Source organism: Leptodactylus fuscus, chromosome 3 (assembly GCF_031893055.1).
Source record: "Leptodactylus fuscus isolate aLepFus1 chromosome 3, aLepFus1.hap2, whole genome shotgun sequence".
In the NCBI taxonomy this organism is placed as follows: domain Eukaryota; kingdom Metazoa; phylum Chordata; class Amphibia; order Anura; family Leptodactylidae; genus Leptodactylus; species Leptodactylus fuscus.
In genome coordinates this window covers 81,254,412-81,383,634 of record NC_134267.1, presented here as the reverse complement: position 1 = coordinate 81,383,634, position 129,223 = coordinate 81,254,412, and the positions used below count along the sequence as shown (strand labels likewise).

At 41.8% G+C, this 129,223-nt stretch overlaps 1 protein-coding gene across 3 annotated transcripts; it reads left to right on the top strand.

Annotated features, from left to right (window-relative positions):
• The first annotated feature begins 34,528 nt into the window (after positions 1–34,528).
• Positions 34,529–126,251, top strand: MAP3K4 (mitogen-activated protein kinase kinase kinase 4). 3 transcript variants are annotated; one of them, XM_075267845.1, is made up of 28 exons: positions 34,530–35,056; positions 43,490–43,551; positions 58,111–58,301; positions 61,526–62,910; positions 66,765–67,022; positions 69,861–70,007; positions 75,016–75,173; positions 76,540–76,656; positions 92,999–93,098; positions 94,131–94,214; positions 95,257–95,526; positions 95,669–95,818; positions 97,362–97,523; positions 99,932–100,065; positions 100,968–101,046; positions 101,663–101,741; positions 104,667–104,763; positions 107,427–107,549; positions 111,114–111,214; positions 111,295–111,375; positions 111,706–111,897; positions 112,147–112,217; positions 113,978–114,094; positions 118,610–118,769; positions 122,274–122,396; positions 123,577–123,683; positions 124,905–125,084; positions 125,666–126,251. In XM_075267845.1, exons 2-28 carry the CDS (start codon positions 43,535–43,537, stop codon positions 125,684–125,686), a joined length of 4,704 nt encoding a protein of 1,567 aa, XP_075123946.1. In that variant the 5' UTR covers positions 34,530–35,056; positions 43,490–43,534; the 3' UTR covers positions 125,687–126,251. The 3 variants fall into 3 exon arrangements, with proteins under 3 accessions (XP_075123947.1, XP_075123946.1, XP_075123948.1); XM_075267846.1 differs by lacking the exon at positions 43,490–43,551 and having other exon boundaries at positions 34,529–35,056; XM_075267847.1 differs by lacking the exon at positions 107,427–107,549.
• The last annotated feature ends 2,972 nt before the right edge of the window (positions 126,252–129,223 follow it).

Sequence of the window (129,223 nt, the reverse complement as noted above, 5' to 3'; positions counted from 1 at the left end):
ATGTAGAATAACATGAATCCATAGCACATATTCATCCTGTTCTGAGGTTGTCATGAATTTATACTCTCAGACCCTCCTGTCTGATACTTCTTTGCAGAGTTAGTAGCACTATTTATTATCTAGTAATTATAACATACATGTTTGTAATAAAAGAAATTCATTGGTTTTATATATCTGTGTTCAGTGTCCATATAAAAGAAGCAATGGTTATAATTTAACTATTATGCTAACATTGATCCAAAAAAACTTCTCAACCTTGATTTATATTCTGGTAAATGGCCTGACCAACCAGCTCTTTCTGTACTTTAAACAAAGTTTTGTCAACATTTGGCTCATAAAAAGTTATTATACCAAATCTATTACACACACTATCTCAGAATTTTCATTCTTATTTTACAAAGTTTTAATCCATGAAAACAGGGAGAGTTGAAGGTGTAAGAAATAAAATTTAAAGGGACTTGCTGGACCTGCATCTTTTCTTAATTCCTTCTTAATAATGTGGCTTGGAAGAAGTGGAACTATTTATTTCTGTTGTTAACATAAGACAGCATCTCATAGTACTCAATGGTCCCCAGGAAGGCTCACAGCTAGGGTTGAGCGATCGTGTTTGGAAAAGATCAGATTCCGATCGGCGATCGAGAAAATTTCTCGATCGTGATCGGAATTCCGAACACGATCTTTTTAGGTGGGATCGAGATCGGTGATCTTTTCCCACAATGCTTTGCTTAGCCTTCACACTGAGTATACGCTGTATACTCAGTGTGAAGGCTCCGCTGCAGGTCCATAGGAATGAATGGAAGCAGTCGACACACAGCCTTAACCCCCTGCATGCTGGCTGCCTCCATTCATTCTAATGGGAGACTGAACTAAACATCTGTAGTAGCTACTTACCTCCAGAGATGACTGGTCCGGTGCCCGGTGTGTTCTCTTTCTGCCTCTTGCTGCTGCTCCACGCTTGTCTTCTTGCTGCCCCGCCTCCTTAGTGTTTAAAGAGCTAGGAAGGCGGGGCTTGTGACGTGATGTCTCCCCTCCCAGTACCCGCCCACACTCTCCTAACCCACCCACACTCTCCTAACCTGGCAGGGAGGGGGCAGCAAAGGGAGAAGAAGACTGCAGCTGGACCGGCAGCGAGGCGAAGAACAGCGGAGCAGCCATCTCTGGAGGTAAGTGGACACCAGGGGGGACTAAGTAGCCAGAGGATTAAAAATAAAATCCTCTGGCTACTTAGTGATTCACTACACAGCGTGGATTCTAACAATTCTTAGATTCCATGCTGTATAGTGAATAGGATTGCTTTTAAAATCCGATCTCCGATTAATAAAAAAAAATCCCATTGACTTGCATTGGGATCGGAATTGGGATCGAGATTAGGTTCGAATGAAAAATGATCGGAAATCGGATTTTAAAATCGATCCTGAAAAGTCAGGATCGGCTCAACCCTACTCACAGCCCAAGGCTACATTCACACTACCATTATAGGGGTGCGTTGCTGTAATCAATCATAGGATATTAATGGTAGCAATGGACACAAATTACACACCATAATGTGGTTAGGGAAAGAAATAGTGTGTTTTCTTATTACCTATTGAGCCTCCAAGCCCATGATTGATGATATATTAGTGTATGATCCGGAGAGTGGCAACATTTAATTGCTGTTGTTAGTGAGCCCTGAATGTGATCAGTGGAGTATTTTATAAAATTGTGGACTTTTTGCATTTTTAACAGCATTATTTATTAACCCCTTCCCGTCGCAGGCATTTTTCAATTTTTGTTTTTTGACTCCTCCCTCTCCCCCCCATCCAAACCAAATAACTTTTTTTTTTCTGTTCTCAGAGCTATATGAGGGCTTAAAGAGGTATTCCCATGTACATAGTTATTTTCAAATTTGTAGACAATTAAAAATTAAACATTTTTCCAAACATAATTAAACATTTTGCAAAGTTTTAAAGATTTTCTCTAAATATCTTGTGATCACAGTCTGTTGTCTTGATCGGTTGCCAGTGGATACGACCATGAATGCAGGACCTTTCTAAGGTCAGAAATTAAGCCATGATTTTTTTTTATTGTGGCCGGGATATCTTCTGATACATGTAGTGTCCCTGCATGATAACTCAGCTACAATAAGAAAGTCATAGCTGGGTTCCTGACAAGTCCCAGACCATAGAAAGTTTCTGCATTGGTGGTTGTAACCATTGGCAACTGATCAAGATAAAAGTCTGTCACCACTAAGAAAGTTAGAGAAAATCTTTAAAACTGCAGAATTTTTAATTACTTATATTTGCAAAAATGTTTAACTTTTAATTATCTATAAATATAGATATGATTATGTACATGGGAATACCCCTTTAATGTTTGTGGGACAAATTATTCTTCATTATGCTATCATATATTATTCTGTAGAATGTATTGGGAAGCTGGAAAAAAAAAAAATTCAGAGTGGGGTGGATTTGAAGAAAAAGTGCATTTGTGCAACTTCCTTACGGGCTTCGTTTTTACGGCGTTCTCTCTGCAGCCAAAATGACATGTCATCTGTATTCTATGTTTCGGTACGATTCCGGGGATACAAAATTTATATATGTTTTATTTATATTTTAATCCCTTAAAAATATAAAACTGCAAAAAAAAAATTTTTGGTAAAACTTGCCATATTCTGACACCCATAACTTTTTTATTTTTCCATGTACTGGGATGCATAGGGTGTCTTTTTTGCGGGGCCAAGTGTACTTTTTAGTTATACCATTTTGGGGAAGGTGTACTTTGGTCACTTTTTATTCAAATTTTTATCACAGCCACTTTTGATATTTTTCCTGCTACGGCATTTACCGTAAGAGAAAAATATTTTTTATAGATTTGTAGAGTGGCGTTTTCAGAATAGGGATACCTAATGTGTAGGTGCGTTCACAGTATTTAACTACTTTTATATAATATAATAAAAAAATTTTATATAGTGCCAACATATTCTGCAGCGCTGTACAATTTGTAGGGGTTCAAATACAGACAGAGAGATGCATTACAAAGAAAGTCATTTCACACAATGGGACAGGGTCCTGCTCGTAAGATCTTACAATCTATGAGGTAGAGGGGGTGACCTTATGCAGAGGTCAGACACTTTTGTAATAGAGGTTACTGTCATTACACAAACATAATGTACACTGCTTTACTTTTATTAAGTAAAGTATAGTTAATATATAGTTTATAGTTAAGTAGTTAAAGTTCTAGGAAAGGGAGTGATTTGAATTTTTAATATTTTTTTAATTTGGTTTTATATTTTTATTTTATGGGGGGGGGGGTTGTTGTTTTTTGGCATTTATTAAACCCCCAGAGGTCTTGAACCCTAGGGGCTCTGATCACTTATGCAATACATCACAATGCTAATGCATTGCAAAAAAAACGGCTCTTCTATTGCTATATAAGCTAATGAAAGACAGGCCTGGGAGCCTTCACAAGGCTCCTGGTTGTCATTGCAATGGGATGCTGGCCCCGGAGCTTGCTCTGGGTGCCGCTGATCCCCATCAAAATAGCAGTGTCCAGGCACCTCAGGTAAAATAGCACCTTGGTCAGCTTTGACCGAAGCGCAAGAGGGGTGAATGACCATGCTCAGTGCGAGCACTAATCACGGGGATTAGTGCCAGGGGTCTGCTGTAGAAACCAGGAGAGACATTGCAGCCACCCAACTCCCAAGCAGCCTTCATCTTTAAACGCTCTGCATGCTGAGAAGGAGTTAAAAGTTAAGTTTTATTTCTTTTAGTTACCACTTTGGAAATAGTTTTTTTTGTGGGTGGATCTTTATTATCATCATGTTGGCATTTTCACTGGATTTGTTCCAGCTATGTAGGGGTAGCAAGCATCAGTAGAACAGTAATTGTGTGTGTCCATGTGAGCAGCAGAAGATAATGAATGAATTCTGCATACAGCAACCCATAGAGACAATGTGTTATTTTGAGATACGTAATTGGAGGCTCATGAGGGAAGTGTGTCAGCTTCTCAAGCAGTTTGAAGAGGCCAAAAAATTTGTTAGCAGGGACAATTGCAGCATCAGCAATGTGATCCCTTTATTTATATCCTACAGGATACACTTACAGTCATGCAACGACGGACGGAAGAGGTAAAACAGTTTCCACCTCTTAGTTAACATTATCATACTGGTTTGATGGAGAAGGATCTTGTTCAGGGTCATTATGGTGGCGGAATTAGGACTCCTAAACTGAAAGATCAGGAGGAAGACTCTCCTTTGCATAGAGAAGGGCTCATTTTATATGACTAAGGCACAGTTAGGAAAGGAGACTGACCCTTATATCTTCCAAGATGACGAAAACCACACTGGTAAAGAACACCAACCATGGCAGGCTCCTGGTTCTGGTCACATGCTGGCAAGCATGGCAGGCTATATTCTCCACTGCTTACACGGTGACAAGTGTATATTACTATCAAGGTAGAATCCTCATCCCTCAAGCAAAGAGATGAGTACACAAAGGAAGTGCTCACTATAAAGCCAAAATAGATTATTTCTTCGCTGTCTCCCAAAGGCAAGAAACATTTAAATATTATCAGAATAGGCGGTATAGCTAAAGCATCTGCATGGCTGTAGCAGCACTTAGGTAGACCACTACAACTCCCATTTGCATGTATACCCAGGTGGTCTCTGCCTGCACCCAGTCAACCTCACTCTAAGCAAATCACCTCCTCTGCCAGTACCACAGCATCAGGAGTAAAAGCATCAGCAACAGCAGCCAATACAGTATCCAGAAATTTTTCAGCTCCTAGCGCCAACCAGAGCCACAACAAACAATTGACGCCACAGCAGGTATAGTTATACCTAGAGTGTACCTATATTCCAGCAGACAACTGTAACCCTATGGAATTTTGGGACAATAGGTTACAGTAGTGGAAGGAGCTGGCCCAGTTATCCGTGAGAGTTTTATCTTGTCCAGCCTCATGCGTAATGGTTGATTCAGTGCTGCTGGTGAAGTTGTAACACCTAGAAAGATGAAACTGTCCACCACTAGCATGGAAAAAAAAAAAATTACTTTTTCCCAAAATAAATGAGGTTAAGGGGATATCGTCACTCCTTAGGGAGAGACCACCATGTAGGTGTGTGGAGTCACATTAAGCCATATGCGCTCCACTGTGAGGGATCATGGGAAGAGTATGCAAATCTGTCTTCCATGATGTAAATAGGAAGACAGAGCCTCAGTCATGCAGAGCCTCAGTCAGCTGAGAGACTGACTTGGTAAAATCCCACTTCATTGCAGCAAAGGTAAATTCACTGAGATATGGATACAATTATTCCTTTTTACAAAGTGCACTGAAGGGGGGATAGACACATCCACCATAGGAATATAAATAAATAAAATTTTACTTTTATTAGATATGCTTTAAAAACTGGACATAAACAAAAGTATAAAAAATTGTCCCTCATCAATACCCGCTATGTACAACAATGAGCGATATATAGGGAGATGAGATACTGCTTTAATTGTCCCTGTCCTTCATTGCAGCAAAGGCCTCTGGGAAGGTCAGACATGATGTTAAAGGGAGCGCCCCCTAGTGGGCTGCATGACTGAGGCACTGTCTTCCTATTTACAATTACCGTATTTTTCAGACTATAAGACGCACTTTTTTTCCCCCAAATTTGGGGGGAAAAGAAGGGTGCGTCTTATAGGCCGAATGTGGCGCCTGGCATCCGCTGTAATAGAGAGGCGGAAGCCGGCAAGTGATAGACGCCATTACAGGTGCCGGGGCCTGCGACATCGCTGCGCTTCTCTGCCCTGCATGAAGCCAGCAGCGGGAGGAGTGATGCTATTCCGCTCCTCCGTCCCCCCGCTGCTGGCTTCATGCAGGGCAGGGCAGCGATGTCTCAGGCCCCGGTGTCTATCCCTCACCGGCATCCGCCTCTCTAGTACAGCGGATGCCGGGTCAGTATCGGTGGCCCCTTCTCCCCCGAACCTGTGCCTCCCCCGTACCTGTAAAGATGCAGGCCGGCTCCTGCGCGGCGATATCGTAGGAGCCGACCTGTTCGGGTGACAGCCGGGAGCCTAATGAGGCTCCCAGGCCTGTCACTGCTGTATATTAGTATTGCGGCTGGTCTCTATGACCAGCCGTAATACTAATAGACAGAATGTCCCATAGACGGCAATACAGTTGTATTGCCGTCTATGGGACTTGCAATCAAGTGACCGCAGGTTCAAGCCCCAGGGGGGGGGGAAATAAAATAGTAAAAAAAAAAAAAAAAAAAAAAGCTTTAAAAATATATAATAAAAATATGAAATAAATAAAAGTTCTAAATCACCTCCTGTCCCTAGAATATATATATATATATATATATATATATATATATATATAAAAAAGTAGAAAATCATATGTCATAAACCACCGGGTTTTTTTTCGATACAAGGTGATCTAAGCAATAGATATTCCCCAAAATGGTAAACTAAAAAGTACTTCTGGCCCCGCAAAAAAAAACACTCTATGCATCCCGTACAGCTGCAGGGTCACCTGTCAATGTGGCCTTGCAGCTGTTGGAAAACTACAACTCCCATATATTAAATATTTTTACCAGTTTTTGCTTCAAAATTTTTTTTCCCTATTTTCCTCCTCTAAAACCTAGGTGCGTCTTATAGTCCGAAAAATACGGTACATGACAAGCAGTGAGCAATGAAAGCACATGGACCTCAGACTATAATGGAGTCCATGTGTTTTCCACGTAGTGTCTGCAGGAGTTATGCGGAGAGAAAAGTACTTCATGAACTATTTTCCTCTCTGCGTGACTCTTGCGGAGATGCCATTATAGTCTATGGGGTCCGTGTGCTTTCATTGCTAACTGCTTGTCAATGCGTTCAGTGTTCCATTTGGGGGGTCCCCAAGCACTCCCTGAAAGGAATGCCAAACGCAGATGTGAACCACGCCAAACATTGCAGTACTTACAATCACTTATGAGAGTTGGCACCCGGTGGTTGGATCACAACTGTAACATTGGAGGAAAGCTCAGTGTCTTCATCTGTTGATGGGTAATATTCCGATCCAGATGTGCCACTAAGATCAGAGAATTCTTCCAAATACTCAATTATTTCAGCAGCATCACATGTATGCCTGTGAAACACCAGGTTAGCCTCTTCGACAGAATCCTACCGCCAGAGTGGATGTCTGAATTGGCGCATGCCCATGCAGATTCAGACAGCCGCTTTATTGGTGGAAGAGAAAGAACCTTTTTACTCTGAATGGATAAGATATTTGGAGAGGAAACCATTTTGCATTCATGTTTTCTCAGTGAATATCACAGATAATGCTATACCGCTCAAATAGCATATAGATTGATGTACAAAGAAGCGGGAATGTCAGTAAGGGGTTTAAGGAAGCTTTATCTGTTGATTTCAGCATTGTATAACAATGCCTCACAGCAAGAATAATCTTGCTTCTTTTTGTAACAGGCTGCACAAGGTGTTGTACCACCACATTACAATACAGGACATTTATGGAGAAGCCAGGTACTTTCACTCAGCAATATACCTGTCGATATCCAGTCCCAAGGTTGCTGGTGCTTTCAGTTCTGTGTAAGTGAAACTCAATAAATTTCAGCTGGATATCATTACAGGCTGTGCAGTAATAATGGGTTTACATACTGCTATTCTCCTCAGAAGATCATACAAAAACACAAGCATTTTCCAGAAACTGACAGCTGGAGACTTGAATGATTTGCTGTAACATGGGAACAGTTCTGAAATCTACTTGTTATAGTCTCTCTCATATCCCTATACAAACCTCATCATAGGAAAATAGACATAATGGGAAAACAGATACAACACTGCTACCTAGTGATATACTAAGGAGTAACTGAAAACACATACATACACATAGCACTAAAAATGAAATTACCTCTATGGACAATATTTACTAAATTCTTTCAATAAAAGTCAGGATTACTATTTCTTAGAAATAATAGGGTATAGCCATCCTGCACAGGAAGTACATGGCAATACACTCACTGTAATAAATACAGTGGACAGCATCTCAACCAGCCTAGACATCCATTTATTAAACCAGAAGATTGCATATAAATAATTTGTGTAATCCTAATTGGCCTAAACCGGGAAAGGTTTTTTCTGATTTCATGTCAGACAGTGAGAAAAATATGCATCTGTCTTTTTACATAGTGTATGTAAACCACTGGTTTCAAATATATACACTATGTGATCAAAAGTATCCGGAAATTGTGCTGAAAATGACTTACAAGTTCGTAGCGCCCTCCATCGGTAATGCTGGAATTCAATATGGTGTTGAATTGCTCTCTCACGATGTCTAATGTCTACGGAGGTCGCTAATATGGAGTACCTGGCAGTAGGTGGCAGCACAATACACCTAATATGAAAAACGTAGGTTATTTTTCATTCTGATGTTAGGAGGCATTCAGGGTCTAAACTAATGTGGTGGATGTCAGAAGAAATACTATGGAAAGAAATAGGATCAACTCTAATTTCAGATCTCACTCCTGCAGTGAAGCTATGCAAGAAGAGAAAAAGGAGCGGGCCAGATAGGTGAACGAGGCGTGGTTTTCTTGGCAAGCTTGAAACCACGCCTCCTTCACCCGTCTGGCCCGCCCCTCCTTCCCTGCCTCTCATATCTCGCTCCTGCAATGAAGCGACACAGGCGGGAAGGAGGGGCAGGCCAGACAGTTGAAGGAGGTGTGTTTTTCTCGGCACAGCGCTGCTCTCCTTTTGCTTCGCACAGACGGGACAGGAATGGGACACAGACGCACAGACGCTGCATTCGGACTATAAGACACCCCCCCATTTTCCTCCCATATTTGGAGGAAAAAAAGTGCGTCTTATAGTCCGAAAAATATGGTACATTATTCCTGTATATGACAGAGAGCAAAAGTACAGTATACTATGATTGAAAGGAGAGGGGGTAACAAGGACTGAAGTCTCTGCTACCCTCCTCCTGGGGTCACATACAGGTTATGCACAGAGAGGAGAATGCTTCCTCACCTCTGTGCAGGCGGCAGGTCTCCTCATTCCCCCCTTTCCGTTACAGTTCACTGATGCTTTCCGAAACGGGGGGGGGTCCTAATAGTGCTCATCTATGGACGAGTACTGTGCCGACAGAGAGAGAAGGCGTTTCTCCCTGCTCTCACAGTACAGCGCTATAGGTGCTGCTGTGAAGAAGGGCGTCCCTGACTGACTGTCAGGAACGCCCTTCTGATGGTGAAGAGCTACGGTACCGACACCGATAGCTCTTCACCTGGGGTACAGATCGTGAAAGCCGACAGTGCGCTGAATTTAGAGCAGAGTCGGCTTTCTAGCGGTATATAAAACCATATGTGCCCCAACTCATGAAAAGTCCTCATTAATCACTAAAAAACACAAAAATTTGGCCTGGTCTAAGGAATTTCCCCTTTTTGTATAGTAAATATCAGGGGTGTCTAATTCTTCTAGTTAATCCTTTAATGATGAGGAGTAGTTGGTAGATTAATTCTCAGCTGCTTTTTTCATATTTTACTTCCCTGTCATCCAAAATTCATAACTTATTTTTCTGTCAACATAGGTATGTGCTTATTCTATGCATGAAGAGTTGTACTTTCATTATGCACCATTTTGGTGCATGTAATGTATTAGTTTTTAGGAGTTCCTTGTGAAAAAGAAAAAAAAAAATTGTATTTTATATTATATATGGTGTTCTCTGCGCATTAAAAATCACAGCAACTTTGTCTAGAGGGTCATTACGATTATGGCAATAACATATTTATATTGCTTTTATCATACTTTAATCACCAATCACCATTACAAATAAAATGTCACTTTTTGAATAATTTTCCCAGGGTCACCATATTCTGACGCCTATAACTTTTTTTTTTTTTTTTTTTTTTTTTTTAATTCTTAGGGATGGAGATTAATAATGATGGTTCATTAATTGTTGGCGAAGTTATATTTTCTACTGGTAACATTTTTTTTTGCTATGTATGACTTTTGATCATTTTTTATTGCCTTTTTTTTTTTTTAGGGGAAGCGAGGTGATCAAAATATGTTAATTTGTGCATTGCAATATATATATATATATATGCAGATATATATATATATATCTGCATTTACTGTACAGGACAAATAACATTATCTTTACAAAGTGCAGACCTATACACATACAGGGATACCTAAAGGGTTTGTTTATTTTTTTTATGTTTACATCATGTGTTTTTAACCCCTTTAAGGACACTGCTCAAAAGTGTGTTAAAGAACAGGCCTCATTTTTCAAAAAGGACATGTGTCACTTTAATTGGCAAAAACTTTGAGAAGCTTTAACTTACACAAGTGATTTTGAGATTGTACTTCATGTTAATGATAAACACTAATCAATATTTTCGCATTTATTTATTTTTTAAAAAAGGGGGAAATGTGAGGGGGAAAAAAAATCCCAATTTTCAAAATGTGAAATGCTCTGCTTTTCAGTCAAATATATCATAAATAAACATTATCTACCCTATCTCTGATATGTATTGGTATCATCTTTTGATTGTCTTAATTTATTTTGGACGTTACAAGGCTTACAAGTGTAACAGAGATTTACAATAAAATTTCCCAAACTACCGTATATACTCAAGTATAAGTCGACCCGAATATAAGCCGAGGCCCCTAATTTTACCACAAAAATTATAGACTCCCCCCTCTCTTAAAAAAATAAATAAATTCCTCACTCGAATATAAGCCGATGGGGGCTTTTTCAGCACAAAAACTGGGCAGAAAAAACTGGGCTGTTGATGTACTCATCAACAGCCCATGGTCATGTGATGAGTACACAGGTGCCGCTTGTTACAGTCACAGCACAGTAATCAGACATCTGCCTGGTAATCAGTTGTGCACCTGTGTACTCATCACATGACCATGGACCGTAAGTCACATGACCACGGTCAAAGTTTTATCCTCTAGAAGTAACAGAATGAATGACAGTAAGCCGAAATCTAGAATACCGTGAGGAATTGATACAGAAAGTATATTGGAAAATTGTATATCTTTTTATTGTACATTTGTTTGTCAATATTGGTCTGAAAGTGGCCAACCCCTTTAATGACTAATGATGCATCATTACCTGTGATAGTGTCGTCATTCTGGATAGGTCATCTCTGCTTACATTGGTCGCCCTGCCTCATCTTCTTGGTGGTGGGGTCTGCGCCGTTCTCCTAAAAAAAATAAGCGGGACAATATCCTGGGAGGTCGCTCTCTGAGCTGGACATTGAGGATGTCCTGTTTGAAGGACGAAGTGAGACAGCGGTCTTCCCATTCATAGACCAAGTGGTTGTTGTAGTCTTCTGTATCTCATAGGAACTTGGATCTTTTCTTTCTCGTGTTCTTGCCTATGAGCAGTGAGTGTTGTGTTAACTTTTTCTTTTTAAGTGAAATCTTCGGTTGGAACAATAGATTGTAAATGAACATCAATAGTTGCAGTGTTTCTCTATTTTACTGTATTGCTTTCTGTGATACAGCACTCAGGACTGTGGTGCTCTGAGAGGAGCAATGTAAAAAAAATAAAAAAATGTAAAATTACGGCATAGTCAACTGGTTAACATGGAATACACACTAAACTTTATTCAAGGAGCTAAATTTGACTTTTCAGTCTGTATAGACCTTCATCAGGCATGTGTAAATATATATATATATATATATATATATATATATATATATATATATATATATATATATATGCAATCAGACAGTGCTTAGCTTTCTAATACAATGGAACCAAAGCTAAAGATGCTATGGAGTAATAGACATAGGTAGATTAAAAAAAAAAAAAAAAAATTTATATATATATATATATATATATATATATATATATATATATATATATACACACACACTATATGGATCGATGTAGGCCACAGTAGTTGGGTTGAAAAAAAGTTGGAAAAAAAAAAAAGTGTGCACTGATGGAATTTAAAGAGAACTGGAGGTGGACTTCCAGTGAAGTCACCTTCAGTCACAGCAAACATTGTGGCCCGAAGTGAGGTCATATAGGTAGGAATGGGCAAATGGAAAATGACTTTTGGCCTCCAGCACGCTTTCTGATGCGACTGGCAGTGATGTAATGTGTCACATGACCAGATATGAGCATTACACACGTCTATTCCAGTCCCATTCTAGTCACATGACCACTTCCAGCAAGTCATTTGACGAGACCGGAAGTTACTGCTTACAATACACCCGACATGTCATATGATATAGTGATAAAAGCATGTTCTCTGACTGGATATATTTATTAATATACTGTGCATAACAGTCATAGCTATATTGGGAAAATCCATATGAGGTGCTAAAAATCCATGTGAGCTGCTAGCACAATAAGGGTCTAAGGGAAGCATATAACAGTACACTGAGAAAATTAGGCCATTAAGTTCTGTCAGAGAGACTGTCCAAGAGAGAAGGCAGAAAAGACGATAATTACACTTACTGGTAATTGGATTTCCCTTTAATCCCCACAGCAGGATTTCCCTATCACCAGGGACAGGAAACAACCTGCTTCATTAAATAACAGAGAACCCTAAAAACCCACACAAATGCAACGAGCCAATCACAAACATTATCAATACAGAAGGCAAGACTAAAAAAAGCAATACAAATGCCTGTATAATGCATGTATGAATAAACAGGAGGGAAAAACTCAGTGCTGCTATAGAGGTAAAAAGGAAATCCAGTTACCAGTATGTAAAGGGCTGGATTACAGGTACCATGGGTCCTCGGCTGTTCAAAAAGCATAGGCACCCCTCCATTCATACCAAAGATCCACAACAGAATAATGTCCCATAGCAGTCTCCAGCCCTCTGAATGATATCAAGGACCAATGAGGCCCAATCACAGGTCTCAGAGATCCATGACTCATTCTGGGCCTCCACTTATACTCTAGGGTTTAGAGGAGACCACAGACTGTAATAGCAGTTTGTTGTATGACAACCCCCAAAAATGTTAGGTTCGCTGGAGTATGGGACATTACATTGTGTGGAGGGGCTAATGGCTTTAAAGTTCATTATGTATAAATGTTAAGTGGGAGAAGTGTAAATTTATGTGGAGTATGTATTTAGCAAACTGTAGAGTAATAGGGAATAAGTATAAATGCCTTAAAGAGGACCTTACATGTCCTCAGGGACATGCGGTTTTATATATTGCTAGAAAGCTTTCCCATTATGTGCCCTGGGGCTTAAGATATCAGTGCTGTTACAGATGTCTGCCCACTGTCAGAAGGGTGTTCTTGACAGTCTAACTGGGCTGTGAGGAAAGCCCCCTCTGACAGTACTCATCCACAGAACAGTACTGTCAGAGAGGGGTGTTCCTTAACGCCCAGCGATGATGCTGAACTTTGAAGAACACCCCCCCAGTACTAATTTATGGTTGAGTACAGTCGAGAAGGGAGGGCATTCCTCACAGTTTAGCCTCATCACTGGATATTAAAGAATGCCCCCCTCTGACAGTATAGGGCTATGGATGAGTACTGTCAGAGGGGTTATTCCTCACAGCCCAGCTAGACTGTCAGGAATGCCCTTCTGACAGTGGGCAGACATCGGTGCCGTTATATCTCCAGCCCCAGGGCACATAGCAGGAAAGCCAACAGTGCGCTGAATTCTGCACACGGTTGGCTTTCTAGCGGTGTATAAAACTGCATGTGCCTGAGGACATTAAAGGTCCTATAAGTTTACCAACAGGCACAACTAAAAAGAACAATAGATAATAAAAAAAAAACCCAGGCATTTAAAAAATATTTAAAATTAAAACAGTCAGCTGTAGCCTTTGAGAATTGTAAAGCATGTAATCTGTAAAAGGTGACTAAAACCAACTAAGATATGTGCCTCTATTTATACTTTTTAGGGATTCTATAATGACTGGTACAGTGCCAAGGAACTAGCACAAGGCAAATGCCGTGCCCATTTTGAAAAGGTCTTCCCCAGATAATTACAGAGCGTTGAGTTGAACACCCATTGTGGGGAAACTGAGGGGCTTTTAATAAACTATATACAGAAGTATTTGACTATACATATTATTATTAAGTGACAGACACCATGGTTTTACTAAGGACAAATTGATTTGATTTGTTTATATGAAGAAAAGGTGACTAGAAGTCAGGACAGGAGTGAGACTGTGGATATAGTGTTCCTGCTCTTTGCAAAGTTCCTAGACGGTTCCTGAACATTTCGTAGGTAAAGTCAGGTCCATTGGCATAGAAAAAAAAAATAGTTTGGAAATGGACTGAAAACTGGTTAACCCCTTAGCAACATACGGTGTACTGTTATATCTTGGTGTCTTGTATTTGGCGCAAATGGACATAATAGTACATCAAGGGCTGGCCACCTGATCACTAACTGTGTAGGTGGCATTGGGAGCAGGTGTTAGGGTCTGTTCACACTGAGTAAAGTGGCGCTGATTCTAGCACAATAATTCATGAAATGATCAGTGCTGAAAAAAAAGACCATTGACTTTTAATACCAGAGATGCTGCAGTCAAACATGAATTCGGCATCCAAAAGGTTCCGCCACATAGATGACACTCATTGCCCCCTCCCCAACGGTGAGATCGGGGGGTTGACAATATTTATTTTCTCAGGAAATAGGAGGAAGTCAGCCAATGCGTCTGTATAGGCTGACTTCCCGTACACACTGCAATACACGTGTATCATGGTATATAGTTCTGAACCATCGATCAGAGCATCACTGGTTCAGGTCTCCTATTGGGACATGTAGAAAATGTTAAGGAAAAGAAAAAAAAAATAGAAGTAAATTTAAAAAATGTTATAAATAAAGCCCCAAAGTGTCCCTTTCAAGTATAAAATAAATTATATAAAAGAAAACCCTAAAAAATAAAAACAATACATACATAGGTCCGTACAATAAGACTGAAACAAAAATAAATGCCAGAAATAATGATTTTTGGCCATATCGCTTTACAAACAAAATGCTATAAAAAGTGATCAAAAGTCTACCAAAAACCAAAATAGAGCTCCTTCCCTTCTGTGCCCAGCTGTGCTTAAACAGCAGTTTATAGCCACAAATGTCATTACTGATTATGTTCTGGAAAGTGTCCCCTGGGGCGGTCACATGACTGCCCCAAGGATATAGGTAATTATTAGAGATGAACGAACAACGTTCGATCGAATAAGTATTCGATCAAATATCAGGCTATTCGAGATATTCGACTCCAATCGAATACCACGCGGTAAACGCAGTAAAAATTTGTATCCCCTCCCACCTTCCCTGGCACTTTTTTTGCACCAATAACTGTGCTGGGGAGGTGGGACAGGAACTACATCAATGTAGGCATTGAAAAAAAAATAGGAAAAAGCCATTGGCGCCGAAATCATGCGACTTCCGATTTATAAGAATAGTGGCCGCCATGTTCGTCTCAGTTGCGGGGTTTGTTTGTTTTTGTAGATTGTGAGCCCCACATAGGGAAAAAATGTACATCGTGAGCTCTATCAGTATGTCTTTGGAATATGGGATGGAAATCCATGCAAACACGGGGATAGCATACAAACTCCTTGCAGATGTTTTTTTTGCCCTTGGCGGGAGTCCTGAACACCAGGACTCCAGCGCTGCAAGACTGCAGTGCTAATCGCTGAGCCACCGTGTGGCCCCATCTCAGTTGCAGTTTGGAGATATAGGGACAGAGATCTGCAGAGGGTCAGATAGAATTGTAGCTTCTGTTAGGCAGGAAAACTGAACAACAACAGCTCTTTTCAGAGCTATACTGCAGGGAGAGGAGATATTCACCTCCGGTATATCGATTCAACCTGCCAAAATATCCCAAAAGCCCTTTTTTCCCAACCATTGGCATACAGTATATACCGGTCCCATAGGGGTAAGCAGAAACCTGTATACTCACATAGGGTATATAGAATCCCATATACGCTCAATCCAGCTTTCCTCGGTGTATACCACAAACAAAAAATAACTAAGTGGTATACAGAAAATCTGTCAGGCCCTATACTCTCAATCCAGATTTCTTCAGTGTATATCCCCCAAAAAACCTAAGTGGTATACAGAAAATCCATCAGGCTATATATGCTCAGTCCAGCTTTCCTCAGTGTATACACCATAAAATTAGCATTTATATACATCTCAAAATGCGTAAGGCTAGCGCAAAGGGACAAGGACGGGGATGAGGCTGTAGAAATGCAGCTGGGGAGCAAGGTTGCGGTCAAGCTACAGCGCATCCCGTGCCTACTCCTAAGGGGCAGCAAGCATTGTGCTTCTCCACAATCCCCGGCTTGATGGCCACATTAAGCAGAGTGCAGGGTACCACACTAACCAGGCCCGAGCACCAGAAACAGTTGTTACAATGTCTAGCGGATAATGCTTCCAGTACCTTATCCACCAGCCAGTCAGCCACTACCTCAAGTCCTCCTCCTACCCAACAGTCTGGTCCTCTTTCCTCCCAACATGCCCAATCTTCCCAGCAAAGTAATCCCACCTTCCCCACCTGTTTTAGGGTCCTTTTACTGTCCATCACTCTGTCCCACCACTTTACGAATCCCAGGAGCTAACAGATGACTTTGTGTGTCCTGATGCCCAAACACTGGAGCATCCGCCATCTCCTGGCGATTTTGTGGTTGTGGCTCCGCAACCCGTCATCAGTGATGATGATGAGACACAGTTGCCATCAGGGCAGCCTGTTGCCATGTGCAGTGTGCAGGAGGAGGAGCCGAGTGAGGAATTGAAAGAGGAGGTGGTGGACGACGAGGACACCAACCCGACCTGGACAGGGGGGGAGGTCAAGCAGAGAAAGCAGTGTACATGTGGAGGGAAGTGCAGCACCAAAGAGGGTGGCTAGAGACATGTCCAGAGGCAGAGGACAGCTGCTTCACTGAAGCCAGGCCACTGCCAGCAGGGCCCAAGATGTTCCCTATTCTAGCCAGCCTAGAAAAACTCCCCCATCGAGGCCACAGTCTTTGGTGGTGTGGAGATTTTTCAATGTATGCGCGGAGGACAAATATAGTGCGGTTTGCACACTTTGCATCTCGAAACTGAGTAGGAGCTCTGAAAAGAGCAGCCTTACGACCACTGCCATGTGCCGTCATTTGGAATGCAAGCCCTGGGCTCAGTGGGAGAGAGCAAACGCAGGACAATCATCGTCCGGCGTTGCCGCCACTGCCTCTCCCACTGTTGCCAGTGCTGGCGCTGCAGTCCAGACCACCAGCCAGGACACCTCCACATCTGCCTCCACCAGACTTCTCCCTCATCCTCCCCTTTTCCTGCCTCAGCTCCTTCTCCTGCACCATCATGCGCATCTTACCAGCAACCCACCATCTCCCAGATGTTTGAGCTCAGGCAAAAGTACAGCGCTACAAGTCTTAAATGCGCATATCTCCAAACTCCTGGCCCAGGAGATGTTGCCGTTCCGGCTTGTGGAAAGTCAGGTGTTCTGTGACCTGATGGCAAGTGCGGCACCTTGCTATGCCGTCCCTACTTCTCCCGGTGTGCCCACCTTGCACCAGCATGTGTCACCGTAAGTTCCGCGCTTTGCACAAAGGTCCACTTGACCACCGATGCGTGGACAAGTGCATGCGGACAGGGACACTACATTTCATGGACGGCACACTAGGTGAATGTAGTTGAGGCTGGAACCGGGTCACAAACTAGGGCGGTCTACCTCATCTCCCCGCCCAACATTCCTGACAGGGGCTCTGAAACACCACCCTCCTGCTCCGCTGCCGTCACATCGACCCCAGCTACCTGCTGGAAACGCTGCAGCACTAGCATGGGGATACGTCAGCAGGCCGTGCTGAAGCTCATCAGCTTGGGGAACAGAAAGCACACTGCCTCCGAGGTGAGGGATGCCCTCCTCAATGAGACGTCGATATGGTTTTCGCCGCTGCACCTAGGCCCAGGCATGGTCGTGTGTGATAACAGCCGGAACCTGGTAGCGGCTCTGGAGCTTGCCAACCTCCAACACGTTCCATGCCTAGCCCACGTTTTCAATTTAGTGGTGCAACAGTTTTTAAAAATGTACCCCAACTTACACGAGCTACTGGTGAAAGTGCGGCGCTTGTGCGCCCACTTTCGCAAATCTACAGTAGCCGCTGCTAGCCTCAAATCACTCTAGCAACGCATACATCTGCCCAAACACCGGCTGTTGTGCGACGTCCCCACACGCTGGAACTTTACGTACTACATGTTGAACAGAGTGTGTGAGCAGCAGAGACCCTTGATGGAGTACCATCTCCAAAACCCAACGGTTCCTCAAAGTCAGCTCCCGCAGTTTCTGCACCATGAGTGGCCATGGATGGCAGACTTATGTGAGATCTTACGTGTTTTTGAGGAGTCCACCAAGAGGGCCAGCTGTGACAACGCACTAGTGAGTGTAACAATCTCGCTCCTGTGTGTGATGCGAGAATCCCTCATCGCCATCAGGGATAACGCATTGCACGCTGAGGAGTCGGTTATAGGAGCAGAACCATCCCAGCAGGATAGTCAGTGCACACTCCTGTCCGCTTCACAGCGTATAATGACGGAGGAAGAGGAGGAGGAGGATGACGAAGTGGCAGATGATCTCATCGTCACACAGGAGGCTAGCGGGGAAGTTCAGTGATGCGGGGCGAAAGGGAGGAGGAGGAGGAAATGGAGAGTGAGCATTCCGTTGGGGTAGCGAAGTCATGACAAGTAACACTGGCACACATGGCTGAATTCATGTTGGAGTGATTTTCAAAATCCTAGAGAGCAACCAATACTGGATTTTTGCAATCCTCGACCCCCGGTATAAAAATAACATCTCGACTTTTATTCCGGTAGAGGGAAGGGCCAAATCGCATTAATGATTGCCACAAGCAACTGGTGCAGAATATGATGGAAATGTTTCCATTAACTCTCGCTGGCGGCAGAGAGGAGAGTTCCTCCAAGAGGCTAACAACTGCTATCCGGTCCACACCCACCAGGGGCACACTCTCCAAGGTCTGGGACACGTTAATGGCACCCCATCACCAAACTACCGCCACTGAGGGGCCTAGTGTCACCAGGAGGGACAAGTATAGGCACATGTTACGGGAGTACCTGTCCGACCACTGCCCTGTCCTCTTTGATCCCTCTGCGCCCTACACTTATTGGGTATCCAAGTTGGATTTGTGGCTGGAACTTGCGCATTATGCCTTGGAGGTCCGTTCCTGCCCTGCTGCCAGCGTGCTATCGGAAAGGGTCTCCAGCGCAGCCAGTGGCATCATCACAGATATGCGCAGCCGGCTGTCAGCTGACACTGCTGACTTTCATCAAAATGAACAGCCACTGGATTGACCCACCATTTACATGTCCACCAGTGTCAAGCACCCTAACATGAAGTTCCATGTGAGTGCTCAACCTCTCCAGTTCCTCCTCCCCCTCATACTCCTCCACCATCAGCGTTGCACAATTCTGATCCTTCTAGGCTCAATACACCTTAATTCCCCCAAACTCTGCTGGTTAGAGGCTCAATCCACCCCGATTCCCCAAAACTCTGCTGGTTAGAGGCTCAATCCACCCCTATTCCCCCAAACTCTGCTGGTTAGAGGCTCAATCCACCCTAATTCCCAAAAACTCTGCTGGTTAGAGGCTCAATCCATCCTAAATCCCCCAAACTCTGCTGGATAGAGGCTCCACTCCAACAAAAGGGCCAAAAACTAAGCTGATTAGAGGCTCCACTCACCAAAAAGGGCAAAAACTAAGCTGGTTAGAGGCTCAATCCACCCAAAGGGCGAACAACTAAGACGTGGTCTCCGCTGCGCCGTTCCTTAGAAATACCAGTTTTTACCGGTATGCAAATGAGTTCTCTTGCAACAATGGGGGCAGGCCCCAGCAATGAAACAGCGATGGGGGCGTCCCCACCACTGCCAGAGAACTGTCTCCAGCGCCGCCTCCTTCTTCGTCCGCAGCGTCATCTTCAATGTCTTCTTCCGGCGCAGGCTTGTAACTTCTAGGCGTCGGGCCTTGAGCAGAGCAGACTGCGCAGGCCACGGGAAAATGGCCGCTAACAATACTGTGCAAGCGGCCATTTTCCCAATCCCTTTAAAGGCTCTTCTCTCCCAAAGGGCCTAACATTTTGCTGGTTGAAGGCTCAACTCACCATAAGAGCCTAATATTCTGCTGGTTAAAGGCTATACTCACCCAGAGGGCCTAACATTCTGCTGGTTAAGGGTGCAACTCACCATAAGGGCCTAACATTCTGCTAGTGCAAGGCTCAACTCAATTAAAGGTGCAACCTTTAGATGGCTTTTTTCCAAACTGAGGGTTATTCCTTTCGGTAAGATCTGATGGCTGTTTCCAGCCCTGATTATCCTGGTTGATCGTGTTCAGTAATGAGGCAAGCTCAGCATGAGTATGTTGTACGTTAGGTTGTCCATACCCACTAATGTGCATGAAGACTCGATCACAGTAAATGTCCTTATTTTTCTCCAATTCAATCTCTGAATGAACTGCTCTGAAAGATGGCCTAGGCACTGCTGCAATGGCAATCACTGGGTTTTCCTGTTGGTTCCAAAGAATCTTGTGTCTTACTTGAAGAAGAGACCATCTTAGTCTGACTGCTGGTTGCTTGTGCTGCAGCATTGGGAGTTGGGTCTGTCAGCCTTGTGATGAACTCCACACACGCACGCACGCACGCACGCACGCACGCACGCACGCACGCACACACACACACACACACACAGTGACAGTTAAGGGTGGGTACTGTTGGATTTCCCATTGCCTATTCCATCTGTGGTTGTCATGGGCAATGTGATTTAAAGGGGAGCTTGGTAATGTTTCTTTAGCTTTAAATTTGGGTTTCTGTCCATAAAATTGGGGTGGAAAGAAAGTTTCCAGGTATTTTTACACTTTTAGAGGGTCTTTTGAGTGTGGAAAGTGTCTAGTTAATAGGCTGTGATAGTGGGGTAAAACTGTGACTTGGACTTGTTAGATGCCCCAAGGCATGCTTAAACCTGCTGTCCCAGTTGCATTGCAGAGGTGTCATCATTTGCTGAGGTGTCATAGTGGACTTGGTGACCCTCCTTAGTAGAATAGTGCTTTCCCCTGAATCTTTTTTTCCCATAGACTATAATGGGATTCGATATTCGTTCGAATAGTCGAATATTGAGGGTCTAATCGAAATGAATATCAAATATTTCACTGTTCGCTCATCTCTAGTAATTATACAATTTTTTTTTCTTTAATAAAAGTAAATTAGAATTTAGGCAGGGGAGGGGGTCTACTTTAGGGGAAAATTTGTATTTTATCCCAGACAAGGTACTTTTGAGCGGCATCCTCAAGGGGTTAATGGAAATGCAGTTTTTGTGATTACCGTATATACTCGAGTATAAGCCGAGTTTTTCAGCCCAGTTTTTGGTCTGAAAAAGTCTGCCTCGGCTTATATTCGGGTCATTACGGTAATACCATAGTTACAGACCCAGCATACAGACACGGCGGCGGGTGCCGGGCCTCAGCATCGCCCCACGCTCCTGGCAGAAGTACCGGGGCCTTCTAGCAGAAGTACCGTAAGTACTTCTGTAGTTTGAAATAACAGCATCGCCATGGCGATGCTGCAGGGCCCGGCACCCGCCCAGGTGTCTGGATGCCGGGCTGTAACTACGGTAGCTGCGTAGTCTGTAGCTATAATGTTCCAGAGCGGTCGCCATTAGAATCGGCACCTCCACTGTAACTCTTACAGTGGTAATGGCGGAGTTACAGTGGAGATGCCCTTAACTGTGGGGAAGCGGCAGGCGCTGCCATTCCCCTGGAGAGAGGAGAGATGTGGCACTGAAGCGCTGAGGGAGATCCCCGGCCGCCGGAGCTGAAGGGGGGATCCCCGGCAGGAGCACATACCTGAAGGAAGAGCGCAGACCTGAAGACCTTGGCTGTTGGATTTGAAGGGAAACTAAGGCCAGCAGAAGCGCTGAGGGGAAATCCAGGCAGCCGAGTCTGCCGGGGATTCCCATCATCGCTTTTGCAGGTGACCGAACACAGTTCCCCTTCAGCTCCGGCAGCCGGGGATTCCCCTCAGCGCTTCTGTAAAGGCTCCACGGCTGCAGTGCTTTTCTTTTTCAGGCTGCTCTATGCATTGTAATGCATTGCATTAGTGATCAGACCCCCTGGGGTTCAAGACCCCTAGAGGGTCTATCTAATAAATGCAAAAAAAAAAAAAAATTAAGTAAAAAAAATAAAGTATAAAAAATTCAAATCACCCCCCCCCCCTTTCCCTAGAACACATATAAAAGTAATGCTGTGAAACACATACACGTTAGGTATCCCTGTGTCCGAAAACAACCGCTCTACCAATCTATATAAATATTTTTCCTGTACGGTACACGCCGTAGCTAGAAAAAAAAGTTGTCTAACTGCCCCTTCCCTGAGACTGTTTTTTTCCCCCCACTTGGAATTCAGTCTGACTATAGCCAGGCTAAATTTGGGTATCTGCAGTGCTCCTGTTCCGTCTGGAAGGGGTTAATAGGAGCACTGCAGATCCCCTATATTCAGCCAGGCTGAATTCCAAGTGGGGGAAAAAAAACCAATCCTCAAGCTCAGGGAAGGGGCAGACAGACAACCAAAACATCCCCTCCCCTTCCCCAGCAACTACTGCACCCAAAAACACCGACCATTTTAATTTTTGAAATTTTCCAGTAGCTGCTGCATTTTCCCCCCTAGGCTTATACTCGAGTCAATAAGTTTTCCCAGTTTTTTGTGCTAAAATTAGGGGGGTCGGCTTATACTCGAGTATATACGGTAAGTTAATTTTCATGGCAAGGAATGACTTTGCAATATATTGCAATTCATCTGATTACTCCATAACAATTTAGATATAAAGTGCAACTCACCTACATGCAGGTACCTTTAAAAATCCCAATCCTGACTAGTTTCAATCAGTGAAATCTCTAGAAATACTATAGACAGAAAATCTAGTTCTAAATAGAGAAGTAGGAAAGAACAAATAAATGCCAAGTTTCACAGAAAGGGCCCAATACGTGTTAATAAAGCATATTACAAAATTGATTAATCTCAGAAATACTGCCAGAAAAGTGAAGGTTATTTTATCGATAATCAGATTTTCTGTAGCCTCCACATGGCAATAGTCCAGAGCAGGGGTGGGCAATTAATTTTCCCATGGGGCCGCATAAGAAATTGAAACTATGCTAGAGGGTCATGCCATGGCAAATTTAGCTCCACCCACTTCTATGTTGACTCCGCCCATTCCCAATCATCTTTCCATGTGCCCCCACAAAGTATAATCCTCCTACAGTCACCCGTACATTATATGCCCCCACATTGTAATGTTCCCTTCCAACTGCCCCACAGTATTAAGTCCCTCTCCTAGTGCCCCAGTTTAAACTGATGGAAACTAGAGGGGACATGAAGCTGGGACAGCTGGAGGGGGACATTAAACAGTGGGGGTAGTTGGAGGGGGGCAATAAATTGACAGCTAGAGCGGGACATAAAACTGGGGGCAACTAGAGGGGGACATTAAAATCAGGAAGCTGGAAGCAGACATTAAAACCGTAGGGGTAGCTGGAGGGTGATATTAAACTGGGGGCAACTAGAGGCAGACAGGTCCCCTCCACCAACCTCCATGGTTTAATGCCCCCTCCAGTTGTCCCCCCCCTCCATCTCTCCCCCAGTTTCATGCCCCCCCCCCTCCATCTCTCCCCCAGTTTCATGCCCCCCCCCCTCCATCTCTCCCCCAGTTTCATGCCCCCCCCCCTCCATCTCTCCCCCAGTTTCATGTCCCCCCCCCCTCCATCTCTCCCCCAGTTTCATGTCCCCCCCCCCTCCATCTCTCCCCCAGTTTCATGTCCCCCCCCCCTCCATCTCTCCCCCAGTTTCATGTCCCCCCCCCCCTCCATCTCTCCCCCAGTTTCATGTCCCCCCCCCTCCATCTCTCCCCCAGTTTCATGTCCCCCCCCCTCCATCTCTCCCCCAGTTTCATGTCCCCCCCCCCTCCATCTCTCCCCCAGTTTCATGTCCCCCCCCCTCCATCTCTCCCCCAGTTTCATGTCCCCCCCCCTCCATCTCTCCCCCAGTTTCATGTCCCCCCCCCTCCATCTCTCCCCCAGTTTCATGTCCCCCCCCCTCCATCTCTCCCCCAGTTTCATGTCCCCCCCCCTCCATCTCTCCCCCAGTTTCATGTCCCCCCCCCTCCATCTCTCCCCCAGTTTCATGTCCCCCCCCCTCCATCTCTCCCCCAGTTTCATGTCCCCCCCCCTCCATCTCTCCCCCAGTTTCATGTCCCCCCCCCTCCATCTCTCCCCCAGTTTCATGTCCCCCCCCTCCATCTCTCCCCCAGTTTCATGTCCCCCCCCCTCCATCTCTCCCCCAGTTTCATGTCCCCCCCCCTCCATCTCTCCCCCAGTTTCATGTCCCCCCCCCTCCATCTCTCCCCCAGTTTCATGTCCCCCCCCCTCCATCTCTCCCCCAGTTTCATGTCCCCCCCCCTCCATCTCTCCCCCAGTTTCATGTCCCCCCCCCTCCATCTCTCCCCCAGTTTCATGTCCCCCCCCCTCCATCTCTCCCCCAGTTTCATGTCCCCCCCCCTCCATCTCTCCCCCAGTTTCATGTCCCCCCCCCTCCATCTCTCCCCCAGTTTCATGTCCCCCCCCCTCCATCTCTCCCCCAGTTTCATGTCCCCCCCCCTCCATCTCTCCCCCAGTTTCATGTCCCCCCCCCTCCATCTCTCCCCCAGTTTCATGTCCCCCCCCCTCCATCTCTCCCCCAGTTTCATGTCCCCCCCCCTCCATCTCTCCCCCAGTTTCATGTCCCCCCCCCTCCATCTCTCCCCCAGTTTCATGTCCCCCCCCCTCCATCTCTCCCCCAGTTTCATGTCCCCCCCCCTCCATCTCTCCCCCAGTTTCATGTCCCCCCCCCTCCATCTCTCCCCCAGTTTCATGTCCCCCCCCCTCCATCTCTCCCCCAGTTTCATGTCCCCCCCCCTCCATCTCTCCCCCAGTTTCATGTCCCCCCCCCTCCATCTCTCCCCCAGTTTCATGTCCCCCCCCCTCCATCTCTCCCCCAGTTTCATGTCCCCCCCCCTCCATCTCTCCCCCAGTTTCATGTCCCCCCCCCTCCATCTCTCCCCCAGTTTCATGTCCCCCCCCCTCCATCTCTCCCCCAGTTTCATGTCCCCCCCCCTCCATCTCTCCCCCAGTTTCATGTCCCCCCCCCTCCATCTCTCCCCCAGTTTCATGTCCCCCCCCCTCCATCTCTCCCCCAGTTTCATGTCCCCCCCCCTCCATCTCTCCCCCAGTTTCATGTCCCCCCCCCTCCATCTCTCCCCCAGTTTCATGTCCCCCCCCCTCCATCTCTCCCCCAGTTTCATGTCCCCCCCCCTCCATCTCTCCCCCAGTTTCATGTCCCCCCCCCCTCCATCTCTCCCCCAGTTTCATGTCCCCCCCCCTCCATCTCTCCCCCAGTTTCATGTCCCCCCCCCTCCATCTCTCCCCCAGTTTCATGTCCCCCCCCCTCCATCTCTCCCCCAGTTTCATGTCCCCCCCCCTCCATCTCTCCCCCAGTTTCATGTCCCCCCCCCTCCATCTCTCCCCCAGTTTCATGTCCCCCCCCCTCCATCTCTCCCCCAGTTTCATGTCCCCCCCCCTCCATCTCTCCCCCAGTTTCATGTCCCCCCCCCTCCATCTCTCCCCCAGTTTCATGTCCCCCCCCCTCCATCTCTCCCCCAGTTTCATGTCCCCCCCCCCTCCATCTCTCCCCCAGTTTCATGTCCCCCCCCCTCCATCTCTCCCCCAGTTTCATGTCCCCCCCCCTCCATCTCTCCCCCAGTTTCATGTCCCCCCCCCTCCATCTCTCCCCCAGTTTCATGTCCCCCCCCCTCCATCTCTCCCCCAGTTTCATGTCCCCCCCCCTCCATCTCTCCCCCAGTTTCATGTCCCCCCCCCTCCATCTCTCCCCCAGTTTCATGTCCCCCCCCCTCCATCTCTCCCCCAGTTTCATGTCCCCCCCCCTCCATCTCTCCCCCAGTTTCATGTCCCCCCCCCTCCATCTCTCCCCCAGTTTCATGTCCCCCCCCCTCCATCTCTCCCCCAGTTTCATGTCCCCCCCCCTCCATCTCTCCCCCAGTTTCATGTCCCCCCCCCTCCATCTCTCCCCCAGTTTCATGTCCCCCCCCCTCCATCTCTCCCCCAGTTTCATGTCCCCCCCCCTCCATCTCTCCCCCAGTTTCATGTCCCCCCCCCTCCATCTCTCCCCCAGTTTCATGTCCCCCCCCCTCCATCTCTCCCCCAGTTTCATGTCCCCCCCCCTCCATCTCTCCCCCAGTTTCATGTCCCCCCCCCTCCATCTCTCCCCCAGTTTCATGTCCCCCCCCCTCCATCTCTCCCCCAGTTTCATGTCCCCCCCCCTCCATCTCTCCCCCAGTTTCATGTCCCCCCCCCTCCATCTCTCCCCCAGTTTCATGTCCCCCCCCCCTCCATCTCTCCCCCAGTTTCATGTCCCCCCCCCTCCATCTCTCCCCCAGTTTCATGTCCCCCCCCCTCCATCTCTCCCCCAGTTTCATGTCCCCCCCCCTCCATCTCTCCCCCAGTTTCATGTCCCCCCCCCTCCATCTCTCCCCCAGTTTCATGTCCCCCCCCCTCCATCTCTCCCCCAGTTTCATGTCCCCCCCCCTCCATCTCTCCCCCAGTTTCATGTCCCCCCCCCTCCATCTCTCCCCCAGTTTCATGTCCCCCCCCCTCCATCTCTCCCCCAGTTTCATGTCCCCCCCCCTCCATCTCTCCCCCAGTTTCATGTCCCCCCCCCTCCATCTCTCCCCCAGTTTCATGTCCCCCCCCCTCCATCTCTCCCCCAGTTTCATGTCCCCCCCCCTCCATCTCTCCCCCAGTTTCATGTCCCCCCCCCTCCATCTCTCCCCCAGTTTCATGTCCCCCCCCCTCCATCTCTCCCCCAGTTTCATGTCCCCCCCCCTCCATCTCTCCCCCAGTTTCATGTCCCCCCCCCTCCATCTCTCCCCCAGTTTCATGTCCCCCCCCCTCCATCTCTCCCCCAGTTTCATGTCCCCCCCCCTCCATCTCTCCCCCAGTTTCATGTCCCCCCCCCTCCATCTCTCCCCCAGTTTCATGTCCCCCCCCCTCCATCTCTCCCCCAGTTTCATGTCCCCCCCCCTCCATCTCTCCCCCAGTTTCATGTCCCCCCCCCTCCATCTCTCCCCCAGTTTCATGTCCCCCCCCCTCCATCTCTCCCCCAGTTTCATGTCCCCCCCCCCTCCATCTCTCCCCCAGTTTCATGTCCCCCCCCCTCCATCTCTCCCCCAGTTTCATGTCCCCCCCCCTCCATCTCTCCCCCAGTTTCATGTCCCCCCCCCTCCATCTCTCCCCCAGTTTCATGTCCCCCCCCCTCCATCTCTCCCCCAGTTTCATGTCCCCCCCCCCTCCATCTCTCCCCCAGTTTCATGTCCCCCCCCCTCCATCTCTCCCCCAGTTTCATGTCCCCCCCCCTCCATCTCTCCCCCAGTTTCATGTCCCCCCCCCTCCATCTCTCCCCCAGTTTCATGTCCCCCCCCCTCCATCTCTCCCCCAGTTTCATGTCCCCCCCCCTCCATCTCTCCCCCAGTTTCATGTCCCCCCCCCTCCATCTCTCCCCCAGTTTCATGTCCCCCCCCCTCCATCTCTCCCCCAGTTTCATGTCCCCCCCCCTCCATCTCTCCCCCAGTTTCATGTCCCCCCCCCTCCATCTCTCCCCCAGTTTCATGTCCCCCCCCCTCCATCTCTCCCCCAGTTTCATGTCCCCCCCCCTCCATCTCTCCCCCAGTTTCATGTCCCCCCCCCCTCCATCTCTCCCCCAGTTTCATGTCCCCCCCCCTCCATCTCTCCCCCAGTTTCATGTCCCCCCCCCTCCATCTCTCCCCCAGTTTCATGTCCCCCCCCCTCCATCTCTCCCCCAGTTTCATGTCCCCCCCCCTCCATCTCTCCCCCAGTTTCATGTCCCCCCCCCTCCATCTCTCCCCCAGTTTCATGTCCCCCCCCCTCCATCTCTCCCCCAGTTTCATGTCCCCCCCCCTCCATCTCTCCCCCAGTTTCATGTCCCCCCCCCTCCATCTCTCCCCCAGTTTCATGTCCCCCCCCCTCCATCTCTCCCCCAGTTTCATGTCCCCCCCCCTCCATCTCTCCCCCAGTTTCATGTCCCCCCCCCTCCATCTCTCCCCCAGTTTCATGTCCCCCCCCCTCCATCTCTCCCCCAGTTTCATGTCCCCCCCCTCCATCTCTCCCCCAGTTTCATGTCCCCCCCCCCTCCATCTCTCCCCCAGTTTCATGTCCCCCCCCCCTCCATCTCTCCCCCAGTTTCATGTCCCCCCCCCCCCTCCATCTCTCCCCCAGTTTCATGTCCCCCCCCCCCTCCATCTGCCATCTCTGCCCTAGTATAACATTCCCCTTCTATCTCTGCCCCTAGGTTACTGAGACACACACACAGACACATACAGACAGACAGATACACTCCCCCCTGCATCTCACATTCCCCAGTACCTTATGACACACACTCACATGTCTCCATCTTCCTGCACTGTCCTGCCGGCACTAAGACAAGCCCCCTAGACAAGCTGTGCGGGCCGGACTGAATCAGTCAGAGGGCCGGATATGGCCCGGGGGCCGGGCTTTGCCCAGGTCTGGTCTGGAGGATTCCCCATCTCTCACTTGAACAGGAAACAGCTTGGAATCAGAATAAAATGTTTCATTTTCCAAAATGTACCAGTGGGTGCATTCACACTACTGATACGCTGACTGATTCTGAACGTTAAAACACGGTCAGAATCAGCCTGTATAAAGCAGATCCCATTCATTTCAATGGGAGCCGGCATACGAGCGCTCCCCATTGAAATGAATGGGCTGTTTTTTTCTCTACGAGCGCTCCCATTGAAGTGAATGGGAAGCGCTGGCGTGTACGGCCCAATCAGTGAGCGTATCCGTAGTGTGAATGCACCCATATATCAGAGACTGAGAAGTCAAAATATATTTGAAATGACAAAAGTTATTAAAACATCAAAGGGAGGGAAAAATTCTGTATTGTTGTGGAGGTTATGGAAAGTGAGTTTACAAGTAAGAGTAATTTTTGCTTTTTCCAGCTGCCTCAAGGACACTAATCAGAAGGAATAACAGATGAATTACTTAATTAGGGCAGGACTTCCTTCCGAAGTAAAGAGCTGAATTATAAACGACATGTCGCAGCCAGGCAGCGCTGATCAATTAAAGCTGCAGCACCCCAGGAGGTGGAGATAGCTCTAGTTGAGTGAGCCCTGAGGCCCTAAGGGTTCATTCACACGGAGGAAAATGGTGAGGAATTTGGTGTGGAATTTCAGTGCTAAAAAAAAAAAAAGTCTCCCATTGACTTCAATGGGAGGCTTTTTTTTTTTCCAGCGGCAGGAATGCAGCACGGTTCTTCCCACAGTGCTTTAAACAGAAAGTTCAGAGTTTTCCTCTACAAATTTTGATAGAATTATATTTATGTGGAAACTGCTGGCGTTTCTGTAGATATAATTGACATGCTGCGATTTCCAAAACTGCACCATTTTGGAAATCGCGGCGTAGTTTTTAACTGCAAAGTGGGTATGGGATTTGCAATAATCCCATCCACTTTGCAGTTACTGTAAAACACCATGATTTTTTCCCTGCGGCATTTCCAATCCGTGGGGCCCCAGCCTTAGGGTAACTGTTTTAAACCCTTTGAGATTTTTTTTTTGTTGTAAGAAATCCAGAATCACAGAACTACCTGGAACTGAAGAGGCTAGATTCCATGATTCTATAGAGAAGGGAAGGCCGTCCAGATGCAGAGATAAATTGCGGAGGTGACTGGTTTCCTATTGTGCAGGATGGAGATTACTGCTTCTGACAAATCTTTTTTTTCCTTACGGTTGGTTCACACTAGTGTTTGTATTCTGTCCGGAAGGAGTCCACACGGACAGCCCCTGGACGGAATACAGTCACAATTGCAAGCGATGTGCAGTCAAAGCACATGGACCCCATAGACTATAATGGGCTTCGTGTGCTTGCCACGCACTGCCCGCACGAATCATTTGTGCGGGCAATGCGTGGCAAGCGCACGGAGCCCAATATAGTCTATGGGGTCCGTGTGCTTTGAAAGCACATCACTTGCAATTGCGATTGTATTCCGTCCCATGAGTGGGATTTCGCTGAAACCTGTCGGAATAAAGGAAGATGGAGGCCGAACATCGCAAGGGAAGGAGGACATCTTACCAAGAAGAAACGAGAGGAGGGCGTCAACCAAGGATAACGTGGAGGCATACACGCAATGCTCACGGTAAGTATCATATACGGTTTTACAGTGATACTTTACAATGGGGTGGTCTTTTATAAAACGATTAGCGGGGCCTGAATAGCCTTTTTAAAGGATAACTAGGGAAACAAGGAGGTGGGTATGAAAGAGGGAGGGGAAGGGAGCGAGTTGGAGAGCTGAGTAAAGAGCAATGCATCATGGTAGTTGTAGGCTAAGAGCGCAGGAAGGTATCCATATAAACAGATGCAGAGGAGGCCAGAAACTCCCAGAAGCCACTCATAACACGGCTAAAGGTATTTGGGTGCAACACATTAAAAATAGTTAGGTTTTTTTTTTTTTTTTTTTAAATGTTAAAACCCCTTTAATTTACACTTTAAGACAAATCACCAATATGAAAAGTAAAGAAGTAAATTCTGAAAACTATTATGTGTTAGTCTCAAAAATTCTAGTTATGACATTACTCATATACACTTACCGTATTTTTCGGACTATAAGACGCACTTTTTTCCCCCCCAAATTTGGGGGGAAAAGAAGGGTGCGTCTTATAGGCCGAATGTGGCGCCTGGCATCCGCTGTACTAGAGAGGCGGAAGCCAGCAAGTGATAGACGCCATTATAGGTGCCGGGGCCTGAGACATCGCTGCCCTGCATGAAGCCAGCAGCGGGAGGAGTGATGCTATTCCGCTCCTCCGTCCCCCGCCGCTGGCTTCATGCAGGGCAGCGATGTCTCAGGCCCCGGCGTCTATCCCTCCCCGGCATCCGCCTCTCTAGTACAGCGGATGCCGGGTCAGTATCAGCGGCCCCTCCTCCCCCGGGGCCGGTCCCCACCGGCCCCGTACCTGTAAAGTTGCAGGCCGGCTCCTGCGCGACGATATCGCAGGAGCCGACCTGTTCAGGTGACAGCCGGGAGCCTAATGAGGCTCCCGGGCCTGTCACTGCTGTATTAGTATCGCGGCTGGTCTCTATGACCAGCCGTAATACTAATAGACAGAATGTCCCATAGACGGCAATACAGTTGTATTGCCGTCTATGGGACTTGCAATCAAGTGACCGCAGGTTCAAGCCCCCGGGGGGGAATAAAATAGTAAAAAAAAAAAAAAAAAAAAAAAAAAAATAAAGTTCTAAATCACCTCCTGTTTTTTTTTTCAATACACGGTGATCTAAGAAATAGACATTCCCCAAAATGGTATAACTAAAAAGTACATCTGGCCCCGCAAAAAAAAAAACGCCCTATACATCCCCGTACAGCTGCAGGGTCACCTGTCAATGTGGCCTTGCAGCTGTTGCAAAACTACAACTCCCATATATTAAATATTTTACCAGTTTTTGCTTCAAAATTTTTTTTCCCTATTTTCCTCCTCTAAAACCTAGGTGCGTCTTATAGTCCGAAAAATACGGTATGTACACACAGTAGTAGGGTAGCTGCCAGATTAACATTGTAAATGTAGGACCATCAGAGTAGGCTGGTTACTAGGTAAATCAGGCAGATGGAGGCAGGGATAGCAGCGCACAGTTGTGTAGCCTTATTAGTAGCAGTTCACACAGTCTACTAGTTCATAAATAAAAATAACTTACTTCAGAATAAAGATAAATCAAAACAGCTTGCTTTAGCAGGAAGGTACAAAATCAAGTAACAAATAAATAGTCCTTACTTCAGGATACAAAGAAAGTAATTCTCCAAGGTTTTATCACCAGGTGATTTTGGGCTTTCTCCTCCAGACACACAGAGCAGTGTGTTCAACAGCTTTCTCAGCCAAGAGATGGCCACACCCATTCCCTTGCGTATCTTCAACTCTGTAATAGCTGGACACTTGGGTCATCCAGCAAAACCAGGACTGGAGTATAAGCCTGGGCTTGCAACAACTCCTAAATCCTGGACCCAAACACCAGCCAGTCACATTGTATACCAGCCACCTCAGTGGAAGGTACCTGCCATCTATAATTTTTCCCTGTCTACAACATACCGTATATACTCGAGTATAAGCCAACCTGAATATAAGCCGAGGCCCCTAATTTTACCACAAAAAACTGGGAAAACTTATGGACTCTAGTATAAGCCGAGGGGGGAAATGCAGCAGCTACTGGAAAATTTCAAAAATTAAAATGGTCAGAGTTTTTGGGTGCAGTAGTTGCTGGGTTCTGGGAAAGGGGAGGGGGTGTTTTTGTTGTCTGTCCGCCCCTTCCTTGAGCTTGAGGACTGAGTTTTTTTTCCCCCCACTTGGAATTCAGCCTGGCTGAATATAGGGTATCTGCAGTGCTCCTATTAACCCCTTCCCGACGGAACAGGAGCACTACAGATACCCTATATTCAGTAGACCGGGCACTCTCAGACACATGGATATCTAATGTGTATGTGTTTCACAGTCAGTTTCTACTTTTATATGTATTCTTGGGAAAGGAGTGATTTAGAACTTTTATTTACTATATTTTTTTATTATATTTTTTTTAAAGCACAAATGAATGGGCTTAGTCCAGAGGGAATGTCTTGACGCCGCAGCGGAATCCACGTCAAGATAGGGCAGTTCACCAAAAAACGGGTAGCCGCGACTGGATGCAGGTGCAGTGCAGTGTATCAGCATCCAGTCGCACACTCTGTTCTGGATTAGGCCCAATGAATGGGCCTAGTTGGGAGGGAGTGTCTCCAGGTGGATTCGCAGGCAAATCGGCCTAAAAAATGAGCATGTCCGTTATTTTTTCTGGGAGTCAGAACAAACGGCTTCCGGAAAAAAGACCTGAATGGTTCCCATTGATTTCAATGGGAGCCGTCTTTCTGGTCAGGATTTTGAGGCCATATTCGCCTCTAAATACTCCGTGTGAACTCAGCCTAAAGGATTATCTTTTTTCTGCAATGTATGGACGAGATTAACCAAAATCTCATTAACTTTGTTGGTACCATAAAATGCAACTTTTTTTCCCACTCAGTTTCCACAGCAGTAGTAAACGCTGTTTTTCTGCAACTTGGCCCTTTAGTCTAGAATTATTTTCTCAGACATAACCACATTCAAATAGTGGTAACAGTCTTTTATCATTATTACCAATAGATATGACCATAAATGCAAGTACTTTCTATGATCTGGTACTGGTAAGAAACCAACTATTTTCCTTATTTTGGCCAGTTTACCAGGTAGGGAAAGTGCATGTATGAGAAGATAATCAAGCCACAATAATTGTCATATCCATAAGGAACCTATCAGGACAACAGACTGCCACCACTATAATGGTTCAAAAAAATATTCAAAAACCTGCAAAATCTTTATTTATATTTGCAAATATGTTTTACTTTTAGTTGACTACAAATTTTTAATGTCCAAGCTATAACTGTTTGAAGTGACCCTCCCGTGTTCAAATTTTCTCTGTTACACAGCCACTACAAGTTTGAAAAGAAGCGACATGTCCTTTCTTCAGGTGGAAGCCGCGGCGCGCTGGACCGCGGCTTCCGCCTAGCGGCAGCACCTTCCTGTGTCGGCTCATTCATTTGAGCCGACATAGGAGGGGAAAGCCGTGACCGCGATGGTCACGGCAGGCGGGTTTTGACCAGAGAGAGACGCGACTCGCTGCGTCTCTCTCTGTGTCAAAACCCGCGCGGGCGCCCCACATGTGAACTAGCCCTAAGCAGGATTATGTATGAAGCATGTTGTGCTGTAGAACTGCAATTATACAATGTGAACTTACGGTATGATGTTTATAATAAGTGTATGGTATATATTATGGTATATGATATACAGCCAGTCATTTCCATTTGGTTCTTCATTGAGTAGTGGGTATAGGGGTGGATTTGATATTTTCTTGTATCCTACTGGGGTGTGTTTTAATATATATAATAGATAAATTAATATAAATAAACATTTATATTTTTTATATAATAAATTAGAACTCCATGGTTGTTTTTTGGTATAAAACAAATAGCATATCTGAAGAATGATGTATTTGACTGATGAGGTATTTTTTCAGGCAATAACATTCACAGACGTAACATCTGCTGTTCCCAAACTTCAAAACATGTCGTTCGGACACCTCACCATAACAATGCATAGTCTGAACTTAGCCTGAGGTCCTGGACTGCTTATCTGGCCATACAAGCTGTAGTGTATACACTTGTGTCTCATACACACTTGTAGTCCTGAGGGGACTAAATGGTCACTTCTCTGGGGAATGGCTGGCGCGCCTTCACCTCTTCAGTCTGCCCTAATGTAATTATCCCTGCTGCAGCCTGAGCCAAGTAATTGTATGTAAATGATAAGTGAGGAGGCCATTACCACAGACATTGTACTGTATCGCCGCCACTTTGTGTGCACTGACAATGCGAAACACTTGAGGGCAATATGTACTTATTGTACTTCAGCCGCCTCAGCCATTACTCCTGAGTCACACCCGCCTTCTAGGCCTAAGCGCAGTAATCCAGGAGCTAGCAACAGCGCCGTCACACTGCGACATCTTATACAACACTGCCGTCATCTTTGTTATCTCTGGAATGTAATGCACCCCATCAACCTATTTAGTAGCGACCTAGTCCTGCAGGGAAGCGGACACTCTGCCCTCCTCCATATGCAAACCAATGCGTGCGACAGAGCCTCCCCTCAGTAGCTGCCTAATAGTGAGCCTGTGTTAGTGAATGGGGAAGGCGCCTGCGCGGGAGTATCCGGCTCCCTTCCTGGCAAATAGTGAGCCACTCGGTACTTGTCGCTTGCATCTTGCAACTAGAGGGGACAGAAAGAAAACAGAAGAAGCTGCGACTATAGAGTTTGCATCCTGAGTTTCTTGTGCATCAGGACTCTTTACACAAAATGCATGTGACGTTATTGTCTGTGGGATCTCTTGGAGTGCATTAACGAGAATAGAGGCTGGCCGTGAATCCTGCTCCTATGAGGTAGGTACCGTACAGGGTTTTCGTGCATGGATATTGCAGTGTGCATACATGCCAGCTCTGCACAGTCGGTGCCCCCAGCTCTGGCGCCTTAGTGCTTGGCATCACTGGCCTCTTGCTGGACTGGAAATCTCCTCACATCCTGCTTGTAGTTTTCCCTCCCTGGATCCCGGGAGTTTTGCAGCTGATCCTGCAAATGGGCAGTGAGCTTCGTCCCTGTTACCACAGGGAACACACAACTTTCCAGGAAATTCGGTGCTAGTTGGTCTTCTTTGCAAGTGTTAGTAGTAGGAGGACACTGGTTCATAGTAACATGTTAGTGGGTGTCTGTGTATTCAGGTATGGTATTTTTCTGTGCAATGTCAGTGCAGGTGATCATGATTAATATCCTATTTAATATGTCCTTGTCACACCAGATTGTGCAGAAGGAGGGGGCGCAGTCTGTGCCATTGACTTATCGAAGTCCTCTGCAATTTTTGTATGTCTGTGGTACTCTTGGTACAGCCTGGCATTGCTAACTGTACTGTATTCTTCACTACCTAATTTTACCGCTGTCCTGATGTATTACTGGCAAACAGTTTGCACAAAAAAAAGTTGGACAGATGTTTTTTATTTGACCATTCGATGCTGTGTTAGGTGATGACTTTCTAAGCAGTCCAATGTGCCTACAAAATTCATGGTTGACTACATGTATTACAAGACACTTGGACCCTAGCAGAATTGCTGACATAGCAGTAGCGCTGCATGAACTGTTCAAATCAGAGCCGAGAATAGGAGATTGATTGATTGATTGATTGATTAATAAAGTGCGGTTGCCTATAGTTACCAATCTAGTTACAGTGGTCGCTGGCTGGAGTGAGGGGTGTCCCATTACAACAGTTTTTCTCTGTTTTAAATAATTTTTATTGAAAAATTTCAGTTTTTATAAAAATGGTACATTATTCTACAATGTGGAACAAGAGCAGTCAGTTTTCTGTAAACTTGGGAAGATCCTCAGGCAGGGAAAATAAAGTGATATAATATATCCAGATTGTCATGTTCCTAGTCCAGCATACTTGGTACTAATCGGATACTACTATTGTTGTCATGAAATCAAAACCATAGTCTAACCATGGCTGCCGCACTTTGTGAAAATAAAGTTCCCCATCATTGACTATGCTGCATAATTGGTTGCTTACCATTATCCAGTACGGTTTTGTTTTTTCTAAAATAAGTAGTATTTCTTTTTCAAGATGTGGTAGTCACTATTTTGGCAGGTAGAAATACCTTTTTTATTTTATTTTATTTCTCTTTTTCTTTTTTTTGTTTCACTTTTTTTTTTTTTTTTTTTATTTCCTTCCCTTAAGTCAAATCCAGGTATGGCTACAAAAGAAATGGGAAATACAAAGGGAAAACGTGTCCCTTCTGCTCAATCCACATCTGTCTTTGGCTCAAAAATCTCAGCAAAATCTGCAACAAAAAAACAGCTTTCCCGTAACGTGGGGCCCTAGCCTTAAATATGCAGTATTATATACTGCTAGAAAGCAGACAGTGCACTGAATTCAGCTCACTGTTGGCTTTCCCAATCTGTGCACCAGCTCCCCAATCTCTCCCCACTGTCAGAAGTGTGGGTCATACAACCTAGCGTCATGGCTGGCCTGTGAGGAACGCCACCCCAGACTGTACTCTAAGATAGCTTTGAACTGTCAGAGGGAGCGTTCCTCACAGCTCATTGTCATCACTGAGCGGTAAGAAACACCCTCTGGACAGTTCAAGGCTATGTTAGAGTACAGTCAGGGGTAAAAAAAAAAAAAAAAAAACGAAAAAACTCGCCTGTCCCAAGTGTTTCGATGCCTCCCAGCATGGTCCGATCCTGCAGCTCTGTTGTTTTCTTCTGACAGAAGTCCTCAGCACACGTGACCACTGAGGCCAATCAATGAATGACCTTAATGAAGGGACTCAAGGATGTCACTACTTCTGATGTCCCTGGGTCCCTTCCTAACACTGCCGATTGGCCTCACATGGTCACATGATCTCTGTGTCCAATCAGCAGTCTCAGTGGAAGTGGCCTAGGACGTCACAGCAGGTGAGAACTGTTGCAAAAAAAAGACAGCCAACAGCAGGATCGGTCTGCACTGGGAGGACAGTGGAGCACTCGGGCCAAGAAGAGAGATGCACAACTTTCTCAGATTGCGTAATTTACTTGGTCATATAGAAAACTTTCAGGTGAGTCTGACACGTCAGGATGCCCCTGATTTCACACTATTAGACACAGGTGCTATTTTGCAAGATTTTCAAGAAGTGGTCATGTTTTGTTTGTGGTCAGGTGACTGCTGATGCAAACTAAAATGTCTGACTGCATATGTGTAGTATAACATTAGTTTCCCTCATTCAATAAAGTTATTTGATCATCTAATACGTTTTAATCCTCTAAAATTGTTTTCTTTATACTAATAGCTATGTACCGGTATATGTTTGTCAATTTTACAGAAACATAAATTTGTACCCTTACACCCGACAGTGATTTTCATGGACTATGTGCAGGCCAACAGTGTGTGCCGCACAACTCATGCCAGGCCCTATTCCTGTCCTGTTTTGTTTCTATCCTCGCTGACCTCAATGGGGCCGTGGAAGCATGGGCGGTACACGGATGACTTTGTCCAATCACCAAGTAGTGTTCATGAGCCGTTAGACTGAGGCCCCATGATGCGGAAACGCACTTTTTTTAATTTTTTGCTGCATTTTTTGAGCCAAAGCCAAGAATGGCAAAATCTACACCAAGAAAACTGCATTTCCGCAACATTGGGGCCTAAGGGGTCATTCACACGGAGTAAAGTGGCGCTGATTCTGCCACAATAACTCGCGGCAGAATCAGTGCTGATAAAAAGACTCCCATTGAGTTCAATGGGTTCTGTCTTCCGCATGGAACACATTGAAATCCATTGAAATCAATGTGTTAAAAAGCCTCCCATTGATTTCAATGTGTTCCGCGTGGAAGACGGAACACATTGAACTCAACGGGAGTCTTTTTATCAGCGCTGATTCTGCCACGAGTTATCGTAGCAGATTCAGCGCTACTTTACTCCATGTGAATGACCCCTAATTCTGGAAAGGGATAACAGTAGCACTGAGCAGTTAATCGAAAGTCAGCCCAGTTAATTGATATGAACTTACTAACGTTCATTGTTTCAATTTTTTTTGCACTCCTGTCTTACTCTGCCATTGGGTAAAGGATATGACATTAACTGTACGCTATCCAGTCAAGATTGCTGATATGTGCAGGGTCGGACTGGGGTGTCTAGGGCCCACCAGTGGAATTGTTTCTAGGGACCCACCACCAGGACCCTGCAGACCAGCGATACCGAGACAGGGCAGCTAAAGGTAGTACCATCTCGGGAGCCATGCTGCTCACCCACCATACAATGTGCAACAACATACTACCTAAACCTACTACTACACTCTGTATAGAAAGTGAACAGCGCAGCTCCGAGAAGTGTTACCATTACCTGTAGCCACATTGTCCTGGAAGAGCTGATCTGCAGAGGTCCTGGCTGTTGTATCATCACAGATGTAACATTGATGGCCTATCCTTAGGGCAGACCATCAATATTATAAAGATGGATAAATCCTTTAAAGATTTGTCCAGGAATTGGAGCAACCCATGTGCCTGGTTGGAGGTGTAAAATAAAAAATAAATAAATAAAAAGTGCCTTCACCTGTCCCCATTACTCCATTGTCCACCGCCAGTGTCCATTTAGTCTCATACCGACGCCTCCTTGCTGGGAGTCCTGCACCTCATGTGATCGCTGACACCAATTAAGTACAGAATTTCCAGAAATGAGGCCATGAGACTGAACAGGCACAGGCAGGGACAATGGGGTGCTGGGGACAAAAGCTCAATGAAAAACACTGTGTCTTGCTGTTGCGCTTAATCCTTATAGAGGACCTTTCACTATTTGGGGCACATGCAGTTTAATACACCACTAGAAAGCCGACAGTGTGTTGAATTCAGTGCACTATTGGTTTTCATGTTCTGTGTCCCCAGTGAAGAGCTATCAGTGCTGGTACCGTAGCTCTTCACTGTCAGAAGGGCGTTTCTGACAGTCAGTCAGTAACGTCCTTCCTCACTGTAGCATCTATTGTGCTGTACTGTGTGAGGGGGCGTTGCTTACCGCCTAGTGAGATGCTGAGTGGTGAGGAACGCCACCTTCCCCCAGTACTCGTCTATGGACGAGCATTATCAAGAGGGGATGGGGCGTTCCTCCCCGATCTTACAGTACAGTGCAATAGGCACTGCTGGGAAGAAGGATGTTCCTGACAGACTGTCAGAAATGCCCTTCTGACAGTGAAGAGCTACGGTACCGGCACCGATAGCTCTTCACCGGGGGCACAGAACAGGAAAGCCGAAAGTGCGCTGAATTCAGCACACTGTCAGCTTTCTAGCGGTATATAAAACCGCATGTGCTCCAGGTGATGAAAGGTCCTCTTTAACATTTCAATATACTGTACATCACACTATAAGGATAAGGCCTAACACAGCGTCCCGTAGCAAAAAAGCGCTGCGGCAAAACCCCCGGCATCAACACATCAGTTTTTCCTGCAGCACTTTTTGCAGAAACTCCACAGAGGTTTCCTCTGAGGACTTTCTGCTTCCATTCTACCTATAGGGACACTGTAGGTGTTTCCGTAGATAAGTGCTGCGATTTCCAAAAACTGCAACAGTTACCTACACACTCATATATATACTCACACACATACACACTGCCCCTGTTGTGCTCCCGATGTATACTTTCCCTACATTAATAGGGAAAGTATCCCACTGGCAGGAGGCCCCTGTGTAAGTATCAGGGCCCTGGGAAACTGCCAGCAGCTGGCCATCTTTAGTCAATACAGCGCTGCCGGCAGCCTGGGGCCCCGAGTTTACCGGTCTGGCCCCTGCCACTATCAGTGCTCAGTTTGTCAATGCAAATGCACTGGACAAGGGCCCGAACCAGCCCCTGACATCCCGATCGGGCCTCTGACCAATGCTTCTGCATTGGGGAAATGAGGACTGACAGTCAAGGCTCGGGGATTCCCCGGTTCCCCGGCGGGCCAGTCCGACCCTGGATATGTGAATAACCAAAACCAAAACTCAATAACAAAAAGGGGGAGTGTCCTAAAATATCTACCGTATTTATTGATCATAATCAAGGTAAAATCTTAATGCATCATGATTTTGAGTTGGATCATAATCTACCATCCCTAGTTAATAGTAATATTTTACACCAGATATAGAAACTCCCTTTCTGAGAATGTTGGATGAGGGTTCTTACTTATCTCATTGTAGCCATTTTTCCAGTTCATTGTCATAGCTACAGAAGGGATTGTTATGGAATATAACAGACTGCCGAGGGAGAAGTGGTACTGTATAGCAAGTATCTCCTTGCCTGCCAGTTGGAAAGGATTATTCTTGCATATTATGTGAAAAGTGTCTGAACATGCTAATTCACTCAGACATACCATCTGGTGGGAAGCAAATGCAACAAATATGTTATTGTTGTATAGAGGCACTGACTTTGTAGTCAGATGTTGTCATTTATATAGTATCTATACTGAGCTTTGTGGATGAAATAGGATAATATAGAAAAGGCTCCGATCTCGTGACAAAAGATTTCCATGTTGTCCTGCTAGTCAGTCACCAGTGTGTATATGGAGTCGCATTGCAACTGAGGGTGCTGACTACTTGCAAAAAGATCAAGCACTACTGGATTTTTTTTCCATTATGTGACCCTTTGCACAACAGATCCAAACAGACCAACCATGCTGGGAATTTTCAGCTGGCTGTCAGGCGAAACTGCCAGTCATTATCCACAATCCACATTAAGTCTGATTTTCCTTGCAGCCCAAAAAAATGGCAACAGAAATACATCACAGTTTTGTTTTTTTTGTAGCATTTTTCATTGCATTTTCGCAAAGTCTTTCTCTAAGCACTCTCTTCTCCTGTTATACCTATGTGAAAAATGCCAGTGTTTCCTCAGTTATAAACGTGGGCATTTTTGAAAATTCAGCTTTTCTGCTGCAGATTTTTCTTTTTTTTTGCACTGTGTGGATGGGATTAGCTAGAACCCCATCCTCTTTGCAGGTACTATAAAATGCTGCATTTTCTCAATGTGAGGCTTCTTCCTAAAGGGATTTTCCCACGCTGTCTGACCCCATTTTTTGGACTTTTTTTTTTTTTTTTTTTTATTAAAGTGTGTTATCCTCCTCAAATTGGCATAAATACATGTTTTGGGTTATGCTCAGAGGTTGCTTTTTTTTTTTTTTTTTTCTTGAAGAGTAAAAATACTCCTTAAGGGTGCATTCACACTGAGTAAACGCTAGCTTATTCTGAACGTAAAACACGTTCAGAATAAGCGGCGTCTAAAGCAGCTCCATTCATTTCTATGGGAGCGGGGATACGAGCGCTCCCCATAGAAATGAATGGGCTGCTTCTTTCACTCCGTGCAGTCCCATTGAAGTGAATGGGGAGTGCCGGCGTATACGGCAAGCTCTGCTCATGCCGGAGCGTACACGCCGGCACTCCCCATTCACTTCAATGGGACTGCATGGAGTGAAAGAAGCAGCCCATTCATTTCTATGGGGAGCGCTCGTATCCCCGCTCCCATAGAAATGAATGGAGCTGCTTTAGACGCCGCTTATTCTGAACGTGTTTTACGTTCAGAATAAGCTAGCGCTTACTCAGTGTGAATGCACCCTAAGTCTAAGGCCCCAAGGGACGTACCGCAGCCAAAAAGCTCTGCGGGGAAAAACGCGGCAGCAACGCATTGTGGTTCTTTACTCAGTGCTTTAGACTGAAAGTTTGCAGAGTTTTCCCCTGTGGACTTTCTGTTACAATTAGGGTCCAGAAAAAGGAACCCATTGAAGTCAATGGGAGACTTTTTTTTTCAGCGCTGAAATTCCACACCATATTCCTCACCATTTTCCTCTGTGTGAATACACCCTAATACCTATGGGGAATTGTGGGGCCTAAGACTGAGGCTACACGTTGCGGAGATGGAGTTTTTTTTTGTTGTTGCAGATTTTGCTGTGGTTTTTTGAGCCAAAACCGAGAGTGGAATGAGCAGACGGTAGAACTTCACTTAATGTTTCCCATTCCTTTTGTATCCATTCTTGGCTTTGGTTCAAAAAAACGCAACAAAATCTGAAATAAAAAAAGCTGCGTTTCCGCAATGTGGGGCCTTAGGCTGTGGCCCCACGATGCAAAATCTCTGCTTTTTTTTGTTGCAGATTTTGCTGCAGTTTTTTTGAGCCAAAGCCAAGAATGGCTATAGAAGGAATGCGAAATATATAGGAAGTTCTACCTTCTACCTTCAGCTCAATCCATTCCTAGCTTTGTTTCAATAAATCGCAACAAAATCTGCAACAAAACAAGCTGCGTTTCCACAATGTGGGGCCACAACCTTAGCCTAACTCCTAAGTGTGAAAGGGGAAAAATTGCGGTGTTTTACAGTCAGGGCAAAGTGGATAGGATTCTAGCGAATCATATGCCCACTTTGTGGTAAAAACCATGGTGCGGACTCGCTGCGATTTCCAAAACTGGCGCAGTTTTAGAAATCGCAGCATGTCATTTATACCTACAGAAATGTCGGTGGTTGTCCCATAGGTATGATTGTAACTTTGTCTAAAGCACTGCACTAAGAACCACAATGTGTTACCGCCGCGTTTTTGTTTTTTTTTTGTGTTTTTTTTTTGCTGCTGGATGTCTCATGGGGCCTTAGCCATAGATTGGTTTTGGAGCTGCTCTGCTTCTGAGCAGACGGAAGCCATTTTGAATGTGTTGATATCCTCTGAAATAGTACAGTGAACTTGGTAAGGATTGATTGCTGCTCCTTGCCACTGGCAGAGAACAGGTTAACAGCTGCTATAAATCAATTAGCACCATTAAAAAATAATAATCCACATGTCTGCTCACACGTTCATTCTTATTGGGTCCTGTCTTCTCAGGGTGTCTCCCTGTCCTCAGTAGACAGAACTACAGGATTTTTCGGAACTTTTAAAATATCAATAATATTTATTAAAAATAAATAAATGGCTCATTTTTACAAAGACTCATTCTTTATAGATTGTAAGATCTCACAAGCAGGGCCCTCTCTCCTATTGTGTCAGTTATTGTATTACTCTGTAATGTATCTTTCTGTCTATACATGAACCTTATGATTTGTAAAGTGCTGCAGATTATATAAGATAAGCATAAAACATAACATACCGTAACTCATATAATAAGTATATTTTCTTAATAGCAATAAGTACTATTCATAAATATGCCCCTGCAGGAGGAGTATTGTGGTTCCCTGATGCATATCATGGCTTATTTATGTGCTTTTCCAGGTAACTGCTACCTGACACTTAAAAGGAATGTAATAAATACCACTTTTCAGGTAGCTCCTTCTAAATACACCTTATCTCTCTTTTATAAAGCATTACAGCTTTGCAGTCCCTGTGTGATTCCTGTGTGACCTTTGGATGCAGACTGGATACAGGTTAGTTCTTTGCAGCAGTTGACGCCAAGCATGTGTGGGTGTGGCTTTATGACTGTGGAAAATCATTCCCAGCAACTGGAAGTGCAGAGTACTGGGCGTTTCACCAAACATTCGGCCCACTGTTAATACGCCTTTGAATAGTGACCTTTATGATATAGCTGTTCTTTTGTTGCCAAGCTTGTTTTATTACGTAATACTATGTATTTTACATGACTGTGGTTGCTTTTGCTTCTATATTATTATTATATGTTATACTAGAAACTTGTTATACAGCATCGTCCCTCTTCTGATTTTATTGAGCACTTTTTTTTCCCCTAAATTGATTGCTATTCCAAAAATGTATCATCTAAGTTACGCTGGCTGTTGCAACTTGCAAAATGTGTATTATGATCACCATTTGTGTGCTGTGCCTAAGGACACATAAAATATATGCTGCTGAGATTAACTATAAAGAATGTTTCCCACTTGAGGACATTCCTCATATGTTTTAAAGAGGATTCGTCGCTAAGTACAAAATAAAATACACCATACATGATTGGGTTGTTGCTTTCACCCTGAACAATTTGTCATATATATATTTTTTAATTCAAAATATATGGATCCTGGATGATTGTATGTAAATGAACTCATAGTCTCCAAGTTGGCAGGAACCTTTTTGTTTGTCTCTTAGAAAATAAAGGGTTACAACTAGGGCTTGGCGGTTATGACCCAAATCACAATCATGATTGCTTGAAAACTTTTCTTTGATTACGATCAATTAAAGCTTATTTTCAGTGGAATTTTAGCAAAAATGGATTCTCCAAAACCAGAAGCCTCTTTTAACCCTTCCCATACTATTACGGCAGATATTGGGTGTTTTAAATATGGTGACCGCTCAGCTCCTGCCATAGCTTTTGCTATATTATACAGCAGAGACCTGGTGGCAATCCGGATTGTGGGCATTAATCTAATCTCCCTGGCGCCATTTTGGTGTGAATTGCCAACCCCAGGAGTGAAATTGAAGGCTCTCAGGCATGCTATTATATATGGAGTATTACAGACTGCTCCCTTCAGCCTATATTAGAATCTTAGCAGTTTTATAATACTATGCATTAGTGATCAGACCCTTGGGTTTCAAGCCACCCAGAAAGATTTAATAACATTTTAAGTAATAGACACCCCAAAATGGTGTAATTAGAAAATGCATATTATCTTACAAAACAACAAGCCTTTATATGGCTACATCACAAGAAAAAAAAAAAATATAGTTATACAATGTGATGGCAACCCCAAATCAACAAAATCGGCTGTGGCAGAAAGGGAATGTATAAGCTGTGTGAGCGTATATCAGGGTATGCCCCAGATTTAGAGCTTGCAATGGAAGAGTCACCAGAAGTGACCCCTACCCCCCAATCATAGGAGCTACTGGGAAAATAATAGGGAATTTGGTGTCCCAGTGTACTCCACACAGATTTTTGGGGTCACTCCCTAGGGGATTAAACTTTACTGGTACCTTAGAAACTCTGCAAACGTGACATGGCATCCAGACTCCAAACCTCAAAATGCTCACCATACCACTTAGTGTAGTTTGCAAAATGGGGTCACTTTTTGGGGGTTTCCATTGTAATGATAATTAAGGGGCTCCACAAATATGACATGTCACCCAAGAATTATTACAGCGAAATCTTCTCTTCAAAAGCAGGACTATTAAAAGATGAAACCAATATAAAGCACAGATAGGGTAGATAATATTTATTAATGTATTTGGGTGGTATGGCTATCTGTCTGAAAAGCAGAGCATTTCACATTTTGAAAAATGCTAATTTTTCCAAATTTCCCTCAAATTTCCTTTATTTATTTTTAATAAATAAATGCAAAGAATAGTGGTCAATATATACCATTACCATGAAGTACAATGTTTCATGAAAAAACTGTCTCAAAATCATTTGGACAAGTTATAGCGTCAAGTTATTTCCACATATAGTGACACCTCAATTTTGAAAAACGGGGCCATGTGCTTAAGGGGTTAATTCATATTATTTCTTGAATGTATATTATTTATATCTCTTATCTATATTTATAGTTATTTTATTGCTCCTATTGTAACTATTCACAACATGTTTTAATAGCATACTGAGCGAGCCAGATCAGGCCTGGTTCACATCTGCGTTCGGTATTCTGTTCGGAGAGTCCGCTTAGGGACCCCCAGAATAGAATACCGAATGCATTAAAAAGTGGTTATCTAAGATACCACTTGGACTCCATAGACTATAATGGGGTCTGTGTGTTTTCTGTGTGGTGTCTGTACAAATAATGTTTGCAGTACTTTTCTCTCTGCATGGTTTGTGCAGACACTGCACGGAAAACACACAGACCCCATTATAGTCTATGAGGTCCATGCGCTTTTTTAGCTAACCCCTTTTTAATGCATTCGGTTTCCGTTTGGGGTGGTCCCCAAGCAGACTCCCCGAATGTAAAACCGAACGCAGATGTGAACCAGGCCTCAGTTAAACATAGTTGCATTTATGTTTTATTTACCTAAAATGCATTCAGTAAGTTTTCAGACCTTTTTACTCTATTCACTGTTTTTGTTAGGTTTCTGCACATAATATCTCAGTGAAAACAGGTTGGGGATTCCTCAAGGCCATATTTTATGCAGGTCTTTATGTCTCTTCTTCTAGTTTACTCCACCTACGGTTTGGCCGAACGACTCTTCATATTCTCCTCTGTCGCTGAGTTGTTTGCGTCCACACAATACCTTTTAATGGCATATTTTTCCTCACTAGACTTTCAACCCTGTTGCATGAGAAAACCCTACAAGGTTGGGTCGGCAATTTTTTTTATTTTTTCTTAAACCGGTTGCTTCTAGTCTAAAAATCATGAGTTGCTTAGATTGCTCCATTGCTACTCATTCTAATGTGGATTCACACTGAAAGTCTCCGATTTGCCGATTTGCTGCACGCTAGGGCTATGCGTGTCATTTCCATACAAGGAAGCTCTCCTCATAACAGGGCAGGTGTCTGTAATAAAGTTGCCATTCAGTGTAATGTGCATTATGTCATTCTCTCAAGTGCTTCTTCCACTTGTTTGCTTCCTAATTTTACTGCATGATGTCTTGTCAGAGCTTGTTTGCACTGTGGTATTCCTTTAACATCCCAGGGTTTTGCAGTCAGTGCAAGTTCTTGTTTGGGGTAGATCATTTGACCTTAATTTGGTCTGAAGCAAATTACCTTTACAACTGTCAGTAGCACCATGTGTTAAACCTGTTGGGACAGAGTCTTTGGCAAGTAATGTCCATGCATTTTTCTTCACTGACACTGAATCCTAATTATGCACGGTTAAAATGTCACTTGCTGGGCCATCAAGACATGATTTTGCTTAGAGAGCCAAGCGGAGTATATAAAAGAGGTATGTAAGTGCCGCTCAGGCTGTATTTAAAGGAAATGGAAGTTTATTATCTTTGGATGGAGGAGAGATTTCTTATGTTTGTTTTATACATATGTATGACATGTACGGGGGTACTTTGTACCAAACAGGAGATCCATCTGTACAGTGTGCATGATACCAACAGTGTGGATGTATAAACCAGCAGACTCTTTACATCCTTGTTATGGGCTTCATATGGTCATCCTGTTCTGTTTTCGGTATTGATAGCATATTTTCTATATAGCAGTCACTGAAGCCTAAAATATGTACACTCTCTTACTTTGTGTATTTATGGTTTAGGTGTATAGGAAAAAATTCCTTTTGTATGGCCTCAGTTGTAGATGACACTCGGTGTATGCAGTTTTCAGTGGGGCAATTGGAGTAAACCACTGCAAGAGAGCCCTAGCTGTATCTTATCCCCATGGAGAAGATAAGAAGCAGGCATTGACTATTATCATGTCCAATATTTGTTTTCTATCCGTAATCATCTGTTGGTGAAATGTCAGGTGGGCCCCATGCCATTATATAGTTGTCTAATCCTATTGAAATTGTGTTCAGCTAACTTTTCCCTAGAGTGTATTGTTATGTAGCTGCTGTATAAGGCTAAGGTCACATCGTCACTTGGGTTTCTGTTCTTTGGGTCCACTTGGAGACCTGAAAAAACGGAATCTGCTTTAAAAGCGGTTACCTGTGGACTCCATAGACTATATTGGGATCTGCTGGGCCTCTGCCTGAACAGTTTGGAAAAAAAGTCCTGCTTGCAGGAATTCTCTCTCTTCATTTTTAAAGCAGAGAGGGGAACGGAATCCCCAAGCATTCACTGAGCGCAGATGTGAGCGAAATGTTACTCACAACTAAATTGTGAACTTATCTTTGGTCAGTATTTTTTTTTTATGAACTTGCATTCGAATTGAGCCTTAAGCAAGACTGACCCAAGTATCATCCTGTAGGAAATGGATAGAATCCACTATTGAGCAGGACAAACTGTGTCTTAGCTAGGTCTCACGGTTTTTCGACCTGCGTCAGAATGCAGGAATCACATTTCAAAGTGCTTTCCCGGTGGCACAGATCACCAAAATGGCTACATGATCATAATCTGTCTGACTCTGATCTATGTTGGCACTGCGGAGAATGAATTGGCTCTTATGTTCACCTCTGGTGGATGTGCAAGAAAATAAAGCCCTTTTGGCAACAGATAGCAGAGCAGATAGATCTTATAACTAATGACTGTCCCAAACTGACGCCCACGCTGGTGGTGTTCTCCATCCCCCAAGGCCAATACATACATTTGAAACACTTCTAGAAGTGGCCAAATCCCTGATCCCGCTTTTCTGGCTCAAACAAGAACCCCCCCCCCCCCCCCTTAAATTGTAGCATGAGACAGTTCACCAGATATACCGGTTTGAGTAAATTATTAGCTGGACGAATAGACAACATGACCTCTTCCTGAATGTTTGGGCGCCCTGGCGCAGATTCTTGGAGGCTGTTGCCCAAAGCGGCCCTTCGTAATGAAGGATTGATGCCTTATACTCACTGCACTCCATAACAATTTACAGTAGAGTGATTCAGCAAGCAATCCAAAAGAGGCCTTTTGGGAAGTTAGGGGTCAGATAAAGATAAGGAGAGGGGTAATGGTAGGAGGGGTATGGAGGGACATAGGAAAACAGTAATGTGATACAAAGGTAACAGACACAGTAATAATAACGTAATCACCTTTGATCAGAATTTTAATCAGTTTTCATGTAGCTATTCAAACCTTTTGGATGATGACTCCAGAGGTTAGAATGAGCCTGACCCTGTTGCTAGGCCTGGCTGTTGTTTATTTACTTGTTAGTTTGTAGAAATGTAAGATGATCCATAACTGTATTAAGTCAGAGCTTCAGCAAGCCAAGTGTAAATAACACTCAGCAAATAACAGTAAATTTATCTTTATTTTTTGCTTTTGCAGATTTCTTTTTATATTCAGCATTTCTTAAATTATCACACTTAGCCAGGATTCTGTCCCCTGGTAATTGTTGATTCCAGTTGGAAATAGTTGTATGTTGCTACATGTAATAAACATGTGGTGAACTATGAATGAATGATGTCACACTCACATGTATTGGACTGCGCATGTACTAAATAATTGCTTCCTTTTCCTTGAATACTTAAAAGTACAGATAGCCCCAGTGTAAGTGAAGCTGTACAAATAGGAAATGGTTGTGAAAGATTTTGATTTGTAATCTTGTCCCAAGAGTGAACTATTTTGACTTCTGCTAGAGACTGTTTAAAGGGAATCTGTAGCTAGAAAATTACCCACTTTTTTTAAAACAAGTTTTATGTTTACCATATTTATAAAGAATGTTTAGTGAGGTTTGTTATGTCATGTTATTATCTGTATCCTATTAAATTCTCAAAACTCCTGCAGTTCTTTCACTTTGCGCTTTCTGTAACATTTTTGGCAGCAGCCACCTAACTTATCAGCACACTGGTGACCATAGCTGTGACTTATATGTAGATCAGACACAGAATCCACCAGTCACAATAGGTTATTTCACAGCTTTTACAGCTCCAGACCATTGTGTTTATGGCTCATGTTCCATTTCCAGAAGACAAAATCACAAATTATTTTAGACACAGTGGCAGGAGTTGGAATTGCAGTATTTTTAGGATTTTTTTTTTTTTTTTTAAATATAGATAACATGGAAAATTAGAAACCTCACCATCAAAAGCCTTAAAAAAAATATTTAACATAAAAACGTGATTTAAACAATAGGTGATTTCCTGGCACCACCTTACTTTTAAGTAAAGACGTAATACTTCAATGCACTTGGCAAGAATTTAGTTTGCAGCTCAAGCCCAACGGAATTTACTAACGCTGGGTTCACACCTGCGTTCATGTCTCCGTTCTATGGCAGAAGACGGAAACCATAGACCGGATCCGGCCGTGAGCGGCGGTGAGCGTTTTAGGCTCTCCGCCGCGAAACCGGATTTTTTTATCCGGACACAGAGTACTGCATGTCCGACTCTGTGTCCGGATTATAAAACCCTGTTTCGCGGCGGAGAGCGCAAAACGCTCACCACCGCTCACAGCCGGACAGCTTTCTCACCCATTCAAATGAATGGGTGAGAAAGTCTCCTGCAGGCTTCCGTCTCCTGCATCTGTTTTATGCAGGAAACGGAAACCTGCAATAAGGACAGATGAACGCAGATGTGAACGAGCCCTGATGACCCAACTGTGTCAGTTTTTTTGGTGTAAATGTGGTGCATTCTTGGTACATGACCCATATTGTGTGTTCGGTGCACCCCCTTCGCTACTTTTTATCAGCTGAGTTTTTGTTAAAGGGAAATATAGGGCAGCACGGTGGCTCAGTGGTTAGCACTGCAGCCTTGCAGCGCTGGAATCCTGGGTTCAAATCCTGCTAAGGGCAACATCTGCAAGGAGTTTGTATGTTCTCCCCGTGTTTGCATGGGTTTCCTCCGGGTACATGCATACAACCTCTACTTTTACAGTCTATGGGATTGATGGTCAACTGCTGTATTTGTATCTGTGATGCATATACTTTGAATGGAGAAGTAGTCCACATACTCTACCCCTGTTTTAGGAACTCTGTTCTCTTGATGAACAGGGGTCCCAGCGGTTGGAGCCCCACAGATCCTGTAGATCTTAATCCTAAAGTGTGCCTCCAAATATAAAACATTTCTTTCATAAATTAATAGTACAGGTTAATATAAAAACTTTGTAAGTCCCCGTTCACAGTGTAGAAAATGAAGCAGAATTAAATTTCTACCCGCCAGGCTTTTCGATTGGAATGCCAATGCATGGCCAGAGCCTCTTTATAAAAGACTTGGGCCCTGCACCAGTTGGGGCCTTTTTTTTTTTTTTTTTTTTTAATAAATGATTGTCCAGGATAAATTTATATTTTAACCATAAGGCCCCAATGTTCCCCCTTCCAACTTTCTAAATAACATTTATTATTCATTTTTCTTAGCTTTATTGTAATATATGTTGGTCATGTGACCTAAATAAATTACTTTTTTTTTTTTTTTTTTTTTGCCTTTCCGCTGATATTCTGGGGTCTTGGTCTAATGGATATCCCACCCTGGAATGTCAGTGGTAAGAAGTCCACCACCCAGTTCCATTATAGTTAGGGCCTGTTCACACGGGCACAGAGGGGACGGATTATGGTGCGGAATCCATGCCAAAATCCGCCCCCTCAAAATGGTGGTCTATGTAGACCGCTAGCGTTTTCTTTTTTGCCGTTAGTGGAAAAAGGAGCGACGACCTTTCTTGAGGCGGATTCCGCCTCAGAAAGTCAATACAAGTGAATGGAAGGCGGAAACACAACGCGTTTTTTTACGGTCCATTCACTGTCCAGGAGGGAAAAACCGCCTGACGTTTTCTGAGGTGGGTTTTTACCAAAAAATGCTACAAGGTCCAAAAGCCACTTCCTAATTAGGAAACATTTTTTTTCTGGACCAAATTACGCCACACGTAATTCACGTGTGAACTTGGCCTTACTTGTTCTTCCTGTGGGTATCTAGATCTTGGGATGTCATTATGTGGGCTGGCCACCTACGCATTCACAATAGAGCATGGAAGAGCTGCCAGCTGGTGATGAAGTCCAGAGGTGAAAGGAGGCAAAGGTAAATTTACTGGGATTAAGGGGCAGTTCAAAGAGGAGGCACTGGCTGGAACACCTCAGAAAGAGGAGTTGCCACCTGGCACCTCTGTAGAGTGGGTGGTGGGGAATCCTGCTGTTATGTAGCGCCGTATAATGGACTGTGCATGTGCAATCCATATTATACTGTGCGGGGGCCATTGTGGATCGTTATACTGTGGTGGTGATTAAAATGTTACGGCCAATGGAGAAAGATATAGAGTAAGTGAAATCTAGGAGTCTAAAGATGGCTGCTGACTGGCTAAATTCCCTTTACTGTAAATAAATGTTCCTAGGTTGTGTGTTCATGAATTTCATGTGAACACTATATCACAGCTTCCAACAGGTGTTGTTATTTTATATGCAGTTTTTTTTTCCCTTCAAGTTCTGCAGGTTTTTTGTTAGTTTTTTTTTTTATTTAGAGGCAAGCTGAGATTCTGTGTCACCAACAATTAAAGTGTTTTTCTGTTGCAGTATATTTACTCAGTTTTTACATTTTGTTTTCATGTATTGGATTAGTATCTATGTGGTGACTGCTGGTAATGCTTTATGCTCAGGGTGGAGACTTGGGTGACTCACTGGTGTAGGAAGTTTCCTACAAGACGAATCTCAGTACAGAAGGCAGTTCTGGAGCCTGTGAGCATGTCTTATGTTGTGTGTTTATGGAATGGGCTGACATCTCCATCAAGAATTTGGAGCATCTAAAGCAGTGTTTTCAACCAAAAGGTTTATTGTGGTCTATAATAATGAACATGTCACAGATGTCGTCTTCTTGAAAAAGAGTGAGGTGAATTTTCTTCATAAAAAACCAAAAACAAATCAGTCACACATAAACACTGTATTGCATGTAATTCTTTGTATAAGAATTTCTGTACTTGGTTAGTGTGGCTACACTATACGTGCTTGAAGTACTTGTGTAGTGAGTAAGAAATGCATCTGTCACATAGAAGAGCTTGGACTATGGATGTGTATCAGCAATATGAATCCCCTTCTCATTTATCATCTGTAGTATTCTACCATTTATACAGTAGTCAAGCAGATACAGCTTGCGCAGAGTTCCAGGCAGCAGCATACTGCAGGTGTGTCTCAGGCTTTCTAGGATAATGTTTTGTGCTTGTTATTGTTTCCATTTTCAAGAAAATCCACTTTTTATTCTTATGCAAATTAGTCGAAAGGGTCTTTAGGGCATTTCTTTTTTGTTCTCCTTTATAGATAACCACTAGAGATGAGCGAACACTAAAATGTCCGAGGTTCGAAATCCGATTCGAACAGCCGCACACTGTTCTGCTGTTCGAACGGATTTCGAATCGCATTATAGTCTATGGGGGGAAATGCTTGTTTCACGGTTAGGCAATATTCGATAAAATTATACTTACCAAGTCCACGAGTGACGGTCGGGCTGGATTCCCCTTGAAGTCTTCTCCCGGCGCAGCGCCCCCGCGTCGTCTTCCAGCTGGAATTCACTCTGCCTAGGCATCAGGGCCTAGGCAGAGCCGACTGCGCATGCGCGGTCGGCTCTACCGGCCCGACGTCTGAGCAGAGCCGACTGCGCATGCGAGGCCATGCCCGCGCATGAGCAAAGCCGACTGCGCATGCGAGGCCATGCCCGCGCATGCGCAGTTGGCTCTGCCTAGGCCGGATGCTTAGGCAGAGTGAATTCCAGCCGGAAGACGCCGCTGGGACGCTGCACGGAGAAGACTTCTAAAGGTAAGAGAAAAACCAGCGTCGATTGGCAGAATGTATAGCATACTGCCAATCAATGCTGGTTCTGCATCGAACCTTAAACTTCGAACAGCTAGTAGTGTTCGATCGAGTACGAGTATTTTGAATACCGTAGTATTCGATCGAACACCTACTCGATCGAACACTACTCGCTCATCTCTAATAACCACCCCTAACTGCAGACAAAGTGGGAGATGTAATTTAAAGGGATTCTACCATTAAAACACTTTTATTTTTCTAGTTGACACGTAGGAATAGCCTTAAGAAAGGCTATTCTTCTCCTACCTTTAGATGTGTTCTCCGCGCTGCCATTCTGTAGAAATCCCGATTTTCGTCAGTATGCAAATGAGATCTCTCGCAGCACTGGGGGCGGACCCAAGCACTCAAACAGCACTGGGAGCATCCCCAACGCTGCGAGAGAACTCTCCAGCAACACCTCCATCTTCATCTGGAACGTCCTCTTCACGTGTCTTCTTCCGGCGCAGACGGTCAAACTTGTAGAGCAGAGCCGGCTGCGCACGCTCAGAGGCCACAAGAAAATGCCCGCTTTCTTACTGTGTAGGCATCGCTGGAGAGTTTTCTTGCAGCATCTCATTTGCATACCGACGAAAACCGGGATTTCTATGGAATGGCAGCACGGAGAAGCTATCTAAAGGTAGGAGAAGACTAGCCTTTCCTAAGGCTATTCCTACGTGTCAACTAGAAAAAAAACTGTTTCAATGGTAGAATCCCTTTAATCAATGGGTAGAAGAGATGGACAGCAGAATCTCCCCTAAAGCCCTTTTCAGCTAATTTGTATAAGAATAAAATGGAGCTGCAATTGTCTATATTCAAAGACTTCTAAGTCTTATCATACCGGCCCAAAGCATTCTGGTAGCAGTAGCAGCCTGTTGCCATACAGGCCCAAAGCCTGTGCTAGCAGTAACAGGCTATTACTACTACCACAGGTTTGGGCCTATATGGTAATATCCCAGACCACGTGACATCTGGGATATTACCATATAGGCCTGAAGCTGGCTAGGATTAACATGAGCACAAACAGAATGTCATGCATTTTCCCCCCTCGGCTTATATACGAGTCAATAAGTTTTCCCCGGTTTTTGTGTTAAAATTAGGGTGGTCGGCTTATATTCGGGTCGACTTATACTCGAGTATATACGGTAATTGACATGATGGTGGCTGGATCTGTGCTATAATATTTCTTGACTTACAGCATTTACAGCTTGGCAGAATTTGTATAAGGCAAGGTTCACATCTGCGCCTGATCTCCGCAGTGCTCTCCTCTCCGCATATTTCGCTTTTTTATGTGGAAAACCGGTGGACCCCATTATAGTCTATGGGTACGTGGTTTTTTGAAGGTAACTGTTTTTTTAAGCAGATTAGATTTTCGTTCAGGGTGTCCCCAAGTGTACCCCTCCCCCGAACAGAAACCCAAATGCAGACGTGAACCTAGCCTAAGCAATGTTTATTGGCAATGTTGCTTGCTTTGCAGAGAACATGAAAAGTTTTCATAACTGTATAGACTTGAAGCACTCAAGCCTGCGTTCACATCAGCGTTGTCTCTGCACATTATAAGTTTTTGACGGATACTCATTGACGCAAAAAAGACAGACTAAAAAATATTATAATTATTAAAAGTATTGTTCACCCTGGGTTTTGACCCTTTTTTACGGGGAGGGGAAGGGTGACTGTTTTACCTTTTCAAGCATAACAGATGTTTCTAGTGACTAAAGCTTGTACTTTGGAAGGAGCAAAACAAAATTGGTCATTTAGTATTTTGTTGCAGGGTTGGTGTTTTGAACTTTGAAAATGGTCTGCTATGTTAAAGATTAGCTTTCTAAAGCAAATTTGCAAGTCTAGCATTCTTTTAAATGAATTATTTTTATTTCATCTCCAAGCAAACCTATCAGGGCTCACATGCTGTCCTTATCACATCTAAGAGGATTTGTTATGGTATAAAAATATGTAGTGTGAGCGCATTCCGCTCTAAGTATCATCATATTAAAGTCCAAATTAGTAGTGATGGGTATATGAGCTGGCTCAGACAAACACACACAACTAGATAATGTATATATTGAGTTGTGTTAAAGAGGACCTTTCACCACCTGGGTCACATGCGGTTTTATATACTGCTAGAAAGCCGACAGTGCGCTGAATTCAGCGCACTATCGGCTTTCCTGTTCTGTTCCCCCGGTAAAGAGCAATCGGTGCAGGTACCGTAGCTCTTCGCTGTCAGAGGGGTGTTTCTGACAGCAGCATCTATTGCACTATACTGTGAGAGGGGGCACTCTTTACCGCCCAGCGATTACGCTGAGCGGTAAGGAACGCTCCCCCCCCATGACTTGTCTATGGACGAGTACTATCAGGAGGGAAGGGGGGTGTTCCTCACTACTCAGCATCTTCACTGGGCGGTAAGGAACGCCTCCTCTCACAGTATAGCGCAATAGACGCTACTGTGAGGAGGGGCATTCATGACTGACTGACACTAAAGAGCTATGGTACCGACACTGATAGCTCTTCACAGGGGGCACAGAACGTGAAAGCCGATAATGAGCTGAATTCAGCGCACTGTCGGCTTTCTAAAGTTGTATTACACTGCATGTGCCCCAGGTGGTGAAAGGTCCTCTTTAAATGGCAGGAAAAGGTAACGTTTAAATACATTATACAGTGTATTATACAGGGTGATATAGTGTATACAAAGAAAAGGAGGGATTAGTATAATTAGCATAACATGATTGGTTGTAAAGTTTTAACTCAGGTCTGGCACATATCTATTGCATAATGCACAGCCTAGCAATGATGCTGAGCTGTGAGGAATGCCCCTCCCCCCCAATACTGGTTCCTCCCCTTCTTGCTGTCTGCCAACCGTCCATACCTTTGTCATTGAGTGTGTACCGGCACGCCCACTCTATTGCACAGGCACTGGCAGACATCAAGAATAGGAGCTGGCTGGCCCCACAGAAGGAAGTGATCTCTCGTGCCCAGAAGATCTGGACAGGAAGACAGGGAAGTATGATGAGGTGGACTGAGTTAGTTAGTTGGGAAGGGCTAGTAGTGGGCGGACTAACTAGGGGAAAGTGGAAGGGGGTGTGAGAGAGGGAGTTGGAGGGAGTAAGATGGGGAGGCAGTGCGAGTCAGCACTGAGTGAAGTGCAATGCATCATGGTAGTTGTAGGAGAACAGAACAGGATGCTACCCATGTAAACAAATACAGAAGATGCCAGGAGCTCCAAGAGAAACTCAGAAATCGCTCAAAACACTGCTAAAGTTATTTGGTTGCTGTTATTAACCTATTAATAGCACTAACAGGTCTTTTTTGCCTGGAAAATCCCTTTAATTGGTCAACTTAACAACAAAGTTTTGACACACGTGTTGTGTGTGGACTGGACTGATGCTGATTCAATGTTTGCTAAGGGGTATGTTTTTATTTGCCTGTTTATACCTTCATTCTGTGTAGCTGCTGACAGTAAACAGGTCGATCCTTCTTTTAACTGTAAGCATTTTCATGCACCTGACTAATAATGATTCACTGTCTGTTTACAGCACTTGCATCACTGTTAGATAATGTAGTTCCGGCACTGGAAGCAGTTATTGAAACTGCTGGAAAAATGTATGTCAGTGGAATTGCCTCAAAAAGTTTTGATATCAGTGATATCATCTTATAGACGCTGTCAGACACTGTTTATCCAAAGATAAAAGCTGTTTTAGTGTTAACACAAATTAGGCAATACTAGCCAAGATAGCGATAACACTGTATGACATACAGTATACGGAGACCCCACCCCCATAGAAACCACAATATTAACGCCCACTTGGCTAGTATACCAAAATTAGCATCAACACAAAAAGGGCTTATGCCTTTGGAATGGTTGTAGAGATTTGGATAAACAAAACGCCATAATGCTTAGGGTGCCAGCACCATATTATGTATGTTATTGGGATTTACAGCCCTTGTAACAGGTCCTTTTAAATCAATTCTTTTTACAAGTTAGGGCTCGTTCACATCTGCACCCGGGGTCTCCGATTTCAGGTTTCTATTTCTTGCCCGAAACTGGGCAGGAGACGGAAACCTGCAGGCAAGTGTCCGGCTGTGAGCGCCAGTGAGCGTTATGTGCTCTCCGCGGCGAAACAGTTTATTTTTTTAACCGGACACAATTTCAGACATGCAGGACTTTGTGTCTGGTTAAAAAAAAATGGTTTCGCCGCAGAGAGCACAAAACGCTCACCGGCGCTCAGGGTTGGACACGGTCTGACAGGTTTCTGCGGTTTCTGCAGGCAGAAGACGGAAACTTGAGACCGAGACGCAGGTGCGAACCGAGCGTCACATAGCTACAACCATTAACCAAAAGTCATAGTAACAAATTCTAATGCAATGGTGATATGTATCCAAGCGTTATAAATGAGTTGCAACATTGTTCTCCATCATCTTAAAGGGATTCTATCATTAAAAATATAACGTTTTATAAAGGCTATTCATCTCTTTATCTTGCAGGTCCTCCCCGTGATTTATTCAGCTTTTCTTTTTTTATGCTAATTATGCTCAGCACAGCATCGTTATCGCATTCAGCCCCGCCTCTGTCTTGTCTTTCTGACGCATCCTATGTGTTTCTCCTCCTCTTCGCTGCTTTAGCAGCTGGCCACTTCGATTCCCAAAGTGGCACTCGTCGGCTGCTGCTTTTTTTTTTTTTTTTTTTTTTTTTTTTTTTATTGATAGAATCCCTTTAATAATGTTTACTAACTTTGTTTCTTTTTGGTTGCCAGTTATTGCATTTACGTTGTACTCTGCATTTCAGGCACATGCGTAAAACAGAAAATGCGGCTGGAGACAATTTGGGTTGTGAAGCTGATGAGTTTTCAGATGAGGCTAATGCCGAAACGTTCTACGGCACCTCTCCTCCCAGCACTCCCCGACAGATGAAACGCATGTCAACTAAACATCAGCGGAACTGCACAGGGAGGCCCGCCGCTCGAACTCTATGTAAAGGTGAGTTACTGGGTAACAGTGACACATGTTGTGATTTTTATATTACTTAAAGGGGGTTGTCCACTTTCAGACCAATATTTAGAGACAAATGTTATGGTTTGTATAATACAAAGTTGTACAATTTTCCAATATACTTCCAATATACTTTCAATGCCTCACAGTTTTCTAGATCTCAGCTAGCTGTGTTTTATTGTGTTATTTCTAATGGATAAAACTCTGACCATGGTCATGTGATTTACAGTCCACGGTCATGTGATTTACAGTCCACGGTTATGTGATAAGTACACAGGTGCCGATCATTACAGTCACAGCACAGTAATCAGACACCTGCCTGGTAATCAGCTGTGCACGTGTGTACTGATGACATGACAATGGACCGTAAATCGACATCGCCATATGATGGCTAGATTTTTTTGTGAGGCAAGTTGTACTTTTTAATAAAACCATTTTGTGATACATATAAAACTTTATTATTTTACTTGGGAAGGGGGGGACAAAACAAATAGAAGTTCTGCAATTGTTCTTTTTTTTGGGTGGGGGCGTTTTTATGGTGTTCATTGTACAGTATAATGACTCTGAAGGTCTCCTGTGATCACTATTTATATTTTATTTCTATTGCAAATAAAAACACTTCAACCATTTCCAGACCGCCCATAGAGTATAAACGTCCGGGAAGTGGTTGCCTTGTTCTGACAGGACGTACCGGTACGTCCATTCAGAACACAGCAGCTGCACAAGATCGTGCAGCTGCTTTAACTGGGAGACGGCTGTAACTTCAGCCAGAGCTCCCAGAGAGAAGACAGGGAAGGTTTATTCCCATCCCTGCCTTCTTGATCGCTGTGTATACAGCTCTATAAGGTGTGTATACAGCATGCAGGAGGTTGTATTCCTCCTGCAACTGGGGCTAAATGTACCAGCCCCAGTTATAGGAGAAATCAGCCTCCAGTACAAACGAAAAGTGATCAGATGTCCCCAAAGGTCTTATGACCTTATCGGGACACCATCTGAAAAAAAATATAAAAAAAATGTTTTTTAAAAAAAAAAAAATATAATAATAATAATAATAATAATAATAATAATAATAAAAAAAGAAAAATAATACGCCAATAAAATGACGTTATTAAAGTGTATAGCCCCACACCCAACAACACCATATAAAATAAAAGTTACCGTAATGGAGAGGAAAAACTATTTTTTAAAGTTTTTCAGTTGCACTTTGTGTTATTAAATTAAAAAAAAAGAAAAGTGGAAACCAGACACAATTTCCCTCCTATTATGTTTATATTTTCCCAGATATAAAAAAAATTAAAACACATTCGAAAATAAAAACAACATAAAAATAAAGTCCTATGTGTCCCTGAAAAAAGACGCAAAAATTAGTTGAATGAGATGTATGAGAAAAATGTTACAGCCCTCTAAACAGCACATACAAAATAAACCTAAAATGTGTCTGGTCCTGGACCACAAAATAGCCCGGTACTAAAGTGGTTAAATAATTTATTTTTGCATCATCAGAATATAGATATATAGATTTTTTTTTTTTTTTAGTTGATCAAACTGGCAACTGCAGCAAGAATGTGGCGGCCAGGGTACTGCTTCTGATTGTGTGGGTACAGTGGCAGTGCCATGCAATCTCTATGATTTATATGTCCGTCAATACCAAGAATTTATGTGTTTAATACTAAGCTGCCTATTCAAGCAGTTAGATGCAAGTCCTTCTCATTAATGAGAACATAGCACGCACATTACCCGACATCCACCATATTTTCTGTCTTCAGAGTCCACTTTGAACTGCTGCTTGTTAATGTATGTACAGCATTTCTGTATTTGTATTCCTGTCGGGAACGCCCTTTTGACGGTGGAGAGGTACGGTACCGGCACCAATAGCTCTTTACCTGGGGCACAGATCTTGAAATCCAACAGTGCGCTGAATGCAGTGCACTGTCGGCTTTCTAGCGGTACATAAAACCGCACGTGCCCTAAGTGATGAAAGATCCTATTTACATTGAGATTTTTTTTTTCAGCATTTATAGATAAAGATGTTCTGCTAAAGTTTTAGTATTTCTTACAGCACACAAATTCCTGTTGCCAGTGACATTTACATTTATCCAGTCACAATGTAATTTTTTTTTTATTGCAGAGTTTGAATTTATGGCTCAAATAAATATTGCTGCCACAAATCTGGTTCATGATGTACATCTTAACCCTTCAGCGATTTTACACTTTTTAATGTGACTTTATATGTTGTACATGTGACTTTTAATTTTATTTTAGGGGTTGTTACTGAAGTGTTTTTTTTTTTTTTTTTTTTTTTTATTAACAAGGGGGGAGAAAATAGCAAGTATGCTTTCTGATTGATAATGGAGTGGGTGACAAGATGAACAAAAGCACAAGTGAAGTGACATGGGCAGGAGAATAATAGAAGCCTTCTTTTCTCCCTGTCACCTGCATGTGTTCTCCTGCACACTGGTTAAAGTGATAGCTGTGAGTATGTGTAGCTCACTAACCCATGAAATCTAGGTAGTCTACAGTAATAATCTTGGTCTTATTTAAAGAAGACCTTTCATGTCCTCATCAATGTGCAGTTGTGTATACCACTAGAAAGCCGGCAGTGCACAGAATTCAGGGCTGTCGGCTTTCTAGCTGTATATAAAGCCACACATTGATGAGGACATGTAAGGTCCTCTTTAAAACCAGATCAAGATCGCAGCTCTAACCCCTGCAGCTCTGGAATTAGAGCAGTGACTGCTCCTTTTGCAGTCTCCCTGTACGTTATCTGCTCAGGATAAACTGTAGTGTATTCTGCTTAAACCCCTGAGCAGGAGGCATTCAAAGCTGTGGTGGGGTTAAAGGGTTTTATCACAAAAGTTAGTTACCAATGGATAGCTCAAACCCCCCCACTGATAAGGAGAAATTTTAGTCACCGTGGTCAGTGACGCACCAGAGATAATCAAGTGCTGTAGTTCAGATATCTCTAGAACTCCCATTGAAATGAATTGAGGAGAGTACATGACAAAAGCCCCCCCCCCCCTCTTCTGATCAGTAGGGATTAGACCCCCTACTAATCTAAAAGCTTTCCCGATTCCACATGCTTGAGATATTTTGAGTAAAAAAAACAACTAAAAGCTGTAGAAGGGTTAAAACATTTTTACTTATATACACTTGGAGTATAGAGTAAAACATTTGGCCAGATGTAACTTTTTTTTTTTTTCTATACCTTTCAGAAAAGATGAGCACACCAAATCAGACAGCTCCAAAAGAGATAAATAAAAATTCAGATAACGTAGAGGATCACAGCTACCGTCAGGAAAAGAAGAACAGAGCAACGCTCAGGACAAATGAAAGAGATCGCAAGAAAAATGTGCAATGTTCTTTTATGCTGGATCCAAGCTGTGGATCGTTGCCAAAAAAATCTATACCAGATGTTGATCTTAATAAGCCTTACCTCAGCCTTGGCAGTAGCAGTGCCAAGCTACCAGTGTCTGTGCCTGTTCCTATTGCCAGGACAACACGACAGACCTCAAGAACAGACTGTCCAGCTGACCGCTTGAAATTTTTTGAGACTCTTCGTCTTCTGCTTAAGCTAACTTCAGTCTCCAAAAAAAAAGAAAGGGAACAGAGGAGTCAGGAAAACACCTCCTCCACATGGTTTAATAGATCACATGAACTTTTTTGGCTGGAACTACAAGCCTGGCATGCCGGTCGCAGCATCAATGACCAAGACTTGTATCTGTATACAGCTCGACAGGCCATACCAGAAATCATTAATGAAATACTCACTTTTAAGGTAAACTATAGGAGACTATTGACTGTCAGCAATGGGGAAGATCTCAATGGGACTTCTTCAGAGGGCACATGTACAGGCTCTCGTGATTCTGCTACAAGTGGTCACCCAAGCTACCATGACCACATCCAGAAACAAAGAATCTCTTTTGAGCAAGTAAAACAGATAATGGAACTTCTAGAGTATATTGAGGCACTTTACCCATCTTTACAAGCTCTCCAGAGAGACTATGAAAAATATGCTGCAAAAGATTTTCAAGCACGAGTGCAGGCACTCTGTTTATGGCTTAATATAACCAAGGACCTGAATCACAAGCTCAGGATTATGGGAACTGTTTTAGGTATAAAAAACCTTTCTGACATTGGCTGGCCAGTGTTTGAAATACCTTCACCACGTCCTTCAAATGGTCCAGAAGAAGAGAGCAATGACATGGAACACGAAGGAGTTATGAGCACAGAAGGCTCAGGAACTTGTACAGAAGAAAGTGAAGATGAAAAAGATGAGATGGACAATATGTGGGATGGCAGGCGGGATTCTGATAATAACGGTAACAACAATTTAAAGGTTCATTTTGACAAAGAGGACAGCCATCGTCAGAAATTGGATAGACTTGTTTTGGACGATGACTCTTGCTGGACAGCATCAGAATGCAGCCATGAAACTGGCTGTAGTAGGGATTGTTTAACTTCAATATACAGACCATTTGTGGACAAGGCATTAAAGCAAATGGGGCTGCGAAAGTTAATTATAAGGCTTCATAAACTAATGCATGGTTCGCTTCAGAGAGCACGCACAGCTTTGATAAGGACTGAACATAAACTGGAGGTTAGTGTACATGGGCTGTAGAACATATATTTGATTTAAAAAAAAAAGTTCATTATTAACAGGGTCAGCAGATCTATGTGTCATTGCATATGAGTTTAAACAGGATCGCTCAGCTCTCGTCACATGTCTGTTTTAGTAAACACACACATATTCCCCATTAAATAATATTTCTGGACCATCTCTGCATTTTACTGTTCTTTTATGTTTAATTAAATAATTTGAATACATTTACAACTGGGTATTACTAGTTGGGTACATGTCACTACATGGCCTGACAGTGTCAGACTGTGAAGGGACACACCCTCATTGGCAATGGCAATTGGCTAAGGCCCTATGGGACGTCCCACAGCAAAAAAGCACTGTGGGAAAAAAACGCGGCAGCAACGTTCTTCCCACAGTGCTTTAGATAGAAAGTTCGTAGAAGTTTCCTCTGCTGACTTTCTGTTACAAGTATACCTGTTACAATTGCGCATTTTTTTTTAAATGTCCGTTGACTGGTTCACTTTAAGGACACAAACAGCATCCACACATGTGGATTGTTTTTGATTCAATCCGCTATGATGCCAAAAAAAACTAACCCACTAAATAAGAAGAATGTTACATTGCAGAGATGCTTCAGAACTTTCTCATGGAGAATACCAGTTTCTACTAAACATGGTGTCAGGTTTATTAAAGCGGTCTAAAACTAAAACTGTTTTAGTTGCCTATAACAACCAATCACAGCGTAGCTTTAATTTTGTAATCTGCTCTTGAGAAAAAGTTGTGATTGGTTGCAAAACCTTTTGAATTTTAGACCATTTTAATTAGCTCTCCCCATGAAGTGGTGGCAGGTCCTCTTCAAAGAGGAATTTCTTAAGTAAGGTGAACTGTAAACAAAGACAGTCAGGTTCCCTTGAACTGTCAGGTAGGACATATATAATTGCTGGCTTACCCTATTAAAGGGTCAGTAAAGGAACACTCTAGTCACCACTTGTTGACAGCTGGACACCAAAGTGTCAGTTGATGTAAATTCAGCATCACATTTACCTTGTGATCCAAAGCTAAGCTTTTTCTAATTTTCCTAATATTGTACAACCCCCTGGTACCTTTCTTCAGATTGTGTACCATATAAAATTATTTTACAGTGCAACGTTTTGTAAAGATTGGAGAAAATGTATTTTTTTCATTTTAATCTTTTCAGTCTAGACATATCTTACCTGTGCCTAGGCCCTAAATAATAGATACAAATCATCCCCTTGTTTTTCAGTTGTTTTTTTTTTTTTTTTTTCTGCTTTTAGGTACATTTATTTTAAAACTGTTTCTGGGTAATAGGAGGAATATTTTGTATTGTTAGAAAATTACAGTTTGTACTTTATGTGATGGGTGAACAATTTTGTAATGTCATAAGAACAAATCTTTGAGGCTTTTATTCAATTCTAAGTGATGTCTGACTCTACTGCATTTTTAGCCTGTTGAACCTACCGTATATACTCGAGTATAATCTGACCCAAATATAATCCAACCCCCCCTAATTTTACCACAAAAAACTGGAAAATCTTATTGACTCGAGTATAAGCCTAGGGGGGAAATGCAGCAGCTGCTGGAAAATTTCAAAAATTAAAATGGCCGGAGTTTTGGGTAGCAGTAGGTGCTGGGAAAGGGGGAGGGGGTGTTTTGGTTGTCTGTCTGCCCCTTCCCTGAGCTTGAGGACTGTTTTTTTTTTTTTTTTTTTCCCCCCCACTTGGAACTCAGCCTGGCTGAATGTAGGGTATCTGTAGTGCTCCTATTAACCCATTCCCGACGGAATAGGAGCACTGCAGATACCCTATATTCAGCCTGGCTGTAGTCAGACTGAATTCCAAGTGGGGGAGTCTGCCCCTTTAAGCTCAGGGAAGGGGCAGACAGACAACCAAAACACCCCCCCCCCCTTCCCCGGCACCTACTGCATCCCAAAACCCCTCCATCAACATCAATCTAGTATTTATCCCCTATTCTATGGGTAGGGGATAAATAGTTGAAAGATCACTCTTACTTATTTATTTCAAGGGGGTGGTGGGGGTTGAAGGGGATATTGTTATATACACTCCAGACACTGTATTGTTTGCACGGTGTAGGTTGTACTCACATTCTGCTGCAGAGGGAGAGAAGGTTGTCCAGCCAGAAGGTCGAGGGGGAGTACAGCGGGATACCCTCACTGTCCGGCTCCTGCGACAGCTCCAGGTGATGGTTCAAGTGCAGCTGCTCGTCACTCTCTGCCTTCAGCTCCCGCCGGCCCGGACCCGCGGGGAGCGCCATCTTCCTGTGGACCCCACCAGCATTGTCACTTAACTGCGCAGAGTCGGCAGTTTTGGCGGCAAGGTCCACAGGGAGTGCAGCTGCTCCTCGCTCTCCGCCTTCAGCTGCCGCTGGTCCGGACCCGCGGGGAGTGCCATCTTCATGTGGACTCGACTCCGAAACTGCTGACTCTCTGCGCAGTTAGTGACAATGCTGGTGCTCCCCGCAGGTCCAGACCTGCAGCAGCTGAAGGCGGAGAGCAAGGAGCAGGTGCACCTAAACCATCACCAGCCTGGAGCTGCCGCAGGAGCCGGACAGTGAGGGCATCCCGCTGCACTCCCCGTGGACCTTCTGGCTGGACAACCGCAGTAGAATGTGAATGCAACCTACACCGTGCAAACAATACAGTGTCTGGAGTGTATATAACAATATCCCCCCTGCGCTTGACTCGAATATAAGCTGAGGGGGACTTTTTCAGCACAAAAACTGTGCTGAAAAACTCTGCTTATACTCGAGTATATACGGTAAGTATTTCTCTTGCTAACTAAGGCTGGTCTTACACGACCGTAACGGTTTTTGCGGTCCGCAATTTGCGGATCTGCAACACAAATTTCACTGAAAAAACTCATTCCGCAGACGTCCGTGTCCAACCACAAAGTGCATCCGCAAGGCTCTATGTGCACCCAGATCCGCAAAAAACAACACACACCCCCAATCGCAATGTTGACATCCGCAATTGCGGATATACACTGAAGTATGTTCAGTGTATATCTGCAAAACTGCACGCGCCCATAGACTTGTATGGGACAGTCCGTGCCGTAAAAACACGGCCATTACGGACATGCGGTATACTTTCCAGACCACGGTTACGGCACGCCACACCACGGACAAAATCTATGGAGGTGTAAGAGGCCCGGTGGGTCCGCAAATGGTCCGCTATTTAAAACCCACAATTGCGGACCATTTGCACTCTAAAACTACGGTCGTGTAAGGCTGGTCTTACACGACTGTAGTTTAAGACCGCAAATGGTCCTCTGGGTTTTAAATTGCGGACCCACTGTTTTCTTTGCGGCCTTTCACACCACCGTAGATTTTGTCCGTGGTGTGGCGTGCCGTAATTGTAGTCCGGACAGTATACCGCATGTCCGTAATGGCCGTGTTTTTACGTCACGGACTGTCCCATATAAGTCTATGGGCGCGTGCAGTTATGCGGATAGACACTGAACATACATCAGTTTATATCCACAATTGCGGATGTCAACATGTGTGTTTTGTGGTGTTTTGTTTTTTACGGATCCGCATAATACTGATACACTTGGAACGTTGCGGATGCACTTTGCGGTTGGACACAGATGTCTGCAGAATGAGTTTTTAGAGTGAAATTTGTGTTGCGGATCCGCAAATTGCGGACCACAAAAACCACTACGGTCGTGTAAGACCAGCCTAACAGAAGACAGCTGTTATAAGTAAAAATCTGAATGAATGGTCAAACATGGTAGTAAAGGCTTCAACCCCATGACTTGATATAGAGTTACAGTATCATTGAAATTTTTTAATATTGGCTTTGTGTTTGTTTTTTTTTTGTGTTTTTATGAGTACAGTCTACAGAGTTCCCAGACCTCATGTTATGTTCAGATTATTTACCGGAGCTGTTGAGGCAGTCTTCTACTTGTACACAGAACTTGGAACCATCTTGTGACCCTATCTCCTTAGAAGAACTCAGTGCAATGGACTTGCCATCCTTTGAGCCAGCCTTTCTAGTCCTTTGTCGTGTACTTTTAAATGTAATTCATGAATGTCTCAAATTGAGATTGGAACAGAGGCCAGCTGGGGAACCATCACTTCTGAGCATTAAACAGGTTTGGATTCAATGTTTTCAAAATTTTTTGCTCATGAATATTATGAAAATCAATTATATATGAAAATTGGTTTGTATACATACAAAAAATGTCACAGGTGTGTTTGTGTTTGCCTTTTTTATCCTCTTTTTTTTGCTAGAGTTATAGAGGACCTTTCATATCCTCCTCATCAGTGTGTGTTGTCATATATCGTTAAAAAACACACAGTGCACTAAATTCAGTCGACTCTCCCGATATGTACCCCGGTGATGGAGATATATGCGTCATTAGTTTGGGCACCAATGTCTCCCCACTGTTAGAAGGGTGTGAGGAACGCCACTCCCCCCCTGACATTACAAACCTTTGGAAGAGTACTGTTGGGAGTGGGGCGTTCCTCACAGCCCAGCCATGATGCCAGGCTGTAAGGCCCACCCTACTGACAGTAGGGAGATATCAGTGCAGAAATTAAGGGCGCCAATATCTCCAGCACCAGGGCGCATAACGAGAAAGCTGATAACAGTGCACTGTTGGCCTTATAGCAGTATAGAATACCGCATATATGGCACATTGATTAGGACATTAAAAGTCCTATTTAAATGTAAATGTACGCCACTGCTTATTTATTGGTAATGCATTGCTAATGGATGAATTATATACTGTTTTGTTTTTTTTTGTTTTCTTCAATTTCATAGCTTAAAGTTTAGAACATTTCAGTTGTAACTAACTTTTGAATAACTTTTGATTTCCTGGCAATATTTGGGTCATGAATATAGTTTGTAATATACGTTATTAACAATGTGAAATCCTGCATTTCATTATTTCCCTTGCTTCCCTTTTGAGAGCAGTACCCTGCTTCTCGCTGTGGATTATGTACGGACTTGTGTGTAATGCAGGGAATATGATGGTAGGGGAGAGTCACTTCAAACTGTTATGTCATAGACATTATACAATGTAGAAACGCGTTGATAGTGTTGCATAATAGATTCCTGTCTTTCATATGACACGAAGTTTGTAGTTTTACAGCTGCATATAAATGTTTCAATGCCAATTGTATTTTCAACCAGTGATATCTGTGGAAATAGTTCTGGTAGAACTACAGCCTACAATCAAAACTACAACTACATCTACAATGAAAAGTTGTTTTGAAAGTTTACTTTTTAATATAAAGTCTGTGTTCACACGTTAGACTTTTTGCCAGTATCTATTTTAGTCTTCTGTCAAAAATATGGGGCAAAATAGCACTATTCTGACTGGGAAAAAGCAGGTTTCTATTCTCAAGCAAGTAGAAAACTTACTGAATTGTAATGGAAAATGTATAGGAAAATACATTCTACGAAAAATAATCTTTATTTGCTGAATAAGTCTTTACACTTTCATGCACAGTTGAGCACATCAGCCGTGAGAGATGTTGGGTGGACCACTGATATATAAAGCTTCAGTTCATGGTCTTGTCCTCTAAGGGTATATTCAGAGTCCCTGATTAGGGAAATGTGTTAAAACTCCCATAAAACTTGACTTGATCTCATATGGATCTTACTGATAAAAAATGAGATCAGTAAAATTTAACTCTTAGTGTCTTAAAGCCCTGAATGTTGATCACTTCCTGTCCCTAATTCAACCTTCCCACTCCTTTCTATGGAGTTGTGGTGGCATCAAGCTTTATGGACTGCAGCAATTGGTGCCGATCTGGCCATAACCCTGGTGGTAATGAAATTAAGCATTTGTTGGCTTACTTACCTCTTCAACTGTGACATGAGGCCACCAAGTGCCTAAGGTTTAAGCTGTCATCCTATCTCAAGCTAATCATGTTGAGCTTTTCCTCAACTGTACTTATTCCTTGTGATGTACAAGAGATAGAGAAGGTTCCGTTCATGTTAGGTCTATGTTTTCCCATGGATTGATATAACTCTCTGCTCCATGAAACAAGGCTCCCAGTATGACTCTTTGTAGGAGCCATATTATAAGTGCCTATAATTTGTGTTATTGGATCCTTCCACTTGTAATGTGGAATGTCACATATTCTTCGCAGTAGATGAACTGCTTACACCGTGTATTTAGTGTCGTGCACTATTTTATTGTGGCCTGCATGCAATAACTAGCGAACAAACAGAGGTACTGCATTGCTATGGACTTGTTGCTCTGTGGGAGGATTCTCCAATCCATATATCTAAATAGAACAAAACTACGGCATGCACTGTATCAAGGTTGTATTGGTACATCAGTGAGTGTAAAGTATAACAACTTCATTTACATGTCACTGATGAGTGCTGAGTATAGCAGCTTCATTCACGTGTCACATCATCTATAGTACATTTCATCTATTCCAGTAAAATATAGGAAGTCTTTGACACAGGTTAAGTGAACAATGTTTCAGTCAGATGTGATCTTTATTAAGTCCAATCTGTGTTAGAAGATGAGGAGTGCTTGTCAAACGTGTGCCAAAAACAAAATCTTTGTCAAAGACTGCCTTTATTCTACTGCATTGGACGAAATGTAGTACAGATGTTGTGACACGTGAATAAAGCCCGTTATATAAGACGCATACAAAATACTCTTCTTTTAATAAATCTCCAATAATTCAAGCACCTTAATACGCTGTGTGCTGCGGTTTTCTATGATTTGAATACAGTAACTGATGAAGCCTGCTGCATCTGTATTGAGTTCTGATCCTGGAATGAAGTGCAAGCAGTAACAGGTAACACAAACTAGATTATGCTTTAGATACATTCCATATATTGCACCCCTGTATCCCCTACTTGAGATTTTACTGCCACTTAATGATTCACAAGTATTATGCATGTACTCTATACTCCATCAAAAAATAACGCTGTAATTTTTTATTTTTTTTATTTTTTGCAGTTAGCGAGAGAGTGCAAAGAAGTGTTGAAAGGTGGACTTGTTATGAAGCAATACTATCAGTTCATGCTACGAGAAGTATTAAATGATTTTCGCAAGCCTGACTGTAATATAGATGCTTTTGAGGAAGACCTGCATAAAATGTTAATGGTAAGCTTTACTTTGTCTATTGAATAAATGCCTAGGGAATTTACTAAAGGTTTTTTTTTTTTTTTTTTTTTTTTTTGAAGAGCTATAATATATCTATGTGGAGAATATAATATACACTATATGGAGAAAAGTATTGAGGCTTACTTCTTAGACTACCTTTGTTAATGTCCATTACTGACTTCCGTCATAGGATGATGCCAACGGACATTAACTGTTGCAGAAAATGGACACTGATTTAGCCTGTGACCGTTCCCATTGACACTAATGTAAACAACATGACGGACGCTATCCTTTTTCTTGTCTGTTCACTGTTATAACAGACTAAAAAGTCTTGCATACAGGACTCTTTATTCCATTACTAACGTAAACAAACATGACGGTAGATCACATCTGTAATGTTGTTCACATAGTTGTGAATGGGAACGGACAGAGTCTAAGTCTGTATCCGTTATCTGCAACAATTAATGTCTGTTAGGATGACGAATGCTACTTGATGGACTACATCATGGAATTTGCCGGGTGTCCATTGTTTTGAAGTGAAACTGTCAGATGAAAAGGGTCTGACATGCTGTACTTTTTTGCCTATTGATTTTCAGCAGCCATTACAACAGAGTCTCCAAATGAAAACTTCAGTACAGATGTGAACCCAGCCTTAACCCCTTCCCGACATGCGCCGTAATAGTACGGCGCATGTCGGGTCTGTAACTATGGCGACCGCCCGGGAGCTGGGCGGCCGCCATAGCCGCCGGGTGTCTACTGCTTTAAGCAGTAGACAACCGGCTCTAATGCCTCCGATCGGTCCCCGGACCGATCGGAGGCATTAACCCCTCCGGCGCTGCGGTCAAAGGCGCCGGAGGCGCCATTCTCCCGGCGGCGCATGGGCGCCGCCATTTTGGCAGGGATCGCCGGCTCCTGGAGCATGCTCCAGGGCCGACGTCATGTTGCCATGACAGCCGGGAGCCTTGTTAAAGGCTCCCAGCCGGTCTGCAAATTCTCTCTTTTGCAGGCTGGTCTATGCAGCCTGCAAAAGAGATGATGATTTTTTGCAATGCATTGCAATGCATTAGCATTGTAATGCATTGCATTAGTGATCAGACCCCCTGGGGTTCAACACCCCTAGGGGGTCTAATAAATGCAAAAAAAAAAAAAAAAGAAAAGTAAAAAAAAAAAATATAAAAAAATATAAAAAGTATTAAAAGTTCAAATCACCCCCCTTTCTCTAGAACAAATATAAAAGTAGTTAAAAACTGTGAAACATATACATGTTAGGTATCCCCGCGTCCGAAATCGCCCGCTCTACAAATCTATAAAAATATTTTTCCTGTTCGGTAAACGCCGTAGCGGGAAAAATAGTCAAAAGTGCCAAACCGCCGTTTTTTCACTGTTTTGATTCTGATAAAAATTTGAATACAAAATGATCAAAGCAATAACATTTCCCGAAAATGGTAGAACTAAAAAGTACACCCGGCCCCGCAAAAAAAGACGCCCTATGCATCCCCGTACACCTACGTATAAAAAAGTTATGGCCGTCGGAATATGGCGACTTTTAGAAAAAAAAATTTTTAACACAGTTTTGGAATTTTTTTCAGGGGTCAAAATGTAAATAAAACCATATAAATTTGGTATCCCTGGAACCGTACCGAAACACAGAATACAGGGGACATGTCATTTTGGCTGCACAGTGAACGCCGTAAAAACAAAGCCCGTAAGAAAGTCGCAGAAATGCATTTTTTCTTCAAATCCACCCCATTCTGAATTTTTTTCCTGCTTCCCAGTACATTATATAGAATAATTAATGGTAGCATCATCAAGAAAAATTTGTCCCGCAAAAATTAAGACCTCATATGGCTCTGGGAGCGGAGAAATAAAAAAGTTATGGGGTTTAGAAGGCGGGGAGTCAAAAACGAAAAACGAAAATCAAAAAATGCCATCGGCGGGAAGGGGTTAAAGAGGCAGGCCATGACTAATCTCTTTGGGTTCTTTGTATCCTTAGGCCCTGCAATTATGCATTACCGAATCTGTTCATATGGTCTGAAGTGGTTTTTATGATTACATTGTTTTTTTGTTTCCCGTCATGGAAAGTCAGGGTTATAATTTTTCTGTACATAGCAGTTACTAGTAATGTTACACACAGAACAGGTGTTCTTTGATCAATATGCATAGTAGTTAAAGTGAATGTTTTACCTCCTCCATCAGTTCCTTCTCTTTGCATCCTTTAATAGGTGCCGCTCCACTGATTTCGGTGCAGTTGGAATTTTTTTTCTCTATTCCCCACCCTTCCTAAGTAATTAGTTTGATTAGTCTCAGCATTTAATATGCTATTAAGTTCTCTGCTGTCAGGTGGGTGGTCCTCTGTTAAAGCAAACAGAGGCCACCCACTTGACAGCAGAGAGCCTAATTTGCATTTTGGGTGCTGATATTTTTATGGGTATTGCCATGTGTGTCAATGTTGTCAAGTGGTGCAGAATATTTTGGTGCTATATAAATAATATGTATTATTACATACTGTGGAGGGGGCACTGGAAAGAGCATTGTACTGAAGGAGACGCACTATGGAGATTAATTCATGTTCTCATGAGCATTTGTGGTAATACTTGTTCACTGATGCAGGGCTGGCGTTAGGGGGGAACAAACTGGGCAAATGCCCAGGGCCCCCGTCTCCTAAGAGGCCCCAGGATACGCGGTACCAGACGTTTGGTCAGGTGACTGGGATCGGGGCAGCCCTAATAACAAGTGTATCTACGTGCTATGCATGCCGATACCATGGACATCTGTGTCAGCGCAAGGAGCTACAAAGTCCCTGCTCTGACATAGGTAACTATTTAGAAGACAGGATGGGTTGCGATTACGTCACTATATCGAGCCCTGTGCGCTGGACCTGCTCTTGGAGTCCACAAGCAGGGAGAGACCTCAGCGTCAGGACTCATCCGGGGAGTGTGTTAAGGTGAGTAAAGGTTTTAATATTTTATGAGAAATTGCTTAAAAAAAAAAAAAGAGGGGGGAACATATTTATAATAGTTCCCCTATTACATTTGCTATTGTTAGTTCCTTTTTAGAAATCCCTCCTTATAGAATAGATCCCCTAGTCTTATTAATAATAGTCTCTCCTTATAAATAGCTCGTCCATAAATATATATTTGTATATGTATTTATAAGGAGATACTGTTATTATTAAGAGGTGGTACTGATAGCTGGACAGGATGCAGCACCGTTACTTTTCAAGTAATAGGAGTGGCACAGCAGCGCCATCCATTGTTCAGTGGTGTTTCTGGATAATTGCAGTGCTGTTCCTATTGCTTGAATAGGAGCAGTGTGGCATCCTGTTCACAAGCAGCATCTAGCACCCAGAAGCTGCTAATAAAACTGATCTGTGTGGGGATGAGTTGTCGAACCCTGACAGATCACATACTGACATAGTGTTGTGCTGTCCTGTGGATAGATTATCAGTATAAAAAAAATTCGGCCAGATAAACCCTTTACTTGATGTGATGCTTGTTGGTCCCCCTTGTTTAATGAAAGAAAAACCCACAGTGGTCACAGAAATAACTTGAACCTGGCAAAAGTAATAATGACCAAACTACATGTTGACAAGCCACAAAGCTTCTGTGAGAATCTTCTATGGAGAGATGAGACAAAAATCAAACTTTTTGGCAAGGCACATCAGCTCTATGTTTACAGATAGAAAAATGAAGCATATCTTGAAAAGAACACTGTTCCTACTGTGAAGAGGCTCTGTTATGTTCTAGGGCTGATTTGCTGCATCTACCTGTGCAGGATACAATGAAATCTCAAGACTATCAAGGGTTTCTAGAGAGAAATGTGCTGCCCAGTGTCAGAAAGCTTGGTCTCAGTCGCAGGTCATGGGTCTTGCAACAGGATAATGACCCAGAACACACAGGTAAAAACACCCAAGAATGGCTGAGAGGAAAACATTGGACTATTCTGAAGTGGCCTTCTATGAGCTCTGACCTAAATCCTATTGAGCATCTTTGGAAGGAGCTGAAACATGTTGTCTGGAAAAGGAACGCTTCAAACCCGAGACAACTGGAGCAGTTTGCTCATGAGGAGGAGGCCAAAATACCTGATGAAAGGTGCAGAAGTCTCTTTGACAGTTACAGGAATCATTTGATTGCAGTGACTGCCTCAAAAGGTTGTGCAGCAAAATATTAAGTTAAGGGAACCATCATTTCTGTCCATGACTGGTTCATGAGTTTTATTTAAAAAAAAAATAAAATCTGTTGAAGCATGGTTGAAAATCGAAGTCTGACTATCATTTGTTCCTTTTCATAGAATCTGTATTTATTATTACTTTTGTCAGATTCAAGTTATTTCTGTCACCATTGTGGGTTTTTCTTTCATTAAATGAAACCAACAATTTTGTCCACGTGTGTATATACAGTGCATGGCTACCTCATGGAGGTCATCACCGTGTGGAGGTGGCGTGCTACCTGGGCCTAGTATAGAGGTATTAGTGGATTTTATTTTATGTGTTTTGTTTGGTAATTGTCTGTATAGTGGTAATAATTCTCCCCAGCATAGCGGTACACACAGTGGTTTACAACTATATATATGTTTACAATTTTTTTTTTCCTAATCTTTTAAGACTATATCAACACTGATGTTTGTTCAGATTATAGTGTGGCATCCTCTCACTGAGTGAAGAGGATGCCAGACTGAAGAACTTTCCCCTGTTCTGAATGGAGTGATGGTTGGGCAATTCACGCACTTCTTCATTCAATTCAATGGGAGCACCAGAGATAATTGAGTGCTTTAATTTGGCTAACTCCGGCATTTCCATTGAAATGAATGGCTGTCCAATCATTGCTCCATTCAGAATGGAGAGCGATACTCCGGTGTTGTCCCGATCAGTGGGGGGCTGAGCAATTGGACCTCCATTGATCTAAAAGTTAACTTCCTTTCATGAAAAAAAAAAACAAAAAAAAAACACTTTAAATATTCTGCTTTAAACTACACACACTGATGCAGATATATCCTTCACCAATGATAGGTGTACTTTGACTACATGCGGAGCTGGATCCAGATGTTGCAAGAGTTACCTCAAGCATCACATAGTTTGAAAAATCTTCTAGAGGAAGAATGGAATTTCACCAAAGAAATTACTCCTTACATACGAGGAGGAGAAGCTCAGGCTGGGAAGCTTTTCTGGTAGGAAAGTCTTATGGTTTTTCATCCACTATATACATTGTTACATTGCCCTTTTCAGTATTTAATCTCCTTAGATTCTGCAGTCTATAGTGACTATGGCATCTAAAAGATTTGCTAATATTTTATCCTTTTTGGCACCAAACAGTACAATCATGGTGCGATGATGTGTTGTCATGGTGACAGGGTGGCCTATTGAAGACCCCATGTCACCATCTGAGGGCAAAGGGGTTGGCCACTTTCAGACCAATGTTATCGTTTGTATAATAAAAAGTTTTACAATTTTCCAATATACTTTCTGTATCAATTCCTCACAGTTTTCTAGATCTCGGCTTTCTGTCATTCATTCTGTTACTTGTAATGGATAGCAGTCTGACCCTGGTCATGTGATTTACAGTCCATGGTCATGTGATTAGCACACAGGTGCCGCTCGTTACAGTCATAGCACAATAATCAGACATCTGTCTGGTAATCAGCTGTGCACCTGTGTGCTCATCACATGACCATGGACCGTAAGTCACATGACTAAGGTCAGACTTCTATCCACTAGAAGTAAGAACATGAATGACAGCAAGCAGAGATCTAGAAAACTGTGAGGAATTGATACAGAAAGTATATTGGAAAATTGCATATCTTTTTATTGTACAAACAATAACATTTGTCTCTTAATATTGGTCTGAAAGTGGACAACCCCTTTAAGTATTTACACTCTACTAGAGTTTTGAAGTGTATCATACAATCACACTTCCTAGTTTTCAAGTCCCATAGTAAAAATGTTGAAAAACATGGACAAAAATGCATTATATCACACAGTGAATGCTGTGTGTGTATATATATAGAGAGAGAGAGAGAGAGAAAAAAAAAACCAGCATATAACCCCTTAAGATTGCAGTTAAAAATATTATTTTAAGAAGCTGTATAGAACTTTTAAAGAGGACTTTTCATGTCTGCAGTTTTCTATACCGCTAGAGAGCCTATTGGCTTTCCTGTTATGTGCCCCTGGTGAAGAGCTATCGGTGCCGTTACCATAGCTCTTCGCTGTCAGAAGGGAGTTTCTGACAGTCTGTGAGGAACGCCCCTCCTGACATTAGAGTCCATAGCGCTGTACTGTAATCTATAGATATCACACAAAAGACTTGTTTACCATATTCCTCTTCATAGCATACTGTAGTGTTCTACGCTGTTTTGTACAGCAAGATCCAGTGCATATAATTGTCCACAGTGTTAATGGGGCATTCTGGATACATTTGAGTGTGGCCTAGGAGTTTTCCTGCTCATGCTCCAAATGTAGTTTACAAAGATCGTGTGAACAAGGTCTAACTGGTACCATGGGTAGTGGATGACCTTAATCTGCAATCTTGTGTTTTAGTGATATAGCAGGAATGCTACTGAAATCCACAGGGAAGTTCCTGGACTCTGGCTTACAGGACAGCTGTGATGAATTGTGGGCCAACACTGATGATGGCAATGTCTCTGATGAAATAAGGTAAGCTGAGTATGGTGGAAAGTATTCTGCTTCTGTCATAGAAAGAATTACTTGTGTTATGCTTGTTGCTTATGTGTTCATGTTATTGCTTGTGAAATTATCACACATAATTGTCTTCATTTTCACAATGCAGAGGCTTGAATAATATATGGCAATACAAGTTTTATATTTTAGTTCCACATGTTGAAGATGGAGAAGAAGCACAAAATATAATGGTGACGCTAGGTTCACACTAGCATTCAGCTTTCCATTCTACGGTTCCGCTTGGGAACCTGAGAAACAGAAAGCTAACCCGCTTAGAAAGCAGTTACCCGTGGACACCATAGACTATAATGGGGTCCGCCAGGTTTCCACTCAAACAATATGGAGAGAAACGTTCTCCTTGCAGGACTTTTCTCTTCGCATTTTTCAAGCGGATTCGGGAACTGAAAGCCTGAACATAGTTCAAACACTGGTGTGAACCCAGCCTTGCACTGTTTTTTTTTTTTTTTTTTTTTTTTTAGGCTGCCAGTTTCTAAATTGCTTTGTAAGAGAACTGGGTATATAGAGAGATGCAAGCTAGAAACCTATTTTCCACGTTGGCAGTTTAGGTTGTACACAGTGGTCCTATACCAATACTCAGAATGGACCTCACAAGTGTGCTAACAAATGGATTACATCTTTACTTTTTCTTAGTGTAGTTCTCATCTTCTATGCAGTGAGGTTCCCCCTTCACAGTGACAGCTGAAGATAATGTTTCCCAGTAGTCTTGAGAATCAGTTCATTGCTGAACCCCCTCAGACTACTGTGAACTTTCTTCAGATATTGTGGATACATAGTAAGTCAGCGCTGAGCTGTAACAGAGCCAGGCTTGCATCTAATTTCCAGATTATACATGGACAAGGCTTGTGTTTGTAAATCTGGTGTACACACTGGTTTTATGACTCCAGGAAAAGGATATGATTCATATTTGAGCTTGTAAAGTCAGTTTTATTAATCAGATTAGTAGAATGAGGCTAGACGTACCTTACACCCATATTTTCATGATGAAAAAAGACCTGTTGCCTTCCCAGATACGTCTTTTATATTTGTATCCTTCATGAAATAACAATTCTAAGGCATATTTTCTTATTATTCCGATAAGTAATTTAGATAGTGAGCCCTATATAGAACAATGACTGACCATGTCTGTAAAGCGCTATGGAATATGTTATTGCTATACCAGTAACGTTAGGTTCTCCGTTGGAGACTCCAGGCAGACCCTATTATAGCCTGTGACAAGACACAAAATCGGACATGCAGGACTTTGTGTCCGGTTAAAAAAAAACGTTTTTGCCACGGACAGGCAAAAGACGTACACAGGCGGTCACTTTGCAAACCCATTCTAGTGAATGGGTTTCAAAACTGACCGCCGGGTTTGCATCCCTGTCCACTTTCTCGGGGCAGAAGACGGAAACCCGCCGGATTGGCTAAAGTGGAGACCAGGCATAGGCGTGAACCCGCCCTCAGTATTTAATCAGTTATTGACCAATCAGTTTTTCTTTTTCTTCCCCCTTCTTCATTCTGAGCATCCACAAAATGGACACAAACTGATTGCTATCAGTATGTAATCAGTTTGTAATCTGTTTTCCATAGACCTCAATGTTAAAACAAAACTGATTGCTTGCTGTCCATCTGAAATCTTTATTTTCAGTATGGAGATAAAGTCCTGCAAGTTCTACTTTTCTCTCTGCACAAAAATCTGAAACTAGATGGAATGTCACAAACTGATTACATACTGATTACTTTTAAAACCCATTGAAGTCAAACCACTTGAAATCAGTTTTTGAAGATGTTAAATACTGATTACGAATGGATTTGCCAAACACAGATGTGAACCAGGCTTAAAAATTCACAGTAACTGAAAATGATCATGTAGAAACTTCATCTATCTTGAAATTACTTCTATCCCAGAACGGGAGTACCTTCAGTCATGACCAGACACAATGGGTCCCTACATCCACTTGAAACTAACATCAGTCAAGATATATTTATATATATATATATATATATATATATATATATATATATATATTTGTATGTGTGTATATATATATATATATATATATATATATATATATACACTCACCGGCCACTTTATTAGGTACACCTGTCCAACTGCTCGTTAACACTTAATTTCTAATCAGCCAATCACATGGCGGCAACTCAGTGCATTTAGGCATGTAGACATGGTCAAGACAATCTCCTGCAGTTCAAACCGAGCATCAGTATGGGGAAGAAAGGTGATTTGAGTGCCTTTGAACGTGGCATGGTTGTTGGTGCCAGAAGGGCTGGTCTGAGTATTTCAGAAACTGCTGATCTACTGGGATTTTCACGCACAACCATCTCTAGGGTTTACAGAGAATGGTCCGAAAAAGAAAAAAACATCCAGTGAGCGGCAGTTCTGTGGGCGGAAATGTTGTTGATGCCAGAGGTCAGAGGAGAATGGCCAGACTGGTTCGAGCTGATAGAAAGGCAACAGTGACTCAAATAGCCACCCGTTTCAACCAAGGTAGCCAGAAGAGCATCTCTGAACACACAGTACGTCGAACTTTGAGGCAGATGGGCTACAGCAGCAGAAGACCACACCGGGTGCCACTCCTTTCAGCTAAGAACAGGAAACTGAGGCTACAATTTGCACAAGCTCATCGAAATTGGACAATTGAAGATTGGAAAAACGTTGCCTGGTCTGATGAGTCTCGATTTCTGCTGCGACATTCGGATGGTAGGGTCAGAATTTGGCGTCAACAACATGAAAGCATGGATCCATCCTGCCTTGTATCAACGGTTCAGGCTGGTGGTGGTGGTGTCATGGTGTGGGGAATCTTTTCTTGGCACTCTTTGGGCCCCTTGGTACCAATTGAGCATCGTTGCAATGCCAAAGCCTACCTGAGTATTGTTGCTGACCATGTCCATCCCTTTATGACCACAATGTACCCAACATCTGATGGCTACTTTCAGCAGGATAATGCGCCATGTCATAAAGCTGGAATAATCTCAGACTGGTTTCTTGAACATGACAATGAGTTCACTGTACTCCAATGGCCTCCACAGTCACTAGATCTCAATCCAATAGAGCATCTTTGGGATGTGGTGGAACGGGAGATTCGCATCATGGATGTGCAGCCGACAAATCTGCGGCAACTGTGTGATGCCATCATGTCAATATGGACCAAAACCTCTGAGGAATGCTTCCAGCACCTTGTTGAATCTATGCCACAAAGAATTGAGGCAGTTCTGAAGGCAAAAGGGGGTCCAACCCGTTACTAGCATGGTGTACCTAATAAAGTGGCCGGTGAGTGTATGTGTATGTATGTATATATATATATATGTGTGTGTGTGTGTATTTACAATTAATGTAACTTACTGTCCAGCAATTGCTGCTTTTTAAGTATCTTTCCACATTTCAGGAAATGTTAAAAATGATAAAATATTTCTCGCTGTTTGAGTATGAATGCACACAGCCCATTGGAAAGTTAAGATGGGAGTTGACCCTGTCTCTTATACTGCTGCATATGTTGATGCCATCACAAGTCCGTAAGAAGCAGCACTGACACACATACAGGTCTGCACTGCTACACTGAAGCTTATAAAAGTAGTTAATTAGGGATGTGTCACTACAAATTCGGCTACTTTTCAAAATAGCTTTTATGTTAAGCAGTTTTATTTTTAGAAATTTTTATTTTTTTTGGGTGTGTGTGTTTACCTCTAGACTTTCTGTTAAAACTGCTGCAGGAAAAAACGCAATTAGGTTCTGCCAGTTTTTCCTGCAGCGTGGGGCCTTAAAAAGTTTTTTAGTATCATGTTGTGATATTAAAAAAAAAAAAAAAAACTCAATGTGAAAAACAGATTTTCCCTTCTTTTTTTTCTTTTTTTTGGTTACATTTTCCCAGATATAAAAAAACCTCCAAAAACAAAAAGTAACATAAAAATAAAGCTGTATGTGTCACCAAAAAAAAAAAAAAGCAGACAGTTGAATGAAAAAATCTGTTAGCAGTCAAAACTGCATATACCAAAAAACCTGAAAATATGTTTGGGCCTAAACCAGTGAAAAATTGGCCCCGTACTGAAGCGGATAAAGGAGTTTTCCGATGAACATAGACATACCATATATATATATATATATATATATATATATATATATATATATATATATATATATATATATATATATATATATATTCAAGTATAAGCTGACTTTTTCAGCACAGTTTTTATGCTGAAAAAGCCCCCCTCGACTTATACTGGAGTCAGGGACCACGGAGCACAGAGACTTGCAAGGACCTGCATAAATTAAACAAAGGGCGAGGTCCTTTAGTGCTACTGCTCTGTGATTGGCTTGTCATGTAGGTCACGTGACTGATGTCATCAAAGGTCCTGTAGCCACTAGAATGTAAGATCTGCAGATAAGTCAGTGGCCAGTGTGCAGGATTCATTGTATCATAGAAGATGTCTGTCGTATCGAGGAGAGGAAGCTACAGTAAAGTGAAAGTAAAACACACAGGTACCTGCTGGGGTTACTATTCCTAGTAATGTCAGGCATTTGGGGTTATTAATTTAGTTTCAGTAACTCCATGTGCCTTACATTAATAGCAGTTAACCTCATCATGTCCCTCATATTAACCCCTGTGTGCCCCATATAAGGGTTATTAATATGTGAGACACATGGGGGTATTAATAAAGGAGCTTTAATTATGAAGATACATAATTATTACCTCCATATGTCCCACATATCAGTAACTCTTATGCGAGGCACACAGGGGTTAATGTGAGGGACATAATGGTGTCAACTATTACTATGAGGCACATGGAGTTACTAAGCTGTAATGCACATGACCATGATGTCTCCGTTAATGTAATATTCGAGTCAATAAGTTTTCCCTGTTTTTTGTGCTAAAATTAGGGGCCTCAGCTTATATTCAGGTCAGCTTATACTCGAGTATATACGGTACTTAAATTTGAAGACAATTAAAAGTTAAACATTTTTGCAAATATTAAGAATTTTTAAATTTTGCTGAGTTTTAAAGATTTTTTTTTTCTTACCATCTCACTGGTGACACCTGTGGTCTTTTATCAGTAGCTAATTTATATGATCATGAATGCAGGAACTTTCTATGCTCTGGTACTTATCTGAAACCTAGCTATAATTCCTTATTGTGGACAGGTTATCAAGCAGGCAGGGGCATTACACATGTGAGAAGATAATTTGGCTACAACAAGGAAATCATTGGTGGGTATCAAGGCATCCAAAATTTTTCTAGTCATGGTCGCAAACCATTGGCAACAGACATTCACCTCAGAAATGATTAGAGAAAATCTTTAAAATGCTGCAAAATGTTTAACTTATTTACGATTTAAAATATGTTCATGGGAATATCCCTTTAAGACTACAAGTATAGTAGATTCTTTAAAGTAAACGGAATTGATTTGAAAATGCCTGCTCTGGCATTCACTAAAGTATCAAAGTAGGTTCAAGTAAGGATCTCTACCTCCCTCCACTCCTCACCACTCAATTCAGGGAAACTTTCCTCAACTTAGATCACGTGTCAAACATGAGGCCCACAGGCCAAATCCGGGCCATTTTATGTTGCCTGTGAGGATTCTCACTTATTTCACTTGTGGGAGGAAGAAAGTAGCGCTTGGCAAGGGAGTGGTGCCAGCACAGGAAGTGGGGAGCAAGGGCAGCATCTTGTTGCTCGTAAGTGAATTAGCTTCAGATCATCCCGCATGGTATGTTGTGGTTTACTCATTGTTTGTCAGAGGGGCTGGGGCCAACAGCAGGTAGCAAGAACAGCATATTGGCATTCAAAAATAAAGTAGTTCCACACCATCTCACAGGGTAGCTCAAGGAAGATACAGTGCTTGTGCTAGGAACCTGATGCAACAAATAACTCTGTAAGTCCTGGGCAACCAGAACAGTCCTGGGTGTGCTACACTCTCCAGAACCAGGCCCTGGAGGTCTTTTTTTTTTTTTTTTTTTTTTATGTAGATTGTGAGCCCCATATAGTATCAGTATGTCTTTCTAGTATGGGAGGAAATCCACGCAAACACGGGGAGAACATACAAACTCCTTGCAGATGTTGTTCCTGGCAGAATTTTAACCCAGGACTCCAGCGCTGCAAGGCTACAGTGCTAACCACTGAGCCACCGTGCTGCCCCCAGAGTTCTTCACCAGAGCTCCTGATAGTGGAGTTGGATTTGGTAAAAGTCCAAGGCCCAGATCTGCAACTGCCCAGAGAGCCACGTACACCCAGATAAGTGGTCAAACAAGCCAAGTCGATAACTGGAGGTCACGTGGTGGCAGAGGCAGAAGCGCAGTCAGGGAAGCCGGGTCATACACTGGAGGTAACCGGAGTAGTCAAAAACCGGATCCAAAAGGGAGGTCAGGTGGAAGCCAAAGCTCATATACAGAAGGTCAGGAAGGTGCCAAATCAGGATCACAGAGGAGAGTTCTGTAAGGCAAGCCGGGTCAAACACATCCAGGGAATCCAAGTTCAGGGGCAGGAGACAAGTGACAGGGAGCAAGGAAGGAAAACAGGAGGGACCTCTTTAGGCGTCAGCAACACAACAGCCCAGGACACAGCACATGGCAGAGGTTCAGTGAAGTCACAAGGACACAAATTGCTGTACTTGCACATTAGACAGTTTTCCAAGTGGAGTTGAGAAATAATGTCCAACAAGAGAATAACTGATGCACAAGGCAAATTAAAGAAAGATAACAATGTGAATACATGTTTATGCTTCAAGTTGAAAAACAGTATACCCTTTGTGTGATTAGGGTAGTGTTGGTTGTAAAAGAGTACAGTATATGTTGGTATTTTGACACCAAACATGGCCCTTTGAAGGCAACGATAATCCTGATGTGGCCCTTGTTGAAAATGAGTTTGACACCCCTGAATTAGACCAATTTGCAAGGCTCTCTCTTAACTCTACATGTTTGCAAAATGACATAAGCTTGAGTAAGAGGTTTAGTTACATCTTGGAAAGCAAAGAAGAATTTTGAGAAGCTTGTTTGAGGAGTCAGTGAATTCTTTTCCGGTTGTCCTGCTTAGATCTGTGCTGGCTCCCAATACAGATTTATGCAGAAGCTGTATTTTAAAATTGGAGCATTGCACTGGTGGGGAGAAAAGTGAATGACTGATTTTAAGTGTATATTCGGCTCTTACCCTATACAGTCCTATGAAAAAGTTTGGGCACCCCTATTAATCTTAATCATTTTTAGTTCTAAATATTTTGGTGTTTATAACAGCCATTTCAGTTTGATATATCTAATAACTGATGGACACAGTAATATTTCAGGATTGAAATGAGGTTTATTGTACTAACAGAAAATGTGCAATATGCATTAAACCAAAATTTGACCGGTGCAAAAGTATGGGCACCCTTATCATTTTATTGATTTGAATTCCCCTAACTACTTTTTACTGACTTACTGAAGCACAAAATTGGTTTTGTAACCTCAGTGAGCTTTGAACTTCATAGCCAGATGTATCCAATCATAAGAAAAGGTATTTAAGGTGGCCAATTGCAAGTTGATCTCCTATTTGAATCTCCTCTGAAGAGTGGCATCATGGGCTACTCAAAACAACTCTCAAATGATCTGAAAACAAAGATTGTTCAACATAGTTGTTCAGGGGAAGGATACAAAAAGTTGTCCGCCGACAATTGAAGCTGATCGGCACCCCCCGCGGCGAGATCGGAGGGTGCCGATAGCAGTAAAAGGTAGTCTGGGGTCTGGCCAGTGACCCCAGACTGCCCGGAGCCCCCACAATACCTGGTGATCCTGCCAGGACCTTCTGATGTCAGGCTGTGCGTCTACACAGCCTGACATCCTGCTACGGAATGCCATGTGGGACACCTGCATGCTGTGTCTCACATGGCATTCTATATCAGCAAAGTACTGCTGATTGAAGTGTCCTAAGTGGACACATGAAAAAGTAAAAAAAAATGTAAAAAAAAAATGAAGTGTATGAAAAAAATTAATAAAGTTATAAAGCCCAAAAATCCCTTTTTCTCAATAGAAAATGAATTATATAAAAAAAACCTAAAAAGTAATAAAAACAATGCATATTTGGTATTGTCGCGTCCGTAACAATCTGTACAATAAAACTGAAATAATATTTAATGTACACGGCGAACGCCGGAAAAAAAAAACGGAAAAAACTCACCGGAAGTAATGATTTTTCGCCATCTCACCATACAAAATATGCTATAAAAAGTGATCAAAAAGTCATATGCATCCGACAACAGTACCAATAAAAAGCGCAGGTTGTCCCGCAAAAAATAAGCCCTCAACCAACTCTGTCAACCGAAAAATAAAAATGTTACGCCTCTTAGAAGATGCGATGCAAAAAACATTGATTTATGTCCCCAAATGTGTTTTTCCTCTGCAGAACTAGTAACACATAAAAAAATACTATAAATGAGGTATCTCCGTAACCGTACCGACCCGCAGAATAAAGGGAACATGTTACTTATACTGTACGCTGCATGGTGTAAAATTAAAAAAGTAAAACTCAATGCCAGGATTGATTTTTTTTTTTTAAATCCAGCAAAAAAGGGTTAATAAAATGTATTCAATAAGATGTAGACACCCAAAAATGGTGTCATTACGAAATGCATCTCATCCCGCAAAGAATAAGCCCTTATATGGCCGCGTCACCAGAAACATAAAGAAAATATAGCATCTCACAATGTGAAGACAAAAACCCTCAAAAATCGCCAAATTATTAGAACACAACTGGGTGCGTCATGTAGGGAATATATAAACTGTGTGAGCGGATATCAGGGGACACCCCAGATTTACAGCTTATGAGGGAACAGACACCAGAAGTGACCCCCAGAGTGACTCCCCCAATCATAGGAGCTACGGGGACATAGTAGGGAATTTGGTGTTTGCAATGTCCTCCGCACAGCTTATACATTCCCTCTTCGCCATCCGCTGTGCAGTCACGTCCGGGATACTAATACTCACTACACCCCCTGATAAATTCTTTGAGGGGTGCAGTTTTCAAAATGGGGTCACTCCTGGTACCCCATGGAATCCACTTTTTTACCTTACAGGCTCTACAAACATGACATGGCGTCTAGATACCAAACATCTGAATCTGTACTCCAAAAGCCGCATAGCGCTCCGTTCCTTCTGCACCCTGCTGTACGTCCAAACTGCAGTTTATGACACATGTATGACACATGTATGACACTGGTGTACCCCGGATAACGGACATAATGTCATATGTGGGTATAAACTGATATTAGGGCACAGCCGGACACAGAAGGGAAGAAGGGTCATTTGGTTTTTGGAGCACAGACGGTTTGGTTTTTGGATGCCATGACACTTTTGTAGAGCTGAAACGCCAGTAATTTGGAATCCCCTGATAAATTACCTTATTTTGGAAACTACACCCCTGAAGGATTTATCCAGGGGTACAGACAGCATTTTTAACCCCCAAGTGTTGCTATAACTTTATATATATAACTATAACTGTAGTGGATTGTGAGAGGTGAAAATGACCATTTTTCCAGGAATACGTCCTTTCAGTGCGTAATATGTTGTGCCCACCTTGTATCAGAGATGAACGCTCTGAAAGCTGTTGTGCCTGGGATACCCGTTTAACAGTTTTTGGAGTGTCTCTGCTGACATAAGTCGGGCACAACATGTTGCACACTGAAATGGCAAATCTGTAAAATTTTCATTTTTAACTTCTCTATCAGTTGCGATTTCATTTCTGGAAACTAAATAAATGCAACACTCAAGGGTTAAAAATTCTCGCTACACCACTTGATAAATCCCATCAGTGGGGTAGTGTCCAAAATAGGGTGACATGTCTGCGGATTCCACTTTATTGGCAATTCAGGGGCTTTGCAAAAGTGGCATGACGTCCAAAAACCAAACTGTGCTCCAAAAACCAAAATAGCGCTCCTTCCCTTCTGTCCCCGGCTGTGCCCAAACAGCCATTTCTACCCACATATGGCATTAAGTACGTTATCCGGGGTACATCAGTGTCATACATGTGGGCATACACTGGTATTTGGGTACCCAGCAGGGTGCAGATGTGAAGGAGCAATATGTGCTTTTGGAGTGCAGATTTAGATTCTTCGTTTTTGGACACCATGTCACATTTGCAGAGACCCTAAAATTGCCCCTACAAAATGGGGTCACTTCTTGGTGAATTCCAGTTTACTGGAACCTCCAGGGCTCTGCAAAAACATCATGGCGCCCAGAGGGTCCCTCTAAATCTGTACCCCAAAAGCTAAAACGCACAGTGGTCCTTCCCTTCTGAGCCCTGCTGTGTGCCCAAGCAGCAGTTTACACCCACATATATAATTTTTTGACTCCCGGGATGGCCCACTTAATAGTTTTAGGAGTGCAGGTCTCTGACAACACAAAGTGGGTGCAACGTATTGGGCACCGAAATGGCATATTTTTAAAAATTTCAATTTTCATTTTGTACATTAATTTTTGGGAAGCATTTTAGGCTCAAAATGATAATACCCCTTGATACATTCCTTGACAGGTGTAGTTTCTAAAATGGGGTCACTTTTGAGGGGTTTCCATTGTATTGATACTTTAGGGGCTCTGCAAATGCGACATGGCACCTGAAAACTATTCCAGCAACATCTGCCCTCCAAAATCCAAATAGCGCTCTTTCCATTCTGAGCCCCAGCATGTACCCATACAGCAGATTTTGGCCACATGTGGGGTATTGCCGTGTTCAGAAGAAATTGTGTAACAAACTGTGGGGGGCTTTTAATTCTTAAACTATTTGCAAAATTAAAACTATGGCGCTAAATGGACGATTTATTGGGGAAAAAAGTAATTTTTCATTTTCACGTCCCAATGTTAATAAAATCTGTGAAACACCTGTGAGGCCAAAATACTCACTCTACCCCTAGACAAATTCTATGAGGGGTGTAGTTTCCAAAATGGGGTCACTTATAGGGGGTTTCTACTGTATTGGTACTTTAGGGGCTCTGCAAATGCGACATGGGACCTGAAAAATATTCCAGCAAAATCTGCCCTCCAAAAGCCAAATAGCCCTCTTTCCATTCTGAGCCCCGCCATGTTCCCATACAGCAGATTATGACCACATATGGGGCATTTCTGTGTTCAGCAGAATTTGTGTAACGAACTTTAGGGAGCTTTTTCTCCTTTATCCTCTTGTGAAAATTAAAATTTGGGGCTAAATTGACAGTTTGTTGGAAAAAAAGTAATTTTTCATTTTCATGGCCCAATGTTAATAAAATCTGTGAAACAGCTGTAGGGTCAAAATGCTCACTCTACCCTTTAATATGTTCTGTGGGGGGTGTAGTTTCCCAAATGGGGTCACTTTTAGGGGGTTTCCACTGTATTGGTTCTCTAGGGGCTCTGCTAATGCGACATGGCACCTAAAATTATTCCAGCAAAATCTGCCATCCAAAAGCCAAATAGCGCTCCTTCCATTCTGAGCCCCGCCATGTTCCCATACAGCAGATTATAGCCACATATGGGGTATTGCCGTGTTCAGGAGAAATTGTTTAACAAACTGTGGGGGGCTTTTACTCCTTTAACCCCTTGTGAAAATGAAAACTTTGGAGATAAAGTGACATTTTAGTAATTTTTCATTTACACATCCCAATGTTAGTAAAATCTGTGAAACAACTGTAGGGTCTAAATGCTGACTATACCCCTTGATGAATTCTGTGAGGGGTGTGGATTCTAAAATGGGGTCACTTTTGGGGGGTTTCCATTGTTTTGGTACTCTAGGGTCTCTGCAAATAAGGCATGGTGCCTGAAAATTATTCCAGCAAAATATGCTGTTCAAACACCCAGTGTCACTCCTTCCCTTTCGTGCACTGCCGTGTGCCCAAAAATCAGTTTACACCCACATGTGGGGTATTTCTGTGCACGGGAGAAATTGCACAATAAACTGTCAGATGCATTTTCTCCTTCAACCCTTTGTGAATGTGTTAATTTTGGGTCTAAATGAATGTATTAGTGAAAAAAAATGAAATGTCTAAATTTCACTGCCATATTATTTTTATTCTTATGAAATGCTTAAAGGGTTAACAAACATCCCAAATGCTGTTTTGAATAATTTGAGGGGTGCAGTTTTGAAAATGGGGTAATTTATGGGGGTTTCTATTATACAGGCCTTTATAATTACTTTCAGAACTGAAGTGGTCCCTAAAAAATTGGTTTGGAGAATTTTCTTGTAAATCTGGAAAATTGCTGTTACACTTGTAAGCCTTGTGACGTCCAAAATAAATTAAAAGACAATCAAAAGATGATGCCAATATAAAGCAGAGATATGGGAGATAATATTTATTCATGTATTTGGATGGTATGACTATCTGCCTGAAAAGCAGAGAATTTCACATTTTGAAAATTGCAATTTTTTTCAAATTTCCATCAAATTTCCTAGTTTTTTTTTATAAATAAATGCAAAAATATTGATTAGTGTTTACCACTAACATGAAGTATAATGTGTTACGAGAAAACCGTCTCAAATTCATTTGTGTAAGTTAAAGCGTCTCAAAGTTATTGCCATTTAAAGTGACACATGTCAGTTTTGAAAAAAGAGGCCTGGTCTTTAACATACTTTTGGGCCTGGTCCTTAACCGGTTAATATTAAAATAATAATGAAAGAATTCTAGTGACTGCCTTCCTTCATTGTTATACATAATAAAAAGCATCATGGTGCATTTTTATCTCTTATACACACATGGATAAAATTGTTGGTACCCCTCTATACTAGGCCAAGATAGCACACCATCTCCACACGGTGATGAACTCCATGAGGTAGTCATGCACTGCACATACAGATGTGGACAAAATTTTTGGTACATCTCATTTAATGAAAGAAAAACCCACAATGGTCACAGAAATAACTTGAATCTGACAAAAGTAATAGTAAAAAAAACTACGTGTTGACAAGCCACAAAGCTTTTGGGAGAATCTCCTATGGACAGATGAGACAAAAATCAAACTTTTGGCAAGGCACATCAGCTCTATGTGCACAGGAAACAAGGAAGAGGCTCCGTTATGTTCTGGGGATGTTTTTCTGCATCTGGCACAGGGTGTCTTGAATCTGTTCAGGGTACAATGAAATTTCAAGACTATCAAGGGTTTCTAGAGAGAAATGTGTTGCCCACTGTCAGAAAGCTTGGTCTCGGTCGCAGGTCATTTGTCTTGCAACAGGATAATGATCTAAAACACACAGCTAAAAACACCAAGAATGGCTAAGAGGAAAACATTGGACTATTCTGAAGTGGCCTTGTATGAGTCATAACCTAAATCCTATTGAGCATCTTTGGAAGGAGCTGAAACATGCCGTCTGGAAAAGGCACCCTTCAATCCTGAGTCTCATTGACAGTTACTGGAATTATTTGATTGCGGTGATTGCCTCAAAAGGTTGTTCAACAACATATTAAGTTAAGGGTACCATCATTTCTGTCCAGGCATGTTTCATGAGTGTTATTTTAAAATAAAATTCTGTTGAAGCATGGTTGAAAAGCATTGTCTGACTTTCATGTGTTCATTTTCATCGAATTTTTATTCATTACTTTTGTCAGATTCAAGTTATTTCTGTGACCATTGTGGATTTTTCTTTCATTAAACGAGGGGTACCAGCAATTTTGTCCACTTGTGTGCACATATAAAAATGTGTTTCTGTCTGTTCTTTATGCGCGACCAAACGACTGGACCAGTATTCACCAAATTTAGCACACAGATACATCAGTTGTCTGGGAAGGTTTTAGACCGGGCCTCAACTCTCTCGGACGTACCGTTCCTTAGATAAAGTATTCCCAAAACAATGACCTGCATTAACTAATAAAAGCCTGCAAGTCTTTCACTCATATTCCAACTGCCATACACACGGTCACTCCACATGCGCACAGTGTTACTCCAGGTTTCCATAGCTGATATCCAACACTGATATCCATATTGAGATACACACATCAGAGGATTAAATACACAGCACAGTACACATCAGAAGAATAGATACACAACTCAGCACAGTATCACACATCAGAGAGTTAGATGTACAGCTCAGCACACACTAATACACATGAGAGGATTAGCACACAGTTCAGCATACAGTATCACACATCAGAGGATTTGGTACTCAGCTCAGCACACAACATCACACATCAAGAGATTAGCTACACAGCTTAGTACACACTATCACATATCAGAGCTTTACTACAGGTTTCCCTAACAAGCCATTTTTCTTCACTGGTGTAGGTCAGCTTCGAAGGGGCAGGGCACTGTTGGTGACACTGTTACACAAGTTCACATTCACACAGCTTTACTCCAGGTATCCATAACAACCAATCACAGGTTTTTCACTGATATCCAAACTGAGATACACATGATCACAATGCTTATGGGCACACACACACACACACACACACACACACACACACACACACACACACACACACACACACACACACAAACAACATACAAAATTGACCAGTGCAATACTGGTCAATTCTTATGGGACCACTGCATAAACGAAAAATGAAATCTAACCACTGGAAGCTGGGTCCTCCTGCTAGTATCTAAATAAATGGTAAGCCAGTAGAAGTCTCTTTCCCCTTTTTTTCTGTGAAGTAGTAATATTAGTTATTGTACTATATTAATGCAGTAACTTTAGTTCTATTGGTCTTGACACCTCATTCAGTTGTTAAGTTTTAACTTATATTAAAAACTTTTAACATGTAGGACTTTCTACAATGTCTACAAATACAGTTCAGGCCCATGGTTTTCCCGGCTAAAAATAATGACTTGTGGATCTGTGTCACTGCAGATTAATGGGAACTGATCCGCAGTACCTGCTTTGGCAACTAAACAGAGAAGAAAGCTGTCCGCTTTCAGAGGTGTCAGACCCCCATTTATGTAGTACTAGGATAGGCCATCCATTGTTTTGGCCCTTAAAACCCCTTTAATATGGACCTGGTATCAAACCACATGGCACAGTTGGAAGGACATAAAAAAAAATAATCTCCCAGGGACCCCATGTTGGCAAAGGTCAGTAATGCCTCATCTTCAGAAAGGCTTGATAAAAATTTGACACTTTCCCTCACCCACAGCACCGACTTCGGGTAGAAGTTCAAGGTGGGGTAAATTCGGAAGCCCATTTAAGCCCATCAAAGTGGCCACTAACATGGTTCCCCCATTACTCATGTCTAAGTTAATCAAACTAATGGGCATATATTAATTGGGAGGCCAGCTAGTATTTGGCAAACCAGTATAAATTTGGCCATACCCGTTGCCAGTAAAGAGAATTTATAGCACCCTCAGGTTGGCAAAACCGTTTCTTTGGGAGTATAACACTGGAGAAATGAAACAAGTACACGAACTTGGGTAAGTAGACCATATTGAACAGATTGATTAAAATCCAAAACAAAACCTATGCTGCTTGCCAATGGCAGCCACTAGGGGGTCTAAATTCAGTGCAGTGCACTTTTGATGAGGTAAATATGCCTGTACTCCAAAGTATTTAAACTGAGTAACTATATGATATGACACTGGTAGGGAATGTCTGGAATGGCAGGCATCATAACCGACTTGGTTCATTTCACCTGTAGACCTGGAAAGGAACCACACAGTTCAGTTGAGGCCAGGGAAGGATCATCACCTGCTATGTAGACAAGGATCAGCATATATGGGCACTTTCTGGGAAAGCACACCCCCAGGAATACCCTGAATAGTAGAGAATTGATAACTGACTAATGCCAAGAGTGCAATAGCAAGCTTGAACAATAACTGGTATAGATGTGTTTGGTTTTTTTTTTATCCCAAACTTAAAAATAAATGTCTCCATTCAGACGTTAATGTTTCAGCGTGCTTAAAGAGGATTTTTCACAACCTCTGTAAAGTTCAGCTCTGCATCATTTAAAGGTGGTACTTCTCTGATTTTGGCACAGCAGCTTCTCTGGCTTCCGCTCTTCCTGAGAAATGCATGCAGATTTGGTGCCTCATATGCTATTTAGGCTCTGTACTGTCAGGCAGCTGCATGCAAGGTGTGTTATTTTGCCCTTTGCCTGCTTCTGCCAGACACTGCCCACCTGACAGTACCAAGACTAAGTAGCATATCAGGCATGGAAACTTAATGCATTGATTACTCAGGAATGGTGAAAACTAGAGAAAAAATTCCAAATGTGTTGGAATCGGTGGAATGGAGCCTATTAACAGATGCTAAAAATTGGTGATGGTGAAATATAATACTTTTTGTGCTTTCTTGAGCAAATATGCTGCCTTTTCATACACATTGTTACAAACCTTATCAACGTTCTTCTAAAATATGCACCATTGGGTCTTTTGTGTCTTCCACAGGAGATTAGTTATCGAAACCAGCCGTACCCTGAAAGAACTTTTTCATGAAGCCAGAGAGAGGGCATCCAAGGCTCTTTGTTTTGCTAAAATGCTGAGAAAGGTACTGTATGTGTTTGAAGTATGTCTGACTTGACGCTCTGTTATAATCTTGGTCAATTTATTATTGTTTTTAAGATGTGAATATCCCTTTATTTATAAAGAGATAGCATATTGCTAAGTTTTGCCATCCCTATGTTTTTGTGGATGTCTGATCTCTGGAACTGGACAGCCATCCTGAGAGTGCCAGGTCACATCTATGCAGAACAAAACTGTGAACGGGATAGAGCTATTCCAGGTCACCACATTATTAAATGTAGTCATTAATGTAATAATGGTTTTTCACTGACTTTTCTTATATTAAGATTAATAAGAACTATATTAATATATTAATATTTTTCTTAATAAAGGAAAATGTTTGTTCTCGTACCGTGTTAGCCAGTGGGTAGGAAATATATAAAAACTTGATAGTCTTCAGTAGTTGATACCTTTTTAATGGCTAACTAATAATGATGACAGATTACAACGTTTCGAAACTCTCGGCTCCTTTCTCAAGTAAATTTAAAACCATTTCTGAAGGATGCATATTTATGTTCAAAAGGGCACATAGGGATGGAATTCTAGGAGGAAGGGGGGTAGAGGGTTATTAGTAATTGGTACAAACAATGTAAACAATTCCAGGTTTTTATCAGTTGTCAGGGTCTCAGGTCCTGGAATTGTTTACATTGTTTGTACCAATTACTAATAATCCTCTACCCCCCTTCCTCCTAGAATTCTATTCCTATGTGCCCTTTTGTACATAAATTATATATAATTATTATATATTAAATATTTCTTAAAGGAAACCTGTTAGGGGTCTGCTTAAATGTAATCTGCCTGTCCTCACAATTGTATGTAAATGAAGGCTTTATTTACTCTTATGCAGACTGCTGGAGTCCACTACTTTGGATTGCCCTCAATAAGGCAGAGGACAGTAAAGTTGGACATGTTAGCAGGGTTGCCCATACATTTTAGTCCATGTAGCAGTCATTACTTATGGATGGGAAGATAACTTGTCTTTGATTGTTTTCGAAGCTAACCAGTTTTATCTTTCCAGGATTTGGAGATTGCTGCAGAGTTTACTTTTTCTGCATCTGTGGGAGACTTGTTAACTTACTTAAAATGCAAGAACTATTCAAAGGTAAATGACAAGTACATGACCGTGTTTTATTATTTGAACATGTATTGTTTTTTTTTTTTTGGTTTTTTTAAACTGTAGTTCTTATTGTAGGATTTTTACAGTAATTAAGCATAACAAAAGAGGCCAGAGCCTTAACTCGCCAATAGTTGCAATACTTGTCCCAAGGAGATGGATGTCAGAATAGACTGGAATTAGGAAATAGCAGTACAAGTCCATGAAGTTACTGAGCTATCTTGTGCTCAATTCTATGAATTTTGCCTTTTTTTTTCTTCTTCTTCTTTCTGTTTGAAGTGAAAGTGTTGTTTGGTTACATGTGACTTCTAGCAAAGTGGCACCTTAAAGTTGGATTAGTAGCACAACTTGAGAAATGGAAAGTGAATACAAACTTTATTTAAAGTAGCCACAGATTTGTTTTGTAAAGCACCAAGAAAAAAAAAATATGTTGGTTGTCTTTGACCCATAAGTGTAAAACTTTCAGTACCAGTCCTATTTTTGTGTTCACTGACATGTCAGTCAGCATTTAGACTACTGTGGACCGACTATGTCAAACATTCTTACTAGCCTCTAACCATATTGACATTATTCAAGAGATAAGTGTTTGACCTCTGGTGGCCTGATCACTTGCGACACCTATAGATGATTAGAACATGGTGCACATATGTGACCTTGACTTGATTCACTTCCATTGGATGGCTGGATAAAATGAGACAATACTCACAAATGAGTACAAAAATACTAATTTTGAGCACTGATTACATTTTTTTTATATGCTTCAGCAGTAAGTGGTTGCCTTTCATCAAGACATATTGCCTTGTAAATGGATGACATGCTGCCGACAAAATGTAAAGTGTAAGAGAGGAGTTTTACCTCCTCACAATCATTGAACAGTGAAAATTAAAGGAAGAACTAGCACCAATTTGCGTTACATTGAGTTTGGTGACATTGTTTATGCAAGACTATGGTATGACTGGTGGTAGTATTTATGCAGAAATAAACAATGTGTGATACTAAAAATGGTTCTCTTTTTTCCATCTTCTTTTAGGTATTAGTTCCCACCCTAGAAAATCTGCATGTGTTTGTGCCAGATAATTTTTCTAAAGGAAGAACGGTTATTTTACAATTACTGAATGCTGCAGCCGGTATAAACTGTTCTAAGGACTGTGAAGATGTTGCATATGATTCATTTTTACTGATGACAAAGCAATCAGAGATGGACCAGCAGCAAGTGGTGGACGGCTGGGGTAGCTGGGATGGAGAGACTGTGAAAATAGTGCCCCCTGTAGAAACTGTTGACACTCTGAGAAGTATGCAGGTAAATGTCTGTTCAGCAAAAATTATTCAGAATATTTTGGCACTATTATTAACAATAAAAGCTCTGGTCATTTGTGTTTTTGTATTTTTTTTGTTTGGTTACAATGCCAGAAAATAACCTTTTATTCTGAATTTTACCCAAGGTTGATAATCTCCTGCTTGTGGTAATACAGTCTGCTCATCTGTTACGCACTAGAAAACTTTTTCAGAACTCAGTTGAGGACATCTTGTCTCTGAAGCTTGAACAGACATCCAGCCATCCAGTGATTGCAGAAGCTTTGCATCAACTCAAGGTGAAAGTGATTTCATATGTAGAATTTTTACGAAAAACACAACTTTTTTTTCAGCATTTTTTTGCTTTTTGTTTTGTTCTTCTCCAAATAGTGCTAGAGTTGTGTTAGTTCAAAGTCAATTAAAAAAAACTTTGAATTAACTTCATGATTTTATTTATATCCAATACTTTTTCAATTTATTCAAGGATGAGTGGTATAAAATAACAAAAGACCTATTACCCACTTGATTAATCTTCCACTGTTTCAGTGCTGGTGTTCCCTGAAGTCACGCAGAGATCTCATCTCAGATTTAATGTCCTCAGGAACATGCGGTTTTATATACCGCTAGAAAGCTGACAGCATGCTGAACTCAGTGCACTGTCGGCTTTCCCATTATGTTCAGAAACTGTGAAGAACACAGAACTAATCTATGAATGAGTACAGTCGGAGGGGAGGGAGGGGTATTTCCTACAGGTTAGCGTCATGGTTGGATGGTAAGGAACACCCCCTCTGACAGTACAGAGCTATAGACAGCACTGTCAGGAGAGACGTTCCTCACAGCCCAGCTAGACTCTCAGGAAGCGCTCTTCTGACAGTGAAGAGATATTGGTAACAGCATTGATATCTCTTGCCCTTGGGCACATAACGGGAAAGCTGACAGTGCGCTGAATTCAGATAAGTTAAAGGGGTATTCCTATGAATGTAACTATTTTTAAATTTGTAGATAATTAAAACTTAAATATTTTTGCAAGTATAAATAATTAAACATTTTGCAGAGTTTTAAAGATTTTCTCTAAATATCTTGTGGTCACAGTCTGTTGTCTTGATCAGTTGCTATTGGATACAACCAAGAATGCAGGAACTTTCTAAGGTCAGAAAATCTGCTATGATTTATTTCCTTATTATGGCTGTAGAAACCGTAGAAAGTTTCTGCATTTGTGGTTGAATCCATTGGCAACCGATCAAGACAACAGACTGTCATCGCCGAGATAGTTAGAGAAAATCTTTAAAACTCTGCCGAATTTTTAACTACTTATAATTGTAAAAATGTTTTGCTTTTAATTATCTACAAATATAGATATGATTATGTTCATGGGGATACCCCTTTAAGTCCCAGAATGTATGTTCCATGTAAAATAACAATTTATATTTTATATATAAAATTTGCACACTAGGTATAATAATCATAGATCTGTATGAAGATATGAATATATGCACCATATATACAGACAGGCGTGTTGAACACAGGGGAACAGTAGGATTGTATGTACTCTAAACTTTTAAATTAGATATTTTAAATGAGATTTTATTGATAGATGTTACTGTGGTACACACAGAAGGTTTGCTAGGAAAATGACACTTAGTAGAGATGAGCGAATAGTATTCGAAACTCTAGTTTGGAATACATCACTCCATAGGAATGAATGGAAGCGGCCGGCGCTTTACCCCTTGGTGTTCGGCCGCTTCCATTCATTCCTATGGGAGCGAGGTATTTGAAACTAGAGTTTCGAATACTATTCGCTCATCTCTAACTCTTAGAATTTGTTTTATTTTGTTGCAACAGAGCGATGCTTTGGACCTGTGCAATAAGATTAACAGCTGCATAGACCAGTTGGATCAGTTGTACAACTCTGAATTTGAAATTGAGGAGGATGAATCAGATTCTTCCAGCTTGTTGCAATATTATCGAGAAGCCATGATTCAAGGTTACAACTTTGGTTTTGAGGTAAGTTCAGCTGTGTAAGATACATGTTGTCCATCTGTTAAATTGGTCTATATAGGCAGATGACCTTCAGTTCTGAAAAACTTAACTATAAAATCTTACACTAATCTAAATTTCACTACTTTCTAAATTACATATTAATCAAAAGTACCTATTCATGCTGCCCCCTCCCCCCCAAAAAAAAATAAAAAAATCATGAGCTTGGCTAAGCTCTAGCCCTGGCAAGCGTTTATGATCGTGGAGTATGACGCATGTCATTGGCAGCAAAAAGGATATTGTGTGATAATGACTTACACATTGTAATTTTTATCACTCCTGACCTGGTAGTAAGTATATGAAGATAGAAATGGCCACAGACTTTGCTTTATTTTTAGGGTTGTGGTTTTCTGTGTAGTTCACTGCATGTGCTGTCAACAGCGACAAGATTTGAGGTGTGACTCTACTCAGAATTATATGACCACATATGTTACTAGCTTTACCAATTCCCCATGAATCTGTCAGCTCTAACTCTGCTTCTTGTAATAATTTACCTTAAACGGGTTTATCTACATTCAGTTACAGGAAAAAGGCTGTAAGCAGCTTCCTTTGTAAAAAATTAATTTTGTTAACACACTCAAATCCTTTAGCTACTTGAATTTCCAAAGCAAAATGTCACCATTTTCACACATTCGTAGGCAAGATCGCACACACAGAGAGCACTCTGCTGCCTTTGTGCATGGAAGATCTGCAGCGTGTTCCTCTAGTAGGTGCTGCAATAGAGACCACATGAAATTGGGTGGTTTTCCCTGTGATTTATCTGTAGGTTTGTGGACCTTGGGTGAATTTTCCATGCTACATGTTTGAAGCCTACAGCACATACAGTGTTGACCAAAAGTATTGACACCCCTGCAATTCTGTCAGATAATACTCATTTTCTTCCAGAAAATGATTGCAATCACAAATTCTTTAGTATTATTATCTTCATTTAATTTGTCTTCAATGGAAAACCACAAAAATAATTTTTTCATTCTCTTTTGTGTTTTTTCATTGAAAGCCAAATAAATGAAGATATTAATACCAAAGAGTTTGTGTTTGCAATTATCTGACAGAATTGCAGGGGTGCCAATACTTTTGGCCAACACTGTATCACTTTGCTACGGTTTTTAATTCTGTAATTCTAATCCACATTGCTACTGTAGCAGAGATTGCTGGAGAGATTATGGTCTGTGTAGAACTGCTATAAAGGAAGGGTAAATGCGAACACAGTGAATGTAAAAGTATTCAGCCCCCTTGAACTTTTCAACCTTTTGCCACATTTAAGGCTTCAAACATAAAGATATCAAATTTTAATTTCGGGGGGAAGAATCAACAAGTGGGACATAATTGTGAAGTGGAACGAAATTTATTGGATACTTTAAACTTTTTTAACAAATAAAAAACTGAAAAGTGGGCGTGCAAAATTATTCGGCCTTTTAACTTTTTTTTTTTCTTTTTTTAATATTTCATTTTTCTTTTTCTTTGGAACTAGCTATGATTCTTTTGTTTGCAGATGACAAATAATCTTAATTTCTTTTCTGTTTGCCATTTGAACAATATTAGCGATAGAGATGAGCGAGTACTGTCCGGATCAGCCGAACAGCACGCTCGCATAGAAATGAATGGACGTAGCCGGCACGCGGGGGGTTAAGCGGACGGCCGCCGTCAAAGCGGAAGTACCAGGTGCATCCATTCATTTTTATGGAGCGTGCCGCTCATCTCTAATTTGCAATGATCTGTATTCAGAGGAATGCTAGGATGAAAAAAAGATTATTCACTATTAGTATGTCTCTGTCTACCATGTTATAGTTCACGATCACACACTTTTACATTACAGATGAGTGGGATGTGGTATCCAAAACCTAAATACAAGCATTGGTTGACAAAATTAATTAATAAGATGGTAAACTATGTAATAATGATCAGAAAAACATCCTGCAAAGAAAGTACCAGTCAACAGATCATTGTGTTGCGATGAAGTAGAATACACTAGAAAGTGTTAGTTGACTAAAACAGAAAAATTAGACTTATGAATTTTACTTTGCTGTATACTGTAGGTGTAGTATAGTTCCTGTGTTTGACTTCATGTGCAGTTTTAAAAGCTCATTTTAAAGAGAGTTCTTTGAATTTTACGCTTCTTCATATATATATTTTCACAGATGTTTAAAAAACAGATTTTCACCATGAGTGTTAAATACCTGGATGAATATGTGCAGTTTTAGAACAGCTGATTTTTCTGCATTGTAATTGTGTACACGAGATGGTATTTATTTCTTTTTATTAAAGACTGTTTACATCTAAATGTTGCAAGCTGGCATTTTCCCATTGAGCTAGTATAACTTGTATCTTTTTAAAACAAGCTACAATTACTGATGTTAAGATTTTTTTTCTTCAAGTACCACAAAGAAGTTGTTCGTCTGATGTCTGGGAAATTCAGACAGATAATTGGGGAGAAATACATCAGCTTTGCCAGAAAGTGGATGAACTATGTGCTGACAAAATGTGAAAGTGGTCGAGGCACCAGACCAAGGTAATATAAATATATATGCGCTTCATTAAACAGGAAATTCAATTCAGACAGTTAATTTGCTGTCAGGCTTGGAGATGCAGATACGATAATAGATAGAGAAGTTATTGGTAAAGGGGTTTCCAGTTTTATATGTTTAACACTTAAAGGGTTTGTACCAAAAGCAGGAGTTGTAAGCTGTACGCAGGGTAGGTGTTCATTACCTAATCACTGATTGTCCTACCACTGGGCACTGGGACCTCAGGACTCCTTTCAGTCTTTTATAAAACTGATAGTGATGGCTGTATACATTCGTACCTTTCTGAGTTCCATGTACTTTTGAATGACACTGAGTTACCTAATGAATTGTGATTCTGGGACAACTCCTTTACTTATTATTATTATTATTATTATTATTATTATTATTATTGATAATAAATGTTGCACATCTTTCTAATATACTATGAATTAACATCATTTTTGAGATACCAGTAAGCATGAGCAGATTGGGAACTGAAAGTGGCCCTGGAATTTTTTTTATTTATTTAAAGTGGCCCCATTTTATAAGTGGCTCAATGAAAGTGGGAGGAATCAGTACAAGTAGGCAGGGCTTTTATTAGCTTTTCCATGTACAGTAATGCTGTGTCAAGTAATTTTTCACAGGGTTGCTTTACATGGAGGGAGAGGTAGCAGTCATATGTAAGTTACCATGTCAGAATGAACATACATTACATAGGACTGCTGCCTCTCCCTAGTTGTAAAGCAGTTCTGTATAAAGTAATTTTATATAGGACTGTTTTACCATATGAGACTGAAACTGACTTACACAGGACTACTGCTTCTCATTTCATGTAAGCCAAACATTTATATGTAAATAAAGTGTATCATTGTACTGAAACTGTTAATGAAGATCTTCACTATTGTAGATGGGCAACACACGGATTTGACTATCTCCAAGCCATTGAACCAGTGTTTATTTCAGCTCTTCCTGAGGATGACTTTCTGGTATGCTTTGTTTTTTTTAAAACTTGTTCTCAAGATTTGGTTTTATACAATATTCTGGAGTAAATAATTCCAAGATATATTATCTCAATTGTTTTTTTCAATTCTTTCACCTAGCAAACTATTATTTATGTTACTCTTTATTTCATGTGAAGGAGATTTACAGCTTTTTCACTTACCCCTTTTCACACTCAAAAGACCTAAAAGACAGACACCACTAACTGGAAGTTTGTCTGTCTAGTCATCTGTGAATTCTGTCACTGGGGAAAAATGTGGGACTGCCCAAAATCCTCAGCCAATCTTGATGTTGATTTGTTTGGCTACCAAAATAATGAAACTTCAGGCATCTATAGTCTTATGTCGCAGCCATATTTTCAGCGCTACAGACCAGAAAGAACCTAATAATTTTGCGATCTGGAAAGATCTCCCCATTCTTTTAAAGCCTTCTGCTTCACTCAATATACATTACACTATGGTTATATACAATGAAAATTAGTCTAATTAAATATATTAAGAGTTGGTTGTGGACACTAGCTAATAATGGGTTTTTATTGTATGTGTCCATTATGTGTTTCCTTGGTTATGTCTTATCTTTGTCTTTTATTTCTGATTTGTTTAGAGTTTGCAAGCACTCATGAATGAATGCATTGGCCATGTTATTGGAAAACCCCATAGTCCTGTCACAGGTTTGTACCTTGGTAAGATATTAACAATTTTAGATTTTCTTTTCTTTTTTCATGTTGTGTTTGTTCTTATTTAGTAAATATAAATGTTTCAGCAGGAATTGTGTAAAGTGTACATTACTGCTTGATAGACTGTGCAGGGTCCTGGTCTCACAGCATCATAGATATCTCATGTTATTGTACAATGAAGGAGACAGCAGCTCCCAATATCTTGTATGAATATAGTATTTTAAGTCTGGGCCCCAGGACAACTCAAGGAATTACATCTGACATACAGTCTGTATGTCACAAAATATGCCATCTGAAACAGTTCTTAAAAGAGTTGTCCAGTCTCAATAAATAATGTTATAGTTTGTCTAATAAAATAATACAATTTTCCAGTATTCTTTCTGTATCAGTTCAACACAGTTTTCTAGATCTCTTTTTGCTGTCATTGTTTACTTCTAGTGGACAAAAATCAGTCCTTGGTCACGTGATGGATCATGAAACCAAACGGATCACGATTACTGCTATTACTGATATCATCGCAGGGTAACAGCACTGGACATTAACTGTGGTCCACAGCTCTGTAGGCACAATCACTGTTAGGATTGTCTACTGGACTCCATTACTCCTTCTAAGCATAGAAAGAACAGAGAAATAAATTCTTAAATGAAAGGTTATACTGAATCTTTCCCCCACATAACTATAAATCATTCCGTGCAGCTTTTCCTGCTCTATAACATGAAGCCTGTAAATTAGATTGCATTTTCCTGGTAACCTGTTTCCTTTTAGACTTATTCCCTATACACAGGAAGAGGATACATTTTCGTTCGACAGGTGGTTTGTCCTTTAGGACCCCCAGCATTCATGAGAACAGGGATTTATGTCCTGTACATGGAACGGTAGTGTGCTTGTCTGACTCCTTCTCATTTCTCTTGGGCTCCTGAAACGTGATCTTGGGCAGTCCCATATAAGTAAATGGAGTGGTGGTCACACATGCACACAATCCTACTAGTCATATGGGATTCTTTTGGGTTCTTGCAATCTTCCTGTTCTTGTGGGTGTGGAATAACTTTTAAGCTTCTTTCAATTAAAAGGGAATGTATCGCCAGAAAATTACCTTTTTTATATTCAACATATTTTAAGACTTTTTGACAATGTTGTTTCTAATTTTTCACATTATCTAGATTAAAATAAATAAATAAAAACTTCTAACTCTTGCCAGTAAGCCTAAAATAGTTTGTGACTTCCTATCTCCTGCAGATGGACAGTGTGCCATATACACAATGGTCTGGAATAAATGCTATTGACATTTATGGGAGAGTTTTCTTGGCATGCTTTGTAACCTGTGCATAGGTCATTGCACAGAAGGGGAGTAGCTGTGAAAACACATTTTGTAATTGGTGAATTCTGTGTCTTCCACACATGCATAATAGCTGTGATCATCAGTTTGCCGAAAAGTGATCTAGCTGCTGCAAAGAATTATCTTAGAGAAAACAGGAAGTTTCCTCATATTATTGGCTTGGTGGCCAGAGTCACAACGACAGGAATTTTAGGACTTCCAAACCTAGCATAGCTTAAATTTAAAACATGTCCTTGTTGTCGTGTTTTTTGGGGTTTTTTTTTTGTAAAAAACACTGATCTTCTGTTCCACTAAAGATTATTAATGTGCAGATCTTCTCACTTGACAGCAGTGATAAGGAAAATATTTAAATGTGTGGCTTTGCAGCTGCATTGGAAAAAAAAGCTCAATGTGAATGGAAGATTGTTTTGTTATTAATGTGTTTCCTGGGCAGTGGCACAAAGATGAGTTTTATTGACAACAATAGCATCTTTCATCCCATTTTATTATTTGGTTACATATTTAGCTGCTGCTGTATCTCTGCAATACATATATTATGGAGAAAGCAATAGAAGTGAATGGGAGGCGAAAAACGTGTCACTTTTTTTATTGCGTTTTTTTTTGTAAAAAAACACACCGAAAAAAGCGACTCGTTTTTTTGTGACCATTCACTATAAGGGAGGGGAAAACCGCCTGACGTTTTTTGAAGCTGTTTTTACAAAAAAAACGCTCCAAAAAACGCGGCAAGGTCCAAAACCGCTTCCTAGTTAGGAAGCGTTTTTTTTCTGGACCAAAATACGCCACACGTACTGTAATTTACGTGTGAACTAGCCCTTAGAGTGCAGCATATACCTGTTGCCACACACTTAGTTTAGACCATTTTATCTTGTGGTTATGCAACTTTTAAACAATATTTATTAAAAGTTAATTTTTAATGCACTTTATATTATTTTGGTATACGCTTTACTTAGATGCATTACCCTATTTATCTTATCTGTTTATAGTTAAGATCAATGGGATAAGCCATGTGATTAAAATGTACCAAATCGTCATTTATTTCCAAGCAAATGGAGTACATACTATTTCATGGAGAGTAGATTGTCTGAACATTCTTAACAATTACAGAAGCTAATAGGGTTGGTGAGTCTAGGTTTCCTGACCCCTGTACTCAACATAGGTGGGGGTCCCAGAGGTGACACATTTTTTTGTTGCTGGAATCATGACTATATATTGACTAAAACTGGTAAGAAAGTTGATCACTTTTACACCAGTGACTATTTCTATTACTTGTGTAGCACCAACATATTCCGCAGCGCTTTACAGACATTGTGGTCACTGTCCCATATAGGTCTTCCAATCTAAATTCCCAATCAATCTGTCTTTGGATTACATTGACACTGAATGCAAATGGAACAGATACTTAAATGTACACGCCAGTGACATGTATTCCTTGCGTTCATGTATTTATAATAGATTTGGTTGACCTTTAAATGATGACTGTAGTAGCAGAAGTATTAGTAAATGATCTTAATCTTCATACTGTAGGCCAGTTTGTTAATTTATATTTGCATGCCATTTAATTAACCTCATTTAAAGTTATGATGTGTTGTTTTTAGCTCCACATCGCAATAGTCCAAGACCTGTAAAGGTGCCTCGATGTCACAGTGATCCACCAAATCCCCATCTGAACACGCCTGCACCTGAAGGATTTAGGTATTTGACAATTCTTTATGTTTAAGTTATTTCTGTGTAAGATCCAACAGAATTGTCCATTTCTGTTAGTAATGCCAGTTATGCAGAGATCATGTCTTACCCCTGAGGGATGTAGTAAGATTTCTGCAACTTCTTATGGATAATGTTTGAATGGGTAAGAGACTATATCAACTCAATTTGATTTTATTCTTGAGGATATTTGTGGAGACTCTCTCCATCTAAGGCTCTTATTCCCCTGTGCGTGACGTTGTTTTGTTATGAGTGTCCATTATTGTACTCCTATGGTCCTTTCTTGAATATGGTAATATGCATTAATTTGCCTTATGAGCTCTTGGCATATATAGTAAAAGAATCTGTATACAGTGGAGGTTTATGGGTTTGTTTTTCAGTTTCTGAGAAAGCATAGCAGACTGCACAATTCTATAGAGCATTCCAGTAAATTAAGGCATACTTGCATAGTAACATTGGACATACAATTCCAAGATGGAAATTAAATACGCTGATCCACACAAGGGTGGATATTCTTGGTCTTTTATCCACTACATTTATGTATGTTATTAGTATGTATTATATTCTGGTATATTTTGGTAGTCAAAAAGAGTATAAGACTTATACGACTACAGGTAGACCTTGATGTCTGAAGCCTGGACATCATTTCTTTTCAAGGCATATTAAATTTCACTTAAATAATTTATTTTATTTTATTTTTATTTTTTTTTTAGTGATAGTAGTTCAGATCCTGTTGGACATTGAACAGTAGTTGAATAATACTCAAAAAAGCAGTATAACATTATACTATTACAAAAACCCAAAGAGTTCATATAAATTCATAGTTAGATTCATGATGCAGAGGACGTGCAACTGCATATACGGTAAATATTTGACTGTGTTTTCAACTTACAATACCTTTGGAAATAATACAGATAGAACTGCAAGTCCTCTTTCATACAACACCAGACTCTTATCTCAGGCATTATAAAATGTGGAAAATATAACTGACCCTCCCCCACACTCACTTTTTCTTCATTTCATGCAAGCCTGTACACTGTGAAAAGCAGCGATAGCTCTCAACAGGGAAGCAAATCAAAAGTCTATTAGAAAATGTATTAATGACACAAAAATCAAGTTACACTTTAATATATAAAACTTTTTAAAAACTCTCCTTTAGTTAGTCCCCTTTCTCGCAATATCTTCTTAAACAGTACATGCAGGTATAAAAAGTGTCGAAAATTAATTTAGAATGCACCATGTACTCCATTTTGTGGTACAAATTCCAATATGTTTGTCATGTTTTAGTAAATACAACCCATTGTTTCTTGAAGTAATGTGTCTTTATTTAAAGGGATTCTTATATTTAGAATACCCTTTTTAAATTAAATACACATAGGATTAGCCTTAAAGGAGACCTTTCACCAATTGGCCCACATGCGGTTTTATGTCCCGCTAGAAAGCTGACAGTGCTCTGAATTCGACTTTCATGTTCTGTGCCCCGGGTGAAGAGCTATCGGTGCCGCTACCGTAGCTCTTCACTGTCAGAAGGGCGTTTCTGACAGTCAGCCAGGAACGCCCTTCCTCACAGTAGCCTATAGCGCTCTACTGTGAGATTGGGATGGAATGCCTCCCTCCCTTCCTGATAGTGCTTCATGAATTCAGCGCACTGTCAGCTTTCTAGCGGTATATACAACCGCATATGCCCCAAGTGGTGAAAGTCCTATTTAAGAAAGACTATTCTCTTACCTTTATTATTCTGATCTGCGCCGTCGTTCCTGAGAAATTTCTTCTTTCTTCCTTATGTAAATGAATTTTCTCGTAGCCCTGGGAGCATTCCCAGAGCGGAGGAGAAAACAAGAGTCGTTGCTGGAGAGTTTTCAAGCAGCATTGGGGACGCCCCCCAGTGCTGTTTGAGCACAGGGAAACTTCCATAGGGCTGCGAGAAAACTCATTTACATAAGAAAAAAAAGAAGATATTTCTAAGGAACGGCGGTGCGGATCAGAATAATAAAGAGAAGAATAACCTTTCTTAAGGATATTCCTGCGTGTATTTAGTTTAAAAAGGGTATTCTAGTGATAGAATCCCTTTAAAATGTTAAATGATCATAAATATTTATTGACCTCATTCTATACACTTTCCAAGTAATTTTTGTATATCTGGACATTTGCTTCTATTAACTACATTGTTACTTAGCTTTACTGTGATTGATCCAGTATAAATACACATCCAAATCATTACAGCATTTTTATGGTGTTTATCATCAGATGTGTATTTGTAGCATTTAATATTACTTTTTTTTATGTGCATTTTCTAAAACATGTCAATCGATGGTGACTTGGATGGATAGATGAATGCATTATTTGGTGAGGATCATATGGTTAGCCAATACACGCACTTATAAAATCGAATGTTGAAAACTGCAGGGGCCAACAGAAAAATCAGCAGATTGTGGCACAGCAAAAAGCACTCAAATTATAGGTGGTTTTCACGATGTCAACTTGCAGAGGGGCATGCTGCAGAACTTTCCTAATGGGAATTCTACAGTGTCCATATTGTGTCCCCACCTTAAACATATAATCGCTAGATGTACATTTATTTTGTAACCCATAGGATCCTCCTGCCTGTTCCTTACCTTCTAGAACTATTCTTGTTCTTTCTCTTCTTCTCACAGCAATCGTGTTTTCTCATGTGATGTGAAGTTCTATTCCAACACAACTGCTGGTCTCCCTATTCCTCTTTGTAGTGATTCTACAAAAATTCTACAAAAATCCATCAGCGTTACAAATGATATCAGGTAGTGCCACAGCTTGTTAGGTCATCTACTATAACTTCTGGCTGCACACTAATTTATTTTACTTGCTTTCTTATTTATTTGCATCCTTGAGTTAGAGCCCTAAAAACCATTAAATGCTATACAAGAATGCCATTAAAATCTACAGCTGCTGGTCCTGTACTTACATAAACTTGTGTAAATCTGGGGGGCAAAGCTCATAGCCTTTTGTAGAATTTTTGGACAGGTCCTTCACTTTGTGACCCTTAACAGTTGTATCCTGGGATTTTTTATTTATTTTTTAATAAAGAAGTTTACATACATATGGCATTATCAAAAATATCCTACAAATTTCTGAATATAGACTATGCGCAACACATGGGACAGAAGCCACTCTGTGCCTACTGACTACAAACCCACGTGTAGTTGGATCCTGCACTGATGTATTATTTTAATCTGCTCCTGAACACCGTAGAGGCATCTGTGGTCAGAGCAGGTGAGCACTGTCCACACACAGTATATTTTTTTTATATTTGTATATTCTACATTGTTATATATTTTTGAAGAGATTTCTGGATTCCATTTTCTCCCACAATCACAGCTTGTCACTGTGAGAGGTAGGAGGAGGAAGAATACACATTTATGCAAAAGAGAATACTTCACCATAAAGCTGAGAGTGCAGATCCTCAGGGAGGCATGTGACGGAAAACAAATCTTGGAAATACAGAGAAACATTAATGAATGTATTTAAAGTCCCTATTAGAAAGGCCAATAATCAGGGTACGTATTCGGGAACAAGCACTCCTTGGAATCTGATTTCTGAGAATTCCCTGTTTAAGGGTTCTGCCTTACAGTGCTGCCAATGCAGTTATAGTTGCATTCAGTCCTAGGACCTCAGATGCCTTCACTTTGTGAAATATAGATTCATAAAACCCAATTTTAATAGGGACAAATCTGTTCTGCGTACAATATACTACAGTGATTATGGGTGTCATGAGCAACACCTTCAACTCTGCTTATGTCCCCTTTTGCCCCACACATTCTCAAAAATGTCCCTTTGTGCTCCCACACCGTATAGTGCCCCCCTGATTGTAACCCGCACAGTATGTATAAAGTCTCCTCAATATTCGCCTTGCTCCATTTGCCTGCAGTCCATGCCAGTTTCTGCAGCTGGCAGACTAGGAGTAACATGCACAATGTATTAGTCACTATGTTGTCCCTGCCTGCTCCTAAGCTACCACCGGGAGAGACTGAGGCTGAATGGTGAAGCAGGAAGTAGAAGGCTCCATGTAATTCCTGCAAGACAACACCCAGAAAACCGGACTGTCCCACTGAATCTGGGATAGTTGGGAAGTATACGGATTAATTCCAGGCTATTTCTCATTGCAAGACATGTGGTAGGATCAAAGCCACTCATCCAGTAATGAGAAATAATTAATTGATGGCTAAATCAATAATGGCTTACTTTTATTTTCAGTAATGGGATACACATTTTACTAAGCCTGTAGACCAGAGGTTTTCAGTTTAATGGCTGTTTGCTCACAGGTGAAATGTATAGTAATATGTGGGCTAAGCATTATTGCAACAAAAAGAAAACAAAAATCCAAAACATGGAGTTCTTATTAAAAATAAACACACCACGTGAACCCAGTCTGTTTGTGTTGCCGAACAGCTGAGCAATGAGCAAATTCTTGTTGGTCCACCAGTTGCATCCTTTACGCAGACAATTGGGGGAGGACCAATCACAGTAGCAATAGTTTCTCCCTTGTTCAGCTTGCTTCGGTTTCTGTATTACACAGCTTGTTTGTTAACTGTGCTCACCCTGGCCAGTACCTGTTCAATCCCCTGCTGCTCCAGCACTATCAAACCAGTGGTCCCTACTTGGTCACTGCTGACTAACCTAGTAATAATGTGCTGTACATGGACACATGATCACTGTAGGCAATTACTGGTTGCGCTGGTGATGCCGACACTCAGTTTTGAGTACTTGCAGGGCACTTCATCACTACAAAACAGTATTGGACCTGCTCATGACCAGTTAATTGTAAATCCCAGACACCACCTATCTGTAACTGGCAAACATGGCATAATAAATTTTCCCCATAATATCATAAGTCAGTGTTGATTCCTGTTATCTGATGCTCTAACACTTGAAAATCAGTCTTTCCTAAATCTACAGAAGAACATTGTCTGAATCCCAACAAATGCATGATACAAAATACTTTCTCGTTCACATCTGCGCCCAGCACTCCGTACTTCAGGTTTCCTGCATAAAACAGAGCAGGAGACGGAAACCTGCAGGATTCTTTCTCACCCATTCATTTGAAAGGGTGAGAAAGCTGTCCGGCCGTGAACGGCGGTGAGCGTTTTAGGCTCTCTGCCGCGAAACCGGGTTTTATAATCCGGACACAGAGTCGGACATGTAGTACTCTGTGTCCGGATTTAAAAAAACGGTTTCGCGGCGGAGAGCCTAAAACGCTCACCACCGCTCAGGGCCGGACCCGGTCTGTGGTTTCCGTCTTCTGGCATGCAGAAGACGGAAACCACAGAACGGACAGCTGAACGCAGGTGTGAACCTAGCGTCAGTGGTTTTGTTGGTGCAGACATCCTAGGATCTTCCCTCCTATTTGAGTGCTGGATATACAATAAATCTATCAGTCTGTTTGCACATATTTGGGCAGAATTACTTGTCCGGTTTTAATTTTTTGACAGTGCCAAGTTCAACTTGCCCCATTTTAAAACTTTCTAGCCTAACAGTGGCTGATGCTGGTTAACAAATTAGAGCACTAAATCTACACTTGTACCAAAGTCTATACCACTTAACATTTGCTTTACTTTAGGTTAATGTTCTCATTTTAAGTGCTACTCCTTTCCAGTAAGTCATCACCCATTCCCGTCTACTAAGCACCACCCAAGGCAAGAGATGTATCTAAAAATGTGTTGATATTTTTTGCTGCTTTTGGCCATGGCTTTTCACCCAAACCTATTTGTAATATATTCATTTCTTTGTACAGGCAATCCTAAAATTTACCAGTTTGACTATTCTTGCATGTTCATTTTTGCATTGCCTGTGATATATTACCTTGCTATGCCTGAAATGTTTGTTTTTAAAATTATTGTATCTGATACATATTGCTAAATATTTTTTGGTGCATGACTCCTTTCTGCTGCATTCCCTGTATTTTTATTTGCACACGTTGCTAGTTTTAGGACTCTTAAACTGATAAGTGACTTCTTCTATTCCGGTATTTCTCATTGCAGCTTTTTTTTTTTTTTTGTTCTGGTCTGTTTTACAACCAGAGCAACAGATAGTATTCAACCTTAACTGTCATCTTAATGTTCCAGTAGTTTTCTTTATTTTATTTCTTGTCAAACAATATATTTATTTATTTATTTGTTTTAATTTTGCTATTATCAGATCAGTGGGGACATAGCAGGCACTCTTGCTGATCTTCTCCACATAGTCACATGTAGGCCATCTAGGTTTCATTTACAACCAGCACTGTTAATAACGTGATATTTTATTTTGTGTTATGATACAGTGTTTATAATGATTTTGTGACAGATGTCTTGCTGTTTTTTTTGCAGGGGTTCAAGTGTCCCAGAGAATGACAGACTAGCCTCCATTGCATCAGAGTTGCAGTTTAAATCCCTAAGCCGACATTCAAGCCCAACAGAGGAGAGAGAAGGTAATGATAATTGTATAAAGATAACCACGTTTCTTTGGATTTCCTCTTTATTAACGTTATAATTGTCTTATGTGTTTAAGAGCCTACTTATCCAAAAGCAGACCAAGGAAGTTCTACAAGACGAAGTTGGGAGCTTCAGAATCTAATCAGTCAGACTCGAGGTACGCTTGGGTGGAAGTCCACCCCACAACTAACAGGCTACATTACAATTAGTATGAACATTGAATTGTTGGAGGAAAATGTGGGTATGTGGCACATAAACAGACATAAATTCTCCAATGAAAACGTTGCTTATATGTTACCCTGACGATGACCAAAGCATTTGAAATAATTTCTGCTTTAGCTTACCAACATGTCCAGATAGTCTTATTAGATTTTTTGGAGTGAGGTATTAAAGTGAGCGTCTCCTAGCCATTATACGTATTTTTTTTTTTTTAAAAAAAGGTACTTAGAATAATCCCAATAGTAATTTATTTATTATATTTACACAGACATTGCAGCCAGGCACCGACCTTTAGATGCTGTCTATAAAACAATTGTGTTATTTGAGGATCAAAGATACAATGAACTGAGAAGGAGAAACATCATAGGACAAGTCTGTGATACTCCAAAGTCCTATGATAACTTCATGCATGTTGGGATGAGAAAAGTCACATTCAAATGGCAGAGGGGAAACAAAATTGGTAAGTTAGTACTTATATTGTTTTGATAATAGTTTCAAGATATTTGAAGGAATTCTGAGGGTTTTGCAATCAACAATGTCATCTAAACCATTAAACTCGAGTATTGTGTGATGTTCACAATGTAGCTTGCTATATATATACCGTGTGTATATGTATGTGTGTGTGTATATATATATATATATATATATATATATATATATATATATATAATTTTTCGCACTAATTTATACTACCTCTTTCATTGTATAGGTGAAGGTCAATATGGGAAAGTCTACACATGCATTAATGTTGATACTGGAGAGCTCATGGCTATGAAAGAGGTAAGTTTGATGGTGAATTATGTTTTCTCCCCAATTCACAGTAATGAAAACATAACCCCGGAACCGCATTAGTAAAAAACTGTATCTTGATATTTGTATGATTGTAGGATAAACAACTTTAGTTGTAGCATAGGATATGCCATAAATGCATGATAGATTTGAGCCCATCTATCTCGAGAACGGGACTCCATCTGCTCCAGAACATGAATGGAAAGTGGGCAGCACATGCGCACATTTGTTAGTTCAATTGTACATGAGTTACAGAACAGATGGGACCCTGTTCCCAACATAGATGGACCTGTCAGGTATTTATGGCATATCCTATGGATATAGCCAGAAATACTGAAATGGGAAACACCAAGGCAGTGTGCTGTCAGAAAATGACTTAATTAATCAAGTTTTATTTTAAACATATTTTTTTAAATTTTTTGGTGAGGCCATATAATATGCTGAGACTTCCTGTTTTCTGTAGGAAATTTCCTTGCAACAGCCGCCTCACTTATTATACTGATGGCTATGAAATATATGTAGATAAGACACAGAATCCATCAGTCGCAATATTTTTTTCTTCTACTTTTCCAATTTAATAGCTATATTTAAAAAAACAAAAAACAATCCTTTAAAGTAGAGGCCTATGATACATATGTAGTCACACTAATAATTTAACACATCCACCATTGACTTCTAGAACCTGATATGAATAAGTTAATGAAATCCTCTGCTGATTTTGCTCTTCATTGAGATATTGTTGCCTAGATACAAAACAATTTATTCTGACCTACATTCAGAAGAATGAGTCAATCCTGACAGCAGTGAAAGCCTGTTCCCAAGATACTATTTAGTAACAATGTGAGAGCTTTGGATCATTCTCTGTAAAGACTAAAGGAACAGGCATGAGCTTTGTGAAGCTTGGCAGCAGAACAAAATTGGCTTTCACTAATGACAATAATAGTAGAAATATTGCATTACATTACTTGCCCTGTCTAATTAAACACACACAAATTTGGCAAATGTGGCAGAAAAACTCATCTAATTCTATTTATAAAACTGAATGCAGCACTATCAGGCACATTCACTTATTAAAGGTTTAAAACATCTGGTTACTACATAAAATTTAATGGCTATTGGTCCTGACTTGACAAGGTTTTATGCTATATTAATTTTGATGCACTGTCCTAGCTGAGGAACTCATGGATGATTGATGGGGAACAATAGAAAGGGAAAAAATATTGTGGGTATTTCAGATGAAGTTAAATAGCCTGTTCTTTTACATTAAAGATGCTTAGAATGATTTACAAAATATACTGGACACTGTCACATTCACTGCCCGTAACTAGTCATTTCTCTGGTCAGTAATTGGTCAAGTGGTCACTTTGATGTGTTCACAGGAACCAGAGTATGACTTTTTGCATTTTTCTTTTTTATTACTAATGTAACATGTTTTGAGTATTTTTTGTCCCTTTTAAAAGTTTAATTAGGGGCAACGTGGTGGCTCAGAGTTTAGCAAAGCAGCCTTGCAATGCTGGAGTCCTCTTTTTGAATCCTGCTAAGGACAAACATCTGCATGGAGTTTGTATGTTCTCCCCGTGTTTGCGTGTATTTCCTCCAATACTTCAAAGACATAGTGATAGGGCAAAAATGTACATTGTGAGCCCTATATGGGAATCACAATCTACATTTAAAAAAAATATATAATTTTCTTTATTGTAATTTTATCTAATTGATTTTTTTTTTTTTTTTTTTTTTTTTTTTTTATAAAGATCCGCTTTCAGCCAAATGACCATAAGACAATTAAAGAAACTGCAGATGAACTGAAAATATTTGAAGGCATCAAACATCCTAACCTTGTTCGCTACTTTGGTGTGGAACTTCACAGAGTAAGCATTCTGTCTAAATATAATCTTATGCTGTTTGAAGTAGGTAAATTTACATATAGATTAGTCTTAAATATAAGTTTAAACAGGGACCATTGTACTTAATAAATAGCAGAGAAAATTTTTAATGGATGTTATCAGAGATTGGGTGTCTGCCATTTTTATAGTGAAACCAGCAGAGAGAAAAGTTCTCCGGGCAGGACTTTTCTCTCTGCCAATTTCTTGTGGTTTCTGCGGTGAGTCTCCGACACAGATGTAATGACTCCATCTCTCTACATGTCTGTGGAGAGGCGAGGAGGAGGAGTGAGCTGTAAAAGGTCAGTAATTCCCTAAGAATATTCTGAGTAAAAAATATGCAAATCTATTCTCCAGGGTGTAATTAGGAGAACAGTACCTCTGTATGCTGCCCTGTAGGGACAGCCCCCTTAACATCATGCATGACTCAGTTAAAAAGCCTACTGACATGATGCAGAGTTTATTGCCAAATTAGTATTTCTATTCCAAAAGGAACAGATTCCCAGCAGTGGACAGCGCTATTTCAGTCTTTTAGACCTCCTCAGCATAGCGCAGGGATACTGATTTGGCAGAGTGAGAGACTATAGACCAGGGTCAGGGGATAATCATACACATTAGGGAGAGTGTGTGCCTACATAGGCGTACGGAGACTTACAAGTCATTCCTGCTCCGCTAGGGATTCTGGGCAAAAAATATGTAATTAGGAGAACAGTAACCTCTGTATGCTGCCCTCTAGGGACAGGGAATAGTCTATAAGTCATATAATAACCAGGAAGAGTGTTACATCCCATGCACATACATGGCTCCTTATCCTGAAAAGTCTCCTGAAACACCAAATATGCTTTAAATTTCCATAAAATAAGTGCATTTTTTCCAGTAAGTTTAATACTATGATACACTAATACAAATTAGTGTATGTTAGAATATATATGGCAAAAGAATATATGGCAAACATTAGTGATACCTGTACTCCTTCAGTTTTGGTCAGGTTTTACATGCAGCTTCAATGCTAAAACAAGGTATATAGATCATAAAGCAAGTGAAGGTATAAAGAACAGTTCTAATTTTTGTATTCATCCACTTCTACGTTTCATCACAAGCTCAACAAAGCCTGGTCAAAAACTAAATGTGTGAGATCAACCACTTAGCAAAAAGAAATAGTGTCCATTTTAAGCTGTTTTTAGTTTATTCCTTTAGTTGTGTAAATTGAAAGCAAACTACGGTATATTGAGGCTTGTATTCATTGTTGTACTGACTGCTTATTTAAGCTGTTGTCCAGGAATTTTACAACTCCGTATGGAGGTCGGGGAAAGGTGAAACATTAACCCCTTAACGCTAAATCACGTACCTGTACGTCAGGGAATGTGGTTAGTTCCCGCATTCCCACGTACCTGTACGTGATTGAGATCGCACGGGCTCAGAAGCAGAGCCCATGCGATCTCCACGGGAGGCCGGCTGTATCTGACAGCCAGGCTTCCCCTGTAGCAGCAGGGACGGTGATTGCACTGACCCCCCACTGTTTAACCCTTAAGGTGCCATGATCCATAGTGATCATGGCACCCTAGGGGTTTGGCCGGCAGCATCTGGAGTCTGTGTTAGCTCCGATGGGGGGAGGGTTAACCCCTTGGATGCCAGGACGAGGGGAAGCTAGTCTATGCATCTGCATGGCTAGCTTCCTATAGACTGCAATACACGTGTATTGCAGTCTGTAGTTAGTATAGAACCAGCGATCCTCTCTGATCACTGGTTCTAGTGTGCTTGCAGCACAAATAAAAAAAATGTAAAAAAGTTTTTTAAAAAAAAAAAAAATAAAGTGTGTAAAACAAACAAAAAAAACAAACAGTTACATTTCTTGTAAATCTGGAAAATCACTGTTACACTTGTAAGCCTTATAACGTCCAAAATAAATTAAAATACAATCAAAAGATGATGCCGATATAAAGCAGAGATATGGGAGATAATATTTATTACTGTATTTGGGTGGTATGACTATCTGCCTGAAAAGCAGAGAATTTCACATTTTGAAAATTGCAATTTTTTTCCAAATTTCCATCAAATTTCCTATTTTTTAAATAAGTAAATACAAAAATATTGATTAGTGTTTACCACTAACATGAAGTATAATGTGTTACGAGAAAATAATCCCAAAATCACTTGTGTAAATTAAAGCGTCTCAAAATTATTGCCATTTAAAGTGACACATGTCAATTTTGAAAAAATAGGCCTGGTCCTTAACATACATTTGGGCTGTGTCCTTAAGGGGTTAAACATACTCACCAGTCCCTGGAGCTCCGGTTTCCACCGCTGCTGCCTGCTGTTGGGCCTCTGTATACTCACATTGCTCGATTGGTGATAAGTCTATTGACGAGCAGGCCAAGTGTTGCAATCTGATGGAGATATTCCTCTGAAAAACCGAGCATTATCCCGATGATAAGCTGAATTTGGAATCCACTGTCCAAAAACATTAAATTGAGGGTTATACTTACTCTAACTATAAATGATAGGAAATAGGATTTTAGAGCTGAGAGGCTGATCCAGGGATTTATTGATTGTCAAGTTTTAAGTTGGGAAGGAAATTTTTTTAGTAATATGGTATAACTAGCTGGTACCCGCGACTTCGTCTGCGGTGATTGTAGCAGTGGGTATATACAGGTGTGGGTAAGGTTTTCGTACTGTGTATAAGGTATGGGATATGAAATGTAACTTTGTATCTTGTTTTTTCTGTAATTCAGAGAATCCGTGAGACTTTTGTGTTGCAGTTACTTTGTTTTAGAGCTGCTATATATACGGTGTTGTGAGAAACTTTACATAGTGACTTTGGGACAGAGGGATTTGAAGTTAACCCTTTCCCGCCGATGGCATTTTTTGATTTTCGTTTTTGACTCCCCTCCTTCTAAACCCCATAACTTTTTTATTTCTCCGCTCCCAGAGCCATGTGAGGTCTTAATTTTTCCTGGGAAAAATTTTTCTTCATGATGCCGCCATTATTTATTCTATATAATGTACTGGGAAGCAGGGAAAAATTCAGAATGGGGTGGATTTGAAGAAAAAATGCATTTCTGCGACTTTCTTACGGGCTTTGGTTTTACGGCATTCACTGTGCAACCAAAATGACATGTCCCCTGTATTCTGTGTTTGGTTACGATTCCGGGGATACCAAATCTATATGGTTTTATTTACATTTTGACCCCTTAAAAAAAAATCCAAAACTGTGTTAAAAAATTATTTTTTGAAAAGTCGCCATATTCTGACAGCCGTAACTTTTTTATACGTCTGTGTACGGGGATGTATAGGGCGTCTTTTTTTGCGGGGCTGGGTGTACTTTGTAGTTCTACCATTTTCGGGAAATGTTATTGCTTTGATCACTTTTTATTCAAATTTTTATCTGAATCAAAACAGTGAAAAAACGGCGGTTTGGCACTTTTGACCATTTTTCCCGCTACGGCATTTACCGAACAGGAAAAATATTTGTATAGATTTGTAGAGCGGGTGATTTTGGACGCGGGGATACCTAACATGTATGTGTTTCACAGTTTTTAACTACTTTTATATGTGTTCTAGGGAAAGGGGGGTGATTTGAATTTTTAATCCTTTTTATTTATTTTTTTATATTTTTTTTTTTTACTTTTTTTTTAAAAAAATTTTTTTGCATTTATTAGACCGCCTAGGGGTATTGACATGGGTGGGCGGTGTCGCGGATTGTCAGAGCTGTGGGGGTCGGCAAACATGGCTGCTCCGGAGCGTTAAAGAGAGCCTCCTGGAGTATCGTTAAGGTGAGGGGCAAAGTGGTAAAGTATATGTATATGTGATTGTGTGGGGTTAGGGGCGAGGCTGGAGAGAGCAATATGAATTTTGTGGCTTGCTATGGTCCAAAGTGTGTGAGATTGCAGAGATGGTGGTGTGAGTTTGGGTTTTGTGGGGGTCCTGGCACAAATGTATGTGCGCTATTGTGATGAAAAGTAGCCTATTGTTTAATCGGGTGTATTAACTATGTTTGTGGAAAATTTCAGCCAAATCGGTCGAGCGGTTTTTCCGTGATTGAGGAACAAACATCCGAAAATGCAAACATCCAAACACACAAACTCACAAACCCACAAACTCACAAACTTTCACATTTATAATATTAATAGGATTGGTATCCATGTGAAAGGGATTGTTGCCCTTTACGGTTTTACGGTGTAGGGTCAGATTTCGATTTTCCTTCCTGTGACAAGAGAACTCTGCGACAAAGGTCAAGCAGTAAGCTTTTTTTTTTTTCCTCCAGCATTCTGCTGTATTTCTGCCTCTCATTGATTAAAAAGGGAGGCAGAATCAGATGCTGATTTTGGGGTGGAAGCCACCTTAAAACTAGCGGCAGATTCTGCCACGTGAATGGACCCTAAGTAAAATCTGAACTTGGCATCTTTATTCTAATTTCTTAACTACGTAACAAAGCTTGTTGAAACTCCAGTGCTCAAGGAGTGTGCTTACATATAACAATGTTTATTTTTACCATCAATCTAGGAAGAAATGTACATTTTCATGGAATATTGTGACGAAGGTACTTTAGAGGAAGTCTCTAGGCTTGGTCTTCAGGAACACGTCATACGTCTTTACACCAAGCAGATCACAATTGCAATAAATGTGCTTCATGATCATGGCATTGTTCATCGGGACATTAAAGGTAATGGAAATACATTTGATGTAAGAAAAATAAATACATTTTCCCTTCGAAATGAACAATGAGTTATTATAGCTGATATGTTGGAAACTGGGAAATTGGGGATGCATTAAAGGGGTTGTCCAGTTTCAGTAAGTAAATGTTATTGCATATGAAAAGTTGTAGAATTTTCCACTGTAAGTTCTGTATTCGCTCCCCATCATTTTCTAGATTTCTACTTACCTGTTAGTCCTTGTTTTGATTCAGTGGATAAAAATCAGTCCCTGGTGATATGATGGACACATAGGTGCACAGCTTTTCATAGTCTCTACACAGTAATCAGATACCTGCCTGGTAACAAACCATGCACAGTTGTGTCTATCACATGACCATGAACTAATATTTGTCTGACAGAAGAAAACAATGAATCACAGCAAGCAGAGATTTAGAAAATCATGCCGAGTTATATTATATGTACAGACAATAACACTTATTTGTTGACACTGGACAATTACTTTAACACTTCCAATACATCAGCTTCAAGAACTTATCATTCACCACTTGCTGTGACAAGTGTTATTGCAATAGCTAGGCTACTTTTTGCAGGTTAATGTGCCCTGCCACAAAACTGGGGAGCATGAAAAGAAGTCATTGACCTGGTCCCCAAATTCTCTAGAACTTAATCTGATCTAGCATCATTGGTAGTACTGGAGAAACAAGTCAGATCCATGGAGGTCTCATGTTACTACTTAAACCACATTAAAACCAGACTGGAAAACTTCATGCATATGACGTGGAATTTCATAGTGGTGGTAAAATCCTTATCTTGTTGTATTCATTCAACAACCACAACCCAAAAACGGACAAAAAAAAAAGGTGGAATCTGGGTCCAACAGTGAACAAAACAAGAAAAGCATTTTACAGTGAGTACAAATATCCAATTTTCTCACTTATTTCATTGGTGGACACAGCAACATGGGATGTCTTAAAGCAGTCCTAGAGGTTGGGAATTATACTGCCATGCGAGCAACCCAGCACACAGTTGCGTGCAGAACCTTACAACCCAAGTTGGTATCGGCAGAGAACACAGAATGAATCTGGTAGCACCTGGAGAAGGTGAGCACAGAGGCCTAGGTAGCAATCTTGCAGACCTGGGTGGCGAAAGCATGATGCAGAATAGCCCAGGAGACACCTACAACTTTCGAGGATAGGCTGATAGGCCTCCCTGATAGCATACTGAATCCATCAGGAGATAGAAATCTTGGAAACAGCCAGGCCATAAGCGAGCAAGAGGGAGAACGACAAGGTGTCCAAACAAATAAAGGGGTCAGAGAGAGACGAATAGACCCGAATTGCCTGATCCAGGCAAAATAGAGATTACTCACAAGGGTTCGGACTAAGAAATGGTAAGATGATATTCTTGACGATGTGGAAGGAAGAAACCACCTTAGGAAAAAAGAAGGTGGTGGACGAAGGACAACCTTGTCCTCATAGAAAACGAAAAAAGGCTTTTAGAAAAGGGAATCAGACCAAACACCCTGGGAATGGCCACCAGGAAGCAAACCGTCCAGGACAGAAATCAAAGAGAGATCTCACTAAAGTCTCAAAAGGGGAACTCTGAAGCATCTCAAGGACAAGATTAAAGTTCAACAGGAGGACAGTAGGGAGATGCACAAACAGAAGGGCGACTAGCCCTGGAGAGACCTTGCACCAGGAGGTTGTCCATATATGTAATCACAGCAACTCCTCTGGAATGGAGGATGGCCGAGAGGTACACCATCATCTGGGAAAAACTTAAGAGGGGAACATCACAGAAGTTGATGGATGACAGGATGCTGCCGTCTCCAGGGATGTCATCACCGGCCATAAGAGCTACATATGGAACCTGCGGATACGGACACTAGGTTAAAACTTACTAGCATAGTGTCTGGAAAAGATATCGCTTAGAGGTGGAACTGACATCTTTTTGATATTCTAAGTATTGGTCTCTTAGTAGCCATGGTGGTTTGTCCCCCAATAAAATAAATGAGAAATAAATGTCTTGCCAATAAAAACAAGAATAGTTCACACAATTTTTATGATGCATTTTTTACTGCTGTGAGCACACCCTAGGGAATCTGGGAATTAATGTAAAACCACTAACATGAGGTAAGTAGAATACCAGTAATTATCTTGCTGCAATGTTACATTTATCAGAGGGGTGTAACATACTATGCAACAAGGGTACAGTCAGTTCTTGAAGTTGATGTGTAGGGAGCAGGAAAACAGACGAGAGTAAAGATCTGAGCAACATTTGAAAATTTCCCAATTGTGATGGCTAAACAAATGGGTCAGAGCCATTTGATGTTGATCTTCTATAGAACAGTTTCTGGAAAAAGATTATTGGCTAGAAAGGTGTCAGAATACACAGCACATTGCAGCTTGCAGTGTGTGGCGCCACAGACAAGTTAAGCTGGGTTCACACGGGGATTTTTGGACCGGATTTTCACATAGAATCCAGAATCTGGTCCAAAAAACCACCTCCCATTGACTTCAGTGAGAGCCGTTCACTTCTTTTTTCCGCTGGCGGTTTTGTACTGCTCGCGGAAAAAAGAAGCGACCTTCCCTTTTTGATGCGTCAGAATCCACCGCGGCGTGACACCTCCCTCCCGACTAGACCCATTCATTTGGGCCTAATCCAGAGTGGAATGCCGCGGCACTGCATCGGCATCCAGTCACGGTTAGCCGTTTTTTGGACCGGATTCTGAGGCAGCCTCCACTTCAAAATCTGGTCCAAAAATCCACATGTAAACTCAACTTTAGAGTTCCCTTGCTGAATCCTGAATGCCAGTGAAAAGGGATGACGACATTAAAACTAGAAGATGGGAGAAATGGAAGAAGGAAGACATGGCACTGGGATACATGATGGGTAATATGCACGCATAGGAGCAATGTGAAGCTCTGGTTGCAAGACTCTGTTTAAGACACTTTGGAGAAATGTGCTGGCTGGCTATTATAACTATTTCAACAGGAGAATGCAGCATGCCACACTGCAAAACATGCTTACGAATGATTTCAGAAATTTGAAAAAAAAAAGTTCCAAGGTTTTGTCTTGAGTTTACAAGATGTGCTGTATAGATAACTAAAATCCATGTAAGCCCTACCTTAAAACTTTGAGACCAAAAGAATCTGTTGGAAACGTTTTGTTGCCAGATATCACAGAACTTTTGTGAAGTTCACACTTTGAAGAGTCAGAGCAGTTATGGCATTACAAGGCAGGCCTACACAATATTTTACTTCACGTTTGAAAGAAATCCTCAAAACTATTTGTACACCTTGTTCTCTGGTTTAGGCTTAGCAAGTTTGCTTCTCTTTTGTATAAAAAAAAAATAAAAATCTGAAAGTGGAATTTTGAGAACCTTCTGTGGCATTACAATAGGTCTCCCTTACTGGTAATTTATGTAATAGAATGAATATAACAAGTGATGCATAATTCTTTTATCTCTCCTATCCCTAACTCCATTGGTGTCTATGTTTGTTTTTCTACAGGAGCAAATATTTTCCTAACATCTGCTGACTTAATAAAATTGGGAGATTTTGGCTGCTCAGTGAAGCTCAAAAATAATGCTCAGACCATGCCTGGGGAAGTAAACAGCACACTGGGAACGGCAGGTAAAATCAGATTTAATGTCTATTGTTTTTAGAAAGAGGATTCCTCTGGTATTTTACCGTGTTTCCCCGAAAATAAGACAGTGTCTTATATTAAATTGTCACTCTAAATATAGGACCTGTCTTATTTTCGAGGGGTGCCTTATTACAACCGGCAGTCATGCCGGCACTTCCTTAGTGGAGCGTCAGCATGACTGCCAGTTGTAGGTAGTGTAGTGTAGGGGAGGGGGGAAGTTATCATACTTACCTTTCCCTTCTTCCTAGCAGCGCTGGTGCTGCTGTTCGTCCTGGAAGTGGTGAGCTAGGCTTCGGGGGGCGGGGCTTAGCGAGGCTTCGGGGGGTGGGGCTTAGCGGAGCTTTGCAAGCTCTACTTCACTGACACAGCAGCCATGCTCTGTGCTCCGTGTGCACAGGAAAGCCGCCTGCTGCCTCTTCTGTATGGCAGCTGCTGTCTCTGCCTCTGGGATGAGCTGGGAGAGCTCATCCTACAACAGCAGAGGCAGCAGCCGGCTTTGCTGTGCACACGGAGTAAAGTGGAGCTTGCTAAGCCCCGCCCCCGAAACCACCACTAAGCCCCGCCCCCCGAAACCCCGCACACCACTGCCGGGCATGCCTTTTTTTCGGGGGATGCCTTATATTAGGCAATTCAACAGAAACCCCGCATGCCTTACTTTCAGGGGGTGTCAAACTTTCGGGGAAACACGGTAGATGAATGGTTTTCCGGTCTTCTATATAGTTTAATTCATCCTCAAAAAAAAAATTGTCATACCTCAGCTTTAACAGTTACTTTTCCGACTGTGGTAAAAACATTTGCTGATTCTCAAAGGGAAAGTGAAATTAACCACTCAGATGCCGTGGTTGCATTTGACTATGGCATCTGAGTGGTTAAATGCCAGAAATCAGAGTCTTCTCTGATCTTGGGCAATTCTGAAACAGCACAGACCTAACAGACAGTGCATCCAGTTGCTTCAGAGCGGATGCAATATTTAGTCACCTACTCCAGGATGTACATGTATGTTCTGGTGCGTCTAGGGGTTATTACCAACTTTCAACTAAATATCCATTTTAAAAGTTTTACTGGAACATTATGATGATGGCTGGAGTCCTTTTTATAGTAAAAGATTATTCATCAAATTCTTCTGAGTAATTAAAAAAATGTATTTATTTATTTTAAAAAAAACAGCATACATGGCACCAGAGGTCATCACAAGAGCTAAAGGAGAAGGGCATGGCCGTGCAGCTGACATCTGGAGTCTGGGCTGTGTCTTAATTGAAATGGTCACTGGCAAGGTAAGAGATGTCCACCTCCAGTCTGAATCCATTCCTAAAACACTCAGGATGCAGTATCACAGGGTGTTAATCTATGTGTTAGGGCCCCTTCACACAGAGTGTATGCTGGCTGATTCTGAACGTGTAAACATTCCGAATCAGCGGCGTTTAAAACAGATCCCATTGCTTTCTATGGGAGCCGGCATACGTGCGCTCCCCATAGAAATGAATGGAAAAAAGCAGCCCATTCATTTCTATGGGGAGCGTACGTATGCCGACTCCCATAGAAAGCAATGGGATCTGTTTTAACGCCGCTGATACGGAATGTGTCACACGTTCAGAATCAGCCAGCGTATCCTCCGTGTAAAGGGGCCCTTAGGATCAGTATTATATAGGATTTGATTTAAAAACTCCTAGTTACGACATGACAGCTGAGAATCATGAGACATATTTATTATGCCTTGTACGCCAGAAAAAAGTCAAACAACCTGAAACTTTTTAAATCTGACCTGCCTTTACCACTTTCCTGAAAAGGGGGCATGGTGAAAGCAGGAGGTGGAGCCATTAGCTCCTCCAAATGTATCATCATTTACCCTGGAAATCTGGCATAAGTGATGGGGAGAATGTATGCCAGCTTACGAGTCTGTCTTCGTCATATGAGGCACACACTCTCTGCTGGCTCTGTGACTGTGAAGACTGACATGAGGTATACCAGTCTTCATAATCTAGGCCAATGTCTCCATGATATAGTGCACTGGTTGTCCATTAGCAGTGGTCAGGCTTGTGAGGTGAGTCCCTGTTATGGCCCACCTCTATTCTCTGTTCATGGAACAGTCCGTCAACTTTTCAAAGTGCTTTCATTTGCTGAGTCCTGATACTGGCTAGAACAGTGCTTGGTCAGTGCCTCTTGTAGCTCTATAGGTAGATTTAGAGGTAACCATGTTGTACATTCCAGCTGGTGTGAACGGTCTGTCACATTGGCACTTTGGGTATAGTAGACAGGAGAGCAGACAAAATCCAGAGATGTGAAACCCATTTAACTGTAAAAATAATGAGCGGCTAGAACATTCAAATTCCTCCCCTATATTCACTTGTTAAATTAATTCCCTAACAAACATTATATTCTATCCTCTAGGTCTTTTTTTTTTATATATATGTGTTTTGGGTTTTGTTTTGTTTTTTTTTTTTTTTTTTTAAAAAAGTAACATTCATGTTTTGTTTTGTTTATTTCTGATGAAACAGAGACCATGGCATGAATATGAACATAATTTCCAAATTATGTACAAAGTAGGCATGGGGCACAAGCCTCCAATTCCAGATTGTTTGAGCCCAGAAGGTAAAGATTTCCTTTCTCACTGTATGGAAAGTGATCCAAAGAAGAGATGGACTGCTAGCCAGCTACTTGACCATCCCTTTGTCAAGGTTTGTGACCTTTCAAGTTCCGGTTCAATAGTATGGTATTCATTAGACTCATGTTATAAACCCTTCATTAGATTGAAGATGGGGATATTTTGAGAGAAACCCAAACTAACAATAAGAGTATTACCAGGGCTCCATCACAGGACCTTACAATTAGTGTTGTGGACATTTGTATTTGATCATAAATGTTTGTTGCCGAAATTGCTGGGGCCTAAAATCTTCCCGTGCATCTGAATTACCTTGTTTGTGTAACATATTGTATTGCAGAACACAGATGTACAGAACAGTTGCAGACATTTTTGCAACAAATCTGCCACTTCAGCCATAGCCCATAAAACTCCTAGTAGTAGATGTATGCTAATACATTATAGTAAAAAAGATAGTCCAGTACTATGACAACCAAAGTAAAGTCATGTTTTGTTTTGTTTTTTAAACAATCAAAAAAATCTAAGAAAAATAAATAAAATAAAGCTATTTATTGAGTACTGCAAACAAGTCACCTGAATAAAGAAGATCACAGTTCTTAATCTGTTTGGATTCTGAAAACAAAATTAGTCTTATCGGTCTATTTTTCTGATTGCCAGGTTTGCACAGATGAAGAATGAAGCTGTCTAAAAGATATGGCCCAATATATTTCAGCAAGTCATTTCTTAATCACTACTGTATGTAATATTTACATAAAGACTAAGCTGAGTCACACAGTGCAACATCTTAAAATACTGTGACTTAAGACTGCACAGGTGACAGCTGTCACTTCTGCTGCTGCTGCTCTTGTACATGTTATTTGGCACATTTTCTTCATGTGACAGTGTCCCGCACGTGGTTTATTTGTTTTTTTTTGTCTTTTTTTTTTTGTTTTTATCAAAGCTGCATGTTTCAGTGAAGTGCCATTACTACTGTACATGGACCATTGTGTTTTAATTTGTTCTCCAGCTTATTTCTCATATGAATGAGAACTGTAATAAACATTGTACTGTTTTCAACGTATCAAGCTCTGACGCAAGTTGTAGTATTACCATGCATTCTGAACTTTGTATATGTTTTTACTTCCCCTGTTTGTCGAGTGCACTGTGAACCTGTCATTTTATGACCAGCTTCAGATTTGTTATGCAAAAAAAAAAAAAAAAAAGTTAACTAAGTTGGAAGAACATTTTCTTAATAAATGGTTTATTTTAGGACATTATATGGTATTTTGTTCCCACTCATCTGGAATGATATCATTGGGGAGGGGGGAGACACAGAGGATGAGAAAAAGTTTTAACCACAACAACATAGAAAGTAGCAATTTCACCAGTGCCATCGACTGCAGCCTTTACATTTTTTCACAAATATCCAACAAAGATTTGTTGCTGTGGAGCGAATACTTTCCATGGCTTAGAAGGTTAAAGCCTTACTCTGAAACTTGTTAAGGTCCATTCACACGGAAGAAAATGGTAATGAATTTGATGTGGAAGTTCAACGCTGAAAAAAAAGCCTCCCATTGACTTCAGTGGGTTCCTTTTCTGCTAACTGTGTTCCGTAGTGGCAACTGCCTCTTTCAGCAGGATAATGTTCCCTACAGCGCATAACAAAAATTGTTGCGTTCCCTTGACCTCCATATTTTCTCAGCTTTTTTTTCTCTTGCTCACCACCCACTGACTATATATGCCCATACGGTCAGTAGTTAAATCTACAAGGACGTACTAATACATCCTTGCAGGAGAGAAAGCGGAGAAAGTAAAGCCCTTATATGCACGCAATACCCTATATACTGACAAAAGTCAAAACAATCTTTGTTAACCTATTAAAAAAAGAAAAAAGTAAAATATTGCATTGAGATAGATATTCAGAGCCTTACTTACCACTTAAAGAGGACCTTTCAGTGCACTGTAGGCTTTTCCGTTATGTGCCCCAAGGCTGGAACGGCACCGATCTCTGCCCACTGTCAGAAGGGCGTTTCTGACAATCTAGCTGGGCTGTGAGGAACGTCTTCCCTAACAGTACTCGTCCATAGCCCTGTACTGTCAGAGGGGGCGTTCCTTACCACCCAGCAATGACACTAAAATAACAATTTAGTTTAATTTAGCCACCTGATCTGTGGGGTTGGATCTCGGGATCTGACAATCCTTTCCCCTAATGTGAGAGATCTGGTGGTTACTACTGTGTCCAACGCCCAATTTAGTGTACACTTATATAAACAGAACATAGAAATAGTGTGACACTATAGTGAACATTGAATATATACAGTGTTGACCAAAAGTATTGGCACCCCTGCAATTCTGTCAGATAATACTCATTTTCTTCCAGAAAATGATTGCAATCACAAATTCTTTGGTATTATCTTCATTTAATTTGTCTTCAATGGAAAACCACAAAAAGAATTGTCAAAAAGCTAAATTGGATATAATTCCACACCAAACATAAAAAAGGGGGTGGACAAAAGTATTGGCACTGTCTGAAAAATCATGTGATGCTTCTCTAATTTGTGTAATTAACAGCACCTGTTACTTACCTGAGGCACCTAACAGGTGGTGGCAATAACTAAATCACACTTGCAGCCAGTTGAAATGGATTAAAGTTGACTCAACCACTGTCCTGTGTTCTTGTGTGTACCACATTGAGCATGGAGAAAAGAAAGAAGACCAAAGAACTGTCTGAGGACTTGAGAAGCAAAATTGTGAGGAAGCATGAGCAATCTCAAGGCTACAAGTCCATCTCCAAAGACCTGAATGCTCCTGTGTCTACCGTGCGCAGTGTCATCAAGAAGTTTAAAGCCCATGGCACTGTGGCTAACCTCCCTAGATGTGGTCGGAAAAGAAAAAGTGACGAGATTTCAACGCAAGATTGTGCGGATGGTGGATAAAGAACCTCGACTAACATCCAAACAAGTTCAAGCTGCCCTGCAGTCCGCGGTTACAACAGTGTCAACCCGTACTATCCGTCGGCGTCTGAATAAAAAGGGACTGTATGGTAGGATAACCAGGAAGACCCCACTTCTTACCCAGAGACATAAAAAAGCCAGGCTGGAGTTTGCCAATACTTACCTGAGAAAGCCAAAAATGTTTTGGCAGAATGTTCTCTGGTCAGATGAGACAAAAGTAGAGCTTTTTGGGGAAAGGCATCAACATAGAGTTTACAGGGGAAAAAAAAAGAGGCCTTCAAAGAAAAGAACACGGTTGCTACAGTCAAACATGGCACAGGTTCCCTAATGTTTTGGGGTTGCTTTGCTGCCTCTGGCACTGGACTGCTTGACCGTGTGCATGGCATTATGAAGTCTGAAGACTACCAACACATTTTGCAGGATAATGTAGGGCCTAGTCTGAGAAAGCTGGGTTTCCCTCAGAGGTCATGGGTCTTCCAGCAGGACAATGACCCAAAACACACTTTAAAAAGCACTAGAAAATGGTTTGAGAGAAAGCACTGGTGACTTCTAAAGTGGCCAGCAATAAGTCCAGACCTGAATCCCATAGAACACTTGTGGAGGGATCTCAAAATGGCATTTTGGAGAAGGCACCCTTCAAATCTCAGGGACCTGGAGCAGTTTGCCAAAGAAGAATGGTCTAAAATGTTTCCATCAACCCTCGCTGGCGGCAGAGAGGAGAGTTCCTTCAAGAGCTAACTGTCACCATCTGGTCCACACCCACCAGGGGAACACTCTCCAAAGTGTGGGACATGTTAATGGCACCCCTTAGCCAAACTACGGCCACAGAGGGGCCTAGTGTTACCAGGAAGGAAAAGTATAGGCACCTGTTGCGTGAGTAATTGGCCGACCACAGCCCTGTCCTCTCCAATCCCTCTGCGCCCTACACGTATTGGGTGTCAAAGTTGGACCTGTGGCTGGAACTGGCGCATTATGCCTTGGAGATGTCCTGCCCTGCCATCACCAATAAGCGCAGCCATCTGTCAGCTGACAGTGCTTAACGGCTGACACTGATCAAAATGAACAGCCAATGGATTGACCCAGGATTTGCATCTCCACCAGTGTCAAGCACCCCAACATGAAGTTCCATGTTTCTGCTCCAGCTCTCCAGTTCATCCTCCTCCTCCTCCACCATCACCGTTGAAAAATGACATTTAAAACCACCCCATTAAGGCTCACCTCAAGAGCCTAATATTATGCTCCGACAAGGCTCTATTCATCCATAGAGCATATTATTAGGCTC

Excerpts from the sequence above, each read along its gene's own strand:
- MAP3K4 (XM_075267845.1), top strand. Across the intron at positions 67,023-69,860 it reads CACTTCTGAGCATTAAACAG|TTAGCGAGAGAGTGCAAAGA; the intron begins GTTTGGATTCAA and ends TATTTTTTGCAG. Across the intron at positions 118,770-122,273 it reads TGTTCATCGGGACATTAAAG|GAGCAAATATTTTCCTAACA; the intron begins GTAATGGAAATA and ends GTTTTTCTACAG.